The 144,179-nt window shown below is 38.5% G+C and overlaps 1 protein-coding gene across 4 annotated transcripts; it reads right to left on the minus strand.

Moving 5' to 3' along the window:
• Nucleotides 1-13,931: 13,931 nt before the first annotated feature.
• Nucleotides 13,932-106,992, minus strand: mafa (MAF bZIP transcription factor a). Of its 4 annotated transcripts, XR_013787213.1 has the most exons (4): nt 105,658-106,992; nt 101,733-101,805; nt 43,654-43,808; nt 13,932-21,167 (listed from the first exon to the last, which is right to left on the minus strand). XR_013787213.1 is itself a non-coding variant. In XM_079465848.1 (3 exons), exons 1-2 carry the CDS (start codon nt 106,593-106,595, stop codon nt 101,778-101,780), a joined length of 966 nt encoding a protein of 321 aa, XP_079321974.1. In that variant the 5' UTR covers nt 106,596-106,992; the 3' UTR covers nt 95,490-96,904; nt 101,733-101,777. The 4 variants fall into 4 exon arrangements, 3 of the variants coding, with proteins under 3 accessions (XP_079321972.1, XP_079321974.1, XP_079321973.1); XM_079465848.1 differs by lacking the exons at nt 13,932-21,167; nt 43,654-43,808 and adding an exon at nt 95,490-96,904; XM_079465847.1 differs by lacking the exons at nt 13,932-21,167; nt 43,654-43,808 and adding an exon at nt 95,490-96,907.
• Between the last annotated feature and the right edge of the window lie 37,187 nt (nt 106,993-144,179).

Consider the following 144,179-nt stretch of genomic DNA (forward strand, 5'->3'; position numbering starts at 1 on the left):
TACCGCTCAAATGACACCATTCAGATTCGAGTAGCAGGTTTAAATGCTAATGTCAACAAAAACAAATAGCACAACATACACAGGGTGAGGAGCAGGATGCGAAAAGGAAAGTAAAAGGTTTCTGCATGGACATTATGCCCACTTGGAGTAGTTTGACTGGTGCCTCTCTCCAAAAATGGTCCCTCTTGGCCCCAAGCCTCGAGTAATAGCCATGAAGCCATATTGGATGTTTCTGCATGGAGGGGTTTGAGCAGCTGCTTTCAGCGGAAAAATAAATAAACAATTACACAAACATATAAAGAAAAAAACTAACAAATGCTGGGATAAGAAGTTTTTTCTTGCCATATTCAAAAGTCAGACATTCATTTTGCCGGACTTGCATTAATGTGTTGTAAAGAGACCAAAACTACTGTGTTGTGCAAATGCAAGTATGAAAAATGGAAGTTGCAGATGTGAATAAAAGTAGACGTCTTAGATGATTTTTTTTCCAAAACACAAGAATTGTAAGACATGCAACTATTCAAGATAAGTGCAGGGCAATGGCAAAAGTGCAAACCCTTTCTATTTGCCTTGTGTTCAAACAAGTGCCAATTACAGTGTTGTGTCAGAAATCCATGATACGAGACCCTCGATGTTCAAGTCACGCAATTGTTTATTTAAAGATACATGTATGTGTAGTTAGGTAGGCGGGACGAGAGGCGGGACATAAGAGGACGAGCGTCCAAACCGTCAGGGAGAGAGGACCAGGCCTGGACTTTTTGTTGTGGTTTGTGTGTGTGTTTCTGAGAATGAAGGGTTCAGATGCAAAACCCTCTAAAAGCCACCTCTGTCAAATTTTTTTGATTAGGATGTTGAGTTAATCCTTTACACACATGGTATACGTTACTCAAATAATTTAGCTTCAAAACACGCTAAATACCCCAGTCTACCTGGTTTTAAATAGCTGGTAATTCTGAAAATAAATGATGAAAAGCCTGAGGAAAATGCTCATTTAGACGAAATGGCGTTTTACGGAATTGGGGCTCTTTGTGCTGAGCACCTCAGACTTCCCAAAGAACCTCTGAATATCCCCTGAAGAACCACTGAAGCAGCAAGATATTGTTCTATATAGCACTTAAAATGGTTCCCCGGATTACGAGCCAAGAACCACTTTTAGTGCTATATACTGTAGCACCATTTTGTCATAGTGTGTCTGTTGAACCTCAGAAGTGACACAGAGTCAACCAATACCAATCTGAAAGACTAACAGAATGACAACAAACATCACAACAAACAATAAAAATCAAGGTGTAACAAAGATCCATAGAAGGGAAGGAAGGACATTCAAACAATAAAACTTTAATTAAATCAAATAAACAAACACAGAAGTAAAGACCGGCAGCCACCTCACGGTCGACTGCCGGCCATAAAACATAAACACAAACTTAACACAATGTCCGGGCCCGGTCCTCTCTCGTCAACAATCCTGCCGGTCGTCCTTTTAAGCTCCCGATCTCCTCCGTGAGAGATGCGGGACCGGTGCGCGCACAGCTGATTGGAACTATCCCTCACGCCACCGGCGTAAAATTTGTGATTTTCATTGCAATAGATAACAAAAGTTATTCCTTAGAGCTAATTTCCAACACATTTTTCAGTTCAAGGTCACTGTAAGTGGATATGAAGTCACAAAATAAATCCTATTTGTTACTCATTGCAGTGGAAAAAAGTTTGCTTCAAGTCACCATCAAACAGAAGTCGCGATTGACTTATTTTCCTTATCAAGTATATTCAAGTGAAACGGCTTCGGAAATTTGAAAACAAAATGTAGGGTGGGGCTTTACTTTGCCTTTTACTTTTTGATTGATTTGTTGTAAGGTTGGCCGGAGGGGAGGGCTATAAATGCCTGGCCATTGGAGAGTCAGTACAGTCCTATCTCTTTTTTATTGCTGATGTCATGTAATGAAGAGTGGTACTTGAGAGGGGGAGTGGTGCTTAAAGTGCTAATTAATTTTGAAAATATAACGGTGTTTACAGATAATAATTATAATTTATATTCACTGCATCATTGTCTAAAACATTTAGGGCCCTATCGTGCGCAAGGCACAGCGCAAGTTTGCGCTCATTTGTGCCCCCATGGGCTGGGGGCTGTCAATATTTTTATTTGTGCTCTTAAGAAGCCGGAAGTTCTGTGGTTATGTGGGTGAGAAAACAAAATAACACAAAATTCTATTTTGGGTAAACTTCCCCTTTAAAGGGAATGGAAGATGACGCTCTGATTGGTGAATTACACACTATGCCCAAAAAACACCCATTACTCATTAAGGGAATCGGGACAACCTGTTAAGATCATATGCCTGGGCGCGGCGACCATTTTTCCACCGTTAAACTATAGCAAAAGTGGATTCGGACACGCCCTGACTGCACCTGCACAATGTGCTTTAAACCATGCGCTTAGATCGTGAAAATAGGGCCCATAGAATTTTCCTGTTTGATTTCATGGTGACTTTAATGGTCCAAAAATGTTTGTCACTTGCTGTTTTTTTTCTTTGACATTTCAGGTGTGGGTACTGTTTATTATATTCTAAAGAGTAAATAGATTTTTCCCCCCAATTTTTTTCTCTGTTTTCTGACTTGTCATATGTTCTCTTTGTCCCTTTGTAGAGGTGCTGTATGTTCACATACAGTACATTGGCTAATTTTAGTCTTCATGCCATCACGGCAGGTTCAATTTACATGCACAAATAAGAAAAAAGAAAAAATATTCTAAAGGTGACCTGCTGGATTTCATTTCTGAAGTTTGATCTGTCCATGTAAAAGTGTCCCAAATGGTCAGGCCCGATACCAAACACCTTTCAGGGGTGATCAGCAGATGTGAGTGCCTGTCCTGTTTACCTCTCTAACCTCAAGTGTCTGTGACCTCCATATCAGGACAATAAAAATGGACTAAATTCACAACTAAATCCAATGGTGATATTCAATATTTTAAAAGATTTGTATTATACAAATTTGTATTACTTCAGTATGGTGCAGATGTATATTTGAATATTTTGTTTAGTTTCTTGTGTTTCTAGAGAGCATGTGCGTGCATGTGCTAAATACAAGGCTTGGAATTGACAAATTACAACAAAAAGGATCTGAGGGCTGCTCACATCTAATTGGGGTGAACTTCAAGCTAAGAAAATAGCTAATGAATATGAACTTTACACACATGTTTGTTTTGGTGTCAAATTAAGAGGTCAAATCTTCCTTTGGCCTCTTCCTTAAGTAAGACCCCTGTACAGCATAACAAGAGCAAAAAAGCTCAACCTGAAGTGGAAGAAAAGCTCCAAAGTTCAAAAGCAAATATAAAATAATAATTTAAATAAAACCATAATTATTTAGAATATTTGGAAGAACACATACAATGTTGTAGTGCACTACTATAGGCATGTTCTGTTCTTGAAAAAGCTATACTGTTACTAGAGCTACTTTGTGATCTTCAATCCTTTTTGGAGCCTGACAGTCGGTATAACAAACCAGATAACATTGATTAATATACAGGTTTTGAGCGACATGAGGAATTTTCACTTTGGGAAGAGGTAGCCCTGAGCTTGACTGTTGTGTGAAGGTTGATTGCGGTGCAACGAGCTGCCGTGTAAAGGTGAGCTCCTTTCATAGGGGATGACAGCTGTGAAATTACTATGGGAAGTGCAATATGCCATTTCCTCTCATTCATTTACATGCTCTCTCCAACATTAAATGCCTGTCTACAAGAGCACACACACCGAATGTGCCAAGGCGGTTGTGCATCACAAAAACTGCTGACAAAACCTAAAATGTTTTAAGAAAACCTGAAAATAGTGTTGACTTTGTGTTTCACTGTATCTCTCTGTAGTTTATGAAAAAGCATTACTATAAACCCCCAAACCCAGTGATCAAATGTCTCATCTTGTTTCTAGATTTTTGCTTAATGATGAGAAATCAGGCATCTGGATTAGCCTATGGATTATTATCAGATTTTCATAGAAAATTGGGGTGTGGGATCTTTACACAGTAATGAACGACCGGAACACCAAAGAAAGTACACAGCACCAAACTCCAAATAGCCTCCCTTAGATTATAATCTGCATAGCCATGCCATGACAACAACTTTTATTTATTATATATAATATTTATTTATTAAAATATAAAAATCTAGTTCCCCTTCAGTCGGTCTCTCGACGTTGTGAGAGACTGACTGGGGTTTGATCTTGAGAACCTACCTTCTCCGAGATAATTAATTATAAAACGCCAATGGGCTTGGCGAATGGCACGCGCACGCCAGTCTCCGCCCCGTGCATAGGGGTATAAAGGAAGATGGCGGCGGTCATTCACTTATCCTTTGTTCTTCGGAACCTGTTTTTTGGCACATGCTGTCGAAATAACTTTACTCGACTTCGAGACTTTCAAACCTGCTGGATTTACGACGCGGAGCAGCGGACTTCTCCTTCTTCGGTGGATTTGGCAGAGAGCTGCAGACCTTAAGAGGTAAATTCCCGCGGCTGCGAGCATGTCTCGTAGCTGTGTCCTTGGGTGCGACAGACTCATCCCGGACATGGCAATCAGGGTATTGCGGTCATGGTTGGCTACGTTCTTTTCGAGCGCTGCCACCATCCCGTCTGCTTCCCAGGCGTGTTCAGGTACCGTTTTGGCGAGGTTGACCGCTTTGGCGAGCGGCGGGGGTGATTTGGGGACTCCTATATATGTCGCTCCGTCAGCTTCATGCTCGCGGACCACCCATAACCCTTCACGCTCACCTGGTTCGTGCCCTACGAGCGTCAGCTGGCCGTCTCATAGTGGCAAGACTTCGTACAGGGATGATGACTCTATCTCTGTCGCTGCATCGGACAGCTGCCTGCTGGCATCGGATGCGGAGGACTCCTCTGATCTCCTGTCATCAGGCAGTCAAGCTCCGGAGGAGACCGCTGAGATATCGGCCATGCTCTCCCGGGCAGCCGCGTGCATCGGGTTGCAGTTTGTGGCACCAGCCTCTCCGAAATGCTCGTGGCTGGATGTGTGGTTTCTGGGGACGGTACGTGACTGAAGTACCATTCTTCCCGGAAGTGTATGATGAGCTCACCAAGTCCTGGAATGCGCCCTTTTAGGCACGTTTCAGGCAGGAGGGCTCGGTGGCTGTGACTTCCTTGGATGGTGGGGCGGCTAGAGGCTATGTTGATGTCCCCCAGGTGGAGCGTGCAGTCGCGGGCCACTTGTAACCGCAGATGGCTGCCACTTGGAAGGGTCAACCTAGACTTCCGTCGGGGGGAAATGTAAGCTTTCTTCGACACTCCTGGGGTACGGGGAGGGCTGTCTCCAAACAGAGATTGGTGCACTGAATTGTGGATGCCATCACAGTTGCATACCTGTCCCAAGATCGCCTGTGCATGCTGGCAGCGAGAGCCCACTCCACTCGGAGTATGGCCTCCTCGTGGGCACTGGCACAGGGCGCCTCTCTGGCAGACATTTGCAGTGCTGCGGGTTGGGCTACGCCCAGTACCTTTGCGAGGTCTTACAACCTCCGCATGGAACTAGTTGCAGCCCATGTCCTTAACGCCGCCAGCGTTTAGGGCGGGCTCCTGGTTTGGTACGCCTGCGAAAGTGCCTTCTCCCCTTCTCGGGTGAGACTAGTGCGCTATTTTAGCCTCCCTACTTTCCCCTCTGGCGGCGAAGTATAGGCATTCCATCCATCACTTAGCATTGGCATTTGGCAACAGACTGAGCGGAGCCGTCTGTTGGAACCAGGTCCAGTATGGGTAGAGTCATCCCTACTCAGGTAGACCCCTGTACTAGGGCTAGTGCCCCATACGTAGTGACTCCCCTCTGGGTCGTCCCGTGTGTTGAATTCCTCACTCCTGATTTCCTGATTGGTGAATCTGTGACCTCCCCGCTGGTGGTGGTCCATACTGGATTTGTCCCCCTACTCGGGCTGACACCTTTTGTTGTATGTTGTTCACCCCACCGGTGAGACCATGTTAGTGTCTCCACATGTAACCTCCTCTCTGGGTAACATGTGGCCTCCGTAACACTCTTCAAGGAGGAGAGCAGTGTTTCCCCAGTATTCGGCTCCGGACAGCACCTCGCTACTAGAGGCGTACACCACTGTCCGTGATGACCGTCAGTATAGGCTTCTCAGTATGACCACTACTATGTTAGTGGAAGGTTACATCTCGCGGTAGCACTCTTGTGACTTCCTAGCCTAGTCAGGGTCGCTCCGCTGGAGGTCGTGATATGGCGCAGCACCCAGTCAGTCTCTCACAACGTTGAGAGATCGACTGAAGGGGAACGTCTCTAGCCTCCGTTCCCTGATGGAGGGAAGGAGACGTTGTGTCTTCATGCCACAACACTGCGCCAAACCACTGCAGCGACCGGAAGTGCCCTCTCAGGTTCCTCAGTACAAAGGGTAAGTGAATGACTGCCGCCATCTTCCTTTATACCTGTATGTACGGGGCGGAGACTGGCTTGCGCGTGCCATACGCCAAGCCCATTGGCGTTTTAAAATTAATTATCTCAGAGAAGGTAGGTTCTCTAGATCAAACCCCAGTCAGTCTCTCACGTCTTCTTGTTTTCTCTATCATGGAACGGAGGTTACAGACGTAACCGAGACGTTTGCCATTACTATGTATGCTGCAAATATGAAAGTTTCCTCTTTAATAGCAAATGGTAATGAAATTCAATCACTGAAATGTTCAGTTCATCAGTTGTATAAGGTCTATCAGATAAAGGGGACTAACATATCTTCAAAATGTTTTACTCCTAAACCAGATTTCACTAATATTTTCTTCAAAGTTGAGCCGAATGAAAATAACCAAAAGTAACCAGTGACAGTGGCAACATGCATTCGTTTTATGTTATTCACCCTGCCACATTCTGCAACAATAACACAAAACATCTGCATTCATGTTGTGTAGAGCCTGTTTTGGGCTTCTAACAGAACGCTCTCACTGTATGTAAAATAAAGGTTCATATGTTTCTGCTTCCAGCAGGTGTTGTGAATTACTGCAGTGTAAGTAGTAAGGTTATGCCATCATATACTGCAGAAGAAAATATGTTATACCCATAAGAATAGAGGATCTACTGTAACCTGCAGCAAGCCCGGGTTCATTCTCTGCGTCACTGTGACATTCTGTGACATTTAGGGATGTAGTTAAAGGTTTGAACACCCGATTCATAGTGAGCTCAGTATTTTTTCAGCCTTTCAACATTCTACATTTAGAAAATTAAGAATCCGATTTTTTGAAAGAAAATAATTTGGTCACGTACAAACACCACTTGTTCAGTCAGTCACTGGTTCATTGGTGCCACAAGTGTCAGAGAAATTATACACTCCAGTTTAAATACAAGTTAGCAGGATATCAGCAATTAGTATGGCTCCCAGATCATGTTAACAAGCTTCTGTTGATTTATCGTCTCCGTATATAAAGTGCATCAAAAATCCCCACAGTGTATGAATGGTGACACCAAATGTCCAACCTGCCCATATGTGACCCTGGACAACAAAACCAGTCTTATGGGAAATTTTTTCGAAATTGAGATTTTTAGATCAACAGAAAGCTGAATAGTGGGACAATATCTGGTGGAGATACATGAGTGTAAAACTCTGGAAGTAAAGGGTGCAAAAAATCAAAATATTGAGAAAATTGCCTTTGAAGTTGTTAATCCGAGGCACTGTAGCAGGCCATCCACTCACAAAAATAAAGTTTTTATATATTTTGGGTTGAAATCTTTACTTAATATCCTAATGATTTTTGACATAAAATAGAAATCTATAATTTTGACCCACACAATGTATTTTTGGCTTTTACTAAAAATGTTCCTGTGCTAATTAAGACTGGTTTTGTGATCCAGGGTCACATATGTGAAATCATGGAGTGACAAACAGCTATTAATAAAGTCCGTCCTGGCTCATGTGGACAGTCCAAGTAGTTAATCTTGCAATTCACTGTATTTACGAAAAGCCCATAGACCTGCACTGTAAAAAATATCTGTAAATTAACAGTTACATGATTTTAATTGAAATTTTCATGTGTTACGGTGTTTTTTCGTTTATATAATTTTTCTAATTGCATTATGGGACCGTGATCGCGCCTTCGACAACTTTTGATGGTCATGGACGTACAAGCACAGCCATAACACAACATTTTACCCAAATTTTCCACTGGTAAGTACTGTTGATAACACGACATTTCAATTAAACGACTGCTTTATTATCATTATTACGGACCGGCCATGTAAAGTAAACAATATCATAAAGTAAAACAATATAATTATTACGGACCGACCGGTAAAACAATGAATTTCGTTGGATATTATTAACAAGAACAGATGTTTTTTTCAGAAACAAACTGAACTATGAGTTATTATTTGTAATACTTATTGGTTTTTACTTGTTTTTGCCTTCTCCTCAGCAGTGAATCTATTCCGCTTCACGCAAATGCCTTCTCCTCAGCAGTGAATATGCAATCTGTTAATTTACAGTTTATTTGTCAGTATTTTTAATCTGCTTGGTGCGCGGGAAGTGACGTCCCATCCCCTCCTGCACTGTGTGACAGACACCGTTTGTGATATTGTATAGTTTGGTTGACAGTTATCATAGTGTATTTCAAATTATCTGTATTTTAAACATAACATCTGTCAGTCTGTGTTTCTGTTTGCATATTGATAACTTATTTTATATTTTAAAAGACATGCATTAATCTAATGTTCACTTAGTTAGAGGGACTTCAAGTCTATTTGGCCGAGTTCAACATGACATGGTGATGTTTTTTTTTCAGTATAGGGACTGACGTGAATTGTAGACACTGTGTAACGCTATATGAGGAATATAAACACACGAAAGCTTAAAATACATCCAGACAGGATGATCGGACATTGACGCGGATGATCGGACATTGACACAAATGATCGGACATCTATTCCGCTTCATGCAACTGCCATGTTGAAAACGAAAGTGAGGCAGAGGTGGGTAAAAAAACTGAAAGACAGATAGACTGCAATGGTTTGTACAACCAACCTGGAGTTTTCAACCAACCTCCGGTTTCCTTCCCACCTCTGCTTGCATGTCAATAGTTCACAATGAGAAAATGGAAAATTCTCTCATCATTTGCTCACCCTCTTGTCATTTCAAACCTGTATGACTTTCTTTCTTCTATAGAAGACGAAGGAAGATATTCTGACCAATGTTGGTGAACGAACAGTGGTGGCACCCATTCAGCCGCCACTCAGACAATGCATGGGTACCACAACTGTTCCGTTACCAACATTGTTCAGAATATCTCCTTTCGTCTTCTACACCATTCTATACCATTAAAACACAGAAAATGTCCACTTTTCTACTATAGTTATACCATTAAAACACAGAAAATAATAGTTTTATTAATATATATGAACTTTAATTAATAGAAAGTTATACCTTTAAAAAAATTTTTTTTTACTGTGGGCACACTGTCAATTAAAGGAAAATTCCTGTTTTTAATAACGGTACAATGTCTGTGTAATGAGCTGCCAGTTATTTATTCAGTTTTTTACAGTGTGGCTTCATTTTTGTAAATTACATCACCATTTTTCTTTTTAGGTTTATCCCATTTAATCCTTAATCTACATGCGTTGAAACTAGTGCATTAATTGTTAAACACACAAGTAATAATTGGATCAACAATATAGTTGAATATTGTTTAATTAAAGTTAAATTTAGCTGTAAGTGAATATTATGACATCTGGTAAATTATTATCATTAAAGGGGTGGAGCAACGGTGTGTCAAGCATTCAGACTTATTTACAGTGTTAAACATATTGTCTTCTCATGCTTAACATGGTCAACTTGTCAAAAAACGAGCTGGACGTATTACGTAGTATTTCTGTGCATGATAAGATCCCCCAGCATTCGTACAGGTTTCTAAAAGTTTTTTTTCGAACATGTACAATTGTTACGTAAAAGCTTTCCTTAGTACCTTATTGGACAGTTCTCCCGGAAAAGCAAACCCACTCATCAACCAAGGAGAGCGGGAGACGAATGTCTGTATGAGAAGCTTCCAACACCAAAAAAAATTCTAGCAAGCACACTTGGCAATAAACTCTTCAAAATATTATTATTAATGGTTCAAATTAAATGCCGCCCCGCAGCGAAATTCGAGCCCCTTGTGAATGCAAGCAATAGGCTATAAAAATTCAACAAACAGAGCCTTGTGTCATGAAGTTTATTCAACAGAGATTATAACGTCAATTATTGCAAACGTCAACCGAATGTCAAATGTATGCAGTTTTTCACGCCACCAAGTTCTGTAAAGCTCCGTGAGACTGCCATCTAGTGGTAGTTCTTAGGCACGGTTGTGTGTGGATTGGAAGTAATTAAGAGAACATTTGCATTGGCAAATATACAGTTTATCCGTTTGTACAAAGTGATTCAAATTTTGTCAGTTCTGAATTTCACAAACACAAAATGAGAGACATTTAAGACAAATAACGCGTAGATGTCAGCTTATTTATTGATACTTGTTTGTTTGTGGGTCGTGTAATGCTGAAAACAGCGAAACGAAAGTATCAAAATTCAAATGCACAGAACAGGATGAATGCACGTGTGTTGCCTGATCTACAAATGTGTCCTTGGTGTGCGTCAAATGATTATATATTAACACCAAATACAACATTTATATTAAAAAATCTGTCTCTATTTGTACAAATTGTTTTGTGTTTATAAAAATCTAAATTTATTCATAAGGCATTTGTTTGTGATTAGTAAAATACATGTGCAACATGTATCACGTTCACGGATGATTGCACAAGCATTTGTTTATAGTTTTGAGAAAAAATGCATCCCATAGACAAGGAGCATGCGCACAGTCACTTTCACTTGTGTGCAGGAAAGAGAGAGAAAGCACTTTGTTCGCGAAGTTCAGCTGTGTTGTTTGATATGTGCGCACATGCTTTAGTTCCGCCACCCCTCCCCCCACACGCATCGCATGTTTTCGGAAATAATCATACAGCTCTCTCTGTCTTTTATAAATGTGAACAAACTAAAGATTCTGCGGATATTTGAAGGGTGTGATACTATTCTGTAAGTACTCGAGATCAACGTGAGATATACAGAAACTGTCTGAGTTAGGGCCGCTTTAAGGTCATACTAAATACTTTGTGCATGTAAAAAGCCAGTGCCCTACATGTGAAAGAACAAAGAAATGCGCATTTAAACTGCCAGTATGATTTTGTTTGATTGCAGGTGTTGAACTTGCAGCAAAAGTTGTTTTGACGTAGGAGGACATATGAATTTGAAAGCAGTGCATATATCTGACGGTGTCCCTCAAGGGTCAGGACCTGGAATGATACAATGGCTGTGTATGACCTGGACTTGTCACAGCAAAGTGGGACGTCTGTTCCCAAAAGAGATTCATCCTGACAAAAGGTCAAGGAACGAACAAAAACACTTTAAAACAGACTGGAAAAGAGGACAAAACAGGGTCAAAATATGAGTAATAATTTGAGATTTATGGATTTAGATTATTTTCCATTTAACCTTTTAATGTTTAGTGTTCATGGCATAGTTTCTCGTTTTTGTCTATTGCCTCATTTGCAAATAAATAAATTAAATTTAAACAGATAATACTTAAACATACATTATATTCTATGGTGAGCAGTATTTCATTACATGATTATAATTAATGTTAAGGTGGTGTAACTATCCAAGGATTGTAAAAACAGAAAAGTCTAAAGCAGGTTTACAAAGGTCACATTTTAATTTGTACAATAGTTGTACAGTACTGAATGGTGATGGCTGAAAGAAAATTCTCTGCATTGTAGCTGAATGATGACATGACTGCAGTGCATCCTTTCAGCTGTGTGCACAATTTGTTTTAATCACACACTTGACATACTGTCAACACAGCTTCAGGCTTGCCAGAAACTACAAAGACAGCTGATGCTGCACAGCATATTGTGAGTAATTTACATAAAGATAAAACACTGGGCTGCTGACTCCTTTTCTGGACAGCTCACGGAAATGGGAAGCCATCATTTAAAATCATCATTTTAAAATAATCTTTGCAGATTAAAAATTTAGTGATTTTGGCCTATCAAACTATAGCCTGTCTGTTGTAGTCTTAAATTTAGTTTTTGTTGTAGTCTTGCAGGAAAAACCTTACAACGTCCTATTTCTGAAAGACTTCAACCTTCATTACAGTCAAAGTATCACTGACATTTCTCAACTATTTTATGAGATGGCTAATTCTTTTGAATTTGTATTCATTCATACATTTTCGTATGATCTGCTTTCTTGCTAGTGATCAGAAGTTTTAGCAGGGGGGACTTGATTGCTACTTTTTAGAAATGCTGCTTTTTGTCACCTGCAGCGACAGCAGAAACAGTGTTACTTTTTCATGCTGCACATGAATGCTAAAAGTATACTGTTAACAGACCTGGGTCGATTACTTATTAATTGTAATCGGTTACTGATTACAGATTACATGACACAATTTGTAGTCAGTAACGTAATCTCTTACATTACATATTTTTTGTAACATAATCTGACTAATTTTGGATTACATTCAGATTACTGTTGATTTAAATCCTATTTGATGCCACATCCTGTAAATTTAAGCAGGATAATTTAGTACTATATGACTGATACAAAGTGGGAAAAAAACTATTACATTAATTAAAGCCAAATTGTCAATATGCACCTATTTTGGATTTTGTGATTTTCGGTTGAATAGAAGACTATAGTTTTAAATTATCCTCAATGATGAAATCTGTGAAAAAAACTAGTGTAAAAATATTGTCTTGATGAACCCAATCTGTCTCTCATCTCGTGGTATAAGTGTGTCGTCACACCCCTAGTGCATGCCTGTCAACATTTTTGGCACCAAATTCCGAGAGGGTGAATGGTGGCTGGGGTTTTGTGCAGGGTAAATTAAATATTTGTCATAAATATTTTAACATCTTTTAATTACTTTCATGTCAAATTCTTAAATGTAAATCAAATACATTTATTCAAAATAATATTACATTTTCATGCAGCGCACAAGGCAATGAATCCACAAATGGTATATCTGCAAGGTGTCATTTAAATTTTATATTTAAATTTTGCAAAAGTCAGAAATGAAATACATCTAAACGCGGTTTAAAAAAGTACTTGCAGTTTGTCCCTTCACATGTCCTGTAGTTTGGTTGTTTTAACTTTGTTTATTAGTTAGTTTTACATGGATGGATGGATGGATTTAGCTGTGTTTTGCAGTTATTATTTACAAGAACCGTTTACGGTCACAGTTTGGGAAATATTCCAAATATAACTCCTTTATAACTCAGTTGTTGCAGTTACTCTTTTCATAACGCAGTTTTTATAAAGGCATAGAAAGTGTAACATCATCTTATTTGGTGTTAAAAGATGATATCGGTTTTACTAGTTTAATTAGGCAGACCTGCAAAAACAATAGGCTACATTACTGACAGACATACTTTAAAACTACGAAAATATTACTTCTGCAGATCAAGTACTAGCTATGATGTAGACTTTACTGCATCTAAAATTACCTATCGATGAAACCATCTGTCCTCTCAAGTGAACGCGCGGAAACAGACCAGGAGGATCCAGCATTAAATGGAAAACACAGAGTGGAATTTGTGGACCTTTAGCGGTGAAATAACAGAAGGTTTTTAACAGGGATGTGAATCCCCTCCATTCTACTCCACTTCGGCTGCCTTAGGCTAACTTAAAGAATCACAAATATATATAAGTGGTAGGTATGTTTATTATGGAAAAAAAATAATTTCAATAATATTTAACCATTTAATCCATATAAAAGTAACTGTAGTCAGATTACAAGTACCCAGCTCTGACTAATAATAGTTAAAAACATGTTCAGTGGCAAAATAATTATTTATTAAGTTTCATACATGAAAGTTTAAACAATTTTGTGTCTAAATCTTGCAGTGTAAAGTCGACAACTAAAAATGTGCCAAGTGAGATTTTATGAAATATGTAAATTAGGCATTTAAAAACAAATATGCTATAGTAGTAATATATCTTTACTGTCATCAGTATAACATTAAATTATTTTTCTGTACATGGAATATGACAGAAAAATATTGTTATTGAGGTCTTGGAAGAATTGACTGTCAACACATCATCAGTACAACATCTCATCCAAAAAAGAATGCAACGTTGAATGAAAACAAATATTGAGATGTAAAATATAAAAAAATATGACTGTATATCAAAATTATAGCAAATTATTAGTGTGTGACTATTTTTAGCATGGCCAAATCAGAAAAGAACAGAATAACATCCCTGGATGTTTTTCAAAACCAGTTTAAATGTAAAGATTACATTTAGAACAATGTAACATCTACATTTTGAAAGATTCATTGTCGATACACCTCATGGGAATAAAAAGATATTGTAAAAACGAGGTAGTTCTATTATCCACAGTGTGTGATTAGAGATAAGTGTGTCAGTGTCCCCGTCTTAAAGGATTATTCAGGCATTTGCAAATTAAAGCCATATGCAACCATTAGAATGCTCTCACGTGAAGGAATCTGAGGGTAATATAAAGGTCTGCCTGGCAATTTTCACAGCCCAATTTGATACTGATGCTATCATTTAAGGTCCATTTAGTCTGTTTTGGTTATTTGCAATACTATACAAAGCGGCCACAAACTACAATGACTGTCTAAATGTGAACACCACAGGGCCTACATTTAGTACTCTTTCTCTTACTCTCTTCTTTCACATTTAATTTTTCATCCCACTGTAATGGGCTGTAATAAGGTAGTCTTTATAGCATGTCCATTAGGCAGCTGAACAGCCGGATATTGGCAGGTATGGAGAAAGCATTTCTCAAGTGAAATACTGACCAGTTAAAATGATGGCATCCCTGACAGTAAGTGGCTGTTGTGCACTGCTGGCTAATGACAGGTAGCATGGAACAGTACTTCATAATGATTTATTACTTGACTGTACAAGGGCTTGACAAAATAATAGAAACAATATTTTCCTAAGGAGCAACTGCCACTCACTGAATTACAGTTGGGTCAATCTTGACAGCTCTTGAATTGTGCTATCTTGCTCTCAGCAATTTGAAATTGTGTTTCTCACTCAAATGTTTTAATATTTACAGAAAGAAAACAGTAGGTTTATGTTCAAGATGGCTAAAAGGAAACAAACAAAGAATGTATTTTGTTGCCATTTATAGTATTTGATCATATGCTGTTCCAAAATTGTATGACTTCAATTGTAATGAGAAGTTAATGTATTGTAACGGTGGCGACCCGATGATACAAATAAACTTAACTAATGATGGTTAATTCTGATGAAGGTCAAATTAGTTTGGGCGCCAGACAGGCAATCCTGTCAATGGTTAAACAAATATTCCCAGACAGCCGTATTGCCACTCGTTACATAACAAATTCACTTTTTCTAACAAAAATCACAAAAACATAGAATTTGGGGTTAGAGTGTTGTATTTCAAAAATGGAGAGAGAAACCAAAAAATATTAAACACAATCCACTCATTTATAAACGGAGAATCACAACCATGATATATAAACTGAGCTCACAATCATTTTAGTTACAAGAGTCACAGATTCCCAACAGATTCAAAAATGTAGATAAAAAAAAAAAACCAATGGCGAAACAAACTGAGGTTAAACAAAATTAAACAAATTAAATACAATAAATGACAAAGAAAATCGGAGGTACACTACTCACGTCATAGTTATAGAAAGTAACTAAGTGAATAGGAAAATGTGGAAAATGCTGAGGCCAATCGTGTGGTTGTGTGTGGGGAAAAGTCCAGCCAGTTTGTATGCACGGACGCCGCCACTGTCAGCAAAGAGACTATACAGACCCCGCGGGTTGAAAACGCTCAGCGCTGGAAACCTCGTGAGTTTGCGAGTGTAAGTTTCCAGCTACACTCCCGCGTCCACTCCAGCAAAGGCAGAGCATTCACTCAACTGCGGAATACGTTACAGCCGTCAAGGTAAGGGGAAACGCGTTCACCGTCAGATTCCTTTTAACCGGTCTCCCATTTACCGCAGACGTGTTGGCTTTTGATCGCGCATGGATATAGGCTTTTCTTGAATTTCATCACTCCAGCACAACCTCGAACACCACACAAAAATTAACCTCCTTTCCCCCCGTTTCAGTTTACGTTTCTCCTTTTATGTGCTTACCTCATTTCCTTTTCCAATCTGGAGAACGGAAATGGGTGGAGACTATATTTGTTTTTATTTTGGTGTTTCAGCTTTGTTACACTCTACCTCCCTGGAAAAAACAACCCCCGGTTGTTAAAAGGGCCGTATTGTCAGAAGCCAAGAAACTCCTCCTCTTCTTCAGTGGATTCGTGGAAGATTTCCGAAAGTTTTGACTTTTCCAGGTGGGTTAACTCCTCAGCGGTGGGAAAGCATGGCTTCAGGTTGCAAACGTGAACGGTACGCACATCCTCGCCATTGTTTTCTAATGCCACACAATAATTAAGCGGTCCCAACTGTTTAATTATTCGGTAGGGACCTTTCCATTTGTTGGCAAGTTTAGCAGTAAAATGGTGAAGTGCACTTGACTGTGGAAAATTTCTCACCCATACCCGGTCTTTGTCCTTATAGACGACATCTCTTCAGGGTTTTGTTGTAGCTACGGAGCTGTCTTTCGGATGCTTTTTTGGCGCATTCCTTGGCTCTAGCTTACAACTTGGACAGATGTTCTGTGACCTCATAGGATGGAGCCGTTGGAGAAAGATTTTGTCCATGCAACAGTTTGTCCATTGGCCCTTGTAGTTTTCTCCCTAGATGAAGCTCGGCTGGAGACATACCAATGGTTTCCTGAACCGCTGAATTGATGGCAAATCTTAACTCAGGTAAGTGTTGGTCCCACCTTTTATGATTGTCATTGACATAAGCTGAAATCATCTGTTTTAATGTTCTATTCACTCGCTCTGTTAAGTTTGTCTGGGGATGGTATGCTGTAGTCATTTTCTGAGTGACTTTCCATGTAGCACAGATGTCTCGAAAGACAGCTGACATGAACTGGGTGCCTCGATCAGATGGGATGAAATCCAGAACCCCCCACCGAGTGAGGATGTTTTCTCTGAGATGTGAAGCAACCGTTTGAGCAGTAGCCTTTCGCAAAGGAAAAAGTTCCACCCATCGGGAATAGTAATCCACAAACACTAGTAGATATTCATATCTTTGGGGGCTGCGTGGCAGAGGACCCATGATATCTACTCCCAACATCTCGTTTGGACGACTCGTGGTGGTCTGTTGAATTTTTCCTGCTGGTTTTCGGTTCTCATTTTTCAATGTTTGGCATTTCATGCATCTTTTTACATATTGTCTGACAGAGGTCCACATGGCTGGCCAGAAAGCGACCTGATGCACTCTCTGGTACGTTTTGTAAATCCCTAAATGACCACTTAAGGGATTTGCATGGTAATGGTGGAGAATGCTTGGGGTAAGTGTAGCAGGGACATAGATTCTATAGTGCACTTGTCCATTTGTCAAATGAGTTTGATGATAGAGTTTGTCTTCAACCACTTTATATTGGTCTTGCACAGAAGAATCATTTTCTGCTAGCGACTGAAATATCTTGGTAATTTCCGTATCTTTGTGTTGTTCTTCCCAGATGTCCACTGCTGAAATTGGAATCCCAGTTTCCTCCTTCCGAATGGAGTACAATGTGCATCCGGGTGTGGAGTGCATTCGGGATAAAGCATCTGGGGCTTCATTGAGTTTTCCTTTCCTGTACTCCACCACAAAGTCGAATTTCTGCAGTCGGAGCACCCAACGAATTAGACGTACCGTGGTTTTTGTGGAATTCAAGACCCACTGAAGAGCTGAATGATCCGTCACTATGGTGAAGAGTTTCGGTTCCAGATAATGTTGCCATTTTTCTAGCGCCCACACTATTGCCAAACACTCTTTTTCAGTGGCCGAGTAATTTAGCTCAGCTTTGGTTAAAGTACGGCTACCATAGGCCATGACTTCTTCTAAACCATGCGTCTTCCGTTGTGTTAACACCGCACCCAATCCTGAGTCACTGGCATCAGTGTAGACAACAAAAGGAAGGTTGAGATCCGGATGACCCAGAATGGGGGGTCAGGTGAGACAGGTTTTCAATTTCTCAAAGGCTTGTTGACACTGTGGTGACCACTGGAAAGTGCGTCCCTTTTTCTTCAAGGCGTTTATAGGCTCAGCTATGCGAGAGAAATTTGGCACAAACCGATGGTACCATCCTGCCAGCCCGAGAAATCGTTGAACTTCCTTAAGGGTCTTGGGTACAGGGAAAGAGCGGATGGCCTCTACTTTGCTGGGGTCAGCAGAGATGCCTTTCGTGTTTACCACATGTCCCAGAAAGGTCAATTCCTTAAGGCAAAATTTACTCTTTTTCAGGTTAATCGTTAAACCTGCTGTGTGCAATCGGGTGAAGACAGTCTGAAGATCATGAAAGTGTTGGGTGACAGAGGGTGAGTAAATAATAATGTCGTCAATGTACACAAAACATATTCTTCCGCGTAGTTCACCCAGGACAGTCTCCATTAATCGCTGAAATGTCGCTGGAGCATTTTTCAGCCCAAAAGGCATGACATTGAATTGGTATAAACCAGATGGAGCGATGAATGCAGTCTTGGGCTTGCTCTCTGATTCCATAGTCACCTGCCAGTACCCACTGTTTAGGTCGACGCTGGAAAAGATAACTGCACCACTGAGAGACTCCAATATCTCTGTAATATTAGGTAGAGGATAGGCATCTCGCTCAGTGATAGCATTGACCCTCCTGTAGTCCACACAGAATCTCAAGCTGCCATCTTTCTTTGGGACCAGGACAATGGGTGAAGCCCAAGCAGAGTGAGACGGTTCTATGAGACCCTTTTTCAACATCTCATTAATATGTTCTTGTACCACATTTTGTTTCTCTGGGGTTAATCTGTATGGACGCTGTTTGATGGGTACAGGGTGGACAGTATACAGACAATGCTGAAGTACTGTTGTTCTTCCGAGCTGGAGGGTGCAGACTTGAGGATTGTTTTCCAGGAGGTGAAGCAGTTTGTACTTTTCCTCAGGTGGTAAGTGGGCAATGTCTACTAGAGTCCCTATTAACGTTGTATCCTCCAAATTATCTGGTTGCTGGGATACCCTTGCACCTTGTGGTGGAGGAACAGAGCTGAACAATGAGAGGGTCTGGTCTGTCTTTTTATTGTTGGCTTCCTTTTTCCTTTTTCGACTATAGCTTTTCCTGTCCAGATGCCAATGGTAATAGGGACAACTTACTGTTGAGGTATGGACTCAAGTTTAGGAGTAAATGTTCCCGTCATGGTAGATGATTTGAATGGAGGTGTGACAGACTGGGCGGTATTAGATTGTGTTCCACCAGCCTTCTGTGAGGGAAACGTTCGCTTATTTCCAGGATAATGATGGGGATTTGGAGGCACTGGTGAAGAGTATTGAGGACAGTTTCCAGGGGGATGCTGACCCTTACATCTCCAGCATTGGACAACCGGTCTTTCAACTTAGCGATGGGTGGTAGGTTTAGGTGGTATAGACGAAGTTACTGTCCGCCCATCATAATTCAACTGTTGAGCATAGTCTTTTTCCAGTTGATGACCAAGTTTTACCAGTTCATCCACTGTACTTACTCGGCTGCGAAGTTGGCTGGCGAGGTATGGTTTGATATTCTTCAGCATCATCTTAACTAACTCAATTTCCGTCAACTCCGGTCTCCAGCGCTTGCATAGAGCTCTGTAGGTGAAAGCGAAATCTCTAATGGTTTCCTTTTCTCCTTGAATTCTGGTGCGAACACGTTCAGCTAACTCATCCTCATAATCCTCTGCAAGAAAGGCTGAGAGGAAGGCCGACTCGAACTCGTTCCAGGTGTTAACTGTGGATCTAGCCACCTCCCACCAGTCCCGTGCGGTACCATAGAGGACAGTGCGAAAGGTTGCCAGGATGTCTGCATCATCCAGGGGGTGTAATGCTAGAAAGTCTTGACATCTGGTCAAGTACAACAGGGGGTCGCCATCCTCTGAAGGTCTGCCAAAGGAAGGAAAGGTTAGTTTCAAATGGTCACTCTTGACCCCAGATGTTGGCTCGGGAGAAAATGGAAGCATAGACGGGGTGGTGTGGTGGGATGTTCCGACTTCTGTAACAGTGGTGTGAAGGGGTGCTTGGGATATCATTGGTTGAATATCACTCACGGTTTTCCCAGATGTTTTGAAATAATTAATTGTTTCGAATTTCAGCTCTTTCAGGGAGTCACTTAAGGTATCCAGTTGGACACTACATTGACTGATCTTCCGGGAAAGTTGGCCACAATCTTGCCGAGAACTCTCCCGCATGCTCTGAATGTCCTTCTGCACTTCAAGCTGCAATTGTTCCACCATGAATCGGACTTCAGAGACTACGGTGTGTTCACTTATGTGCATTTCTCCTGCTACCATCACCTTCATTGCCTTTTTTTTAGTTGATCAGAGTCCTCTCCCTCACGTTGTTGCTGTGCAGTGATCGTGGTTTGAAGCTGCTGATGGTTGGAGTTAATATTAGCAGTCAAGGTTTCAAACTTGGCGTTATGTTGTGAGGTTGTAGATGCAAATTCCTGGGTAAGTACCTTCAAAGCTTGGTCCTGCTGTTTGAGACAGCTAAACAGGATATCCCAATTCCCTTTTATTTGTTCTGACAACTGATAAATTCCTCTACCAGGAGTTGGGAGAATTCCAGGCAATTCTTGCTGTGTTCCTGAAGGAGGGGAAGTTTCTGTGGAGGTGCACAACTGCATGAGATCCGTCGGTGAGGGAGCATTTTCCCCAATCGGTGGAGGAGAAAAACGCACTTGGGTTCTTAGTCAAGTCAAGTCAAGTCAGCTTTATTTATATAGCACTTTTTACAATTTTCATTGTTACAAAGCAGCTGTACAAGAAAAAATGACTATAAGTAAAACATAAAAGGTTATGGAATTCAAAACACAGGTCAAATATCAGACACACAATAAATTCCTATATGCAGTGTTAATTAAATAAGACTACCAAATTCTAGCAGCCCCCCCGGCCAGGCAAAACAGTGCAAAACAGTATGCAAACGGTGGCGAGGAAGAGAAGGACTGTGAACCAATGTGGGTGTAGAGTAGAATGTGGGAACAGGAGGTGGTCTGGGTTGTTGGAGGGTTTGTTGCACTGGGACCCAGTTGGGAGTCGCAATGTCTGGAGGATCATATAATAGGAAGTATATAGGAAGTATAATTAAAGTAGAATGCAACTTGGGGCCTTCAAGCTCCATAGAGCAGCATAAAAGTAAGTAAAATTGACTCTCTCAATGTTTCAAGGCTTTGTGTAAACAACAAAATAGTTACATAAAAAACATTAATTATCTTCTCGTGTTTAACAGCTGTAGTAACCATTATCTTTCATTGTATTGAAAATTATATTTTTTCTGTATGTTTTTTCGTGAGCAATGATTATTGTCACAGCAAGAATAAACCAAAGACACTAAAGCTTGAGATCGAACAGTACTGTACCCTTGCAGGCCTTATCCTCTTACTCTGGATCCACTCTTATACATGTTGTTCAATAGACTGCCAAGCAAGACCAATAAAACCTCTCTGCAAGGTAGAGCCCTGAACAATGGTGTGCAGATAAACTAAATGGTTTCTTGAGGAGTTCTAAGAGTAAGAAGAAAGACTAAAAAAGAACAAGAATGGGACATCAGATTAACTTTTTTTCATGTCAGTTTTCACCCATTCCACAAAGTCTTGTGCAACCAGACCAATAAATATTGGGTATAATGTCTAGTCCACACTGCAGCTTAGTTGTCTTTTCTACTAAGCAATTAAAATAAAAAGCAGCAAACAAAGTTGAAAAGTCGCATGTTCTCCTGTAAAAAACACACAGAAATCTCACACTTTTAATCATAACTATGAACTTCAAACGTCTGTGATGTGAAAGAGCAACACACACCATCACATTTTGTTTTTGTTTCATTTTTTAGGGGAACGGGATTATGTAAAAACATTAAAGGGCTACTACAGCTACAGAATACCATGATAAAATGAATAAGTGAAAAACATAGTTTTATTTCAGATTCATGAGTTTGTTGAAACTTTCTAGACGAAACCCAAATAGAGAATATACTGTACAAAGTCCAAAGATGGAAAATATAAATTGTCCATAGGAGTGACAGTGTGAATGTATGTGTCTGTGTGTTTTAGCTATATGGTGGACTGACCACCTGTCCTTGGTAGTTCCCTGTCATGAGCCAAATAGAGATGGACAGATGGTTTGCACATCATTACCATGAAGTGTTTTGCAGCTGAATGGTATGGGGAATTAAAAAAGTTTCTTTATCTCCTATATGAGGAAATAAAACCGCAAATATGTCTAGAGTCGGAGCAATATGGGAGGAAATGGAAACCAAAATAAATATATTTGTTTAAGTTGTTTTCAAAACCACTGACTTCTGTGAAAGGGCAGTTGACAACCAGGGAAAGTACCAGTGACAGAACGAAATAGACCCCACCATGGGCGTAGGTTTAGGGGGGGAAGCTAGGTACTAGTCCCAATCAATATTTTGAGATGACAAATTTGTCCCCACCAATATTTAGCAAAAGCTCCTATGAACTGCTCTTTGGATCTTTGTGCTGCTATTTGGATCGATTCCAACGGCCAGGACGACTACAGTACAAGAAACGCCGTAACAACGATTGGCGGCGGGGTATCTGAGGCTACACGCGCGGGCCGGGACTACTTTTGTGCTTGCAATGGCAGCGAGCGAGCGAGTGGTGTGTCGGCTCGTGTTGACGACGCCGACGGTAAGTTACCGGGCCAGAGTAAAACATATTAATATTCAGTTTTTTGCCCCTTTTTGTACTTTGTTGATCAGCTATGACACCCAAGAAGAAGAAAGGGGACATATGAAGCTTTTTCATGAAGCAGAGTGTAAGTAGGCAAAATAACTAACCAAATAAACTAGCAGTAGTGACTGACCAGGCTTTCAAATGCAGATTCTACTGTGGGAAATAGTATTAACTGGTGATAGTATGTGTTACCCAGGATGATAGAATGCTACGTCAGCAAGTCACTGAATGTGAATCTTAACTTAGAATCTTGCAGTCAACATAAACAGTGGACATGAGACATTTTTCGTTTCTACATTCAGTTTATGTATTTGTGAGTGTAGCCTACCCTACATGCAGAGAAAACCACCCACAGTTTAATGAAGGACTGTGGGTGGTTTCATAAATTGCCAGACACATGTGCTGGAAAAACGTGTTGGCAATGTTAAAAAGGCAAAAGTTAAAAACTATTATTTTTTGAGAGTGCATTTTTGAGATTATAAAGTTATACTAACTCTTTAGGGACAGTATACAGGATGGTGTATCGGGGTCATGATACAATATAATGAGATGAAGTAGATGCACTTCTGTATTGTGATATTCTGTATGCCAACAGTCTGAAATAAAAAAGGAAATCGCCCTTAAAGCACTGGTATCTTACAACAAAATAATTCCAGGGGGAGGAGGGGATGTCCCCACCAAAGCTGAGACCAAACCTACGCCCATGGACCCCACAGGGGACGGCATGGGTAGCAGGAACCATAACTCCATCCATCCATCCATTTTCTTCCGCTTATCCGGGACCGGGTCGCGGGGGCAGCAGTCTAAGCAGAGATGCCCAGACATCCCTCACCCTAGACACTTCCTCCAGCTCTTCCGGGGGGACACCGAGGCGTTCCCAGGCCAGCCGGGAGACATAGTCCCACCAGCGTGTCCTAGGTCTTCCCCGGGGTCTCCTCCCGGTCGGACGGGCCCGGAACACCTTCCGAGGAAGGCGTCCAGTAGGCATCCGTAACAGATGCCCAAGCCACCTCAGCTGACCCCTCTCGATGTGGAGGAGCAGCGGCTCTACTCCGAGCTCCTCGCGGGTGACCGAGCTTCTCACCCTATCTCTAAGGGATCGCCCAGCCACCCTGCGGAGGAAGCTCATTTCAGCCGCCTGTATCCGGGATCTTGTCCTTTCGGTCATGACCCAAAGCTCATGACCATAGGTGAGAGTAGGAACGTAGATTGACCGGTAAATTGAGAGCTTCGCCTTGCGGCTCAGCTCTTTCTTCACCACGACGGACCGGTACATCGACCGCATTACTGCAGAAGCTGCACCGATCCGTCTGTCAATCTCCCGTTCCCTCCTCCCCTCACTCGTGAACAAGACCCCGAGATACTTAAACTCCTCCACTTGAGGAAGGAACTCTCCACCAACCTGAAGTGGGCAAGCCACCCTTTTCCGACTGAGGACCATGGCCTCGGATTTGGAGGTACTGATTTTCATTCCAGCCGCTTCACACTCTGCTGTAAACCGTCCCAGTGCATGCTGAAGGTCCTGGTTTGAAGGGGCCAACACGACGACATCATCCGCAAATAGCAGAGACGAGATCGTGTGGTCCCCAAACCTGACACCCTCCGGCCCCTGGCTGCGCCTAGAAATTCTGTCCATAAAAATTACGAACAGAACCGGTGACAAAGGGCAGCCCTGCCGGAGTCCGACATGCACTGGGAACAGGTCCGACTTACTGCCGGCAATGCGAACCAAGCTCCTGCTTCGGTCGTACAGGGACCTGACAGCCCTTAGCAAAGGACCACAGACCTCCATACAGACCCCCCATAGGGTGCTTCGGGAGAACCATAACTACGTAGTGTAAATGGTCCACCCATCTATGACTAATTATATGGCTTATAGAATACCATTGGAGTCAGCAAGAGCAGGGGTACAACATGTCTCAGGGACAGACAACACAGCAACAGACTCAAGAGCGTAAATGACAACGAGTCAGGAGATCAGCACAAATAATGTTGGAACAATAGGACTGTCAGGAAATGAACTACAGAGTAGTGTTATCAGAAGTCCTGTACCAAGTTGGTACCTAAAACTAAAAAAGTTGTCAGTAATATATTTTTATAAGACCCAGTGCCACCGAGGTACCAGGTCAACCTGTCTGACAAGTTGTCAGTCAGAAACTGACGCAATGAGACATGATGAGCAAAAAAGCGTGGCATCGACCCACAAGAGATAATATTTATAATATCACAAAGTGATCTGATCGTGATTAAACCTGAAGACAATGTAATAAACAACCAAAACCAATTCATAAAGTTCGGCCTACTTAATATTAGATCACTAAATTCAAATAATTTATTGTAAATGAAATTATTACGGACAACAGTTTGATATACCTTGTCTTACCGAAATCTGGCTTAAACCAAATGATACGAGTGTACCCATCCAAGCGACTGTTATATGCATGAGCTTTGTCCGGTTGGTCAAGGTGGTGGTGTCGCAACAATCTTTAGAGACTTTCTTACTGTAACTCAGAGAACTGTGAATGTCTGCTTCCCAGGCGAGTTCAACTGCCACTTCGGCGAGATCCACTGCTACGCTTTGCGGACCCACCTGGCTCATCCCTGATAGGTGGCAAACCTCACAGAGGGATGAGGACGAACTTTCTGTCATTGCATTGGACAAGTACCTTCTGGAATCAGATGCAGAAGATCTCTCTGAGCTCCGGCCTCCTCAAGACTGATGCTGAGATGTCAGCCATGCTTGCCCAGGCAACCGCCCTCCCCGAAATGCTCGTGACTTGTGGTTTCTGGGGTTGGAGCGTGGTCAAAGGCCACACACCGCGCTGGTGCCATTTTCCCAGAGGTGCATGAGGAGCTCCCTAAGTCCTGGAATGCACCCTTCTCAGATCCGGACAGCACCTCGCTACTAGAGGCGAACGCCACTGCCTGTGATGACCGTAAGTACAGTCTTCTTGGTATGACCACAATTGATTCCACTGGAAGATTACATCTCGCAGTAGCGCTCACTCGTGACTCAGTGTCGCTCTGCTTGAGGTTGTAATACAGCTCAACGCCGTGTTAAGACAGGTCCCCACAATGTTGAGACAGACCGAAGGGTAATGTCTCGGTTACGACTGTAACCTCCGTTCCCCGACGCTTCGCCAGCTTGTTGCAGCGACCGGGAGTTACCTTTCAGGTTCATCAGCCCAAAGGGTGAATCTTCCATTTATATGTAAGTACGGGGGGGGGGGGTGGGGGTGAGACTGACGTGCCTGTGCCATTCGCCAAGCCCATTGGCATTTTTTAATTCCTCTCGGAGATGATAGGTTCTCAAGATCCATCCCCAGTCTGTCTCTCAACACAACGTCTCGTTCCCTCCATCAGGGAACGGAGGATACAGTCGTAACTGAGACAATTTCTTTGATAAAGTATACCTTACGAAAATGAACCATGTTATTACAGTAACCATGTTTTTTTATTTAACTGTAGTAAAACCCCTGATGTGTCCCAATTCGCCTACTTACTGTCTGCTATGCACATAAAGTATATAAATTTAATAGTAAACCTTCCTGGGTACTTTAAGAAAACTTATTTCAGCATACATACCAATATTTTACTATTTAAGATGGATATGCTAATTGGGGCACAGCAAAACATTTGTAAACCTTGGTAATTTTTTGTAATGGATTTGGAAATGTCCTACTCTCTGAAGTTCTAAAGTTGAGGAACCCATTCCTTCCCTCCCCACAAGATCTATTTGTTCTCTCAACGTTTTTTATTGATAATCAGACACACTTTTTCCCACATGTTTACATTTGTACATATTTTCAAGTCTGCTTTAATGGACCCTTTTAAGTGTAAATGCAATTGACCCAAAGGGATTACATATGGCAGAGGACCTCGCTGACCCCCTCACTCAAGGAATGTGCTTTGCCTCTTCCACCCACCACACCTCTGGCTGCGTCCCTGTCGACAGATACCAGCTAACCACAAAGCATTATAGACTGCATTTTTGTTGAGCTTAAATGGGTGTTCCACTGGCGATCAATGGTGGGGTCAGATAGAAATGATAGCGCAGCATCAGAGGAGATGGGTAATGCTATACCAGACCAGGAAACAGGAGGGTAGACTAAAGCCCCCGTGCCTAGCAGAAATGCCTAGATAGAAAGAAGCTGTCTTGGCTGTGTTAAAGGAAACAATAAAATATTAAGGGACACTGGATATCTCGTCTCCTCTGCCTGCAGGCTAGAAAACATAGGGAGGTAACTCTGCCCACGTGCATCTGGGGCATTTGTGTGCGTTTAAGATAAAGGAGAGGTCAGTATAGACAACTGAAGAGGACAGTGGCTATTGATGCTACTATTTGAAATTTGAAATTGACAAATTAATTTGGGGAGGGGTGTTGTGTAACTATGTTAGAGAGTATAACTTCGCTGCTTGGTTTTAGCTCAATATTTGTTTCTGCTATAAAAACTATAAAAAAAAATTCTGTTACAAATAGACATTTAAGGTTTCTAGAACAATAAAATTACAACAATAGTAACAGAAGGGTACATTTAACAGACAGAGGGTAAGTTTGATTTTCAAAAATAAGCTGCAGCAGATGAGCGGACGAGAGAGACTGGCTGGGAAGAAAACGTGTGTGCTCTCAGAGGCGTGGTGTTTGACGACGTACCGTCCTTACTTTGCGCTTTCACTTAACAATAACTCAGAATAACATTTACATTTAGGCATTTGGCAGACGCTTTTATCCAAAGCGACTTACATTGCATTACCCTATACATTTATACCTGGGTATCTGCAATCCCCTGGGGTCGAACCCACAACCTTGCGTTTGTTAACGCAATGCTCTTACCACTGACCCCGACTCCTTTCTTCACATACGACGAACCCCGCTACACTGGTGCTGAAACCCGGGAAGGAAGGAGAAGAAGCTGCCGTCATGCAGTCCCCGCACACACAGTTTTGTTTGCTTCATTTATTTTTTTGTCTTTCAGATCTCTCAGAGCACGGCCATTCTAAACATTTAGAGGCCCTAAGAAACATTTATTTTGGTGGCGCATCACAGCATCCCCTCCACATTTTAGAATAAATAACGTATTTTTACACTATAAAAATTTTACAATTTTAATGAGAAAGTTAATGATATTATTAAAAAGTCTGTTTCAATTTGAAATTGTTTGAATTCAATTATATTTTATGGCAGCCAGTATTTTTTGCAACTATTTTACAGTAACACAGCCATCACTTTTCCACTCTTTTGGATGAGTATAGGAGAAAAGCACCATCATAAATAAAAGACTTAGAATTGCTAGTGTTTATTCTCTTTATAGCGGTAGCGAACCCTCTGGGTCCTCTGTGAAGACTTGAACTATCGTAAAAAATAACATTTAAAAACTTAAAAATAGGCCCTTTTTTCCATTACATATGCATTTTTGACTTCCTGGATCGTGATTTCTAAGTCTCACAAGATGTGATTCAAAATCACAGACCAGTCGCAGTTCTGCAATGTCATAAGCTGTCTGCACAGCCTGGGCATGCTGCAAGAAGTCGAACGTGTGCTTTTATAGGGGTTGGGGCACCTTCTAGTAGCATACGGCCGGCTGACAGTACAGTAAATAGAAACAAAATAGCTTTGTCTATTGATAACTCTGTCTGGGGTTTGTTCACCAACAGTCTCATAAAGCGTAAGAAGCACACAAAGTTGGTTCGCACACCGCCAAAAAAACTGCGAAAGAATAAGAACAGCATGTGGATGAACTTTGTTACCAAGTCTGGAAAGTCAATATTCGCTAATGCTTTATAGCCATACATTCAGAGACTGGACCAATGGGTTATAACTTATAGTTTTTGCTGCCTGTCTTTGCTGGTGGACAAGTTTATAGGGATACTGTAGGTGTGTTCTACTTCCACTTCAAAATAAATAAATAATGACAGACTATTAAGGCCAAAGTAGGGGTTGACAATCTTATCATCAGGTACAGTGGGTTATTTAACAGTCCAGTAGCATTTTAACAAAGAATTTAAATAAAGTAAACAAAATAAAAATAAAAGAAAATGAAACTGCATCTTCACTTAATTAATTAAATAAACACACTGATTTAAAATAAAGAAACAAAACTTCTTTAGTCAAGAACAGTTCATGATTTTGTTGTTTCATCAACATTGACGACAAAAACAGCAGCAGGTTTTTAGTCCATACGCAAGGGATACTGTAATGCAGCCAGAGAAAAAGTGAGAGTGTGATCAGGACACAACGTGAAGTGGAGGGTCTTCTTATATCACACAGAAGGGGCTTTGTCCGCAATAACAAGTCACTTTAATTCACTGATCCAATGTAGGTATACATATCCAACTGTTGGTTTCACGTATGACATAAGAGACTGTTTTCATGTGTTTTTGACATATGCTGCATGTTAGGACAGGTGCGCGTAGCCAAGACTCAAGTAGACGGCTACATATATGCTTTCGAAAAACTATTGCAGTAGTTTAATGTTATGTGTGTTAAAGTTCGACACGCGTTACAGTTATGGAGGCCCCACGTCCAAGCCTGAGGCCCTAGGCAACTGCCTGCTCTGCCTATAGAAGGCACTGGCCCTGTGTCAGAGGCAAGAACAAGCGGTATTCTGCCCCGGGTGCCCACAAACAGGCCTGGCAATATTGATCTGTTTTTTTGCAAAAGAACATTAAGTAATGTGTAAAATAAATGTCAAACAAAGAAGCTATCATCTTGCAAATAGATAAACACACCCATTGCATTTATAAATATATTGATTAGGTCTATTGTAGTTTTTTAAATGTTTTACTTTTAACTGTGCATTTGAACTGTTATAAATTATCTTAGAAGTAGCCTAAAATTCCGTTAAAGTTTTGTACACCAAAGCACTCTGTGGAGAGGGGGCGTGGTCAAGCGAGGTCGGCGGCAAAAGGATGAGATAAGCGTGTGTAAGTAGGTCAATTACACTTTGTGAACACCTGTGTCTCGTAACAGTAATTGGTGGGGGATTCAAAATCCAGCTGCAGCAGACGAGCGGATGAGAGAGCGGCTGGGAAGCAAACGTGTGTGCTCTTGCGAGAGAGGCGTAGTGGTTGACGATGTACCATCCTTACTTTGCGTTTTCACCCAACATTAACTTAGAATAACAGTGGCGCCTTGGCTTTTGAGCCTTGTTGACTTTGGTGCTTCATGCCATTGTGTTTCGCGTTTCCTACTGTTTAGAGTGTTAAGAGTGTTTTGAGACTGTGCTGCGAGTGATTATTTTAAGATTGTGATTTCTGACTTCTATTTATTCTTTGTTAACCGACCCACGCCTGTTTAACTACGATTTTGGATTCTGTTTTACATCATTGGCCACGTACCTGTCGCCTACATTTATCTCATGTAAATATTTTATATATATCCCTTTGCCAAGACAAGGGAGGTAGGGGGTTTGACGCCATTTTATTTTGTATCTATCTTTTCACCTTGTTTTCGTTTAGGGAGGTAGGTAAGTTTAAATTGTATTTTGTTTTTCTTTTGTTTTAGGAAGTGTAGAGGTTAAACAAAAGCTTGTTTTTGTTTGTTATTTTGGCCGTGTCTGCCCCTGACGCTGAACCCTTAAGCAATAAACATATTTATTGTTGGCATCTCTTTTGGTATTGGGACTCTTTCCTTTTCCTGTTTCGGCTGACCCCTAGCTTGGTGGAGCTCGGAGTTTGGCCAAAGGAGAGTGAGTCGGCGGGTGTTGCATTTCCGTTGCCGGTTTCCGCAGGTGAGGGTGAGAAACCCAAGTCTGAGGAGCTGGTCAGCATGGATCCTGTCGATTTACCTTCTCCGCCCAATCCTTTACTGGCAATCAAACTGAAAGAGTTAGAGGTGGAGTTGGGCAGGCAACGTTACGAGAGTCAGTTGTTGCATGTACGCACAGTTGAGCTGGAAACTAAGCGAGAGATCAAGCCTGGATCTTGAGCTCAAAACGATATCACCTATTCACCCCTCAGCTGTTGATGTGCTTGGTGTGAGCGTGACCGCGCCGACACCCATCATTGCCTCCACATCGAGTCCTGCACCTCAACGCAACCCACAAGTAAGTCAACCTGAATTTGATATTAGTCGACAAATTGCACTAGTCCCATTGTTTCGAGAGAGCGAGGTTGACACTTACTTTACAGTGTTTGAGCGAATCGCCGCCACGTTAAAATGGCCGCGAAATATTTGGCCACTGTTATTACAATGCAAACTCGTCGGTAAAGCTCAAGAAGTCTGTTCAGCATTGACACTTGAACAGAGTTTGGACTATGATGTGATGAAAAATGCTGTTTTACGCGCTTATGAGTTAGTCCCCAAAGCATACCGGCAAAAATTCCGTAGTCATGTAACAACCTCTAGTCAAACATTTGTCGAATTTGCGAGAGACAAGGCACATTTGTTTGAAAAATGGTGCGCTGCTAACAAGGTGGTTACGTTTGAGCAGCTTAAAGAGCTAATATTGTTTGGAGGAGTTTAAGAATTCTTTACCAGAGAAAATCGTGGTGTACTTAAATGAGAAGAAAGCTTCCTCTCTTTCTGACGCTGCTGTTTTTTCTGATGAGTTTGTGCTTACTCATAGAGTAGTGTTATCATCCTCCAGGCATAATTTCCCCGATCGGGTTCGCAGCTCTAAGGATACCGCAGTGGCACCTAAGAACGTTTCTGCTATATACGATAGTGAAAGCCGTGAGTGTTTTAATTGTCATGAAGTGGGTCACCTCAGTGCTACTTGTCCTACTTTGAAACGCAAGGTTAGCAGGAAAGCATATCCTTCGAAAAGCGTTTCATTGGTGGAACGACATACTTTGTCACCTGAGCATGTATCTTTGAATACAGTGATTGAGTCTACTTTTGAACCGTTTATTTGTGAGGGCGTTGTGTCATTGAGCGAAGATGAGTCAGAAACGAAGCGTATCCGCATCCTAAGGGATACTGGCGCTGCGCAATCATTTATTTTAGAAAGTGTGTCATCATTCTCTAAACAATCAAGTTGTGATTCCGATGTGCTAGTGCAAGGCATTGATCTTGCAGTAGTTAAAGTTCCTGTGCACAATGTGTTCTTGTGATCTGGAATAATTTCAGGAAATGTTAAGCTGACAGTCCGAGCTGAACTACCTGTGAAGGGTGTATCGCTCATTCTGGGGAACGATTTGGCAGGTAAAAAAGTTTTTTGTTTACCGGAGGTAATAGATGTTCCTAATGTGAGTGAGGAAGATGTGTTGAAGGAATAATTTCCTGATGTGTTTAGCACATGTGTTGTGACACAAGCTCAAGCTGGCAAATTTAAGGAAACTGTAGATCTGTCTAATTGATGATTTTGCCCAGTCAGAGAAGGAAGCTGAGGCAATTGAGATAGATGTGTGTGCACTTCCTAATGTTGATCTATCCTTTGGGAAGCCACAGTTAATTGAAGCACAACATGTTGATCAAACTTTGAGTCACTGTATTGCAGTTACTGTTGAGCCGTCTCTTCTGTCAGAGCATCCTGTGGTGTACTTCCTCGAAGATGGTGTACTGATGCGTAAGTGGACTCAAAGTCACGCAGATAATGACTCGAGCACTGTCTTTCAGGTTGTTGTCCCGAAACCGTACAGAGAGCAGGTAATGAGTGTTGCGCATGATCATGAACTTTCTGGTCATGTTGGGATTCGAAAAACGTATGATTATCTTTTGAAGCATTTCTTTTGGCCTTCGATGAAATTAGATGTAGCCAAATTTTTAAAATCCTGCCACGCTTGTCAAATAGCGGGTAAACCAAATCAGGTGATTCCCCCAGCCCCACTGAGGCCCATACCAGCGCTGGGTGAACCATTGAATGGATTCTGATCGACTGTGTTAGTCCATTGCCCAGAACGAAGTCTGGAAACGCTTATATTTTAACGTTAATGTGTGCGTCGACCAGATTTCCTGAGGCAATACTGCTACGTTCTCTCAAAGCTCCAACGATTGTTAAAGCAATTGTTAAGTTCTGTACTACATTTGGAATGCCAAAATGCATTTAGTCTGATCAGGGCACCAATTTTATGTCCAGAGTGTTCGCGAAGGTTTTGAAACAGTTAAATATCAAACATCAGGTATCCAGTGCGTACCACCCTCAGTCACAAGGCGCTATCGAACGATTTCATCAAACATTAAAATCAATGCTTCAAACTTTCTGTGTGGAGCGTGAAAAAGAGTGGGATGAAGAGATCCCACTCTTGTTATTTGCAGTTCGAAATACTACCCAAGCGTCACTCGCGTTCAGTCCCTCTGAGTTCATCTTTGGACACACGGTTCGTGGTCCATTGAAGATTTTGCAAGAGCAAATTCTTTCTTCAAAACATCCGTCTTAAACAACCAGTGTCCTAGATTATGTCAGTTCATTCCGTGAGAGACTACATACTGTGTGGGTGTTGGCCAAACGCTCACTCGGTACAGTCCAAACTCAAATGAAAACACGCTATGATCAGAAGGCTGTACAGCGTTCATTTCACACTGGAGACAAAGTTCTCATTTTACTTCCAGTGCCAGGTTCAGTACTCAAAGCTAAATTCGCTGGCCCTTATGAGATTAAGGAGAAGCTAGGAGATACCGACTATGTTGTTAATACCCCTGATCGTAGAAGGAAGTCACAAGTTTGTCATGTTAATATGCTTAAGGCATACGTGTCGCGTTCTGGTATTAGGGACATTAACATACCTGTTGCTACTGTTGTACCAGTTACTGTGCCATTGTCGGAGTATTCACCTGAAAGTGATGATTTGAGAATGAATAGTGCCTCGTTCCTGTCTGCTCGTTTACAGAACACTGAAACGCTGTCGAACTTATCAGAAAAATTGTCACACTTATCTGTATCTGCCCATGCCGATATTACCCATCTGATTAGTAGGTATCCGACCTTGTTAGTGGTACCGGTGCGGGTGCTGTCCTACTTCAGACAGACGCTGCTGGTTTGAATCACCCAGTTAGTTTCTTTTCGAAAAACAATTTCACAAGCATCAGCTTAATTCACAGCCTGTTACTGTCTACACTGATCATAACCCTCTTATATTCAGCGCATGTCAAATGCTAATCAGTTTTATGAGATGGTCACTAATCTGCCAAAGTTACAACTTGAAGATATGTCATAAAAAGGGTATCGACAATGTCATTGCTGATTCACTATCCCGTGTCGATCGGTAAAACAGTGTATGTTTTATTTTTGTTTTATTTCTGACTTCTATTTATTCTTTGTTAACCGACCCACGCCTGTTTAACTACGATTTTGGATTCTGTTTTACATCATTGGCCACGTACCTGTCGCCTACATTTATCTCATGTAAATATTTTATATATATCCCTTTGCCAAGACAAGGGAGGTAGGGGTTTGACGCCATTTTATTTTGTATCTATCTTTTCACCTTGTTTTCGTTTAGGGAGGTAGGTAAGTTTAAATTGTATTTTGTTTTTCTTTTGTTTTAGGAAGTGTAGAGGTTAAACAAAAGCTTGTTTTTGTTTGTTATTTTGGCCGTGTCTGCCCTTGACGCTGAACCCTTAAGCAATAAACATATTTATTGTTGGCATCTCTTTTGGTATTGGGACTCTTTCCTTTTCCTGTTGCGGCTGACCCCTAGCGGTCGTAACACTAGCATGAGTAATAAGATTGAAGATCTTGAAATCTTCCAAATTCTCGGAAACTCTAGACACAGTTGCTCCTCTGCGCTTCATGAAGATTAAAAATGACAGCCCAACACCGTGGTATAATGAACACACTCAGGTTCTAAAGAAAGCGGCACGAAAAATTTAGCGCATTAAGGGAATCGCTTTGAAATGGTTTAGATCTTATTTATCCAACTGTTTTCAATGTGAAGCAATAAACAATGAGGTGTCACACAAATCGCAAGTCCAGTACAGTGTACCACAGGGCTCAGTCTTAGGGCCTATGCTCTTCGCATTATACATGCTACATCTAGGAGATATAATAAAGCGACAGGGAGTTGGCTTTGACTTTTGTGCTGATGATAAGCAACTTTATATTTCCTCGAAGCCTCATGAAACACAGCAATTCCATCGAATAGGGGGATGCATAGTCAATATAAAAAAGTGGATGAGTAACAATTTCTTATTACTGAACTCGGACAACATAGAAGTGTTACTTATTGGACAGAAAACCGTCATACGTAACAACCAAGAATACTGCTAATCTATTGATGGATGTTCCACAAAGCCCTCATCTTCAGCAAAGAATATTGCAGTTTTATTCGCTAGTACTCTGTCATTTGAGAGCTAGGTCGCCAACACCTGTAAAATTGCGTTTTTCCAACTTACAAATATATCTAAACTACGTCACATGATGTCACCATAGGATGCAGATAAGGTAATTCATGCCTTTTACATTTACATTTAGTCATTTGGCAGATGCTTTTATCCAAGGCGACTTACAGATGAGGAAACATTGGGAGCAATTATAACAACATAGGCAACAAAATACATAAGTACATCAAACTAGTCCATTAAAGCCTAGCACAGTATACAAAGATAAGAATAGTGAGGTTAGTATTTTTATTTAATTATTTTTCTTTAAGAAGGAAAGGGAAAAGAATTAGGATAAATCAATCAGCGACGTGTTGACGGAAGAGATGCGTTTTTAGGCGTTGTTTAAAGATGGCAACCGAGTCTGCTGATCTTGTAGCAGCAGGTAGATCATTCCACCAATGTGGAACAGATCTAGAGAAGGTACAGGAGAGTGACTTTTTTCCTTTTTGGGATGGTAGCACTAGTCACTGTTGCTTTGCAGACTGCAGTGATCTGGCAGGAACATAGATCTGCATTAGCGAGTGAAGATACGATGGTGCGGACCCAGTGGTGGTCTGTAGGGAGCCAGTTTAACCTGATGAAGAGTGGAGTTACATGCGCTCTCTTCGGTTCATTGAAGACAACTCTTGTTGCCACATTCTGGATCATCTGGAGAGGTTTGATTGTGCAAGCAGGAAGTAAGGTTCAGCTACAGGTGAGGATCTTTCATCCAAAGCGAGATGTCACTCAGGCATGCAAGCAAAGACCTTCGGATCGTCCGGTTGAAATGACAAGTAGAGTTGTGTGTTGTCAGCATAGCAGTGATAGGAGAAGCCATGCTTCTGAATGACCGAGCTGAGGGATGTCATGTAAATGGAGAAGAGTAGCGGTCCAAGCACTGAGCCCTGTGGCACCCCCGTGTTGAGCTGTTGGGACGCAGAGACCTCATCTCTCCAGGATACTCTGAATGACCTACCCGAGAGGTAGGACTCGAACCATTGCAACGCCATTCCAGAGACACCCGTAGCACCGAGAGAAGCCAGGAGGATGTGATGAATCACAGTGTCAATGGCAGCAGACAGATCCAGTAGGATGAGCACAAATGAAATGGATGATGCTTTTGCCTGTCTTAGGGCTTCGATGACTGAGAGCAGTGCAGTCTCTGTGGAATGACCGATCTTGAAACCAGACTGATTGCTGTCCAGGAGGTTGTTTCGCATGAGAAAGGAGGAGAGCTGGTTGAACACAACTTGCTCCAGGGCTTTGGCAATGAAGGGAAGAAGGGAAACAGGCCTGTAGTTTTCTAGCAGTGTAGGGTCGAGGGTGGGTTTCTTCAGAAGCGGTGTGATGCGGGCCTCTTTGAACGCTGTGGGAAATGTCCCAGTGGTGAGCGAAGAGTTGATAATGTGTGTCAGAGCAGGCACAACCGTTGGAGAGATGGCCTGGTGGGGATGGGATCCAGTGGGCAGGTGGTAGGATGGTTTGAACCAATGACCTTGGAAACATCAGCTACAGACAGAGGAGAAAAGGCGGGGAGCACACACATGTCAGGGATGTTGGCGGGTTCGACAGGTGGTGGCGTAGAAAACTGGCTGCTGATGGCGGTAGTTTTCTTTACGAAGAACGATAAAAAATCAGCAGCTGTTAACTCAGATGAAGGTGCGGGAGCAGGCGGACAGAGGAGAGCAGAGAAGGTTTTGAAGAGCGTGCGAGAGTCCGGAGAGTTGCAGATCTTCGAGTGGTACTAATCTGTTTTTGCAGAAGTGATGTCATCAGAGAAATTAGAGAGAAGAGATTGGTAGAGAGAGAGGTCAGCAGGGTCTTTTGACTTGCGCCATTTTCTCTCAGCTGACCGGAGGCTGGCACGATGCTCAAGCAGTACATCCGATAACCAGGGAGCCGACGGGGATGCATGGGCTGGTCCAGATGCAAAAGGGGCATAGGTTGTCCAAGCAGGATGAAAGCATGGAACACAGAGTGTCATTTGTGATGTCCGGAGCAGTGAGGTCGAGGGTGACGAAGAAGTGATCAGATGTGTGCAGCGGGGTGACCTGAGAGTGATGAGTGGAGCAGTACCTTGTGAAGATCAGATCACGATGGTTTCCAGACTTTTAGGTTGCTGATGATGAAACCTGCTCGAGGAGAAATGATGCGGTCAGGTTGATGAAGTCAGCAGCCTGTGGCTTTCCAATGCGGATGTTGAAGTCTCCTAGTACCACCAGAGGAGTACCATCCTCAGGGAAGGATGAAAGAAGCACATCCAACTCCTCCAAGAAATGTCCAAGCTGACCTGGGGGACGATATATAACTACAATATGACTTTTAACAGGGTGGGTGATAGTAACACCATGAAACTTAAAGGAGCTGTTGTCACACATGGGTGTTAGCTGTTTGAATTTCCAGTCTTTGGGGATAAGTAGACCAGTGCCTCCACCTCTTCCTGTGAAACGAGTGCTGTGGGAGAAAGTGTGGGAGAGGGCAGCGGGAGTGGCAGAGTCCTCTGGTTTGATCCATGTTTCTGTAAGTGCTACGATGGAATGATCAGAATGTTTAACAAAAGCTGTAATGAAATCTGCTTTGTTCACAGCAGATTGGCAGTTCCACAATCCAATTGGGAAAGTAGAAGGTGCTGTTGCTAGCAGTGATACATTGTGAAGATTATTAGCATTGCGTTGCCCTCGGCATGCGGCAGATGGTTTACGTGTTGTGATAACAGAAAGGATGTTAAAACACATATTTAAGAGAGGCAGAAAGAAAATAGGGAGAAACTTTAAAGATAACAATAAAGGATTAAGTAAGAGTGAAAACTTAGTGTTGATGTCTTTACTCTCTTTGGTCTTCACGCGATGAGTGCTGCACGCGTGATGTCTCTTTTTAAATACCGGTCTAAATAATTAAATTCAACAGGCCCTGCCCTCAGATGACATGCGCACACAAAGCAAACCAATTAAACTAGCCCGAGAACGAACGAACGATACTACACACGGTTTTACCATGTGACAGCGCAGAAGTAATAACAAAGCGATTTCTCAGTTTAACACAGTACTAAAACTCAACAAGACACAATTTAAATACACTTACACAATTCTGTACACTTCTGCTGCTAAATTGCTTCTCCTTTATGACATCAAGACAAGATTACTGTAATGCACTATTAGGTGTTTGCACTGCAGGCTTATTACAAAAACTCCAACTGGTCCAAAATGCGGAAGCTCGAGTTCTTACACATGCAAAAAAGTATGAGCATATTAGCCCGGTTCTGTCAACCTTGCAATGGTTATACAACATTAAAATCTTGCTTATTGCCTATAAAGCCCTGCATGGTTTTTAGCTCCTCACTACTTGAGTGAACTTCTCTTGTATTACAGTCCTTCACGTGCACTACGCTCCCTGGCGTCCGGTCAGTTGGTAATACCTAGAATTTCAAAATCAAGTGCAGGTGGTAGATCCTTTTCCTATCTAACACCTAAACTTTGGAATAGTCTTTGACGCACTGTCCGGGAGGCAGACACTCTCTGTTAGTTTAAATCTAGACTAAAGACGCATCTTTTTAATCTTGCATACACTACACTATCATAATATAAATATTCTGAAGATTTAGGCTGCACTAGTTAGATCAACTGGAACCAGGAAAACTTCCAATAACAACTGATGCATTTGTTGCATCAAAGAGTGCAGAACAGTACTCTACTCTCAGCCAGTCTTGTCTTATTTTTCCAAGGTTACCAGAGCGGGCAGGACGCAGTCCATGTTTTTTTCTCTCCTCCAATGGAGTTTTGGGTTCCTCGCCACAGTTTTCATACTGTTTTGCACCGTTTGCCTGGCCGGGGGGCTGCTAGAATTTTATAGCTTTATTTAATTAAATATAGGAATTCGTAGTCTGTCTGATATTTGACCTGTGTTTTGACTTGCATGACCTTATAGTCAATGTTTTCTTGTACAGCTGCTTTGTAACAATGAAAATTAAAAAAAAAATAAACGTATATAAATAAGTTGATAGTCTCTCCACAATATTTCCACAAAAAGCGTGGTGGACTCACTGTTTCGAATCATCTCCCGCATGGGGATCCCCGCCAGATCCTCACCGACCAGGGCACGGCGTTCATGTCACAGACCATCCGACTTTACGGGTTATTGGGCGTTAAAGCGGTCCGTATCAGCGTCTACCACCCACAGAGGGACGGTCTGGTGGAATGTTTTAATCGCAAACTGAAAACAATGATCCGTAAATTCATGCACGAAGATGCCAAATAGGGACAAGTGGCGGGAACCCTTATTATTTGAGGTACGCGAGGTCCCCCAAGCCTCCACAGGGTTTTCCCCCTTTGAGCTTCTCAATGGCTGCCAGTCCCGCAGATGTTTAGACGTCCTGAGAGAGGCTTGGAAGGACGGACCTTCCGTGAGTAAAAATCTAATACAGTACGTTCTGGACATGAGAGCAAAACTCCACACGTTGGAGGCGGCTTTGCATGGAAAATTTGCTCTGGGCCCAGGACCGACAGAGCCGACAATATGACAAGGGTACCAGACTGCGCAAATTTGCACTGGGAGATAAAGTTCTTGTATTACTCCCCACATGATACTGTGTGGGCTATCACATGGTGAATGGTGTGTCAAAATTTGACGAAGCTTCGGCTCGTTTTTTTTCGACACTGGATTTGACTAAAGGATATTGGCAGATCCCTTTATCTCCCATGTCCAAAGAAAAAACAGCCTTCACCATGCTGTTTGGGTTACACCAATTAGTCACCCTTCCATTCGGCTTATTCAGAGGGCCGGCCACCTTCCAGCACCTCATGGACCGAATCCTGCAGCCACACACAGCATATGCTGCTACTTACTTGGAAGATATCATCATCTATAGTAATGATTGGCAGCGGCACATGCAACATGCTCACAGTTTCTTATAAAAAAGAAGAGTCATATATGCGTTTTGAACTAAGAATCTGGTCTTGCATTTTTTTTACCCATTGTAAGAAAGTCTAGGAAGTCTAGTGTCTAATATATATATGCCAACCAGATGGTTGGCTAACTTCAGCATAGAGTGCGAACAGTACTTTTTGTCATTGCCCGGTGTTCCAGATGGCTTGCCTTGTGAGACACTTTTGGCCATTGGGGAATACATACTGTATGTGTCATTGTCTTTGGAAATTGGCCACCAAGGACTGTACATGTTTTACAAATGTATAATTACCATTCTCTATGCAACACATTTACATTTTTTATATTTTATATTCTGGTAAAATTGAACTATTTTATGTCTCTAAAGCTGTATTTAAATGTTGGTAAGGAGGCCCAACCAGAAACCTTTATGGCTCATAGTCACAGCTGCCTCTAAAACAAGCCAGAAAAGATGAGCATTAATGTTTAAGGTTGGGTCAATATGGAAACAAGCTACCAAATGCATGCATATGAAATATAATACAAATGTAATTACCATGGCATAGCTTCAATAAAACAATTCCTGAGCTCTGAGACTAGATAAAGCTCTCAAACACAGATACAAGACAAAATGCCACAATTAGCCTTTCTTTCCTGCGTTCATTGTGAAATAACACCAAGCTGATTTTTCCACTTTAATGAATGTCTCAATTAGATTGGGAACATTAAAGGTAGTAATGATTTCAGTCTTTGGTCTGATCATTAACACAGCCCACTCATTCGTGGCGGATATATTCGCATGCTTCTGTAAATGTATTATTCCAGATTAATGAGGGTTGTAATCAAAGGTAATTCACTTTGCCAGTTTATCCATTCAAGACCTTTATTGTAGACTACTGACTACATTCTGTCTTAGCAATGTAATTATTTATCTCAGTCCGATGGCTTGTATTTGCATTTCCTTTGCTGTTGAAGGATTTAATATAGTACAGTTTCAAGGGACAGATGACAAAGTCTATAATATGAGAAAAATCAATACAGGCATTTCTGAGAGCTCCTCTGATACCCCAAATAGACAGTATTTGAGAGCAGGTGAACTTTTGAAGAGAGTGTATTGCACAAGTCTGAGTGTATCACATTGTATGTTACAATCCCAGATGAAATCAAAATGATACATAGGAGGTTTTATTATTGCAATATAGTCTGTTACAGTCACAGAGGCTTTTGGGCCTAATAATCCTTTATAGAGTAATCAATATTTACTATAGACCTTATAGGTCTTGCCAGTGCTTGCTGACATTGAACCACAAGATGTCTTTGAACTCTTTAGAGAAAATGGACTGATCTCGCTCGTTCCCTGGTCCAAAGTCGAATCCCTCTATTTAAGACCTACCCAGTTTCACTGCAGTTTGTGGCATATACATGAAATTTAGATTCTATAATTGTCACACAGCATGCTTTTTTCTTGTCCCTCAGCACGACTTTCAATACACAGACCGCGCGTTTATATACTATAATCTGATATCAATGTCACGGTTCCCCTTGTTTTCCCCTGGACTACATTTCCCATCAAGCTCCATGCCTGCACCTGTTTCATGTCAGCAACCCCCGCACCTGTCAGCGATCTCCTCATCACCCAAACTATATACATAATCACCATGTGCATTTGTTCTTTGACAGCAAGGCGGTTTTTAAATGTATTCACTATTATTGCGTTTGAGATAGGCTCTTGGTGAAAATGACTGATTTGATGTTAAAGGAGTGGTGCAACGTGTGTCATGCATTCTGTCTTCTCATGATTAACATGGTCAACTTGTCAAAAAACAAGTTGGACATATTACGTAGTATTTCATGTGTTCATGTGTTCGATACAGACCCCCAGTGTTCGTACAGGTTTCTGAAAGTCTTTTACGTAACAACTTTTCTTAGTCCCTTATTGGATAATTTTCCCGGAAAAGCAGGCGGCACGCCAACGCATCAACCATGGAGAGAGGGAGAAGGAGCATGAGCACTATGTTCGCGAAGTTCAGCTTTGTTGTTTGTTCATTTGGGTGATGAATGTTATATAAACAGTGGATATAACACTGTATTTTGGAGATTGTTTGAAACTGATAGATGGAGCAGCGGTCCCAGCAGTCTACTTAAATATAAAAGCATTAGATCGATTAGATATTAAGTGCATTTTAAAAAGCCATAAATTCAATATTGAGCAGAATTAAGTTTAGCCTTTTTTTCCATGTAAATTATACTGTAAATTATTGTGCCTAATAATGTGTCTTATGACAGTGTGCAAATGTTAAGTCACTTTCACTTGTGTGCAGGAGAGAGGGAGAGAGAGAGAGAGAGCACTATGTTCGCGAAGTTCAGCTTTGTTGTTTGTTCGCTGCATTTGGGGAATGAATGTTATATAAACGGTGGATATAACACTGGATTTGGAGATCGTTTGAAACTGAGAGATGGAGCGGCGGTTCCAGCGCTAAAACATTCTGGACATGAACCGCACAAGATAAGTATAACTGATGTCTGTGTTTTCTTGGCAATGTGTGCACACATGCTTTAGTTCTGCCCCCCACACACGTTGCATGTTTTCGGAAATAATCGTACAGCTCTATCTGTCTTCAAAAAAAGGTACTCAAGTACTCAAGATTAACATGAGATATACAGAAACTGTCCGAGTTATGGCCGCTTTAAACAAACAAAATCCATTAGTTGGCACGAGTCAACAATGCAGCATACTAAGTTTACAGACATACTGTGCATGAGTAAAAAAAATCAAGCTGGGCACACTTAAAGAGTAAGTAACATTAGATCATGAAAATTACATTTCATGCAGTGTGTTATGTTGCCGTGTTTGAAAGTAAGCAGTCTGTCAAGTTGTAAGTCCGAAGGTAAATAAGTAAAGTTATTGGCTTATAAAAAAGGGAGTCGACTCCGAATCACGCAAACGAGACGTGACCATGTCCGAGTCTCTAACCACTACATGTCTACGTCACTAGAAATATTCCCATTTTGCTGGGACTGCCACGAAAACTTCATTCTCCTCCCCCAAACACCGTCGCTTGTTCGTGACGTGTGTGCATCATGTCTAGAACCTGTGTTCTACGTTGTGAAACGAAGTCCATCATATTTAAACTACCAAAGGAAGATTTAAACACAGGAAATATTTAAACTACCGAAGGAAGAACTTCTGAGGAAACAATGGTTACAATTTATTTTTCAAACGACACCATGGGGTCAGCTGTGGCCTAGGAAGAAATGTAGGTTTTGAAAAAAAGTTGTATCTGTTTTATATGCTGTACGTTGTAATATTATATATTTATAATAATTATATATTTTTCCATTGGGTGGCACTCTGAGATAGAATTCCCACGTATATATGGGATATTGAGACAGTGTGTTGATCGTTTTTTGACCGTTTTGGGTCTTGCTTCATGAGTCTCTAAAGTTTTACGTGTCAATTACTTGTTCACTCCTATTACAAATTCCAGCAGTTTAATGGAAAGCTGTTAATATACTGTGTTTTGTTATATAATAAGAAAATGGCAATACTTGCAATGCGTGAATGGTGTAATTTGTAATGTAAATACAGTAAATCCTGACAGTGCTATGATTGGCCAGTTAACTGATTATTAGGACTTATGTTGTCTTTTTTTATGTGCGCACCTGCAACAAACACACAACAAACTATGAAAATTTACAATGAAAATATACTTACAGGCTGCGAATCTGAAGCGCTAGACTGTCCTTGCGAAGTTGTAATGGTTTTCAACAAAAGCTTTCGTGCACAACCGGCCTTGATCTCTCTCAGGTTTGTGAAGTAATCATCCGTGAAATTCGCTGCACACACTTGAATATTCGGATTGTTCTGTTCTGGAACAGTATTTTAAATAAAAATGTAAGTTTAGTACTCATCTTCTGGAAGGGCAAACAAAGGCTTTATTTTGGCAATGAAACACTGCGTCTCAACGACATGGCTGCGGCGGCGATGATACAATGACATTTACAAGTATGCTTTAAGATAGAATGCATTTACTTACATGTAATTTTACATGTCTAATACAAGCATGGGCAAATTATAACACACCAAAGACACAGAAAAACACGTAATCGCACCATATTACCCCTTTAAAGTGTACTTTAATATGTACTACAAGTATTGATCTAGTTAACTATCAGTAGATCTGCAAGTTCACTTAAAGAACGCTTATAAGCATACTTAAAACAAGTTGTTTACTGAGAGTAAACTTTAAAGTGTACTTTTAAAACTATGCTACAAGTAATGAACTAGTAAACTACCAGTACACGTAAAGAAAACCTACAAAATCATGTGTGCGGTATAAAAACTACTTAACTAATAGTTTAGAAGTAAACTTCCCTAAATTCTTTGTAAGTCGCTTTGGATAAAAGCGTCTGTAAATGTAAACGTCAAAGTGTACCTTCATAGACTAAACATGCTAAAAGTATTGAACTAGTAAACTATTAGTATACCAACAAGTACACTTGGAGTATAGTTGTTGTACAAATGAAAACTCAATTGTAACAAGTTGTGTACTGTGTACACTTAAAGAACACTTAAAAGTAGATTTTTATAGACTATAAATGGACTAGAAGTATACCAGAAAGTGTACTATTTGAATACAGCTTGGGACTAAATTGGCCCACTTTTCAAAGTATACAAAAAATTTACTTCAAGAATACTTCTTTTTGATAAAAAAAGGTTGTGGGTTCGATCCCAGGGGATTGCACTTAGAAACAAATGTATAGGATAATGCAATGTAAGTTGCTTTGGATAAAAGCGTCTGCCAAATGCTTAAATCTAAATGTGATAAGGATGCCTTACTCAAAATTTTTAGCTCACGAAATTTTGTTTCATATTAATGCAATTGGCAAACACTTGGATAGATGACTTACACTTTTAAAAAGAAAGCTGCTAAAAAGGACAATGGAAGCGGCATTGTTGGCATCATGGTTTCATAATGGCTAAAAAGGTGCCCTGCACCGCATTGTGCTGGATGTACGATAGGACCCATGAACTTTGTGCTGCAAATGCAGTGCCTACCCACTGAGATACAGGAATCCCCAAACTATCATCCAGATTAAACCGCACTATCCACATGCAGCATATACTGCCGTTTGGGTTGGAGAATATTTTCAGAATTAGAATACAAGCATAGACATTACCATCACACTATCTCAATAAAAAAAAGATGTATTTACTGTTGACTCATTTGAGACACACCTTGAACAGCTCACCTTCTTAAAAATACTACTGCCAGCAGTACAGTGGGCACAACGATTCATGTGGAAAGTGATCTGACCGTAATCGATTTAAACTGTCAGCACTAACTGGACATCAACCTTGGTATCATATCATGTGCAGGTTTTGTAATCCAGGTGACCACAGTCTCCTCTTGCTGGTCACCTCTAATCAGACCTGAAACACATGACCCTAATGCACTATACGGAAATAGTGTAAAATTGTAGTGGTATCTCACAAAGTTTTTTTTTATAAAACTGATATTACAAAGTAAAAAATAATCCTGAAGTGTGGTAAAAACAACCCATTATAATCAGTTACCATAAGAATGGTTACATCATACCCACACTACATATTTGTTTAGAGTAAAAAAATACAATACCGAAATTTTGAAAACACACTAAACTCAGTTAGATTTGACTTAAGAATATTAGTTATAGTAAAATGTATAAAAATGTGTACAATCTACCTATTTGTTAACATTCATAATGACAAAATATTAAGTAAAATCTACCCTAAAATATTAGCCCTCCAACTGCATAGATCAACTTCAAGGTGGGAATCAAGGGATTCAAATCATCGTCTTCCGTTTGTACTGGTGTGGGATGTGAAAGTGTCGAGGTACGTTTTGTTTAACATGTTGATATTATTATAAATACAAATTTTCATTAATTTAGTTGTTATATCTAGCAAAAGATTTGAAATTGCACCTCAGCCTGACAGCATGCAGTGGGAGTAACTCCGGCATGATGCAGCATGACACAACAAAAGACGTTGGGAACGCATTAGAAGCCATTATAATTTGTAATTTTGTCCACACTGGATGCGGTGCGGTGTGCGTCCAGTGTGGACACGGTGTAAGAGTGATGCTGCTAAGACAAGGCGTTGGAGGAGAAAAACAACTGGAATAATAATATTAAAATTTCATTCTGTTGATGTCCTAGGTATTGTTTTACACAGTGCCCTGACCAGTCAAAACAGGACCTCGCACCACATTATAAAAGTGATGTTTTCCATGTTATTATAATCTGTTTTGCCTCATTACTAGCCGCTTCGGCTTTTAAAAGCGCTTATTTTAATTGTAATGGCTACTTGTATCGTCTGGTTGGACCACAGTGTTTGAGGGAAAGATTTATAGGGCAAGTTTGTTATTGTTCTTATTTCCAGAGTTATATGTGTGCTTCTTTCATTTAATGTATTTTTTAATGTGTTTCTGACCTTTTCTTTCATGGATATATCTACAATAGTCAGAAGACTGCAAGGAGCATTCACGTATCAGTTTAGAATAAAATTAACATCAGACCTGAAACATTGTAATATTATAGGTGTTTTATCTTTTTATCTTATTAGAATTGATTTAATTGTATAGAGATGAAATGTTTGTTACTTGTTCAATAAAAAGTAATAATTCGATCTTCTGAGTCTGATCGTTTTTAGAAAAATGAAACCTCCCCTAAATAAGTAATAATAAATCATAAATAAAGTTTAATATCTTGGATGATCTCTTATTGATAATAATAAAGTAAATGAACGTTCCCTAATGTCAAAGGGTTGGAATTACTCAATTTCCTTAAGTAAGTTGTGTAATGTATTAGATAGACTTTAACCATTTTTTTAGCCGATTTAGTGTGTTATAGCTTATAAATGTAGATACTCTTTGCTGTATAGGGAAGAAAGTACTCTTACAAAGTTAGAGCAAATTGTTACCTCAGTTTTACTGAGTAGATCCAATAGGTTGTTATTACTGCCTTTTCACAACAATTTTCCTGTGTGTGAAGAGGACACAATCGTGGTAACCGCCACACTGTATGTGTATGTTGCAGTTTTTGACAAACAAGTAGCTCAACATTTATCTCCAACTCAGGGTCCTGCTTTGGGCCTGATTATTTTGGTAATTCTGGCCATTTGATTGCAACTGCTTTTACATTTGCCTGCTGAAAAGAAGAAATGGATGATATTAAAGAAGGGCATATTTGTGAGTCACTCCATGTTCGCAAAAAGTACATACATAAAACCTCTTGAACTGGGACATGATAACGAGACCCTTTGAAACCCAGAAAAGTAAGGCCTTGGCACATGAACAAAGGGATGGGGGTTGGGAAAGGTTTGCAGTGCCACTTTCCGATAAGGAGTGACTAGAACTTGTTTATATGCAGCAATTTGGAAACTAATTGAAAATTCCTGGCTGGAAGCTGATGCATATCAAAACAGGATTATTTTAGAAATAATCCCCTGCCACCTTTGGTCAGCAGCTAATCTTCACTTTGTTGGAATTCAAATTTCTTAGCCGTGTTTACATTGCCACGATAGTGGGGCCTACGACGGGCATATTTTTAGAGTTCATACATTCCAAACACAAATACTATATGTCAAGCTGCAACCCTACCACAATATATTTTCTGTATATGCTTTTTTTCGTGAAATATTAGCAGGTTTTAACAAATGAAACTCTGGGCTTCTTTGGCAGAAAGAGGAGTACTGGATGTCACTGGCACGTTGAGCTGAGAGGAAATGTTGCTGTTAATATTTGATGGTGCATGTGTTTTGAAGTGAGGTGCATTAACTGTGCATTCTCAGGGCTCCTGGCCCTGCTGTCGGCGTCGCTCTGCGTCAAATTGCTGGTGTTTATCACTTCTGCCTGTGCTGGCTACAAAAGACGACACACTATCCCTTTTCTAGAGCTGTCAGTCAGCACAGCAGCGTGCTAACACTTTGCACAGGATGCAGGTATAGTTTCTAAGCAGCAGACACACAGACACTAATATTCACTGAAAAAAGCGAGTGATGTTTACTTAAAGAAAAGCTAGGAAACAATTTTCACTCAGAAAATGTTAGTACATTTTCCAGAACTGTCCAAGTAAAGGCTAACACAAGATTTTGTAGTTGTGTAGCAAGTGTTGAAGCAAATTTGAAAAGTAAATTGTATCCAAGTTATGCTTCGAAATATACTTAATATTTTTTTATAAACAGTCCTAGTTATCGTTTTCTTCAGTCCTCTTTCCTTCAATATTTTTGTTATATTACTTGAATTAAAAATTAGGTATTAATACTAATAATTTGTTAAAGGAGTATTTCACTATAAAATTCCATTTTCATGATTATTCACTCATCCACATGTCATTCTAGTCGTCCTTGAGCTTATTTGTTCTGCATTATAAATTAAATTAACTGTAAATAAATAACTTTTTTAATGTAAAAAAACATGTTTAAGCAAGTTTTAATTGCTAATTTACGACAGACATCAATATCATGTTCAAAGATCATCATCATCATGTTTGTAGTTTATCCCAGGGGATTAAACATACATTATATATTGCAGACCTTGTGTATCACAATTTATAACATAAAACATGTATACCTGTAATACAATACAACATTTACTGTAGGTGCCATAACATTTACTGATGACTTAACTTGAGACAAGGACGTTCAAGGTTTTCATTAATGTTGGATTCCTCTCATAAGGAAGTATGACAGGTGAGAATTAAGTTATATACTGTAGATAATCTAAGATTTGTCACGCTAGATTGTTGAGGTGATAGAGATGACGTATGCTTCATCTCGCCTGCCCTTACAAGATCGTGTTACCTGTCACTCTAGGGCTGTCTTGTCGTCCTGGGCCACACTACTGGGATTTTCTTTGGGAGATATATGCGCTTCTGCTAACTGGTCTTCACCACGTACCTTTGCTCCTTTTTACAAGGTTAATGTGGCTGCTTCCTATGCCAGGTGTTTTGCAGTCCTTCAAGAGCAGGTGCTCTTGTGTATTGACAGCCCATGCGCATTGAATATCACACGTACACTGTGCAAACTTCAGCCATGTGATAACATCAGGGACAGTGGTGGATGCAGAACGTTACAAATGGGTGGGCCTGGATTAAGTCGAGGTTGGCCTGAATTGGGTGTTCTGAAATCAAAGCAGTTGTCCCGAATCCAGCAGGGCTGGGTTTCCCGAAACATTCTTAACGCGACGTTGTTCTTATGTTACACTGTATCTTATCGTATATGTGCACGTCACGTGTACATCACTTTTGAATAAGAAACGATAACAAGTCTATAAAACATCCTAATATATGCAATTTCAACTATTTCTGAAGTGACGAACACCGCTTTCCCACATAACGCAGTGAAGCAGCCCGTGCATGAGAGAATAATTGATTCTCGAGCCGCCGATATCAACAGATTCAGTACCATTGCCGCGGACAGCACCTGGTAGCATAACACGTAAGAAGGTATATCTTAAACAGCTTCCTAAGGTACTGTTCGGCAAACATGCCTAGAAATGGTATACCTTTAGTTAAGTTATACGTTAGGAGTCTTTGTAGCCCGCTAAGAGAGAGCGTTATTGAGAAACGCAGCCCTGTAATTATACTAGAGCAACATAGTCTTGGGCTAAAGGTATACCATTTCTAGGCGTTTTCCCTGAACAAAACCTTTCGTATTGCACTAGGTATTGGGTTCATATATATGTATATATTATAAAATAGTTTTTTTATTTATTTAATCTATTTTGGTTATGAAAAGTGAACAATGAACAGCTTTATGGCCATACTAAAAAAAATCAAGATACCATGTTCACTTCTAGCGAACGTTAGCCGTTGGTTGTTCGCGCCAGATTGCAATAGTGTGTGCTTTATTGATGACACACTTACATTTTAAATAGTCAGGCTTACTTATAATTTTACTGTTTTTAACATAAGTTATAGATAAAATACACCACATAAAGAAGTATCCATGTTTAACTATTCAGACTAGTATTTTATTTTTTATTTCTGATTGGGCGCCCACAGCTCCGCGCCTGATCAGGGATGTAAAATTACTAGCAACAACAGCCTCTGATTCGCTATTAACTCCCAAATATACAAAGATAAAACAACGCAAGAATCGATAACAGTATTGTTTGTTATAAAGCTTATTGATAATCTGGTAACGACCCAATTATGTAATGGTTATAAAAAACCCATCCATAGTTTTAAGTAAAATGTATCTGAACATCAAAAACATTGAAAGTATTATTATTCAATGTTAAATCCAAATATTAAAAAAAGAAGAAACAATTGTAACAAATAATACAACTCTGACCCATTTAACCATCTTCATGTTTCAAATACCTGTTGAACAGATGTCAGTTATGTTAATGTCACAATAAGTTTATTTGTCATTACTAATATAAATGAAGTCGTTGATATTAATGCATTGAACATTGTCCATTTAAAACTATAGGGATAATTATAGTTTACTTTTGCGATGTGGTACTGACATAATTATCAAGTCTGGCAAATGAAAATCAACGAAGGCCAGTTGAAAAATGTATCGACGATTATTATTACATTGCGAAATAAGTGAAATAATGTGTAATGTAAAGTACATATGAATGATCAACACTTAGGGATGAGCACAATTCTAGCAGAATGCCATATCATCCCGTGTAGACCAGCCTTTTTCTGTCTCAACACAATTTTGGGTTAATGGGTTGATTTTTGAGAATACAGCTGTCAAAATAACGCACATTCTATGCAACATAGCCATGAAAAGGCAGCACCCCAGCTCTAGATGACACTTAAACTGGTCTGTTACAGCTAACATTACGACAACAGCATGTCTTAGTTCTGTTAAACAGCAAAACCAACGGTACTCACATACTATGCAAAGCGACATCGGCATCAATTTTGAGATCATCTTGCTATCCAACGTCTCCAAGGCAGGAAATCCTATAACACAGGTCCTAACGCAAATCTGCTGGAAATCGTTCCCCATGTGGATTATGCGTAATGTACTATCTCATAACAACGGAATGTTTACTTTACACCAAGAGCAGCACAACTTCATTGAGAGATTTAGAACTAATTAGACTTAGGCAAACTATGGCATCAAAACGGTACCTTTCAGGAGCTGAAAAGAGAAAAAGAGAAAAGCAGAAGAAAAAAAGCAAGCTCAAACTAAAGGTATGTTCTGCTTTAGATTGTTTAATGCGTTAATTAATGAGAGAGATGCCCTTCTCCCTCGATAATTTATCTCACATGAAAAACTACTTTATTGCACTATATTACTATGTTTTTTTAGTGGTCATGCTATAGTAATATTAAAGTAGAGTATATTATAGTAGGGTATTACTGTACTAGTTTTAATCATTCAGAATACCAGTACCTAAACCTATAGCACTTGTTCTATATGAATATCCTATAGTCTACTACACTTTACTAGTAAATACTAAAGTATTTTTCATGTGGGGTGAATAGTACATGTTTGTTGTTTTTGATTAAAAAAGCACTTACTACAGGACCTGCCATTGTCAGCATAAATAATGAAACATGTGAGGAGCTAAAATATGATGATGTCATCAATGACTTTGCAGCAAAACAGTCACGCAAAGTGAAGATTTAAGGTTGTGCTGCACTTCAATTTCAATTGTGTATTCAGTTTAGTTATTATTTGTTATATTTTATTTATATTTGATCTTCTTCTTTACCTTCTTGATTACTTACAATTGTGTTACAACAACACAGTGTTGAATATGTTGCACTTAATAAACATTTCTACACTTAAATATATACATTGTAATTTTTGTGTGTTTTTTTACTTTAATACCAGTGGGCCCCATTTTCATAGTCTCACCCTCAACCCCACGAGCCGGCCCTGCTGGCAAGTTAATATTTATCATTGAACCCAAAGGTGCAAGAGTAATGTGTGCAGTTAGAAGGTACCATAATAGCTGTTACAAGCGCAAAAAATGTCTCCAAAACATTTGCTTTGATCACAATACACGCACCAGAGCTGAATCTTTCTTGCGCACCCTGTGATCTGCATCTATTCTTCATTATTTAATTCTACTGGATGTCCTTTCTCCTGGACTACTTACAATAACTAATAAACTATAAGTAACGACTTGCCCTGTCATTACATTACAATTTCATCAATTTGGCAGACGCTTGGAGCATGGGGAAAATCAAGTCCTTGATTAAAATTGAGGAAAACTGACTAATAAAGGTTTGTCATGTGACGGCCAAAGAGGTCATTTTGTTTTTTGAGGGGGTGTAATAATGTAACTTGTAGTGTAACTAATTACAGTTGAAAAAATAATCAGACCCATAACTTGATTACTTTTAAAAGGAATAATCAGTAATTTAATTACATTTCCAGAGTAACTTGCTCAAAACAGCTACATTTAATTCTAAGACGTCTTAAAAATCACTTTTTGATGTACTTTGTCTCATAGGAAATATGTACCTCTGTACACATTTTGCAGCGCTACAAAATGTGTACCATCAGGTGTGAATGCATGGCAGTGTCACGATTAGCCTCTGAAATTTTTTCTAAAAACGTATTACATGTACATTTAAGAGCCCCTAATCCCACTTCTACCCTAAACCTAAAACTACCCACGTCCCAACCACGTAAACACGAGAGAAGACGAGATTAGGCTGCCGGAGTAGTGAAAGCAGCGCAAGAAATACTGACACTTCCCAAATCGCCCTGTCGGATCGACTGGAAACGTCAGCAATGGAATCGATAGTCAGCAATAGTGCCCTCTTAAAATGTTTTTTTTATGTATTCTGTTTACCATATTTTTTTAAATGTTTTTGTTATACTTAAATAAATCTTCTTAATGGAACACTTAAGAAAGAGATATCAGCTGGTATTCTCGCCCAATGAGCATTTAAGCTGTCAGCAACTTGTTACCCATCGTGCTTTTAATCAACGCAGCCAGAGAAAGCAACTGCGCTCGCCTGCGGAATTTGAGTTTTTTGGCACACGTTTTTTGACACTGCAAAGAATGCTATAGCCAGGTTTGTGTTTGAAGTCGTGAACAAGCTTATACGTTTTAATATTAAATTAATAGTAATAATAATAATAATAATATACTATTATAATAATATATTATTTCTATAATAATATTCACAATGTTGTCATTCACAACACTTGACTAACATGTGACATATTTGAGAAATGCATGAGATTTTCTAATTATTTCCATCAATTTATACATTGTGCGCCAGATTTATAAATGAGTAATTATGCTCACAAATTAGTAAATTGAATGAACAATTATTCTTTCCCTGCATGTCAGGCACGGATCCATATTACCTTCCATATTTTCTTTGTGTTTTGGGGAGACCTGTATACTTGAAAATAAAGTGTGCAATGCTTTGCTTATCTGTCATGGAAAACAACAGTACTGTACCTACAGTATGATGAATCAAACCACAACAAAAGCCACATAAAACAACAAACGTAGAGCGTGAGAACATTAAAACGCATACTTGTGAAAGATTCTTCACCAGGGGTCATTGTAAAGTTCAGCACAAATTAAATCCTGCTTGTATTTTTCTTAACATAGTGCTGATAGTTGTATTACTGTTTACCCTACTGTTCAAAAATACACATGCCCCTTCTTTGTTTCAGTTTATCTTTCTCTGACATGACATTGACACAGCATTTGAACTTCCCTGATTCGCTGTTAAATACGCTGAAGCTGATGATGATTAATGAGACTAGATCTATATCGAGAATCGCATTATCAAAAATCCCACAAAGTAAAACTTAATTTATTTTAGATTTTAAGTATAAAAAATGTGTTTTAATCGAAAATTTACCAAAAATGACCCTAAATTGCAAATTATTGATCACTGCTGTGACATTGACAAATTGTCTATCATCTAAGCCAATAAACTCTAATAAATTCTTCATTGAGTCTGTAAAACACAGTTTCTCTGGCTGACCTCTATCCCTCTTTCTCTTGTGAAAGCAAGCGGTGCAAACCCTGATAAATGCTCTCGATGCGTGCTGTATGCCTTGCTGATTCACAGCAGCTCTAACCACACGGAGGAGAACTGGGGAGTCAAGGCCACGATTGCATCACATCCTCTGACTGTGGGTGGCAGAAGGTCACTGCTCTGATACCAGTCCTGTTCCTGAGAGCGCATGCAGATCTCAGAATGACTGACAACTGGAGTTGACTTTGTCCCTGCACTAAAAGCTTTAGTGCATGATTTGAAAAAAAAACAGCAACAGAAGCAGTAAAAAAACAAAGCAATTTATACATTTTGTGGTATTATGTAGATATATGATGTGTTATCATTAAAAGGCATAATATTGGACACTATCTTAAGTGTTTTTATTATTTTTGTAATGATTGTTTAGAGCCGTTTTAAGCTTGTTAGCAGTGATGCAGCTAATTGTCGCATTGAATGTGTTTTAGTGGGAGTACGTGGGCAATGACGCATGATGTACTGTAAGAGGAGTTCAGATTTTAGTGTGAATGTGTGAATAAGCCACTGGGTGGGAACTCGCGGAACAACACCATCCTACACACTTGTGGTCAAACAGGTACATGTTTACAGGAATTTCAGCCATTCTTTGTAAAATTGCGGAAAATAATTGTCTGTTGCTTCGGTGTGTCAGCTACAGCTCAACAACCCAATGTTGTTTTGGTGACCATGCATGATTTTTCTAAACTGCTTACTGAACATCCAACATATTATTATAATGTCATCCATTCATATATATTATTAGTGCAATGCTTGTTTATTTACCTTTGTGATAAACAGTACACATGCTGCATAACCTCAAAAAACTTCCCAAATACAGACAAACATTAATCATTTTGTTTTGCTATTTGTATTGTTTATTATGAAAATAGCATGAGTGTGTCAGCATGTTTTAGTTTAAATGAGTAAAAATTGTAATTGTGTTAAAGTTTTGGGAATGATGAATCAGTCATTACTTAAACACTAGAAGAATGACAAATTTGTTAATAAACTATACTGATATAATATACTGCTATAGCCAAGAACAGAAGTTGCATTAACCGAAAATTCTTTATCATTGGCAGATTTTTTAAACAAATGAGGAAAAATCCGGCCGTGATTTTGACCGATTACAATGAGGGCAGTTTGTAATTCCCCTTTTTGTTGAGTTGGAAGCATCCAATCATATCCTTTCATCAGAATGTGAAATGTTTTGGCATTTTTACCAATAACACAGCGATCTCTAACGTTTGTGGTGTTGTTTCTGGATCTGATTCTGCAAAGCGTGCATCTGTCATTCCATCAGACCCTCTAGTCACGTGCTCTCATATACACACAGGCGCGCATAAACCAGTGTTAACAGACGTTTTTTCTTCAGAGAGCGATAGCGACTAACGTCATTTTGGATAAACATTAACTTTCAGTGAGTGGAAAAAAGTCTCTCTGCGTCGTCTTCTTTCATGACCTAACAGGAGCTTAAAGTTACATGTTAGTGAATAAATGAATGATTACAAGCACCTGTCATTGCTACTGACTGGACATATGAACATTTGCCTGTAATTAGTATTTTATCTGTATGTTCAAAGAACGCATGTACGTCTCGATGACATCACAAACATGCTAATTTAAATATACATTTTCATGTTTCAAGTTTTTGAAATTAGCATTTCTTCATATATTTTTAACAAACGAATATGAATTTCCTAAGAACGACCACTCCAAACAAGTTAAAATAAATGTATTATTGTTAATAATTTTATTTTATTAAATGATTAACAAAATTACATTTGGTAAGAAAATTACGGTATAAAATTGTATTCTGTAATTTAAGCGTTAAATAAGACGTGACCACTCTAAGGTCTTCTGTAGTGGTAAAACGCTGTGGTGACGCAGTTTTATTCTTATGAAAAAAAACGAATATTCGAATAGCATTTTCAATATTCAAATAGTTATTGCTGATCGAGTACTTGAAAACACATTCATGCACATCCATATTAAACATATCTGCGAAACTAATACTAGCTTGACAATAGTTAGGCTGACATTCTGTTCAAAGCAAACAATGTGCCTCAATGCGTTGTCAAGCGCCCACAGTCAGTGATTTCATATGCAATGAAGTGAACAAAAATAAGTGGCAAAGACACAGCCTAATGATCGCTGTCAAAATTGCAAAAGTAGACAAACAAATGATCATCTGGTGAATTATGGTAGAGCCCATGCATCCTAGCCTGATGACATGGTAAAACGCAGAACCTCTTTACCTTCATATTCTATTCTTAGGGAATCCGTTGCAGTCTTCTTAACCCTTGATTCCAGTAACAGGAAATAGTATTATAATCATAGCATTTTAATCAATAATTTTCTTTTCTGGGGATGGAATATTTTGATAAAAAAAAAAAATTCGGGGGTTAAATACGTTGTTGTAACGCGCATTACTGAGATTGTAACGGGTATAATTTTAACCAAATTTGATTAGTAATGCGTTATATTACTGTGTTACCGCAAAAACTAATTAATTACTGTAATATCGTTACTTTTGTAATGCGTTACTCCCAACACTTGATATCGATACACATTTGTGTGGACTTAAACTTTGACTTACTTGCTTGTGTCACCTCCATATTAAACTATAGGAGAGAACAAATCTATTTTAAAAAGTTTCTTTCATCAGTTTTAAACTACCATGTTATCTTTCTGCTATTGTTCACAGACTTTTGTAATTTTATTGTTTTAGCCTTTAAAGCTCAAACTTCATAGCTCAAACTTTTCGGAAAGTTGTAAAATCTACCTCTGCGACTTTCTGATATGCATCATGACTTATGATTTTCTCAGAAAATACTTTTGCATGAACAATTTTTGCGAACCGGACATTTTAAATTATATTCTATTTATGAATTAAATTATTTTAGAGAGAAAATGCATGGCAAGAGTGGAAGTATGCAATAGTGTAGTGAACAGAAATGAAATCTGGCCCTATCTGTCATCTTTTGAGCAGGAAAAGAATATTATATTATCAGTGAGCAGTTTCTATCCTGATATTTCAACTTACATCACACATATTTCTCACTGTTCATTTTGACAGTACAGCAGTATTACAAGTGTCTGAAGCTTTCAGGCCTCCCTTGTTTTTCTTGGTCTGTTTCAGGGCTACACTTTGAACATGTTTTGTTGTGTTCCCCATAACAGATGCATCTTACTCCTCCCTGCCTCCCTGTGTTCTCATTGTGTCGAGAGCTGTCTCTTCTGCTTAACCCAACCCTGCTTAACCTGCTCCAATTAATTCATTACACCCCTAGAGAAATCAAAAGATAACATATAAATCATTGGGCCAAACCAGAGAGATTCAGGAAAGTCTGCAAATTTCCTTTGCAGCAAAGAGACAAACAAATGTAAATGTTTTGTTTAGATGTCTCTCTAAAGTCTCTAGTAGATATACCTGGCTTATCTTCATGGAGAAAATGACCCTATACTATAAATGGCACGGAAATTAACACCCACCAACCCACCAAATGCAGGCAAAACTCAGTTTCGAAATTCATTCACTTCAGAAGATATTTTATGTGCACAATTGTGTACAATCTGTATATAAAGGAGCTTTCTTGTGCAACTTCTGCACAAACCTGACTTACTTGTACACCACTAAAAGAGCTTGACACTAACACGCCAAATGAGGGTAGATTTCATTTGCTGCAGGTAGGACAACCACTTGTTATTTTGGAGGGTCTTTTTTAGGTGAAATAATATGCGCAATACAAGGAAACTTCAACTCCCATGAGTACTCCCTTCACCTAGTGTTTGGTCATCGGAAAAGGCACTACAGATATCACACAACACCCAAGACCTTGTGAAGAAGTGAAGTAAACTGAAAAATCTGTTGATCATCACGCCAGCATGTCAACTAAACGGGCGAAGACAGCTTCCACCTTATCAAAAAAGTTTATTCAAGTGTGCAATTAGTATACCAGGAACAAGCCATTTGATGCATCAAAGAGTGCAAAACAGTACTCTACTCTCAGCCAGTCTTGTCTCATTGTTCCAAGGTTACCAGAGCGGGCAGGACAAAGTTCATGCCCAGACCTGACAAAAATTGAGATGATAGAGCTGGATAAAAGAGGACCCGCAGCTTGACATGTCTTTACTACACAATTTCAGCTGTTTATAGATTATTAATGATAATCTTAAATCCTTTTTGTATTTTGCCTTATTGTGCAAGCACTGTTGAGCTTGTGCAAGGGCTGCAGCTTTTGCCAGAGGGGAACTGGAATCCCCTGGTTAGGCCTGGTGTCCCAGGTTTTTTTTTCCTTCCCAGGAGTTTTGGGTTCCTTGCCACCATTTGCATACTGTTTTGTACTGTTTGCCTGGGCGGGGGGATGCTGGAATTTTAAAGTTTTATTTAATTAATACTGCACATAGGAATTTATAGTCTGTTTAATATGTGACCTGTGTTTCTCTCTCCTTAACTTGGGTTTGTGGTTCTAGGTGATGGCCCCTGTGTGTGTGTGTCTGTGTGCGCGTTTGTATGTATGTCTGTGTGCACGTTAATAATGAAAATTGTAAAAGGTGCTATATTAATAAAGTTGAGTTGACTGTACTTCTTTTAAACTTAAAATAGGAAAGTATACTTTCAGTCTATTTCTTATGTACAGTACATATACTTTATGTACTTCTCAAATGTAGTGAGATTTACTCTCAAGTATCCTTGATTTTAAGTCAAGTCAGTTTTAGTTATATAGCGCTTTTTACAATTTTAATTGTTACAAAGCAGCTGTACAAGAAAACATTGACTATTAGTAAAACATAAAAGGTTATGGAAGTCAAAACACAGGTCAAATATCAGACACACAATAAATTTTTATATGCAGTGTTATTAAAATTTTACTGAGAGAAAGGTTTAATTAGGCCTATATTTGACCTATACGTGTACTTAATCTTTTGATTGAGATAAACTTAGGTATACTTTTAAGTATACTAAGCTTGTACTTGTGTTTACTCTTTTTATTGAGTAGCCTATTAAATATTTATTTTGTAGCCGCCATTGCCTCTCATCACGAGCAGGGCTGGGAAGGATACTTTAAAAATGTATTTCACTACAGATTTTCACTACAGAACGTATTTTGTAGTAGTTTAGGATTTGTTTGAGAATCACAGATTGCTGTTTACATTAATTGGCTGTTACAGTTCATATTCTGTGGTAAGAGCATTGTGTTAACAACGCAAGGTTGTGGGTTCGATCCCAGGGAATTGCAGATACCTATGTAAAGTGTATAGGATAATGCAATGTAAGTCTCTTTGGATAAAAGCGTATGCCAAATGTAAATGTAGAATACAGCCCATTAACTATGTAATGAAATACAGTTCCTCAAATTTTGTATTTTAAATACGTAACTGTTGCAATATGCACAGGGACTCGAGATGTTGTTGATCCATTTGTTGCGAGTTTATTAAGGGTAATCCACAGACATAATCCAAGACAGGCTAAAAACCCAAAACACCGGCAATCAGTCAACACAGGTTGATGTGGGGAGTGCCTTCTAGTGGATTTGCATGGCACTCCAACTGGTGATCATGACAGTAACGAAGTAACATGTATTTCGTTACTCCTAGCCCTGATCCCGACCTTTTTGAGGGTAAATCACGCAGGCAGCACTATCTTGTCATCAGGTTCTGCGTGGTGCGACGAGGATGAATCCACCTCTACTGCATTTCGTACCCTGTTGGGACCTTAATGTTTAAGCCCCGGAAATGCCAGTCTGGCTCATCTGTCAATGAAGACTGTATTTTTGGTTCCACTCGCCTCCATCAAGAGGGTAGGGGACCTCCAGGCCTTCTCAGACAAGTGTCTGATGAGTGCCTCGAGTTTGCCTGGCCAAGTGCCCAAAGTTCCCACCAATACCTTCAGGACCAGGTGGTGAACTTGCAAGCCTTTCCCTCTGAGGAGGAAGAACTTCAGGAGTTTAAGAGGACAAGCGACAGGACTGTTGACGAGAAAGGAACGGGCCCAGACACGTAAATGTGTGTTTATGTTTTATGGCCGGCAGTCTACCGTGAGATGGCTGCCGGTCTTTTACTTCCATGTTTATTGTTTGTTTATTTTTATTAAAGTTTCGGTAAACGTTCGCCGGTTCCCGCCTCCTTCCCTTCTATGGATTTCCATTACATTGGTGCCGAAACCCGGGAAGAAGGAGGGACATGCTGTCGAAGAGCCCTTTCACGTGGACAAGGGACATCCGCCGGTGGCTGCCCGAGGCGGTGGTGCTTGCGCTAGATGAATCGGCTGGGACAGAGAGCCCGCTGCCATGCACCTGGGCCAAGGTGGGATGGCAGCCTTTAAGGAGGGAGCGGAGGGGTCATCGCCGTTTGCCGTGGGCCGGAATCCTGGGTCCAAAATCCATGAGGGTGAGGACAGGAAACGGGGGACTCGCCGGCGGCTGCCCTCAAGCCGCAAGCCATCGCCAACCGCCAGGATGCGGAGGAGGAGCGGGCCACCCCCCGACGTCCAGCACCACCGCAAGGAAGAGCCTCTCGGCAGGGCTAAGGACCGAGCGACAGCGTGTCGGGGAACCGGACCAATTTTTTTACTTTTCCTCACTCTCCTCTCTCTGTGGCATTTTTTATAGGGACCCCATTCTGTCGACAAGACATTGAGAGACTGACAGAAAGGGAACGTCTCGGTTACGACTGTAACATCTGTTCCCTGTTGGAGGGAACGAGAGTTCCTCAGCACCAAACCTGAATGAATGGGCATTGGCATATTCCTTTATACCTGGATGTATGGGGCGGACAATGGCATGCATTCGCCATTAGCCAAGTTCATTGGCCTTTTGAAATTCGTCTTGGAGAAGATAGATTTTCAAGTTCAAACACCATTCGGTTGACACAACGTCTCATTCCTTCCATCAGGAAACAGAGGTTACAGTCATAACCTAGATGTTTTATGTAAGTTGTGACTGTTACAGTATATACACTATATGCACAACAGTATCGGTCGGCCCCCATTTAATTAATAGGTTTTGCTACTTTTGTTTTGTCTTTGATCACAAATCTTAATTCTATAGCATATAATGATATTTTAGAAAATTGTGTGCTTTTAATTTATAGCAACAGTTGGCAGGGTTATTTTCAAATAAATCATGACAATGCCCCCTTGCAAAAAGAAAGAAATTATTAATTCAGTCTAGTGTGGAAACACTGGACTGGTCTGCATAAAGTCCAGACTTGAACCTTACTGAACACCTTTGAGTCAAACAATCATAAGCCAAACACAGTGACAGGGGTACTATAGTGCAGCATTATAGTTTGTCCAGGCAAGCTTTAGATTTTTTTAAATTATTAAATTCCTAATATACCGAAGTAATTAAAAAAAATTGACATGCCCAACAGAACAACTTCCATAAATTTGACAATTTGACCATTAGACCATGTTCTAAGCATTTGAACTGCAGTTAAGTACAGATAAATAAGAAATGGTTTAAATGAATACATTGAATGACATGAATACAGAAAATTATTAAACTAATATTTGCCTTTACAAGAAATGTTTGGTTGCTGAGTACCCTCAGAGGGTATAAACTGTTACCTTGCATGTGCACTATTAAGGTGCCCGGTATCTGTAAAACATTGATTGCTTCTCTCAGGGTTTCCTTTCCGAGGCCGAATAACTTGTCAGTCTGAACAAACACTGTGTCCCATATATCTGCCAAAGATTTAAACATAAGTGAACAACTGGAAAAGGAAGCAATCACCATCCTGTGTTGGAGATGTGCACTCTTCACTAAGGAAGAAAGCAGCAGTGGGGAAAGCTAAATGTTACATATCTTGAATGAGAAACCTCATGGACAGTTTTGTACAAGTCTTAAAATCAAGGTAAAATGACCACAACATCCGTTTAGGGACATGTTATCTTTAGGATTGGACAAATATTTCCTAAGATGAATACAATGTCTTGTGTTTTATGTGTTTCCTGTCCTTTTGAAATGTTAAATGCAATTAGAGGGCTCCTGTGTCACTTTTACGACCATGTACGTTTTTTATTAACAATCTTGGCCGTCGCAGGATGCAGGCATCCTGGCCCTGGAGAACACATGTCAGCCCTGCGGCAGCAAGCCTCGTAAAAGTGTTGAGGTGCAGAGGCTTTGATGCTGTCCTTATGGAGTGTTGCCCATTGCTGGAAGAGATAACCAGAATGCTCCTTTTCTAACCCCCAGGGCTGTTTGCCGCTAACAGGAAGTCATTTATTTTCCATACCAATTTTGAATAGACAGACTGAGGATTTTGCTGGTGAACTGATGTGTAAATAGGGAAACAATGGGTACTGTAGATGGTGTTCAGATTATAACTATACTGCAAAGGGCTCCCAAATTTATACACATATGAACACACAACACATATGTTAATGCATGTTTAATATAGTCCTCCAAGGTGAGCTTACAGATAGTAAACCGTGAAGTTTGAACCTTGGCCCTCAGCGCACGCGCGCCTCCCCCCCAAACACACACACTGACACACTAAAGTATTGTACCTTTCTGTGCTTTCCTATAGAAGTGCGCATACATCATTATACCATCACATTTACCACATGATACATTTACAAGGCCACTCCACACTAAAACGCAACAAGACAAACAGCAGAGCAAGTTATCACCAAAAATAACTATAAAAGCTTGACTAGTTTTCCTGTAGCTCAGTGGTAAGAGCTTTGCTATAACAACGCAAGATTGTGGGTTGGATCCCAGGGGATTGCAGATACCTACTGTATGTATAAATGTATAGGATAATGCAATGTAAGTTGCTTTGGATAAATGACATTTATGCATTTGGCAGATGCAATGTAGTATCAGAGATGAGTTAATAATGCTAAGAAGAGGATCTATAATTTCTGGGAGCATATCTTTCAATGCATTTGTAGGTATAGGGTCTAGCATGCATGTAGTTGATTTACACAGATGATCTAAAGATGTTAGATAGTTTAGATATTTTCTATCTATGGTAGAAAATAATTGCAATTTCTCCTTAGGGGCGCTTTAGTTAGTTGTTTGTTCAGCTAGTTTTACTCTAATATCTTAGATTTTATTTGTGAAGTAGTTCATAAATTCATCACTGCTATGCTAGTATACAGAATCAGAAGTTGCTCACTGTTTATTTTTGTTTTTTTTAGCCACTGTGTTAAATGAAAACCTAGGGTTGTGCTGGTTTTCTTCTATTAGTGATGAAAAGTATGCAGATCTAGACGTTTTTAGGGCTTTCCAGTATTTTCTAATTCTATCCTTCCATGCTATACGAAATACCTCAAATTTAGTTTTCTTAAAGTTGCGCTCCATTTTTGTTGCCGTTTTCCTTAGAGCCCGAGTGTGTTCATTATACCACTGTGTCGGGCAGTCATTTTTAATCTTCTTTAAGCGCAGAGTAGCAACTGTGTCTAGCGTTTTCGAGAAGGTGGTGTTCAAAATTTCAAGTCAAGATCTTCAACGTTATTACTCATGCTAGAGATTTAAGGAAATTTCAGGCAGATTATCAAGAAACACACCTTTGGTAGTCGAAGTTATCGTTCTACCATATTTGAAACAAGGAGTTTGATTTGCAGCCATAGGCCAGTGAAGCAAACATGATATCAGATAATGATCCGAAATGTCTTCGCTCTGATGAAGGATTTTAAAGTCGTTCACATTTATACCGTAAAACAGTATTAAATCTAAAGTATGATTACGAAGGTGAGTGGGTCCTGACACATGTTGTCTAACTCCCATGGAGTTAAGAATGTCTTTAAAAGCCATTCCTAAAGCATCTGTATCGTCATCTACATGAATGTTAAAGTCACCAACAACAACGACTCTGTCTGCGGCCAGTACTAGTTCTGATAAGAACCCACCAACGGCTTCACTAGGACAAATGCCTCTTTTGGCATAAAAAAACTACAGCCAGGATTTACTAAAGACACTAAAGTAAAAATTGCGCTGAAAATTGATCATTTTATATGTCTTAACACCAATACTAATTTGTGCTGCTCTTGGTAGATTCCATTATGAAAACAATATATAACGCCTGTGTTTTTTAATGTGCGCCTTGTCAGTAATCAATAGAAATGTTTGCTCCCTTCGGCACCTTTTTTAATTTGCTCTCATGCTAATTTCCTTTTTAGTAAATCTGGCCCATGGTGTCAAGAGAGATGAGAAAGTCTGTACTTATTTTGAAATGGTGCTTTGGAAAAAAAATATGCATTTAAAAAGCGCTATACAATGGAAGTATTCAGCAGTGACATCTGAATAATTCTCGCCAGAAATGCAAAGCCTTCGGACGGTCTGTAATTATGCCACTGTTCTGCTCTCCACTGCAACAGGATGAGGTTCTAATAGGCATTTCAAATACTACTAGGGAAGCTACAAAATGGCAACAACATTATTTTTGATACGCTGTCTCTGAACAACAAACCCACAGAAACATAAGATGCAGATAGACAAACCTCATGGCAAAACTGTGAGTCTACAAAAATACAGAGTTGTAGCATCTTGCATTGGACGTTATGTCGTACACATCTGGAATGGAATGAAGGTGAGGATTTTCCCCAAACTGTTACTGTAACAGTTGTCTGTATTCCTTGAGTTCTCTATATCCTTTATTCCCTAAATATGTCTTAAAGGATTGCTAAAGATAAAACTGATCCTCAATTTTACATCGATATAAACCATCGTCCAAGCTAAATTGAAACTGGGCTTTATGCGGTTATAAGATATAATTGTCAAATAAATAAAGAATGCTATTTAAATATTCAACAACGATAGACCTCTTAAAAAGAAGCTTGAAATACAGGTAGTACACTAACAGTTTATCTGAATGTCTAAAATCTACTAAAATAATACAGAGTTTTATACTGTATAAACTGCTGCCACAGCAACCATCTGCAGCGGCCTGGACAGAAGTGCACAGTGATTATGACAATTTGTTTTGCTGTTTCTTATTAATCATAACAGGGCTTTGATAGATCAGCACTCTTCCGTCAGTATTTTCTTTGGTGTGTGTGTGTGTGAGTCAACTGGGCAGCTAAAACTGGAACTTTGAAAAATTAAAAAATATAATCAAATAGTCACTAAAGTACACCAATACAAAAGCAAGCAAACTAAACAGAGTTTTTTTATCTAGTTGGACAAACTAAAAAGGAAAAAAATTGAAACGGAAGAAAAGCTGCTTCCTCTTCACATTTTGATAATGAATCCAAATCTTATGCAAAGTTTAGTGTTCTCACTGAATATCCATATTCATATTCCAGCTGCTTACTGTCTACATGCAATAAGCCAGTTTTCTTTTCTTTCTTCTCGTAAAATCATTCAAACCAATGTACAACAATGTGACCTTCTGTAATTGGTTATTAAAATAATTCCTGAGTTCTGAGGAGCAATAGCGATCTTAACTTTCCCCTACCTTGAGCTTTCTGGAAATAGAGTGCTTACTGAATATTGAGTTAGAAGAAGAATGGGCATCTTTAGCCAGAGAACATCAATCCATTGAAACAACTGGTCCAGTATTAACTGTATATAGTATATAACACTATACTGTATGTAGTAGATTGTAACATGCATGTTTGTTCACAAACGGTGTTCAACACAGTACAATAGAGGATTTCAGTTACTGTACACCGTCGCAAAGTCATATTGAAATCTTTCAACTTCCAAAAAGTTAATCAATGTACACTGTATTGACTCTTAAGTATTATGTGATTTATATATTATTCATCATTGCATCTCTCTATTATGTTTGTATCCAAGCACATGCTTTGCATAATGTTTTTTTCAAATGCAATTAAATTATTGACATTTCATATTTGTAGATATGGACAAATTTAAAGGTTTCATAACTTCTGGACTGGGTGGATTGATGGTGAACTTGCCTTCTGTAATAACAAATAAAAGATAAATTCAAACAGAGAACCAAAGCCATGTTGACCACAGCATAATATTCTCTGAATGTCTTAGGATGTGGTTGGCCAAGTAGGCTGTTATCGACGGTGTGTGTATAGCCATGTATGTGTGTGTTTTTTGTGTTTAAAGACGGTATGGGTGAGCTGAAAAGAGTGGGATGTGAATTAAATTAAGCAATTGCAGCAGGCACTATGCTCAAATATTGTATGGATTATTTTCCTTTATGTCTCCATATGTTAGCCTATAAGTAATGAACTCTTAGCTTTATATCTGAGGCGTCTCGACTGCTCTGTAGCTTTCTGTGTTTGAGGGTAAAAACAACAGGGGAAGGAAAAGGAGAAAAAGACAGAGAGAAGAAAGCCTGATCTGAAGCCTCAACCACATCCTTTAACACATTCGTCAGTGGCGACTGTGCTACCGAACTTAACACGCTCTCTCTCTCACACACACACACACACACACACACACACACACACACACACACACACATTTCTTCCTGACACAAAGTAGATATGTGAGTTCCGGGAAATCAAATTAACATAAGTGCGACTGTCAACAAGCAGAAGATAATCACTCACAATCTCACATAAGAGCTGAAAGGAATTGACAAGGCATTGATGAACTTTTGTCGTTGCATGCCATTAATGCACTTTCATACAGTATGTGACCATAATGAAATAAGCGTTATCATGCAAAGAAGTGACTCTAAACTGGTGGTTCAAAGCCTACAACTGGGTTGTAGGACTGTTAAAAAAATGTGTATAAGTTAAATTAACTTATAATGGTGCATAGTTGGGATTGAAAATATTTATATACTTCACATATTGGGCCTCATTCATGAATATACGAGTTATTTGTGCATAAGGCAGACCGTTCCGAAAACTCTCCTTTGTATGGTCATTTGATAGTTAAATGTGTGAATGTTAATGAATTCCAATCATTCATAAATAGGGAATGCATGCATGCTCATTCATAATTAGCATAATGATATACAGCAACACAAATCTAGTGATGATGTGGAATCTTCTGGAGTCCATTCTCAGGTTTGACATGTTACAGTATATAGCCTAAATACATAAGAGAGTGATAGGCTATATCCATAATGTAGCCAGAAAAGAGACTCTGGGTGTGCCTCCATTTATTGTCAGATGTATGTACAAAAAACACAGACTCTACGCATCATTGATATCACAGAATAGACTGGGTGTGTAAACTGATGTGTAAAACTGCTTCAGCTCACCTGCGAAAAGGATAAATAATAATAAATTCTAATGTAGCAAACATTAAACCCACCAATTTCATGTTAGGTTCACGAGTTCACCTATGCAGATAATAACAATAGCAGGGGGAGAAAGGTTATGCATATTTGGCGTGCTGTCCGGGGAGCGGGCTCTGAGCTCGCCCGTTACTTATCTGTCACTGACAGATTTTTTATACCAGTGACAGAAAAATCTGAACTGCTCGCAGCCAATCACTGATGAGCTGAGCCAGACCAGATCTAATTCACCATGGCCTTGGTTCTAAATCCTTGTAGTGGCCATTGATAGGTTTTTCAAGTTCTTATGAAAATCCTTTCATTAATTAAATTGTAAGTAAAAAATGCCTACTTTACATTCAAATCAAGAGGTTTCAGATGTAAATAAAATAGTCATGACATTGCAATGTACTCCCAATGTTTTTATTTTGTCTTTTTCTATGCAATAATCGCACCTCTGAAAACTTTTCTTAAACCACATTACTGTAAATGTAAATGTTAAATCTATTACTGTTTCTTCGTCCTGTTTATAGCACGAAAGCCCACTGACAGCCAAGTGCAAGTCGTTAACTGAATATTGATACCGTTGATAAAAAAGATCTCTCAATCCAGACTTTCTTTTTTTACTGCCAACGCATTAAGTACTTAAATATAAATCTAAAAACTACCAAGCGAAACAGATAAGCAGAACAAGACCAATAAACGTAAAACAAGCCAGAGGTCCGAGAGGGCTTCAAACCGTCAAATGATTCAATCAGTGATGACACCACCATGCTCACCACCAGGCTAACATCCACAGTTCCAGGCTTTGGCCACCTAAGTACCTTTGAATGATTTCTGGTGTTAGAAATTAGCTAATTCAATATTTCAACCGATTGCTTTTTTTGCTTTCCACATAAGCAATACACAATATGTAATAAGCAGGATACATAAAATGGGATTGGTTTGCATATATACAATTGCTGACCACGTTCCATAACCTTAAATTACCAAAGAGAAGAATTTGTTTCTTCACAAAGCAAGAAATTTGTTTAATGTTAGCAAACTCTGCCCACATAATAAAATCCTGTAAAATGATCAGTGGTTAATTGGTCTGGTCTGGCTCAGTTCATCAGTGATTGCTTGACAACAGTTCAAATTGACTGGCTTTGGAAATCAGTGGGAGGGTCTCATTATACAACAGACAAAACGCTGCAAACGATGCTCGCTCTGTGCAACCAAAACGGCTTTTTTTACTACGTCTTATGGCAAGACAGTGGCGCAAAAGGTGCTTTTTGGGTACCTTAAAACAGTGATAAATATGGTGTTTTGGGTGGCTTTGCGCACGGCGCAAATACAATTTAAAATGGCTTCAAAAACAGCAGTGGGATATAGACGTGTTTAATCTATGGTGTACTTGTGCCACCATCGGCTTGCCCTACTCTCGTCTCGTGCTAGGGACTAGCGTCATTTTGGATAAATCTTATCTTTCAGTGAGTGGAAAAATGTCTCTGAGCTGCTGTTAGGTCATGAACGGAGAAGACGCAAAGTTACTTAAAGCACCTGTCATTGTTACTGTCTGGAGGTGGGGGGGGGAGGAGCCACCGCCGCTGTACATTAGTCGCAACCATTCGAAGAGGGGGACCGCATATAAAGACCACGTGGCCCGAGTGATGGTGAGAGGGCCTTACGAATGTCGACACGGACGACTACGTTACTGCGACGCTATTGAAGGACACTACTTGAAGGAGCATGCTGTGTAATGATTACTGCTTTGATTACTTGAGACTCTTTCTGTTTTTTAAACCAGAATAAAGCCGGTATCAGTCCACCCAACCTCGTCATCTTCCTTCCTGACTACTGACCTCATTACAGCATCATCTAAATGACTAAATGTAAATGTTTATGAAACCAAAGGGATTTATATGGCATCAAAGAACCTTTTGAGCACCTTTTTGTATCATCATTTACTCACCCTCAGATTTGTCCAAACCTGTATATATATCCTTGTTCTGCTAAACGCAACGGAGGCTATTTGGAAGAATGTCAGGAAGCAAACAGATCCCCCCCATGTACTGCTACAGTAGATCTCCCTTTGTGTTTAGCAGTACAAAGGCATTTATACAGGTTTGAAACAACCTGAGGGTAAGTAAATGATGACAGAATCTTCATTTTTGAATGAACTATCCCTTAACAAAAGTACTGTATAAGTAATATTGGAGATGATTAGTTTATTTCTACTAATACTCTCAAAATGAACATATCAAACATTCTTATTTAGTTTTGTTTTGAACATTGTGAGACATTTGAGTTTGATGTCATTGTACACTTTTCAACAGTGCTGCAAGCGTGACAAAGAAAATCAGCCAACTGTCAAGTGGGCTCTTTTGCATTCTTAAGGGGAAAACAGCTCTTCAAAGACATTGAAACTCATCTATGGGCTGGCAAGAACATGATGATGTCATAAAGGCCTCTAAAGCATTTTTTACTGAAGCACTTTCACAGACAGACTGTCCTCTTTTGCCACACACTCACATGAAACGCAGACAACAACCTCTGTATGAAATGTTGCCTTAAGGGCACCAAAACTTTTTTTTATAGGTAGGTAGGTGTTTTTAAGTTATTTGCATTGGAAGCGCTACACTTTCAAAAAATGCCTGTATGCCTGTAGGGAAAATAGTGCTCTGCATTTTTTTCTGGTCGCTGAGAGTCCAACTTAAAGACAAAGTCTAACTTTGGGTAAAACTGTGCTCACATCAATGTTACTTTTTTGCAGCCTTCCAAGAGAGGTGGGACAACCACTGATTTATCATACCCTACTTATACAACAACAATGCACAAGGAAACATTTCTGTCTCTGAGTATCCATGTAAGTAGATGACACTCTTAAATTAACATAATACAAAAAATATTAGTATTAACAAACATTATTTATAAACAAATATTACAGACAAACAAAATCAGATACTGATACCACAACAGCTGGCCTTTTAAGCCTTAAATTTGTTCTCATCGAAATAATGAAAGTAGTCAAACCTTAATTAGAAGGGGTGTCCCAATAGTTTTGTCAATGTAGTTTATGTATCTCTGTATGGTTTCACCTGGAGTCTGGTCTGTTCTGTCTTATCGTTTGAGCCAGTGTTAGACAATGAAACAACTGGATCAACCAGAACAACTCACTCAAGCACAAAGGAGAGCATCTTGTGAAAGTTGTAAACCTCACTCACTTATATTAGCGGCTGTTCAATTCTCATCACACTTGGATTACACACAAGGCCAGTTACATAAACAGTAATAACAACAGTGTGGGTGTTTGGATGTCATAAATCCAGAAGTTTGTGGTAGCCCAAACGGACCATGTTTTGTAGTCTTTAAAAAAAAATATGCTCATACAGCAACATTACACACCAACAAGTTGAGAAAGTGGAAACGCACATTAGACCCCCTTTAAATTCAAAACAGATGATACATTTTTTATTATTAAACTGCATACTCCACTTTTAACACTCAATTGTGGCATAGAGATCAGTGTCTCTTTGACTTGAATTGGATCATTATTTCAGATTAGGGCATTGTTGCCGTGTCTCTAGTACTGTTATTGTTTGGTTGCCAGGAAAGGCTAGACACAATTGACTTTAAAGTGCCACATTTAACTACAGACATCAGCCAAGGCACACACCAATAGAGTAATGTCTCAAGTAGAGCGGCACAGTTTAATTATAGAGGCTGTGCATTAAACTAGAAAGATAGATGATAATAACGAGAGGGCAGTGTACTATATATGTGATCTGTAATACAGCACAATCAGAATGAGAATCTTCAGACACTGTTCAGTATTTTTGTTCCGGTCTGATTCAGCAGAAAAATGGTCGTCTGAATGGTGCAGTCTAAGTTCTTACAGAGACCAAGACCTTCTCACCTAGACAGAGATTGCTTGATCGACGAGCAAAGCAACTAACTGAAGTTTGTTGTATTTTCAGTTGGAAAACTGTTCATATGTGCTCTAGTAACTGCAGAGAAGTGTTTGTCCATGACCGGTCAAGGTTTTTTCTCATGTGTTTTACTTTGTTCAAGAGTAGGCTATGTTTTTCCAGTTTAAGAAAACATAGGACTCAGCTAATCGGATAGGTGATGCATGCAGTCATACTGTGCAAGCCGCTGTTTCTGTTGTCAGAACACAATTTATATATTTGCCTCTGTTGTACGGGAAATTGATTTCTTTGTTATCCTTACCCTTTTCTCTTAAAATGATTTGCAACTTTTGTTACGAGCATCTACTTATGGTGGCTTCACTTTGCTACTTCGTCACATTTCGGTGTCTATCTCTCTGGCCATGGAAACGTGGTGCAAGTTATGTACGTAAAGGTAACCGAATAACTAAATAAATGTGTTTTTTAACATTTGTTAATTGAATTGGCTTTAAAAGAAAATGTAATAAATTAATTGTTCTGTTATACTACTGAAATCCATTAAATTTAGTCATTTTGATGATGATGATCATTATTAATAATTCCCCAAATTGACTGGTTTATTAAATTCTGTGTAAACTGTGTAGTGTTGCAGTTCTGCAATGCTGTATAAGCTTAGTACGGTATTGTAGAGCAAAGCTGTAATACAAGACTTGCTATTGATGCCCAGTCTATGGTTACAGAGTAATACATATTTTGTACAAACCATAAAAACCTGAAATGTGACTAGAACCTGTTTTTAGATGACCACAATAAATTTAAAATGTAATTAAATATTATATTATTAATTTTATATTTGATGAAGTGGCAAATTCGTATGAATTCGCAACATTTATGCTTTCATCCAGTGATGGTTGGATTTAGGGGTTGTTCTACGGGAGTGGCTTCAATAGTGCTCTACTTACAATCACCGGTATATCATTCTCTAATAAACAACGCAGCAATCTCTGTGAAACAAGTTTATTAATTCTTTTAAAATATCCTCTTTACTTGACTACATCCGGCTGAACCTAAGATCCCGCTCAATAAAACAACAGTGACAATAGAAAAAAGGTCTGAAAGGTGTGTTACATTTGTATTCACACTTGTATTTAGACGTCTGTAATAAGCATTAACACAAACTGACACAGCAGCACAAACTCACACTTCCAGCAGCCCTTCAGGGGCAAAGAGGGCACACATGGACGACACAAGACAGGCTTTTTATGACAAATATTGATCCTCTTGCCAGTGTGCACCGCAAAAACCCTGCCCAGACAGACAACAAAAATAACTGTAACCATATCACAACTTCCTGCCTTAGGGAACGAATCTCCACATATGAGCCAGTGTGGAGGCTATTTTTGACTATGGCGGGCTAAACGCAGGAGATGTGAGCACAAGACCCTTTGCTGAAGGTGTATAAGTGTTTGTGGAAAAGTGACAAGGCACTGCAGATTACTCTAAAAAGAGTGTGTAAAGGTCTAGGGGTGTAAGGCCAAGCTCTAGTACAAGTGTAATGGACTGCCAACAGGAGTGTGTGTCAGAAAACAGCAGTGTTGATGGATTACAACAAGCAAACAGGAGGGTTGCAGTCTGAATGAACAGGAGAGAAGATTATTGTAGAGAAGCCAAAGGGTTATTGCATAGTATGTCAGAATCTCTTAAAATGAGATAAACAGCTCAAACGCAGGTCACACACACACCAGCCCAGACAACATCTCAAATTTTGGGTTCAAGAAAACAGTCTTATGAGTAACTCAGCATACTTTTATGCACTTTAAAGCTTTCACACTGATTATTTATAAGCACGCCCTCTACCCCGCCATATGCTACAGATTTTGTTTAATTATGATGATACTGGAGTTTTTGTCCAACAAACTCCATTTAAGTAATAACATTTTCTTTCTTTATAATGTTCAGAACATTTCTTTCCTCAGACCCATTTAATTAAGTAATGCATCAGTTAAGCAGCTGTCTGAAATAATAAGTGCATCATGGAGAAATGGATTTGGTAGCCTACAATACTGTACAGAAATGCACCAACCAATGTACAGAGATCACCACGATGCTGTAAGAGTGGAACAAATTTTAACCGTAACATGCATTGAGCATATTTGTATGTGTAAAAAAATGAGTACAGATTGTATAGCACTTCAATAAATATTCAACACATATCTGTAACCTGCATAAAAGCAGGACATTCTTTGAAATAGTTTGTTGAATTTATATCACCTTGGTTCTAGGTGGCCCTTAAAAAAGGCCAGCAACGTTTATTTTGCAGATGCTACTATAGTTAATATGATAAAACTGAGTTATATATATATATATATATATATATATATATATATATATATATTATGTGAGTTCTTGGATTAAAATGTTTTGTTAGTCCTGGAGCATAATTTCTGTCAAGAACATAGAAAACACTACCCACTGAGGTTATGGGTAGTGGTTTATTAAAACTGTGGTTTATTTGTGTCACGTTTTTGTACTTGATGTCTATTTGTTTACTTTTCTATATTGCACTAAATGTTGTACTTGCACATGTACACTTTATGTAGTCTGTGCATTTATCTTTAGTATGTATAGCACATTGGTCCTTGTTTCGTTTCGCTGTGTACTGCACTGTATATTGTTGAAATGGCAATAAAAGCCACTCATACTTGAACTTGAATTTATGGTTCGGGTAACGGTAGGGTTTTGGTTAGCGGAGAAATAACACATTAACAGTATATTGTACAAGCCTTTGTTCCAGTTCCTAAACTTAAATGTAAAATTGACCCTAATGTTAAAATCGTATGTGTCAGGTCATGTTGACCATCAATTGACATTATTATCAATGTGACCCACAATCATTATTAGTCAGGGAGTTTTTTTCATTGATCAAAATAAACAGAGAAGGAAACTGCAGTAAATCTTTAAAGTAACCAAAATATCACAGTAGGTTTATAAATTTTTTAACAGGTAAAGGTTTTTAGCCATAAATATTGGTTATTTTTATGATAAAGAGAGAAAGAAACAACTGACTCAAGGGTTAGCCTTGAAAGCAAGAAATCGAGAAAAAAACAAAGAGACACAAAGGAACAAAGAAAGCTTTGAAGTGTATGTGAACTGTTCTTGTTATTGAATGTCAGAAAAATCCTTACGGCCCCCTCATACCTAGCGTACCTTTAACATCAGAGAAACACAATTCAATTGTCACACATCAGATTTAAAGAAAAGCTTTAGTGACCACTGTGATTTCTGTGGACTGATTTGTGCATTTATTTTGAGGGCATTATTAGACTTAGCACGCTCTTAAAAGCTGCATCCTGTTGTAAACCGCAGAGTAGGCTCACAAAACAAGACTCATTTACGCCTGAACATACTAACAGTGTAACAGTGACCTTTTATATCATCGAGAAAATTATATCAGAGGGTTTTCACCACTGATAGTCAGACAGGGTCTTCATAAATCAACAAAGGATAACATATTAATAGCACAATGTAATAAATTCTTTAAAAAGCTGTGTTTTTCGCTTAAATGTTTCACTGTTCTTTGTGAAGTTTAACATGCAGATTTATTTTTACCATCAACGGAACTCACAAAAAAAGCAAAAAAAAAATATTTTTGCACATTTATACATTTCGGTAATACTCCTAGGCAAAAATCACAAGGTGCTGGCAAAGCATTCAGCTCAAAACATTTTGACAGTTAATAAAGATGAGTCGTCCAAAACTTCAGAAGTGTATACTTGATGTTTTTTGTCTTTTATGACTAATACTGTCCTCATAAGTTTCAGACGTAGTCACGCATCCATCGCTTCACCCCACCTTCCCTGTGCTACATACATTTCTTACATTTTCTGACAGTGACAGTTGGAAAATACATTTTAAAATATGTGAAAATGTTTACGGATTTCTTTTATTTATATAAATATCGTAATTAATGATATGAGCTTTACACTAAAACATTGATACTACATGAAATTAAATATTTCCACAATAATTGTACAAGAAATATAAAAAGGTTGGGCGAAACAAAAATGTGTTTCTGTGTGCGGTTTATGCTTTATTAAATTTGACAATAGAATTGTAGTCACAAACACTGTGCCAAGACACAAAATATCAATTTAAAATGTTAATGTAAATTAAAATGTTCCCATTTGGACTAGGTGGTCCTAAAAAAGTCCAGCATTTATTTGCATTTGCTGAATCTAGTACAAGCTGTTACACACCAGAAACAACAGACAATACACACGCACACGCACACACACGCATGAACTTAAAACTAAAGAACGTAGGTTAAAGTGATTGTATGCTAGGTCTGGCCTTACTGATCATAAAGAAATGTATGGTGAAAATATTCAATCCTACAAGGAAGCACTGTCCAAAACTTAATCTGACTATTATTCTAACATAATTGGAGTTGGCGCTGGGAACTCCAGGTTTCTTTTCTCAGTGGTAAACAATTTTATGTAAACCCGGATTCTTTACCATCTGAAGTGTATTATACTGATCTATGTGATCGCTTTGTGACCTTTTTTGAGTCTAAGGTTCGTAATATTCACCAGCAATTACTCATTAGTTCTCTCCACCATGGGCCTGTCAATTTATATCTCATTCACCTCCTCACTGTTTTCTCGCTATCTTTACACTACCAACTACTGCAGAGATAATGTGTTTGATAAGTCAATCTACATCTTCATCCTGTCAGCATGACCCCCCCCACCAACTTCTTTAGTAAACATTTGTTTACCAGACCTGTCCTTATTCATTTTATCCAAAGCGACTTACAAGTAGATTTTAACAGATTGATACAAATGACCTTACTGCAGAGCAATCAGAGGTGCCTTGCTCAAGGGCCCTTCAGTCATGACCTGCTGGCACTGAGATTAGAACCGGCAACCTTCTGATCACAAGCCCAACGCTCTAACCATTAGGCCACAGCTGACCCACAGCTGATTCATTACTGCTCTTGTTAGAATTACAAATGACATGTTGCAGGTTATTACAGTTGCATTACAGTTCTCGATTGCATAAACACATTTCTTGAAACTATGCCTAGTATTCTCAAAACATAACGTCTCACCCAATTCCCCAAACATCCTATTTCAAGTCAAAATGAAGCTCTAACCTAAAAACCATTCACTCTTCCCCCAAACTCACGCAATCACACAAGCTCTCAAAAACACACACAACATAGTCTTACACACGGTTGCAATAAATTCAAAACAATATTTTCAAATGTTATGTTGATTGTTGTTCTCCCCCTCAAGAACCTTTTCACTTGAATGCAAAAGACACAACCAATGAATACATTTGCACATTTTTAAATCATTAATGTACTACACGCTACTACTGTAAAAAAATACATATATATTCCTATCTTTGTTCTGGGTCAGGCCAGACAATCTTGTCCAAATCACAGGCTAGATTGGCCATTCCCAGGCAGCTAGGGTAAAACCCTCTTGCATGCCTGATCCACTCTGGCATGCATCTACTGATATGTCTAGGGAGGCTTCTTCCATGGCCTGGAGGAGGTTAGCATGGATATAAGGTTCTCAGTCATGTACTTTCCACCGCCTAGCCGGAAAAAAATCCTCTATCGGGTTTAGAAAGGGAGAGTATGCAGGCAGAAAGATGTTAGAAAACCTTGGGTTATTTGTAAACTAGTCACAGACCAGAGCAGCACGACAGACGCTAACATTATCCAAAATAACAACATAGTTAGGCTGCTCTGGCTGTGATGGTTCCCTGAGGTCCAGCTGGAACATATGCTCTCTTAGACTGTCAAGGAGAAGGACCATATTGTTATAGGGTCCTAGAATGGCATGACGAAGGAGTACCCCTCGTTGGCTGATGGCTGCACACATAGGGACATTCCCTCCGCGCTGACCAGGGATATTTACAATAGCCCGATGGCCAATTATGTCCCTGCCCATTCTCCTTCTTTTAGTCAGGTTGAAACCAGCATCATCCACAAAGAAAATTTCATGGGGAACAGGCCGGCCTTCAATCTCAAAGATTCTCTGCAAAACACGATACACAGTAGAGTAAATCACTACCATGAAGCACAGTTCAAGAGAGCACAAAGGGCAGCATAAACTGCTATACTGTGATGGTACACAATACATACTATATCAAAACTCACTGAACACATTCCACTTGTTTGTCTTTTACTCTGTCAGAGTTTCGTTCGAAATGGACATGGTATGCCTGTTTCATCCAGAACAGGTGCTTTCGGAGGATACGATCAATTGTGAAGAGGCTGATGGCATTTATCCCTAGAAAATTATGATTATCCTCAATCAATCTCATTTGAATGTCTCGCAGGCAGATTACATTATTGGCAATGACAATGTTTACAAGCTCCCACTCTTGCTCCTCCGACAAAAGCCTTAGCCTGCCTCCACCAGGTGGTCATCTCTGTGTCCTACAAAAAAAGATCCTTTTTACAGGAAAAAAAATTGAAACATACTGAAACTATCTGTATGCGAGGCAATTTTATGCATTTCTTTATAACAGTAGCGTAGTGCAACAGTGTATGCACTCTAAAGTTACTGTACAGAGCAGTCTTATTGTAAGTACACCTACCTGTTTTCCTTCCTGAAGGTTCTGAGGATGGAGGCAACGGAGAAGCAACTCAAATTTGGCTGTACTCGTAGCCCAGCCTGCCTCATAGTCATACCATGGACAAGGACATGGTCATGGTCAACTAAAGTGGTGCGAAATTCATCCGAGACTGCTTGCCTCCTTGCCCTTCCTCTCCCACCTCCACCACCTCCTCTTCGACCTACTCCTTAATTTCTCTGTGGATCAATTTTTCCGCTTTTATCCATTTATTGAAGGATCTGATTGATGTCTGTTAAATTTTGACCTCTAGTAATTTTTTTAATGTTTGCTAATTGAACAAGCTGTGCTGACTTGAACGAACAATATTGAATGCTAGTGCTTTTTAAAAGATGCAGTAACAGTTCACCAAATCTGACCCTTATGTTAAAGCAGGGCAATAGTGCTTATAGTTCAGCAAAATGGGTGTGCTTTTTGAAAATTTGCATTGTGGTTTAGAAATTTTACTTCAAGAGCCTGGTTATAGTGTTAGTTTAGTTTTAGCAATCGAAAAAAAACTAACTATACTTGTCCTTCTTGACTTGTATATGACTTGATACTTCTCTCGTAAGATACTTCTTGACAGGTTTGCTTCTCATGGGATTACTGGCACTCCTCTTTCTTGGTTAATGTCATATCTTTTCCAGTTGCAATTTAGAAGTTTCAGATAATGAACATCTACAGTCACCACTGGTGTTCCCCAGGGTTCAGATTTGGGCCCACTTTTGTTCATTATTTATATACTCTCTCTTGGTTACATTTTAAGGAAGCATGGTATTCAGTTTCACGGTTATGTGGAAGACACCCAACTGTACCTGTCTGCTAAACCCACTGGTTCTTTTCCTCCGCCATTTCTGTCCAGTTGTCTAGATTAAATTAAAGATTGGCATTCAGCTAATTTCTGCGACAAAACTGGCCCTATACAAGATCAGTTTTGTCGAAATCTAATAATTTTTTCACATTGAAAATAAATCTATCCTTCCTCACAGGTTAAAAGCTTGGGTGTTATCATGGATAGGACACTATCCTTTGAAACTCATATCAATATCACTCAGGCTGCATATTTCCACATACGAATTATTAACTGTCTTTGTTCTTCTCTCTCAACCAACAATACAGCAGTTCTTATTCACGCACTAGTCACCTCACATATAGACTATTGTTATGCCCTTCCCTCCAAATTTAAAAAAAAAGTTCCAGTTGGTTTAGAATTCTGCAGCTCGTGTTCTTAATAGAACACCTTCTACTGTGCACATTTCTCCAGCAATTGCACTGGCTGGCAGTACAATATTAAGTTACATTCACATTTACATTTAGTCATTTAGCAGACGCTTTTATCCAAAGCGAATTACAGATGAGGAAACATTGGAAGCAATTATAACAAAATACATAAGTGCCTCAAAACCAGTCCATTAAAGCCTAGCACAGTATTCAAAGCTAAGAATAGTGAGGTTATTTTTTTATTTTTTTTATTCTGTTACTTACTAACAAGGGCACTCCATAATCTTGCATCCCAATATCTTACTGAACTTCTTCACATTTTACACCTCTTCACCTGCTCTCAGATCTTCATCTTCAATTTCTCTTGTGGTACCTCGGATTCGACTCACTAACATGGGTGCCAGATCTTTTAGCTGTGCTTCCCCCCACCTATGAAACTCCATTCCCTTAGATATACGAAACGGAGATTGCTTGCAGACTTTTAAAACAGGTCTTGAGAGGTATATTTTTACTCAGGCTTTACAATAGTATGCTCTTCTGAATCTTAATTGCATTTTATCTGTGTATGCAGAGTGTTTGTTGTGTTTTTGTCTTGTGCAGTGATTTATACATTTCTTTTATTCTTTATCTGTTTGTGGGGTTACCTTGGGGATTTTTTGATAGGTGCCATTAAATAAAATGCATTATTATTATCTATATTTCTCCAAATGTGTGGCTGCTCTGACAGGTCTGTAAACTGTAGACGTTGGAGACACTAAGAGCAGGCTGGGTTATCTTGTTTAATATCCAAACACTACAGTGGTGGTGAGCAACCATCAACATGATTTGTGGTCTGCAAGATGGCATCTCTTTACACTTAAAATACCCATGACCCTTTCTTGGAGTAACAAGAGATTACCAGGTCAGCTAAAACACATGGAAGAAATGGATAAGATGGACATTATCATGAACTCAGGAATATGGTTTTGAGATCTAACAAATCAGCTCTCTCTCGGAATCTCACCTGCTCTCCAGCAGACCTGCTTCCTGAGTTTCTGTGCTCTAATGATACAGAACACACACCACTAAAGCCCTCACGTTTACCTTTAAAGGGTGTTTGTGCACTGGTTTTACCGTGTTAGGTGGCATATGCACATGTAAATATGTGCTCTCTGGAGTACCGCAAAAGTGCAATTAATATCTGCACTACGAAATGGTTCGATGCTGTCCCATGAAAATTTTTAAAAGATAAAATGAAACTAAAAGGAAAGATTCACAACAAAATGTACTAGTAACATGACAGATCAAGAAGTAAATAAACAACAGTTTTTTACTGGACATGTAAAAACTTTAGCCCGAATCATAGTTATTTAGCATGAATTCTCATATACAGTACATAGATGCCTCATTGGCGTCCGTCTCTATAGGCTTTATGTGCGTCATTCACACTACGGGACCATTCGGAACAACCTGGAACAAAACTTTTTCATTTATATATTTTCACAATGTTTAATTGTTTCAATGCGGGTTTCATTCTTTCCAAGCAGTTAATTGTGTACCCAAATATTGCAATCGCTAAACTAACACAATGGAATAAGATTAAGGACAGGGACGTGCACAGGGGGGTTGCTCAGGTTGCCCGGGCAACTGCCCATATGCCCTTCTCGACTCACGTTGCCCTCCCGGGGTGGAAAATAAATAAATAAATCATGTACAATGAATGCAGAATTTCACATAAGTCTAGATAAAAAAACGTGAAAAGCCTCATTCACCTCCGTATTCGGGAAACGAAAGTGAAAGTCAGAAGAGGAAGGGCGAACGCTGTTTACATGGGTTCAGCACTGCACGTGACCGGCACCTGAGCTGAGCCTGCATGAGCGGCCCTAGAAGGAGATTGTCGCGGTAATCGGGTGATACGACTCAACGCCACACGTCTGGATTTCGGCCGGACAGTCCGGATTTTAAGCCCCCGCGTCCGTGGCAGCCTCAAACCGGACACTCATTTGTCCTTCTTTTGTGCTGAATCGGCCTAAACAAAACCCGCTTTAGAACATTTATTGGGACGCAGCAGCATTGCGTCTGACGCCGTAAGATCTCCAGTCAAACAAATGATTGGCTGAAAGAGGTGTCAAATAAATATCTGATATATCATTGGTTAAAAACGTAAACAAGCCTCTACGACGTGGAAGTGGAGTCCACGTGCTAGCTTCGTCACATCATAACGGTAACTTGCTGAAACCTCATTTAATCTGGAATGGACAAAAGAGCACAACTTTATATAAAAAGGCTGTAGAGACACTTTTCATGTATGTCGCTGTGAAGTGGACGTTTGTAGTCAAGGGACATGCGACATGCCAGCACAGAAAAACAAAAGTAACCGACGAGCTGCAGGTACATCTTCCCTTAAGCTTAGGTCAAATATTCATTGCCAGACAATTTTTGAAAAAACAGAGTAGGCGATATGATGCACAAAATTGTATTGTAGTTGCGAGTACACCAGAGTCCTATGCAGTTATTCTTGCCTCACTTAATGCTGCAAAGTGTCCTCCTTTTTGGTGTTATGGAAATGGCCACTATTACGTTGTCAGAAAAGGTGAGTTTGTGATGTATAACAAACGAACGATCATCATCATCAAGTTTTGTGAAATGAATTAAAATCTTCATAAATCCAGGCTGAGTTTGCCACGTTTAGCCTAAATAATAAGATAGATAGCTTGCAGACAAGCAGCCTGCTACTATTTTTTGGTAGGTAGGCATTAGTTAAAACTAAGCTACATGTCTGCTGATAGTTAGTTTCTCACATTTCGTTTTAGCAAGAAGAATGAATGATGGAAGCAATGCATCACATTAATTATTTTATTCTAAATGGTTAAATGCCTAAATCCTATCACTATTTTGGATAATGTTTGAAGCCAAGATGCCCACTGAAGACAGGCAGATTCAGGAGAGATATTTCAGGGAGTTCTGTTTTTCTGTGTTATTATTAGTACTAGTTAAGATGATTGAGTGCTGTATTTCAGTGTTTTACTTCTTTATATATATATTTTTAAGAAAGACCCTGTTATTCTCAGTCCTTCATATAGCCTGTGAGGTTTTTTTGGGGGGTGGGGGGTTGCCCTTTTTTCAGGTCAGAGCAACTGCCCCTCAAAATTCCTGTGCACGTCCCTGATTAAGGATAACATTTCTGTGTTACTAACAAACATCATCAAATGTCTCTATATTAAAAAAACATTTAGTGTTTTGTGCAGTTAGTATAATATTCATTTTCTATCATCGAAATGAAGATTCCCATCAGGGAAGCGGTAATTTCTGCACAGTCAACAGTATGATTCGTGTCTTTGGGAGTTTCTCTGGGCTGCCGGTTGTTATGAGACTTCTGAAAATGACAAAATAACTTCTAGATTGGGCTGGTATTAGAGGCTAATGCTAAAATAAAGCCCTGAATAAAATCATGGAATGGTGTGAAAACAACATAGCACACATTTTGGGTAATTTAAAAACTATTTTGAAGAGTTACGCACATATGTGTTTCATAGTGTATTATTGGACAATAAGTAACCTCAGTGTATTATTGGACAATAAGTACTATTGGATTTTCTCATTCGCCCACTATGCTCATTGAGGTCTGGGTCCAACATGGAGATGAGCCCTACAATCAAGCTTACACGCATGCATATAAAAACCTTTCTCTGAAATAGTTATCACTTGCTAAGTTATGCCCTGACCTGCCAGAATGTGAACCTACGTCATGCCCTGGTGAATGTTGCACAATCTTGGGAGTATGGCTGCTAGTTGGTTCAAACTGTTGGTTATAAACTGCAATAGCATTACGCAGAGTCTTTCTGGAGAATCCCCGGTTCTTTCACTTTCGATTTCTCCATATATCAAACAAAACCAGTAGCGGTACATATCAAAACAATAATAGCAGTGGAGTATGATCCTCCCATGATGGTGGCGCCACTACAACATGCAACATAGGGCCTGATGTCAGCTTTATATTCTCTATAGTCTTTCATGCCTATTCTCGGTCAAGAGCAATCTCACCACTACAACAGTGATTCATATCGTGATACAGGAAAGTATAAATGCACAGTCTTGATAAAATGGCATCTCTGAACTTTTCTGAAACCATTTAAGAATTGAAATTGAAGTTTCTCTATGCATTTTGTGGAAAATTTCACAATTGTTTTACAGTTGAACGTTTGCAGTCCACAAGAGATGTTTTTGTGGGAATTAAATGATCGTTTGTTGTGGTTTTGATTCTAGAGTTTGTCTTAATTGCGTAATCTGGAGTTTGGGTTCGGACACAACTATATAATGATAAATAATTTAAACTTGAAAAAAAAGAGGATGAAATCAACCTTATATCAAAGTTTTAATTTTATTGGCACCCATGAAATCAACATGCCAAATAAGTGATGGGCTGTCTTGTCCGGCACAAAGTGGCTTAACTGAAAGAAAGTATAATTTTCATAAGTAGAATTGACAATAAATGTGTGCTTTACCATTTAACCCATGTAGCTGCTTGCAGTCAAGTTGGGAAAAGTATTTAAATAATCTGCATATGTAACTGCTGCAAAAACTCAAAGGCTTTCCAAGTTTTCCCACTTTACTGTCCACAAACAGCACAAAAGTTAAAGTTTCTGCTTTCAGCTGTCAAACTCTAATGCTGCTAATGCTGTAATTCTTGAGTTGTGCGACGTGCCATTTATTGTCTAATAATAAAATTGTTACAGCTCACTAATAGCAGAGCTTGTGCCTGTCAACAGGCTGTTTTGCTTGAGATGAAAACAAAAATGTGTCAACGGTGGCTTACTGGAATCAAATCATACGGCTTGTTCTTACAGTATGTGCCAAAGCTAAAGAGGAAAAGTGAGATGTTTATTTTCCCTGTAGTGTACAACACCCAACCCTTCCCTTTGCAAAACAAAGTGGACAATTTTGGCTATTAGGAAAAACTATCAACCTGACAATACATGTCTCAAACTTTAAAATGAATACACACTGTTAAGGTAAGATCTTTCATTTTTTTGGATGAGAAATGTCTGAGTTCATGCTGAAATCTTCAGTAATTGTGATGGGAATGTAGACCACCTCACATATTTGGTTATTTAGGGAGTTTAATTTAATGTTTTTTTTAAATCCCTGTATAATAAGGACAAGAAAATGACTTTTTAAAAGTTTATTAAAATCTTGAATATATAGAAGGGTCTTATATTCCTCTTTGCTGTTTAATTTTACCTGAGTCCTAGATTACTTGAGGTCCATGGAGTGATGGCCGCATTCCATGTGGCAGCAGACAAAGGAAGAGGTGGGGCTTCAGCCTCCAAACTTATGCTGTTCCATAGGAAGTTGGACTGTACCATCATGTGCTGATTTAGGAAGGATCTTTAGATTTATTTTATTCAGTTATTCCTTTGTTTGGTTTGAGTATTTGTATCTTTTCATATGTTTGGTTATATGATTGTATTATGTTAGGCATGATACGGGTATTGTGTTGTAAATGTTGTTCTGTTTGCATTTATTGAGTAAAGGTATTATTCTGAAATTTACCTCTATTTTGTGTGGTAGAGGCTAATGGGTATTTATAGCATTGGGGGGGAAGAGCATAAGTTAGTGAAGTTTTGCCAAGCCATAGTAACATCATGACCTGCTGACCTTAGTGAAATAAACTTCAGTTTTTGTCACTACCTGTCCTGCCTGTTCTTGGCCACGACCACCACAGTAATATTAACTTTTTAATTGCAGACTTTGTTGAGATCTCCTTACATAAAATTTCTGAGACACAGGAGACTTAAACGGGTTCTATTATACTTGTTCACTTTTGTAACTTTAGCTGTGTGTAATGCTGTTTTTTGTGCATTATAAAGATCTGCAAAGATGCACAAAGTTAACTGCTAATGGAGATATTCTCTTCAACTGAAATCCCTTTTTAAGGACTATAACAAAGTCTCGAAGGGACTATACAATAAGCTTCTTCCCATGTTAGTGACATCACAAACCCCTGAATTTAGATAAACCCTGCCCCCAGGAACGCGCAACAATAAGGGCCCTGCAAAGCTGCTTTAGAGAGGAAAAAGACCTAGTTCATATCTGGTATTAAATTGGGTTTTGGTCAATAAGATCACAGGTGGACGAAGAAGACATAACAAATTACACCAGGGTGTTTTAATTAATCTCTTTTGTTAACTTTAGACCACTTATGTCATGATTTCTTTGAGGGGAGGGTTTATGGGCATGTAAATACACAACCCAGTCTCAAGGCAGTCGGTGGCACGGACACGAATATAACAAATATTCCCATTTTATTGTTTATTAACTCAGCACAACTTTATTTTTGTGTTATTCAGCACAACATTCGTATTATTCAGCACGACAACCCGACATTCCAGAGTGTGTGTGTATTTCTATTTATACATTTATAACATGACATCAAAAGAAGTCTACAATATTTTACGATGTTGCTAACCAACACCTGCTCATCCTAAACCTTAAAATAAAAGGCTTATTTTGCTAAAAAGATGACTTTCCTGAGGTGGCAAAACAATGATAAATGGCTCCCCTAAACGTAATGTCACAGGGGAAAATCAAATCCAAACATACCAAATGTATTTATGTAAAAACATTTAAACTATTTTAACAATTTAAATGTCTGATTTGACGCATCCAGTATAGATAGACAGCTTCTAGCTGTGGGACGCAACAATGCCACGCGACATTGGTCCTATCTGGAATAAAGGCTGCGTCAGTGAACCTCTGTCAGAATATCCATCAGACACCGCTTCAGTGGGTAAATAAGTTCTCTTTTGTGCTTGAATGAACAGAAATACACAATATATTGAAAGAAAGCCAATTTTGCCTAGTATTTTAGTATGCACAGTCTTCAACAAGTTAAATAAAATCCTAAATGAATGCAAAGAGTTGTGAAAATGGGAAACGAATCAGATATGCGTAGAGTGGCATGTCTTAAAGCACATTCTGAAACATGCTGCTCAGGGGTGGCGCTAGCCAATTTTGCAATTTCCCCGAATGTTTTGAGTCAAGCCTCGAATGTAATGACTTTCAAATATATAACTGGACAATAGCCGTGTAAACCCCTGAAATCATAAGTTGCTTTATTTCATTGCGCTTTTGCTTTGCATATACTTTTATCCAAAGCGTCTCACAAATAGTTCAGGGAGCAATAAGCGATATGTCATACAAAGAGCAATAGTACAATAGGTGCTAAAAGAAGAAACAATAATAATAATAATAATAAGAAAACAAACTAATACATTTGGGGACTACCCCCCTTCGGGGCTTGACCCCTAATTAAAACCAAAAACCTATAAAGACCAAAAACATCAAAAGTCTCCCTCCATCTTTATTGGTGCATAAAATGCCTCAGCCACATACAGAGACTCGGTGAGGCACAAGCGTATAACATTCTCTCTTAAATTTCAAGAAAAGGCAATTTCCTTCTAAATGTCATTACAGTGTTCTCACAAGTATTCCAGCAAAGTGGATGCATTAATTGTGGTTGGTGTTGGAGAGATAATTTCTCTCTGTTAAGCAGGCTGTAAAAACACATGGCTGAAAGTGTAATTACATGCAGAGACGAAGGCAAATTTATCAGCTGCTAAAATATATCATGAAGTTGGGTGTCATGCAGAAATTTATTTTCCCTTTTGAAGAGCATTAAACGCATGCCACACGTCAGCTAGCCCAAACAGTGACTGATTTTAAGTCCCCTTAGACAAGGGTGACACATTTACAGCGAATTAAAAGTGCATGAAGTGCATAATCAAGCTGAATGTTTCAAACAACAAATTAAAAACTGAGGATAAAGCAAAGGATGAGCAATAGGGACTGACATGGATTTTAGCAAATTTAAGAAAATCTGCTGTTCATGAGTAAAAGTGCTTTTTCAATCCAAATCAATGCATTGACTGCAAAAATCCTACTAAATTATTAAACTACCCAGAAGGCCAATGAAACGTAGAAAAGAACTGTCCTTTAACAAGAGCGTTTATCTCAAAGGCTCATATGGATGGTGCAAGCAGTGCTGGAAGAACGTACAAACACACAGTACATCAGAAGATAAACTTTTTGTAGGCTGCATATGGATATGCTATGCGTCATAAAACCTCCAAATGTGAGATGTTTTAGTGAAATGCATGTTGAGAAGAAGACAAGACAGGCTGATAGGTTCCCAGCAGGAAGCCACATAGACAGCTTCAGGAACAGCCCTTGGCAAATTAAATATCTCTGCAGGAGAATGTAAACATAACGGACATTATTGCCATTACTTGTCATTGAATACAGTGGCATTTTAGAGAAGAACCGTCCGCCCTACTGTAGTCCATGTGTCTATATAAGTGTGGGTGTGTGCTATGAACAGTGCATGAATATAGCTTATTTGGCATGACAGCGTGGCCAGTGGCCTGTTTTCCTGTATGCCACTAAAAAAGACTTTCACAGCAGACAGCTACTCAGACTCAGCTATTTACAGAACACACACACTGCGTATGTGCACTGGTGCCAGCAAAATATGTATGCACACTAGGCACTATCATACCATCTGATATTGCAGCAAAATACACCGCATCAGATATTGGACAATGTATTTTTTGTTTATAATTTGTGTAGCCTACAATGTATATGTATTGTTGCACATTTTATTATAAAGCTTGAAGAACATTTAGTGAACAGCTCAGACACTAGGTAAAACACATACTCGCAATATAGATGGGATATTGCGTGTGACTTGACATGCCAATAAATTAAAACATGTTTCTCGTATCAGTATACACATGGTAGCCTACTGTCAGTTGTCAAGCTTTGACAACTGCCCAAATGAGATAATGATGACCACAAATACCTAACATCAGCACCACTGACACATGCACTTTCAGTGCTAACTGTTAATAACACTTACGACCGCAGGTTGTCACGTTAATGTCGCACCACATAGCAGCAGCAGAAGTCACAGACAGTGTTGACGAACACAAGAGAAACTGTTACAAAATACACATGCATAAGAACTATTATTACTACTGTCTACTGAGGGCACTGACCGTAGTTCTTATGTTTGTTAGTTTGCTTATTACTTTAAAACACCTTTTACTGTACATCCTGCCTTACATACATAATGTAATCTAATGTAACTTTTTAACACTTTGAGAGATTGATATGTATATTTTTGTATATTTCGTAATATTACATTATTATATATTAGGTTACGCTTTAGATTATGGCCCACAATGTACTAAATAATTCAACAGAATTTACAACGTAACTAGTTGTAACAATAATGTACCTCTACAGTACATATCTGTAGGTAAATAATAAATCTTGCATACCAAATGAATAAACATATATATTATGATAGTGTAGTGTATGCAAGATTTATATTTCAAAGATCTAGGCTGCACTAGTTAGATCAACCGGAACCAGGGACACTTCCAATAACAACTGATGCATTTGTTGCATCAAAGAGTGCAGAACAGTACTCTACTCTCAGCCAGTCTTGTCTCATTGTTCCAAGGTTACTAGAGCGGGCAGGATGCAGTCCAAGGTTACCGGAGCGGGCAGGGCGCAATCCATTCCCAGACCTGACAAATGCTGGACGAAGGACGTGGCAACTCTACAAAACTTCAGTCGCTATTAGATTATTAATGATAATTTTAAATCTAACTTTTTTCATTTTGCCTTGTTGTGCAAGCACTGTCGAGCTTGTGCAGAGGCAGCAGTTTTTGCCAGAGGGGAATTGGAATCCCCTGGTTAGGCCTGGTTTCCCTCTGAGGTTTTTTTTCTCCTCCAATGGAGTTTTGGGTTCCTCGCCACCGTTTGCATACTGTTTTGCCTGGCCGGTAGAATTTGATAGTCTTATTTAATTAACACTGCATATAGGAATTTATTGTGTGTCTGATATTTGAACTATGTTTTGACTTCCTTTTATGTTTTACTTATAGTCAATGTTTTCTTGTACAGCTGCTTTGTAACAATGAAAATTGTAAAAAGCGCTATATAAATAAAGCTGACTTGACTTGACTTGACTAAAGGGGAACAATATGCAAAGTTTGGGGAATAAAGAAGTCAGCAAATTTATTTTAAAACAAAGCAGTAACTATTTAGTAACTACTTTCCTGTAGCTCAGTGGTAAGAGCATTGCATTAACAACGCAAGGTTGTGTGTTGGATCCCAGGGGATTGCAGATACCTATGTATAGATGTATAGGATAATGCAATGTATGTCGCTTTGGATAAAAGCGTCTGCCAAATGCCTAAATGTATTTAAATGTTAAGTGGTATGCATGACCTGCAGTATGCTATTCAACTATCTTTGCGTGAACATACACTACATTTTGTTATCATAATGTACCCATAAATTAGCGACTGGGGATATGAATTAAGCAAACATGAAATAAGGTGAAATTATGCATTCAGTTTTTTGCGCAAACAAAAGTTGGGATACATTTTTATTTGATTGATTTTAGGATTGTTGGTCAAAAATTATGTATTTTAATGAAGAGTTATTTTGAGGAGTTTTGATGTGTAAAATGTGCAAAATTAAGTTTTAAATTTTCCTTACTCTTACCCCTTTATTCACTAAACTTTGCATATAATTTCTCTTTATCTACAGTAAATATATGTACTGTAGATGTACATTATTGTAACAATAAGTTGCGCTGTAAATCCTTTTTAATTATGCAGTACATTGTGAGAATCTAAAGCTTAAGCATATATATTATATATTTAAATTAAAACTATCTTTTAATATACTGTAAATAATATAATACGAAAAAATTCTATAGTAAGAATAAGAATATATTGGTTCTGTTAAAGGCAAAATATGATATTTAAACAAATACGGGACGCCTAATAGTTCTGGGGCACTACGGACTACCATAGTAGTGTCTCTCTCACTTAGTCTGCTGGATGTTTGTTTATCCTCTTCCCCACTGAACTGTGGCAGGCTGGAATTAGAAGGGATTTGTAAACATTAGCCAAAGAACCTCACTAAAGTGTTTGAGAGCCGCACAGTAAGTGAACTACACTGCAGTGAGAGTACGTGTTTTACTGCATGAGGACTGTGAGGTTGATGGGAGGTTTTCATAGAAGAGACGAAGTAAGGAGAGACAGACTGTCACATACTAGCAGGAGCAACTTCCTAAGTGAGCTGGAGAAGTGTGCCAATAATGAGTTAAACTGCACGGAGGGGACAATTTTCCAACCCTGCAGGGGAGCACGAGCTTGTCTAACAGACCTCATTTGGCAGTCCTGCCAGTAAACCGCAAGATTTCACATGCATAATATATTACTACTATACATTTTCAAGAACAATTACCATCCAAACACATGGAAATATTGCAACAAAATGAGAGAAATGTCATATTTTGCCATTTGAGTCTGTAGTTTTTTCATTATAACGCTAATAAGAATGAACATAGAAGTTAGACTGCATTCTAGATTTATGAAATATAGAGCATCTACATCCATCCATAACTATTTCACGTTATTCTGCACAGCTGTTATAGAAATGAAGGGTAACTGCAACTCTTATGGAGGAGCCTAGTAGGCTTCTGTACTGTATAGAATGTTATCTTCTAAAGGACACCAAAATTGGACATTATTAAGTAACTTTTTTGGACAACTTGCTAAACTGTTGCTCACATACATCCAAAAAATAGGTCTCTTCACATGAAGTGCACGGGAGACTTGAGTAACGATCACAGTTTATTACAGTACAGTTTGCGGTTCACATGTTCCTTAGCGCATGATGTGATACTCGAATAAGCACATCAAATAAATGCACGGCACACACAAGTATGAAAGGAAATATACAGTTTGTATTAGTTATTTGGAATATTTTTTATTTCATTGTTGTGAAGAAATATTTTTGAAACAGCCTTTGCATGTGCACCTACCCAGACCAAATGTTTTCGCGGGCCAATCACACAGAACTTGTCAGGCAAGGACTGTAGCGCGAGCGGTCTTATTGCTGTTAAAGGAAAAGTTCACTTTAAAATTAAAATGTTATGATAATTCACTCCCACATGTCATATAAGCATTAAGGTCCAAATTTCAGTTTCATCACAGCTTCAAAAGGCTCTTCACGACACCAGCCGATGAACAAATCGTCATTGCAAGAAATGATCGTCATTACTAAAAGACCAGATCTGCAAGCTCGGAAGTTGTGAAAAAAATGACATGCAATTAAATCCCTCTTGGGGGTGTGGGGGAATCCTCACAGATAAGAATAGTTTCGTGATTTTACACTCAATTTATGTATTCAGGCACACTCTGACAAGATAAAAAAGTCAATATTTGCTTTAACTAACTTGTCAAACCAGCCACAATTTGCAGGTCAAATGTATTGGCCTGCACAAGATTTTTTTCAAGTGCACCAAATGACATCTACTGTAGCAGCAGCTTATCATATGACGTGTGACCAAGCTCATACGCAAATACTAAACACCCAATTGTTATTTCTCAACTTGAATACAACTTCAGAAAAAATGCTTTACTACTATTATATATCCAGCAAAAAACAATGATGCAACAGCTCTTGAAGTGGAAACACTGAAGGGAGATTGGCAAATGGTTATCTCATAACATAGCCGTTTGGATGAAACTGAAGTAATAAACTCTTAATCCGAGAATGCTTCCCCATGATAAAAACTCTTCGGTTCTGCACGTTTCACAAGAATGGCATATGTTTTATTCAAAGGGGCCAATTTTCCCGAAAGCGACTCATTTGCAGGTATGAAGAATAGGCCAATAAAGGATGTGAAAAGATTAGTATTGTCATACTGTAATGTTTCATAAATCAGTCATGTTGGCACTCGGCTTACATTGTTTTACTGTTCTGTGTTGTGTTTACTGTTAAGCTGTGGCTCTGTTCGTTTACAAGTGACATTATCTTGATAACCCAAATGAATGCCATTTTGTAACCATACAGTATCTCTGTATATAAATCATCTTCTTTGTGTAAGTTACTTATGAGCCTCCTGAACTGAAATTTTAACGAGGATAACATGAGCATTAAATGGGATTGGAAGAAAAGCCCTTTGGTGAGAGTACCAAAAACTATTTGCTCATTTTCTTATTACCACAGTGTTCTGGATAGGATTGATGCAAATGTGTCCACTCCAGTCCGAGAGAAAGGAGGTATGAGGTTTGTCTTAAACTTGGTTTATAAATGTTATTCACTCTTATTTGTCTCCAATCAAAACAACCATGACATCATTGAAAAATGTGTAGTCGAAATGGATCCTAACTTTCCAATTAAACCGACAAAAAGTGGCACCCGCAAAGAACTGAGAGAAAGAAAGACAGTCGTATACAAAGAGCTAAAAGAATTAAAATCAGTGTTGCTTTTCTTTCTTTTGGACAGGAAGGTACAGTACAGGACATGATTTGATGGGGTCATAGCATTATGTTGCTTATGTGTTTACGAATTAAATGACAGTAATGACAGTATGACCCAGCATCTAATCTGGATCTATTTATATGTTTTCAAAGTTGCGAGGCAAGTTAATTTCAAATTGACACAGCTAATCTGGAAGCAAACTTGCTGCATCTTACCCTTTTTTTAACCGTTGTTTACACTCGGTATTGTAGTATGTTCACTTTGTACTGTAATGTTTTCTCACCAGTGAATGAGACATGAAGTTTTGAAACCAATAAAATAGCTTCTGGTCTATGCACGCTCTTGTGTTTTGACGGAGACGTGGCTTTGGATTGACATTTGCTGGAAGGGGAATTGTATGATTTCACTGCTACCTGGCTGAAGTTAGTATTTTTTCAAAAAGCTTACTCCACATTGAAGTTGGTCTCACAGCTTTTTATTTATATTAAAGGACTTCTTTGTAAGTTGAATGTAATATATACTGATTTCATGCCACAACCATGTTGAAATCACGAGGTGGGAAGAAAACGGAAGGGCAGATTGATTACAATGGACTACCAATGTTAAAATTATTTATGAAAATTATATTTATGTGAAAAAATATAAGCAGAGGATGCATGTCAAATCACACAAGCTGTTTTATTTGACCCCATCAACCTTATACTCTTAAAACTAAAGGTGCTTAAAAGGACCTTCACAGCGATACCATAGAATAACCATCTTTGGTTCCACAAAGAATCAATCAGCCAAAGGTTCTTTGAAGAACCATCCGTTTCTACCTTTTTTATAACCTTTTTTCATCACAAAATTTGTTTTGTGATACATAGATGTTAAAGGTTCTCTATGGAATCAAAAAGGTTTATGATCTTGTATGAAAAATGGCATCGAAGAACCTTTTGAAGCACCTGTCATGAGTCATGAGCCTTCTTGGTCATGGTTTACTGGTCTAGTGGCAGGATCATGACAGACCCACGTCTTTCGTGTAGAGAGAGAAATGGCATTGTTGGTTTTTGACATGTCATGCACTCTCTCTGGTCTTGTCTTTGTCCCCGCCCTCTCGTCTCATTATTGGTTGTTAATTATTTCATGCCCTGCCCCTGTTCCCCTCTTGATTTGGTTCCCTTTATTATGCCCTTGTGTCTTCAGTCCTGTGCGAGTTTATTTTGTTCCATGTCTGTAAAGACCTCCCGTCCTGTTACTGCGGTTTGTTCTGTTAAATCAAGTCTAGTCTAATCTAGTCTAGTCTGTCTTCGTTCCGGTTTTGTCTATAATATTAATATATACCTCTGTCCTTGTTGTTTTACCCCCTCATGGGTTTTTGTTTTGTGGGTTTTTGAAATCAGTGTTTCATGTCAAGCCTGCCTGCACTTGGGTTCTTCCCCTGTCCGATTCCTGACAGCACCTTTTTTGAAGAGTTTATGTGTGACTGTTAAAGCTGCCATAAGCAGGAATCATTCGCTCACACACTCTAAGGGTGTTTTTAATGCACAATGTCTTCATTCATGTCGCAGATACCCAAATAACACACAAGTACTATGATTATAGTTGGAAAGCGATCACTTACATTTTTCTTGTCTATTTGGGTCGGTTCTTTTGAAACACCATTAGAGTAGGTTTGTAAATTTGGGCAGGTTTAAGCCTCCTCAACAAACCCTGCTGGGTTCGTGACCCAGAGAAAGCACACAAGAGCCATTAAATACCAGAGACAGTATCAGAACTTCCACTGGTTGCATGACAGTGTGGCTAACCGACATACACAGAGAACAAGCCAATGAAAAGTATGGAGTGAGGGGCTCTGTTTCACTGTGCAAGCATAAACCCTGTCCTGCTAAAGGAGAAAAACTTCACATGGACCTCTCAACTAATGGCTTTTTAGATGGGTGACAGGGAGGATAGCATATAATTAAACATGGAAAGAACATTCTTTTGGCTGGTAAACTATTGCTATGAAAATAGAGTTCGAAAGAGAAAGCCAAGACATTATTGGTCCTCCCTTCATCTTACCAGCACACGCACATATACACATACCAGTCATTTAACAGTAAAGAGCCACTGAGCCTTGTAAACACTAGTTTTGTCTGGCCTAAAAACTTGAGGCAGACACTAAGACTCCGGCCACCCCGCTGTTTACTTTTTTTTTAAAGTTGGGGCACGAAGGAAAAAAATACAACCACAATTCATGACATATATATGTGAAAAGCACACAATTCTGGGACAGGGGACTCAATTAGATTTTTACAGTATCTGGAGAAGAAAAAGTAGTTGCTAAGATGTTCTGTGGATGCTGGTTAGTGATTTTTATATGGGTTATGGGTATAGCTCGCATTTCCTTAATGCGAATACTGTAGGTACTGGGGAACATTCATTCTCCTTAAGGGGATAGTTCACTCATTTACTCATCCTCTTCTCCTTGATAAGAATATTTTGCTGAGAATAAACAAGATTTTAACAAATAAGACCACATTACGCCTTGTAGAGTCTTTTTGAAATTTGAAATAAACTGTCCCATTTGAGGACATCCTTAAATTAAATAACTACAATCTTATTATTGAGTCAGCCAGACGTAAATGCTACTATAGGAATAATTTGCAGGTAGTTAAACGGATGGCAGAGCTTTGTATTGTTCTTGAGTACTCTAAACACTTAACACAAAGAAAAGTTGTAATAATTGTATTAATGGTTAAAGAGAGTTTCATTGACATTTATTTATTCACAGGTTAAAAGAAAACTACTAAAGTTGTGATGTAATTAGTGAAAATCAAATATTTCCTCTTCAATGGCTTTGGTATCTAACGGAGTGACATGTTATAAATGATACAGTAGTACAAGTAATGGGTAATCCGTAATTCAGTACCTGTTAATCCTGAGCATTATATGCTCGCTGAAAGATGGAAATTTTGATTTCAGGGGCCATTGCCTGTTGGTAGTAATTAAAAATGGATATGGTTGTGCTGGAAACATCAAATGTTGGTTTTAAGTAAGGTATCTCATACACTTTTTGACATGTTTACTTTTAACCTTTAGGCTACACAATCAATATTTCTTTCCCTCTCTTTAAGAACCACGCTTTTGTGTCTTCCATTTACATACAAACATTTTTGTGAACACAGTCTGTACTTTCTGAATGGACCACAGTCTTCGCTGCTTTATTCCCCTGGATTAAATAGTGCAGCCCACGTCACTGAATAATAGTTGGCTGTTAATATGAATTGAGACAGCTTACTGTGTTTTTGTTGCAGTGTGCCAAAACAAGGACCACACACAAAGATTATATGAAGCGAGGCTTTAACATTTTGTGAGTAAATACACAGTAATGATTTTGACAGTCAACCTAAAACCAAAAGGGAAAAGTACCAATACTTACACTTTACCGAAGTAATTTTCTTTAAATTTACAGTGTTTTAATTTAAACAAAAGGATATATATACTGCAATGCATTAAAAAGTATCTTTTTGTTGAGCATATTTTCTCATATAATCTATTCAACTGTAATTTCAAATAATGAGCTCATGATATACAACTTTCTAAAAGACGGTTAACCACATTATTATAACACATGCCACTAAGTGGCTGTCGAACCCACTGTTGAACGTTTATGGCCATATCACTGTAATTGTGGTGCGTTACCCTGCAAGCAGAAGAGTCATCTATAATGACCTCGTATTTACCTTTTGGCAGGAAATAGACATGATCACAATAATCACTCAAACAAAAGGTAGCATTTGAGAATAAACTGTACTTTACAGAATTTAAGCAGACACTGTGTGAGCTGTTGTCGGTAAATTAACAACAAAAAAAAAAGACACAGAATAATAGTAAAAGGCCAATTTTGTGAGATGCAGGTTAGAGAGGAAAGGATCCACCGCCGGCTATGCTGAAGGAAACTGAGATGAAACTTCTTGAATATATTTAAATAAATTCTGCTGATAAGCACATTTATGTAGACCAAATGCCTTTATAACATAGAACAAATGAGAAAGAATTTTACAGCAAAACACATTACATGATCTTATGAGAAAGTGAAATGACCAGATACGATGTGTCATATGTAATATTTGTTAGAAACACTTATCATAACACTGCTACTGTATAAATAAAATAAAATTATGAATCACATGCAAACACACGCACGCACGCACACCCACACATATTGCATTGTTTTGAGATTTAAATTTAGTAATATATAACCTTAAAAATGAACTAATTGTCTACCTAGTGCCTGGTTTAATAAAAAATGTCACAAAATATTGTCTGACTAAAGCTAGAGCAAATGGCTTTAACATAAAATGACACAGTTTACATTACACAGTTGATAAAGACGCAGCTTAACAGACAATTTGATTTCCTAACGCATTAGTTTTGCATTCGCTCTCCTGAGTGCTTTATAAACATTAAAGTGTGCTACACTACACGTGCGCAACATGATCTCACTGGAAATCTGTGTGTTGGTGTACTAATGGTGACTGATGACCTAAACTGAGAATAAGTCGTCAAGAAACACGGTGAAGATTTTATTGCCAGGACTGTACAGTACATAGATCCATATTTTTAACCTTAAAGCCCAAATTCAGAGTCTGCTGCCTGCATGGCTAAATATAACCTCCCAGCCTCTGTCTCCAATTTCCCCTCGACTTGAGCAGGTGGCTGGTAGATCGGGTGGACGCAGCATGTCTGGGTCAACCTGCCCTACTGGATGAAACACAGAGTGACTCTGAATCAGTAAAGTGGACAGATCAATTCATCACTTCAATTCTTTCAATTCAATTCATGCACAAGTTTCTGAGTATGCAGAAGGGACAGCGACGATCGATCATAAAACACAATAGTTGCATTACTTTCTTTCCCTGCATCAAAACATATGTTGCATTAGCATATTGTCCAATAGTTCTACTCAACCGCACCCATACACAGCACACCCTGACTTTCTGTCTGGAGCAGCAACAGCGCTCCAGAGACAATTTGGGGACGCGTTCTCATGTTCAATAACATCTAAATCAAGCACAACTGAATGGAGCGGAACAAGAGTTTTGAGACACATTTGAACTATTTTTGTCTTGGCACACGGTCTTAAAATGCAGCATTCCTAGGCAAGATGCTGACAAAAAGTGAGACTCAATGTAACAGCCAAAGATATCTGTCTAACCAAGGTGTTCTAATATGGATAGAGCTCCTCGTGCATTTCAATGACATTTTCTCAGCTGGAGCATAAAGCCGTTTTTGCAGTCAGGAAAAAATAGCTAATTTCACTGTTAAGGGTTCTTTAAAAAGAGACAAACCATCTATTTATGTATCAGAATACATGGCTACTTTTAAATGAATGACAAAAATAAACTGGTCTAAAAGACAATTTAACAATGATGGCATTTAACAATGATGTCAAAAAATGTGATGTAACTGATTTCCCTGGACACCCCAGGAAAAAGGAGCACCATATTTAAACTTAGAACCGATATAGATTTGTTCGGTATAAATTTAACTAAATATATATATTTTGTTAAAATAAAATTTAACTAAATATAAATTTAACTAAATAATGCTCACACACCCCTTGTTTCAACGAAAAACACATGTGTAAAAATTTATGTAAAAAAATATCTATTTGGCCGAAAAAATAGTCATATACTGTACATCTGGGACAGCATGTGAGTGCAGTAAGAATAAAATGCGTTATGCTGCCAGTTTGAGTGTGTTTTTTTGAGGCAGAGTTGTTGGAGAAATGCAGAAGTATTCGGGGTGTGATGTGTGGCCACCGTTACCAAACAACACTCCATCAGCATGTCTGACCACCCCAGAGCGAGAAAACTCAACTGCCAGCTATGCCCCACCTCACCCTCCCTCTGGCCGATGTCAACACCCGACATGAGCAGTCTCCATGTGTGTGTGTTCACGCTCTACTCCCAGGGATTCAGCTATTTCTTTCTACATCAGCAGTTTTTGTGTCCTTTGTGTCCTTTCTGTCCTCCCACTGGTGTCTCCACTATCACCACGTGCGATAAAGAAAGTATACCCTATAGGCTTTCTGATCTTCTCTAACACACATATGCACACACACACTCACACACAACAACGTGTGCTTCTGTTTATGTCCAGTAGGTTAACCGAATGTGTTTGCCCAAAAACCTAAGAGTGCTGCCTGTATACAAAGGTTCCTCTTCAAACTGCTGGAAAAATGACCTAGAAGTCTTTCGGTGAGAGTTTCAGAATACATCTCGTTTGTCACAGACTGACTTCAGGTATTTCAAAGCCCATCAAAAGTCAGATGTTAACATTTCTTAGCAAATGTATCCAATATCAGATTTTCGTTATACATGCCATACAATCTATATTAAACGTTCAGATATATTTCAATGGTTGTCTTATTTGTATCTATTGTTTCTCATTAGCAATATTAGCAAAAAAAACTTTGGAAACAACTTTGAACTCCATAAAACCTCTGAGCAATATATGTTGTCTCTGTGTACAAAGGCTTTAAAGCCCATCCGACGTTTGTGTATCATCCGACTACTAAGATGTCTTCATCCAATTGTGTGCAGTACTGTGGAAAGAATAAAGACGTGTCTGATTGAGTGGCTGAAATAACAATTAAAAACTGTCTTTTTAATCTTCTGATTAAATATTTACGGAGAAAAAAAATAAAAGTAATTTAATATTTTTTTCAGTTAAATTTGTTCTAGGTCTTTTAATATTGCTGTGCCTTCATATGACAACGCTGTCTGTTAAGTCACTGACTGACTGGTAGAAAGTCAGCAAGTCAGTTTGTGCTACATGCTGTAGCCGTGTCATGAGCTGGTAACGGAGAGATTGACCAGAAGTGTCAGAGGATAATAGTGCATGTTCCTCAGCTGCTACTAAAGGGCAACAGCTGGAAACAACGGCACTTAAAGCACTTCATTGAAAGCTGATCTGTCCTTGTCATCTCCGACAGCGCCTTCTTTTCCCCTGGCAGAATAAAGTGAGGCTGGAGCGGTGCCAGCCTGATCCTGTGCTCCACTTAAAAACAATGGGGATGGGAACACGGAGCATAATGGGAAGGGCGGAATGACATTAACATCTCATCCTCATTATGCAGATAAGGGAGAATAGGGAGAAAGAAGAAAAGAACATGCTAAATAGACATTGGATTTGACAGAAAGGGAATAGGATAAACGATCATACCGCAAAAAAAACAAGTTTTTGCAAAGTCAACAAAGTCGTTTGATAGGTCTGAAAGGTGTAAACACTACAACTCTGCTCACAATAATAACATTAAACGATGTTCAATTATTAACACTTTTTATGAATAGAAATAGTATCGTAGTAAAGATGTTTGTTTTTCCCTAGAATGTAATATACTACATTAACAGTAGGCCGCTTTAATGGTTTGTAGCAATTTGGTACATCACGATAAAATTTATAGCGGGCACAGGTGTTGTGTTATTTTTTGTGGATTTTTATTGACAGTGTTAGTTAACTGGAGACACAAAATTCTGCATAGACCTCCTTATGCGCACCACTGTGCAACATCTTGAAGCACATACATTATCTGCCAGCCCATGACTTTCAGATATAAGCTTTTTTTCACAGCAGCTTTAAATATGGCTCAGATGTTCAGTTTCTAGAGCATAAACTATTCATTTCATCGTTTCAAATAAAGATGTTGTGTCTGTTACCTTTCCGCAACTATGCATTAAAACCAAACGCAAAGGACACAAGATATATTTGACGTTTGTCTCACTTTCAAAGGCACAACATATTATTAAATTAACCGTGTTTGATTGGTCAGCAATGATCATAGAGAACTTTAGTCACTAAAAGCCCTTGTGATTCAGCAAATACTTGAATGCCTCACACAGTGCCAAACTCACACAACCCCAAACCAGGAGTGAGGTGCACGAGGTTGTTCAATGAGAGGTTATACAATCTTACACATGTTCTAACTGAGCCTGGAGCTTCAGCTAGGCTAGGCTGACAAACATCACCCCGTACTGAAAGTCCAGCCCATAGGAAGGTGAATATACTACTTACAGTAGCTTTCAGTGCAAAGTGAAATTAGCTTCAATATAGTACTTCAGGAAGCGTCCACTGTGTAGATGAAATACAGGTATAGCATGGTGTATTCAAAGTACCATATTAACAAAACTATTAGGAATTTTTTATAAATATTTATTTGCTGAATTCACATAATTTTTTTTTAATTTTTTAAAAAATCCAATAGTTTTAAATCCAAATGAACCCTAGAATGAGAGTGCTTCAAGATTTTCTGGCCACGCCCCCCTTTTAACCCATATAAAATCTGGTGGCCCCCACTCAATAAGAAATGATATATACTAAAACAAACGCTGCATTCAGTACCACTGTGCTTGTCCGGTGTAGGTATGCCTTTAGACAATGATATAGTGTTTGTCGTGACACCTGGCTTATCTAATAAAACGGTACAGTGTGTTCGACTTTATGTGGCACAGCATATAAACATCAATGTACCATGAGATTGATGCTATATTAGACCGATGCGTATGCTTTTAAATCACTCATGTGTTACTTTGATATCATATACTGAACAGTCTGCGCAGCCTGTATGAAATTGAACACACCTATTACAAAGGGAATCTATTGTGCAATATTTTGCGAATTTTGCCCGTGTGCAATGCGATATGCAACTTTGTATTAAAGATAGTTGTCACCAATGTGTTGTTTTTCTTTTTCTGCTGGCTTTCTTTTTCAAAGCCCACACTTTGAGAACCACTTAGTATCACTGGCACCAACAAAATAATCTTGTATTTGCCATTAAAACTAACTACATATTTTCCGTTACTTTACAATGCCAGATACAAATTCAGAGGTATAAGTCTTTACAACAGAAATGTTTTAAATATAATGATAAGAGAGAATTATCGCCAGATTTTCAGCTTGCACCAGTGCTTTTTTGGCATTAATAAACTACTGTCAGGATTTACTAAATACACGCAGTGACAAGTTATCGCTGTAAAGGCGTAGACATTTTTTAAGAGTTTCTCTTCAGATGCAAAATATGAGAGGAGAGTATTTAAATGGATCGAGCAACATGATTTACTAAACATTTGCACCTGTCGTTTTACTGGTATTTGCGCTTGGTAGATTGCATTAGTCACTATGGAAATGTTATATTGCACCTTTGTTAGAAGTTATAACTGCGTCTTGTCAATAAATCACCTGCAAATATTAGCGCTTTTTCACTAAATCGCCCTGTTCGGTAATTCTGACCCTTGGTCAAGTGTGTGCGAACTTTTCTCTGATTGTGTATGTATCAATAAGTATCCATATATTAGATCTTAACAAATATTAAAATGTATGTAATTTTCCATGCATTTCAACTTTCTATAAGTTTTAGCTATAGTAAATATGCATTGTAGTTTATAGTATGCAGGTAATAATGCTTTTCCTGGCTATTTAAAGGGCAAGTAATTTCCTCTCTGTGGTATTCCAAGGGTGTATGTGTATTGTGTAAGAGAAGTGCATCAGAGATGAGAGCTAGAGGAGGTGACAGGAGGGGTTGTACCTCGCTCCTCTAGGCCAGGGTCCGGAAGGTCACAGCTCCTCACAGTCACAGATGAAGAAACTTTCTGGAAGACCTAAGAAAAAGATAGAGAATTTAAAACTAAATTAAGTCACTGATATTTAATATTATCACAATACACATTTACACATTGAATCACACAATTAATAAATGTATTTGACATAATTCAGACATTATGGATAGAGTCTTACTCATGTCACATAGGCAGAACCGAAATCTGTGGAATTAATTCATAAATTATAAAACCACTAAAGCAGAGAATGTAAAGTATGATGGGTCTGACAGGACCAACACAATGTTTATTTGCAAATTATATTATGTTGATTCCAAACTTAATTCTATAAAGATTTAGATTTATGTATTTCAAACTTACCAACAGAGAAATGTCTTGTAAAGAACACAAGGTATGTTAAAGTGTAATTTTGGCAATAAATGCTCTTTTATTTGGTTTGTTTGCTCATCCATGAAAATTTTTCAAATTTCCATACAATTTTTATGTCTCTATTGTTTAAGAGTGCTTTCTGTACAGAGAAAAGATAAAAAGATTAAATAAATAAAAGATACAGAAAAAATTAAACATACAGACATAAATGTATATCCTATCAAATGTATAGAAAACATTACAGTATGTAATATTGAAACAACATACCTACCTACCTACAGGTGTTAGTTATTAGCCGATTTGCTGAGGAAAACGATAGCTGCATATCTAGTGGAAGAGTGTGTGCGTGTGTGTGTGTGTGTGTGTGTACAGGAAATAAACAGTCTCCCCTGAGGGCAAAGATCTGTGTAATCATTGTAAAAGGCTTTGCTTACTGACCCCCACACATCCTCTGTGCATCACGCAAACTCGCATAAAACACAAACCTGCATCTACAGACATGGACCCATACCACAACTAATCATTGTGAAAGTCTGAATTATACATATTACAGACACCTTTGGGGTGGATGGTAATGTCATGAGCTTTCTCCAAAACTAAAAACCACAAATTTAAGATAAAATAACATATCAAATATAATATTACAAAATAAAAAAATAATACATTAAGAAAGTTAAAACAACTACACAGCCTGCAGAGTGTAAATATTTGAGGATATATTCAGGAAATGTCAAAATTTCCCCCAACTACAATGTAACCGTAACAGTGACCCTCTACGCACGATCGCAAGATAGAAAGATTAATCAAAATCTGCATTTTAAACATGCATGCTAAAAGCCTAGTCTAGGCACAGCTGTGGCAATACAGGTTTATGATTTATTGTTCCTACATGGCAAAAGCCGGCCCCTTTCTGAGTAATCAATTATCAGCAAAATCCTTTCAACTCTGCAGCTATATGCTTTCTATCCCCATGTCTTCTCTCATTCCCAGTCTCCTCTTAAAGGGGAAACACTGATTACAAAGTGGAAGTCATAAGAGTCCTGTAAAATAAGTAAATTGTCACACACACAGAGCTACATACAGTATGAATGTATATGAATATTCACTATTTTGGTTCATGATCCAGGAGCTGAGTGGAAACCAAATAAAACCATTTGTTCATTGTGCCAAGTAAACCAAAAAGTCAAACATTAAGCTGCATAAAGCCCGTGAAAAACACAAAATTATTAATGACAAGCTGAATAACTGATATTTCTACATTTTGCAAAACGAGCTATTATGCTCAATGTGTCAAAGTGTGTTTTCATTTTTTGTCATGTTTCTGTGTGATGTTTTTATTAGCATTATTTTAAAACCTTAAATCTGTGACTTGCATGAGATATTTAGTTTGTTGGTTGAAAATGGCACTGAACCATTTGCATTTGAACAACATATAGTCCTCTGCTGTAACTCCGTTCTAACTTCTAGCAGCTGTTCAGGAGAGTAAACATTATTTTGCAAAAACATGCAATTCAACACCCATTTTGTCTTCCATATTCTATCATTCCTATTGTGAGTCATTCACTGCTACAACAAATAAAAGGGGACAAGGTGACACTTATGATGCTATAACTTCAGTCAATACTTAAAGCGATGACCATCGCATTGACATAAATCTGAACTTTGGAATGTTCAAGAACTGTCTGCCATAAAAAAGAAATCTGCCACACAACTGTGTGCTTTTGATTTCTGCTTGCAGTCTTCTCCAACAAATATTTAGGATTGAATGGGGAAATGGTGCTCTCAAAAGACTGTTTAAAAACTATATATATATATATATAAATAAATTGTTTGTGTGTCATGTGCTGGATTTTAGAAACACCAATGCATAGGGTGCATGAAGCTATAGTGAAATCAAGCTACTAAGCAAGAATTATGTACATATAACAATCTGATCACTGAATAATTCAAGGCAAAAAACAAACAAATCACATCCAGAGAAGAATTTAGGAGAACCAAATTGCATTTTATTGCATGTCATATATGTGTATAAAATGAAAATAAGCACATATGAACATCGCATATGGTTAGTGGATGAATTCATTTTGCACAGCAAAATATATATGAAAAAGTTTGAATTACCATAGTTAAAAAAATATTGACGAATGATATATCCTGAATTTATACAAACAGGGTATCAATCCCTGACTATAAACAATGTCCAGACATTTTTATATTGATTACTATATTATTGCATGTAAATAATGTATTAAAAGAAAGAAATTATCGAGTCCTGCTTGACAATAAAGATATATCTAAATAAGACTGCATCCTTTAGTTTTCAGCAAAGCCATGATGGTTGTCCTTTAAATTAGCGTTCTGGATAGATTCCATTATCAAATATGTATATGATTTGCTACAAGCTACATTTAGTGCAACTCATTCCAAAAAGGTCAGAAATTTATATGAGACAATCATTTTCCAAATGCATGATTTTCCATGCCAACTTAATATTCTAGTTGAACACTCTGGTTTCAAAATATAGTAAATGAGGCTAAAACATCTGTCAAACTGCTGGTTTCATTGCAAGCACATGCTGCTAAAAGAAGAGTTTCGAATTATACAAATCCAGCTGTATTCAAACCGTACCAATATTTAAGACCACGAACAAGCAACATTGAAACTCTAAGTCACTCTTATTCAGAAGTGTCAGTATGTGGCTACACAGCAACTTTCAACTGCTCTTAAATGGTGAACAAAATGTGGTTCATTCAATCAAAATGCAAAAGTTTGACTATAAATGCACAAACCGCTTTTATCAACAGCACTGCACTGCACAAGTTCCAGAGAGAGGATAGAAACCAGGTCCATGTTCGCTCTCCCGTAATATTGCTTCCAAGTTGGCACTCAACAATGCACAGGCTGTGTGAAAACTGGTTCAAGCTTTTCATGGGGGAGTACAGTGATATAATGCTCCTGTCATTTCTTCATTCCGTATTCCGTAAAGAAAGTGATTGAGAAATGAAAGCAATGTATGAATTGTCATGCTGATAGAAGTTAATTTCCGAGTAGTTCAAGTTCACGTTTAAGCGCATAAAAAGGGAGGGGGATAAAGGAGGACGACCATACATGTCCAGCATGCAGGCATTTAAAATAACATGTCCTATTATATAGCAATACGTAGATTATCATGTCGTCAATAAACAGCAAGCACGAGGCATGAGATGGTCATGGGGTAATGACAAAAATCCTCTGACCTTGTTCAAACAAAAAATATCAAAAAGAAAAAGCAAACTTTCTTCTATAGCAAAATTGTTTCAAAAAAGGCAAAAATGGGGGTAAAGGTGAACATTTTGAGCGTATATGCATATAGATCATAATATCAAACATGAATGCATAAGGAAGGGGAAAACACGCACGCACGTACGCAGACACACTCACAAGTTCAGTCCGGATGCAAAAAAGTTGTCAGCTTTGATACAACGACCCTCAAAACGAGAATAAAAGAAAAAACGTTCCCGAGCTCTTTTTGTAATGAAAACTCACATGAAAAACTCAGGAGATGAGGGGTTGTTGTCGCTGCTCGACGAGTTTTCTCGAAAGCCGCTGCTCACCAGCTTCTCGTACTTCTCTTTGTACGCGTCTCTTTCGCGCACAAGTCTGCAAATCTCCTGCTTGAGGTGGTCCACTTGCTGCACGAGATGTGTCTTCTCGCCCTCCAGGACGTGCCTCTGCTGGACCCGCTTATAGCGACACGACTGCGCATAGCCTCTGTTTTTCAAGGTTCTCCTCTTCTGCTTGAGACGGATCACCTCCTCTTTGCTGACACCTCGCAGCTGGCGGTTCAGCTCCCGCACGGTCATGGTCACCAACTGGTCGTCGGAGAAACGGTCGTCCAGGTGTGCATGCTGGTGATGGGACGCGGGGGTGCCGGATAGTAACCCAGGACTTTGGTGCTGTTGGTGGCTATGGTGGTGATGGTGAAGATGGTGGTGATGAGGTGCCCCGTTCTGCGATGCGGCAATGACTGCGGAGCCCATCTCATCCCCGGCCGCTGCGCCTCCTGCTCCGGTTGCGCCGGTGAACTGCTGCGCTCTCGCATAGCCGTCGAAACTCTGATGACCGCTGTTGATCAGCGCCTCGACCGCGTCCTCGGGGCTGAAGCCCAGCGTCTCCGGGTTTAGCTGTTGTTGGTAACCGGTCATCCAGTAAAAATCCTCCAGGTGCGCCTTCTGCTCGCTCCCGGTGCGCGGGCTGGGCTCCGAAAAGCTCGGGGAAGGGGGAACCGAGCTGCAAGGCGTACTCATCGGGGTGGAAGACAGAGATCCCCCGGCGATTAGACGGCTGCACTGGCCGATGCTGCGATCGGGCTCCGGTGGCTCCTTCTTCACCTCAAACTTCATCAGATCGAAGTCATTAACATATTCCATAGCCAGGGGACTTGTGGGCAGGTCGGGGGCGCTCAGTGCCAGCTCTGATGCCATCCTCTTGGTGCTGACCGTCCTCCAGAGAGGCTGAAGGGTTGCTGTCAGGACAGGCTGGGTCGGGAGAGGGTGAGCCAGCTTGGTGATGTTTAAATGTTTAACCTTAAACGGGAACAAACAAACGCTCAAGTCTTCGGTGCGCTCCTAACTCAAGTCAACGCGCTCTCGTTGGCACTGTCCGCTGCGTTCACGCATCGGATCACTATCTCCTTTTTGTGCACGAAACTTTCGGCGGCTTTGGGTTTCAGACATAACACTTTAGTAACTCCGGAAGAGCGGACGGCATATTGGCTAGACGGCTGGATGTAACGCTTAGGAAGCACACACAGATCGAGCAGAAGAGAGTTTTAAACGTCGACTTGGTACACTAGTACCGCGTTTTAAAGCCCGACGGAGTCTTACAGCTGCCGTGACGTCGGACGCGAAACCAGCCAATAGACGTTCCGGATCTCATGTTTATTAGCATGTAAGTTCAGAAAGCAAAACTTTTCTGGTCAGCTGACTGTCACTGTATGCACATGAGGAAAGAGTTAATGTTCACTGTCAACGTTTAACTCTTCCCAACTTTATTTTCTGGTTCTTTTCATTATTTAATTCACAAGTTTCTGCATGGTTGGCGTTCTCTTTTGTGTTTGTAATGCGTTTTAGCATTAACATTTTGAAGATCTTTTAAAAGAATGCATCTCATTTCAGCAAATTAACTGATTTTGTGTTTTAGAAAATTATTCGAATACAATTCTAAAGAGCTTTTTAGAAAATAATACTAATCGCATAAACTCTCTAGAACTATTTATGTAGGCTATATTAATGGATTAATCAGAGGGCACGACAAACCTAAATAACAATCAAATTTAATAAAAAAGTAATTTTACATTGCAAGTGCCATTTTAAAATAATTAAAACTTTTAAAAGAATAACCGACAAAGCAAGTGATGTTTATTGAGTGGACCAGCAATGGGCATTTTTCTAAACTCAACAGTGCCACCTTTTGGATAATAACAAGATGAGTGAGTGTAACACGCACGTGAGTGTGTGTTTATTCTGTTCTGTTACAATGCAAATTTTAATAAAAAAACTATTGCAATGTGATATTACATTTAACTTAGACACATTCAAGTTTCTTTACGGGAAGTAGCCGTATTTTCATGTTAGTAAAATTAAAGGTCCAGTGTGTAATTTTTGGATGATCTATTGATAGAAATGTAATTTTATAGCTATGCCTTCAGAGATGTAAGAAGAACTTACACAATCAAGCGTTATGTTTTTATTACCTAAGAATTAGCTATTTTTATCTACATACACCGTGGGTCCCCTTGCATGTTATTCGCCATTTTCTGGACCGTGGGCTCACTGCAAGCTTTAATTTAGTTATGAACCAAATGATCCAAGCAGAGATCAAGATATCGACTATAAAACTTGTTTCGTGGGATCTGCCACATCTAGTCATATATTAAACTACTCTTCTGTTCGTTGCTCTTTTACTAAAGGTCAGGGGTCGATTACGGTAGTATGTCATTGAGATATTTCTCTCCTTTTCATTGTTCAAGTACTCTGTATCAAGCAAGCCCAAAGGACAGTATATGAGCGAAGCCATTTTTCTGCTTTGTATAAAATACCTGTCTGATTAATTAATGTTCCTGTCTAGATCTTTAAGGTTGTTCTCCAGTTCCATAACTCTTGCCGTCTTGGCTTTCCTGAATTTTAATTAAAAGCCCTTTACTACGCATTGTGGAAAAAATTTAATGATTAAAATCCACAAGGATGTTCCCATGTTATGGTGAATTGCCCATTGGAGAAAGTGTCCCCTGTGGCCATGCCTAGCTTGTGTTAGGAAGCTTGAACCAGTAAATAGTGATTTCATGCCCCACACAAAAGCACGTAATCATTTACTTAGTATAATTTCTGGCAAAGTCTTTAATCTCATACTTAGGGATCTCTGGTATTTTTAGAGGCCGGAATGAGATGAGAATAATGATAGGTAACACCTCTCCTACTGCTCATGAATGATTACATCAGTTGCCTTTGCTCTGTGTATATGCACTGTATTTGAATTAAAACAGCAAATAAAAGAGATTTATAAAACGGAACAGACATATAATGTTTTACTTTGCCTAATTTCAGTTTATGTCCTGTGTGTAATTCAGTTTAAGTCCAGCGTGTCCAGTAACTTTTTGGAGGATCTGTTGACAGAAATGCAATATAATAATCAAGCGCTAGGTCTTTCTCAGGCTGTAATGAACTATCTCCTTCGGAACAAGGAGTGAAAACGTGACAACATCATAGTCCTGACGACACAGTTAGCGCTTCGAAAGGGAGGGATGGAGTGAGCAGTTTGTTGCAATTCGCAACCTCACCACTATAGATTTCATACACCGGCCGTTTAATATTTAACAAGTATTTGTGAAAATATTTAAAGATACATACTTTAGGGACACCTATGATTCTTACGTTTACAGTAATCTGTTACGATGTGCCAAGTGTGAATCTGATAAAATATTTGGGGCTATTTCGGACCCATTTTCAGCAAAATATGATTAGCTTCCAATTTTGTTATATCTGACCTACACTTGAGGGTGTAACACTCCTAATGTTCTAACACCAGACATCCTTGCATTGTGAATGTTTTGTTTTAAGTCAAATTAAGTTTTATTTATTTATGGATTTATTAATGAGTAAACTTAAGGTTTAAACTATGGCTTGGGCTGTTTCTAAGAAAGGGGAAGAAAAGGAGCTTTACACTATCCCACTAGTCAATACAATTTACACAGCATAGCCAGGCATTATGGTTGTATTTTAGACAAGGGTGTATTTTACAGTTTTAGTTAGCCAGATTAGGTTGTGATCTGTTTAAGACTATGCTTGTGCTACACTGCATTAAAAAGATTGCTTAAGTTATCATTTGACATTGTTATTCTCTTTTAGACACTAACTACTTGTATATTTACTATTTAATAACATTTTACATCTTTCTTCCTTCTTATTTTTTATTTCACAGACGTTATTAGAGCTCTGTTATTTCACAAGCACACGTGAAAGCTCAATGACCTCTAGGTTCCTCTAGTTTTCATTTGAGCAGGTTGCTGAAGTGACTTACAGTAAAGTTTCTAGAAGCCACACTACTACTGATCAAAGGCTTTACTTTGACCTCAAATCCGATCACAAATAAACAGAGCTCACATGTCAGATCAAAAATAGCTGTGCAATAGATGGATTAATCAATCTGTGTTACTTGGCTAACTGCATGTCTCAATCCGACTGTGATTAATCTAGGCTCATGTGCATATTGAGCAAACACAGGGTGCTTGGTTGTTTGTTTCTTTTCATTGATTGAATTAACAAAGATAAACATAACCATGTCTTAAAACTAGCCAAAAATGGGACCAGCTGTCACATTTTACTTCGCAGTGGAAACTGGCGTTTTGTTTTAAGACAAGTAGGATTGGATGATTCAAAGATTTGCAAATTGTCTTGAAAACAATGTCACAAAGCAAAACATTTTAGTGAGCTGCAGATTTATGAAATTTTATGCAGAAGGAAAATATATGCTCAAAAATGTCTATTGAATGAGAGAGGAAACCTATTTCAGGAAGTTGGAAAACAAGTACGTGAGAGAGGACATGACAATCATGAAAGCATCTGAAACTACTCTTGCATGCTCGGTGAAAAGGATGTGATGTGCTCACGGACTATCTCTATAATCATAAAGAGAAGGAGTTGTGGTTTCAAGAACTGCTCTGGTTTTGTGAAAACACATTTTGCAGCATAATGCACATATTTATGTGATCCATCCATAGACATAGGCTGTTTTTAATGTTACATTTAAAAAGTAATAGTTGAACACAAAATTTCCTTTGCATTTGACTTTTTTCTTTTTTCTTTATGAAAGACAAAAGAACACCATTAGACAAAATATTTACCAAGTCAAATCAGATTTCATGGCACTGGTAGTGAGATTTTCAGCAAATAATGATACACTTCAGTCTTTTTCATCATTGTACAGGGCAACATAGCAATGTTTTGCCTTTTATATATTTTTGTGACATAGGAGTGATGTTTGACAGGTAGGGGTTGTAATTGGGAAATGGAGAAAACAGTGGAAGGATCTCATGTAAAGAACTTTAAAAAATATGTTAAAAAACTTAATAGAATGAGACGAAGAGATTGGTGAGATACTGAGGAGCGAAGGGGAAAACAATAGTTTCAACCCATCAAACAAAAATTAAGTCTTTCCATTCCAAATGCATATCCGTTAGTACAAAATTAACATATTTCATCAGCATTCGAGAACAAGAGTGTATAGCTAATATTTGCTCGTCATATGCAGTATCAATTTTGCACCAAACACTTGAGTGGCACATTTGGATACTATATTGTGTCACGACATACAAAGCTAATCAAACAGAGATTAAGTTTAATAAACCAATCATAATGTTCTCCATCTGTAACAGAGAAATGCTGATATTGTGCCTTGTTAAAAGAGAAAATAAGACAATTAAACCTGCATTGTAACTTACTTTGGACTATATTTTAATGGCTTGTATTTTAGTTGTGTGGCAACTGACGACAAATTACTTTTGTTAGCAAAAATGTGCCTGTTTTAGATCAATACGTACCCTTTTACACTATAATCTTTATACAACCATGTTTCACTAAGTTGTCCGAATTATTAAGCAAAAGCATTTTAAAGGCTTTGTCTATTGACTTTTTGTAAAAAGGGTCACTTTACAATAAGGGTCCATGCATTATCATGTACCAATATCTGAATCAATATTTACTTCCACATGAACTTATGATAAATGAAGCAATGGAGTAATCAAGAATTAATAAAGGGCTAACCTTAGCTAATCCTGGAGTCATGAGGATTCATGTGTTAATGCTGCCCAGGTTAACTACATGTTAGTACATGTTTGTTAGTTAATGTATTAATTAACACCTGGAAGTAAAACGTACCAAATAAAAAAGTCTTCAGAGTACATGAAAATGCTAATTTTGTAACATTTAATGTGAATTTACATGTATGATTTGATCACACCTTGTTGATTTTATAACCACCACAAACAAAGTGTTAGTACTTTGTTAGATGAACTTTAAATACCAAAACAAAATGCCTCAATATAAATTATATATAATAATATTCATAATATTTCTAATAAACATTAATAATGCTTTTGGAAGTGCATTCAAAGCTTCACTAACAACAACTAACAAACAGGTAAACAAACAAGTGAAGTCAAGTCAACTTTATTTATATTGCGTCTTTTACAATTTTCATTGTTACAAAGCAGCTGTACAAGAAAACATATAGGGTTATGCAAGTCAAAACACAGGTCAAATATCAAACAGACTAAAAATGTATTGTTAATTAAATAAAACTATAAAATTCTAGCAGCCCCCCCGGCCAGGCAAACAGTGCAAAACAATATGCGAACGCTAGTGAGGAACCCAAAACTCCATTAGAGGGAAACCAGGCCTAACCAGGGGATTCCAGTTCCCCTCTGGCAAAAGCTGCAGCCTCTGCACAAGCTCGACAGTGCTTGCACAACAAGGCAAAATAACAAATGTAGATTTAAGATTATCATTAATAATCTAATTCATTTTTTATATTTATATTATGATAGTGTAGTGTATGCAAGATTAAAAACATGCATCTTTAATCTAGATTTAAACTGACAGAGTGAGTCTGCGTCCCGGACAGTGTGGGGAAGACTGTTCCAAAGTTTAGGCCCCTAAATAGGAAAAGGATCTGCCACCTGCACTTGCTTTTGAAACTCTAGGTATTACCAACTGACTGGACGCCTGAGAGCGTGGTGCACGTGAAGGACTGTAATACAAGAGAAGTTCACTCAAGTAGTGAGGAGCTAAACCATGTAGGGCTTTATAGGCAATAAGCAAGATTTTAAAGTTAATGTGATGCTTTATAGGTAACCAGTGAAAGGTTGACACAACCGGGCCAATATGCTCATACTTTCTTGTACGTGTAAGAACTCGAGCTGCCGCATTTTGTACCAGTTGGAGTTTTTTTAATAAGCCTGCAGGGCAAACACTTAATAGTGCATTACAGTAATCTAGTCTTGATGTCATAAATGCATGAATTAACTTCTCTGTATCTGATGGTGACAGCATATGACATACAGTTTAGGTATTTTTAAGATGGAAAAACTAAATTTTACAGGTGTCGGCAACATGGTTTTCAAATGACAGAGTACTATCAAATTAAATGCCAAGATTCTTTGCTTAACTATTGACGGCTGTTCCATAAAACCCATGTCTTAAGCAGTTTTCTTGATTGTTACGTATGGCTGTTTTCGGTCCAACAACACTTCAGTTTTGTCTGAGTTCAGTAATAAGAAACAGTTTTTTATATCGACTATGCATGCCACTATTCGATGGAATTGCTGCTTTTCATGAGGCTTTGAGGAAATATAAAGTTGCGCATCATCAGCATAACAGTGTCGCTTTATTATATCTCCTAGAGGTAGCCTGTATAATGCGAAGAGCATAGGCCCCAAGACGGAGCCCTGTGGTACACCGTACTGGACTTGCGATTTGCGTGACACATTGTTGTCATTGCTACATATTGAAAACAGTCAGATAAATAAGTAGTTTGACTGTTTCTATTAATTCTATTCTATCTGTAAAGCTGATACAACTCAAACTACACTCCCCATAATCCTTTGCACCAGTTCATTACATTTACACATTTGGCAGACACTTTTACATTGTAGTATACATTTGTTTCTGACTATGTGCCATCCCCTGGGATCGAACCCATAACCTTGATGTTGCTAGCGCCATACTCAAACCACTGAGCCACTCTTCAATCGTCAGATCTAGTTGTAAACTGTATGGTTATACTTTTTTGTTTGTATTAGTTCTGACCTCTAATTACATTTTCCTGTGTATGTTTGTCTATATGTGGATGTTACTGTACCTATCGTTTGTTCTCCTGTTCACCTGGAATTAAACCATCAATGTGTGGCATCTGTCACGAAATGGCTTGGACAGAACCCAGATGCAGGCAGACGAAGGGTAAATGTAAAACGTTTATTAAATAAAAGACCCGCAATGGGGAAAAACAAGCACAAAGAAAACACTAGGAAAAACAACCACTATAAAAGTGAAAATAATAAGTTCACAAACTGTAAACAGGAACAACAGGTAATCAAATGACGTGACCACAAACACTGACATTAGACAATGCACCGACACTGAACAGAGGGAAACTAAGACTATATAAAGGGAGACACTAACGAGGAGTGATTACATGGGGAGAGTGGTGACAGCTGATGGGAATAAAACCCTAATTAAAGTGAAACACCAAACAGACAATGGGAATGAAACCCTTAAGAAATTACAGGAGATAGGAGGGTGGGGCTGAAAGACATAACAGGAAGACACGTGGCATCAAGTAACAACATAAAGCCACATGTCTCCACACATAACACAACAGAAACCCGAAAGACGTGGCAATGTCATGACTCTGCCCAGGGAGCTTGAAAGCTCGAGACAGGAAGGACAGAGTCCTAACAGCATCGTCCTTCAGTCTGAATGTGTTACAAAAGATCAACTGTTAACTGTCTGTAATTTGATCATTTATTTGTTAAGCCTATTCCTGAACCATTAAAAAGTGACATTTGCAAATCGTGCAAATATAATGTCTGCTTGATATAATTGTTTTGGTCGATGTGACTCTTTTGGTTCATTCTTAGGGCATTATTTTATGATTCTTATGTATTTTTAAATCAGGATTAAACATTTCAAAGAACTCTTGTATTTAGTTCAACTGGTGCTGAGAATTGTTTTCTTGGAGGGCTGCATGGTTCAGTATTAACTACTTGTATACTAAAATCTCATGACCTGTTGATTATTAATTAACTATCCATTTACTGACATTGGGTCATAACCTGTTAATGCGTCATGTCATGACTTTACTTGAAGGGGCCAGTGATGAATAATAGACTCGATGCATGGAGTGCTACCAACACATTTAGGGTAAAATCTCAGGGGCGGAAAAGCTTACGGGCGGTATTCACCCATAGCAAATGTGCTTTACCTGCATACATATATATCTATCTATATAGATATATATATCAAACATGTAAGGGGTGCTATAATACAAAACTTTTGTTTAGTCATGACCTGCTTAAATACATACATGACCAGTCAGGCTGTCCCTTTTTAGGAAGCTACACAAAGTATAACCATGCTCTGAACACAATTAAATCTCTATTACACGTAAGGATTTAAACATTAACTGGTACTACAGTTGTTGTCATCACTTGTAAGAGTGCAGATGTGATCGAGCCACAGCACGTCAGCTGATGAAGATAAAATGGTCTAATGGTGAAAGCGCTAGCATTAGCTAATGCTAAATAATAAACTTATCATTGTGTATACATTCATTTGGTTTTATTTGTACAGAATGTAAAGTAAATAAAAATAACGTAATTATATAAATATATACTAAGACATTTACATATTTGTTTCTGTAAGTAATATCCACTATATGTACTTGTGCAGTCATCCATATCTTTGTTCTTAGTGTGAACTTTTTGAGTTGCTAAAGTTTTGTTTTATGCAGCTGTGACATAATAATAAAGACATTCCTGAGGCTCAGTGGTTTGAGCCAGCAAAGCTAAGGTCATGGGTTCAATCCCAGGGGATTGCACATAGAAACAAATGTATAATGCAATGCAATGTAAGTCGCTTTGGATAAAAGCGTCTGCCAAATGCATAAATGTAAATATTATATTTTCAAAATGTGATCCATTAATGTAAGCTTGTATATAATTACTGAAACAGAGAAATTGTCACGTAAAATTCAAATGCAAAGACTATTAAATACGGCAAACGAATGCTTTTGATTTAAAACAAGGTTTTATATTGGAATATTGTAAAGTAAAATATTTCTATATTTAAAAAGCTTAAAATGAATGGTCTATATGAAATTCTCACAAAACAACATAAAAATGCTCACCACTATTTCAAAAGATGTCCCTGGTCTTCTCATGTTATACCTCTTAACTATTTCTCATCTTCTCACCTTTACTTTGATCCCTGGAAAACTACATACAATTTAACAATAAATTGAAGCTTAAGGTCATCGCTATCCTTTGGTGTGTCCTGCTCCTAAACTTTGTGGCTTCTCTGACTTCATCATAATTCTGTCGCTGATCCTCCTTTGCAGCAAACTTGCTTATCAGAGCCATATTACAGATGTAAATAAATGTCTTATCGGGAACTGTGTTATTGATATCTGGTCAGATTCATACAAATTTGTTGTTTAAAGGTAAATGTATTTAAGGGCTGAAAATAGTTGCTAAACTGTATAAGGATGATGTCATTCAGTGTTATCCAGCCTTTAAGTTATGTGCTAGATGCTAATAGCAATAGCATCCATGCTGTCCATGTTTTTTAAACCATTTTAAACAGAATTTCTACATTTTACTAGACGGGGCAACTGACAGTCTCACAATGCTTATCACCATCGTTTATTGTAATCCGGTGAATTATGTAAGCAGAGAGTACAAATGTGCATCTTCTCTTCTGTCATGTTCACAGCTCTAGGTAGAGATGAATGACTTCCGGTGGGGCAGCAGATGTTTTTTCGCACCCCGAGTGTAAACGGAGAAGTTACCGTGCATATAGTGCATTGACTGTTGGGCAATTCCAACGTTATGGACGTGACATTTTGCGTTATGGACGTGACATAAAAATGCTATATACAAATATATTGAACCATCTGTTTAAATGTGACTAAACCCTTGTTGATGGAGTCTAAACATAAATACATTTCTGTCTATGAACAAAATTTATATTTAAAAAAAGGGAAATAAACATGCGTTATGGATGTGACAGAAAAGGAAGCGTTTTTGGGAGAGGACAACTTTATTGGTTTTCTGTGAAATAAATGCACAATCCTGAAGCAATAATACACAATAAATGGAGAAGGATAGCCTCTTTATGGAACATGAAATTGTTACTTTTTTTAAATTTTCATGTGTCCATTCATGAGGAATATGTAGCGTTTATCCTGAAAATGGCACTTACCTGACTATGAAAAATCATGCACTAAAAATAAAACAAATGCTTTACAAATTTGAAGAGCGATCTCACATGGGTATTCGAAGCACCAAATGTTAATATCTCTGCTGTTCCCATAGTAAAAACCGTTGGAAAAAAACTAATTTTTTTCATGGAAGGTTGACATTTTCATGGAATTGCCCTATTAACTCGCTGTTAATTTAAGATTAATTCTTTATTGTCCTCAAAGAGGAAATTTGTTTCAACAGACTGTACCACATTGCACATATCACAATGCACACTACACATATCGTATACCAATTTCCTACACTCATATCTTCACCAAGTACAATGTATATATATAAACATACACATGTACAGTATATATATATATATATATATATATATATATATATATTCATAAATGGTATAAAATTTACACCAGAAACACAAGTAAGGGCAAATACCACACACATCCTATGCCACATACACACCAGCACTTTTAACACATATATTATGTATACTACCCGGGATTGATATCAGCAGCAAAGAAATTTAAACTTTAATTACATAATCTCCGATAACTGCGAGTTTAAAACGTCTTAATGACTGAGGGTACAAAACTCTATCCAAAGCGCACCTTTTTTGAGGTATCTGTCTATATCTGCGACCCAAGGGGAAAAGGATAAAGCATGGGTTAAGAGGATGACTCGAGTTCTTTATTATACGATTTGCCTTGCGAATGACAGACGTCTCTTAAAGGACTGACAAAGTAAGAGTAGAAAGACCAATTCTTTTTGATGACATAGTTATATTAAAGAGCTTATTTCTGTTCTTGCAGGAGAGCATGGTAAAATAACAAGTGACAAAGTACAGGATAATGGATTCTGCGATATAATAACAGCAGAAGATGTGGTTTCACTGAAAGGAGCTTCATGTTTGCCCAAAACATATTTTGTCGACAGAGTTTATAAACGTCTGTGACATGGTGGTCAAAGTAAAGTTTATTGTCTTTATTGTCTATGTCTAAGTTTAAGGTAATGCTCAGGTATCTAAAGCCGTCAACAATTTCCACTAACTGTCCATTAATCTTTACAGGACAATGAGAGTTAGGGAGTTTGTGCAGAGTGTCCAACATGAGTTCCTTTGTCTTAGTGACATTGAGAAGGCGGCGATTGTCCATGCACCAACAAGTAAAGCGAGCAAAAGATTGATGATATGCTACATCAAAACTTGTAAAAGTGTGAAAATATGTGTTTTGTAATATTTAATATGAATTCACATTCATATTCATGAGTGCTCAATATAAGTACTCTGAAGAACTTTTATTAACTAAGAAACATGTACATTTATTAACACATGAATCCTCATGACTCCAGTATTAGCTAAGATTAGCTCTTTATACATTTTTACTCCATTTCATCATTAGTTCATGTGGAAGTAAGTATTAATTCAGATATTAGTGCATGATTATTCATGGACCCTTATTGTAAAGTGTTACCGACTTTTCCTATTGAATAATCAGTTGATCTCAAAAGTGCCCAAAAATTCCTTCAGAAAGGCCAAAACCCCTGTTATTCTCTAAACACTACCACTAACAAAACACTTTATTAGTTTACCACCAGTTAAACATGGAAATATAAGACCGCCATGTGACAAAACACATGCCATTACGAATCAAAGATCTTCCCTTAGAGTTTACAGAGGAGAGTATGTTGCTACACTCAGATAAGCAAAAGGGCCCTTGTGGAAGCTCAATTTTCACTCAGCTTCCAGAATGTGGGCAGTGCTGTGAGTAATTACATTAATCCATTTATCATCCACCGCCTGGGCAACCCAGGAGACAACAGCAGGGCCAAAACCAGAGAGACAGTGTTATGGTGGGCCTGCTCCTCTGTTATTGACTTCCACTTTAAAAGGTTTGGGTTGTTTACCCGCATTTAAAAGGTGCTAAATATACATGCAGCTGTTTCACACAAAGTTTAAAGCTGTATGTATGTATGTCTGTCGGCCGGTCTGTCTGTCGAATTTAGTATTTTTGTGAGCACAAATCATAATGCTTCTGTATGATATTTTACAGAATTGTAGGCTTTTGATTCTTAAATCTATAATGAATATATACATTTGAACAGCCTGATGGTTTCATAATCCAACCATGTATAGAGGTTATATTATTATTAATCCTTCATAACGCAGCTCAGAAATTACGGTAATTCAGATATGGTTCACTGATAAACTTGTAGTGGTTTGTCTGCAAGAAATGGAGTGTGTGTAGATGCCTAGGTGTTTGGTACCTCGCAATGACTCTACAATCATATGTTTTGTTGTTTAATTTCCGCAAGATCCCCAGCAATAGAGACCGCTATGATCATATGTGGAGATTAATTAATTTTTGTCATCAATTTTTTGCCTGCTGACAACAGCAAATGAGAACAGCACAACCTTGTTACTTAGTTTCACGACTGATGCAAAGAACGCAACCACAGTCATTCTGAAAGAAGACCTAGTTGTTGTTATCAAAATGGGATTGTTCTTGGGTGCATGAAATAGTGTACTGAGTAAATATTAAGTAGTTACTATTTGACCAAGTCTTCCTGTGAAGCACGTACATGATCACAAAACTAGGTGCACATGCACAAAAGCACATACGCACAAACACACAAACACACACGAACAACAACATATTCACACCCTGTAATGAGGTATCCTCTGACCTTTCATTGCGCACCCCAGGAGAACAGTGATGGATCATCCTTTAAAAATAACCTTCCGTGTTGGGTCATTTAATGATTTACAGTTATTATCCACATGTAATTATTACATTCATTATTTTGTGTGATGTTGTAATAACAAAAGATTGAGAGAGCCTTTGGTTTGTATATCAGCACAAGACTTCGAGTGTAAATGGGAAGCGCTGTTGTGTAATGTTTTGTGCTATTAATAAAATAATAAAAATTGACGGATAAACAAACAAAGAGTATGAGAGGGAAAAAATAAATGACTTCAGAAGTGACTTTCACTATTTTTGCAGAGGTTAAATATCAATCTTGCATTAATAGTTTACGTAATTATAACCCCAAATGTACCTAGGTGTTATTTCACTCTTGTATTACTGTAAGGATCCAATAACTCAACTAGAGTATATTAAGTATACAGCGTCACATTTTTTGCATCCTTGCATCCTTTTTTAACTATTAAAAGCAATACAATCTTTGACTATTGCAGATAGTCTCTTAACAGATTTGAAGCTCTACTGTATTTATCATGCTAAAATATTACCTTCATTTGACTAAAGTTGTTTCCCAAATGACATACACTTTGCACTTTAACTCTGAACTATGCACTCAACCATCTAGAGTATGAATTTAATTGATCAATTGAACATCACCTTACCATTCAGCTTGGATCGTCAATTATAACACCCACCAAGTCTGCGAGGAACCATCTGCTGCCTCTCAAGACTTTTACGTTAGTTAGTTAATTAGTTAGTTTGTATGATAATAACACAAATTACATTCACATGCACGCATACATTTAGCTAAATAAAATATGATTAAAAAGATGAACAACGACCACAGTTTGCTAATGGCTGCATGAAAAGTTATACATCCAAGCAAGACAATTTTTCGATTATAACTGAACTCTAAATGTGGTTTCTTGTGGAAATACCCGTTAAAAATTTTCAAACATTATAGGAATCTTCTTTCACCACAGAAACAGGTGTTTCCTCCAAGGGCCTTCACTGGAAACATCACCAAATCAGTGTACGTTAGTGAGCTGTACTTCGACCCTTTCCCTTTGACCTCCCTCTCGTTGTGTATCTCAGTAGGGATGAGCAACCAAGGGTGAATGGATGTTTGCGTCTGTAATCAGGGGCCTGACAATGGCCACAGAAGAACAGTGGTGTTAAGGCCTCTATCAGGTTAAGTCTAGTGTAGACAGGGCTTTTCTTTCAATTCTGTGCTCAGTAATGTGGCTTCCTGACAAACAACGAGGTATTATATCAAACCTAACCACAGTTTGAAATGTCTTTGAAAGAGACAAAGAAACTTTCCTTGAAAACTCACAACTTAAGTTTTCATCTTTAAGTGATCCATCACCAGAGGTTGTGCGCTGCAGATAGGAAAGAAACAGCTCATGGGTGGATTTTAAACTGGTCCAATTTGACACTGGGATTCGAAGAAAAGTTGACCATTGTCACAATTTCTACGACATTTTGGGCATATCTGTGTGTTTGTGTGTCGACTTGCACAACTTTAGGTGAGTAAAGTATGCTTAGACTTGCCAGAATGATAATTTTCATAAACATGATTCATGTATGCTTACATTTGTTTGTCTTTGGACACATTCTTAACCAGAAATGCAATTCAATAGTGCAGCATAGGTTAGATAAGGAGACACACTCATAAACTAAACCCCATCACACACAACCACACCATTTATACACACAAATGATGCAGAATATTCAATTTCTGAGAAAACAAAGCACTTTTAATATAATGGGCAGATTACGAAGGAAACAGAGGTCCATATTCAAACGGTTCAAGAATGTAATTGCTATATAATTGTTTTTACATACACATACAAATGAATGAACTACATGTCAGGTGACCAATGGCCAGAACTTATCTTGTCTTATCTATTTAATTTATTTGCAAATAAAATACCCAGTTTCAATGTCACAATAGAGGTGTCTCCAAAGCAGTCAAGAACGCTGAATCTTCTGGCTAAATCGAACAATGATCTCCAGTTGTCAGAGTTATGCACCGTAAACCAACCAGCATTCCTGGCCGCAATTACAGAACCAATCCACACGAGCCCGTCTAAAACACCTACTCATGGGAACAAAAGCTTGGACTGTTCGAAAACAAGGGAACACTCATTGCTGGCCTTGTCACCCCTGCAATCTCCTTCCCAAGTAGTGTTCAAATCATATTATCAAAGTTAACTCAAGCTAACTCAATAAATAATAAAGACATTGCCACTTGTTCTTGGGTAATGAAATAGACATGATGTCAGAAAAGGGACAGTTATTGTTCCGCTAACTGTGACTGACCCTAAAACAATACAATTACTACTGTTCAGTAGAATGAAGTCTCTATTTTCCCCAACTTGTTTCAAAATAAGAGTAGAGCAGTTTATAGAGTCTCAGTGTTTTGATTGGCATTGACTTTTAATGTAGAACAGAGAAGCTATTAATTGGGCAGCATGTTAAGAACAACACCGCTGTCAACTAAACTCAGTTTGAGTCGCTGTACAGTTGTAAAGAAAGGGTGCTGAATGTTCAACCGCTGTCCAAATGCTTATATTTGGCACAAACAGTCATATTCGCACAAAATAATTATGTGTTTATGGTCTGCTCCAGCATTCCGTGGGGAGAAACACTAGTCGTAATACAGTTTGCAATGAATTATTCCAGATGCAGGAACACATGTGCAGAGGGTTAGACATGGTTATACTGTATGTCATAAACTTAAAAAAATATTTTAAGGTGAGCTGTTGGGTCAAGTCAAGTCAAGTCAGCTTTATTTATATAGCACTTTTTAAAATTTTCATTGTTACAAAGCAGCTGTACAAAAAAACATTGACTATAAGCAAAATATATAAGAAGAAATATGCAAGAAAAAACACATGTCAAATATCAGACAGACTAGAAATTCCTATATGCAGTGTTAATTAAATAAACCTATAAAATTAACAACCTCAAAGTTCCAGTTCCCCCTGGCAAAAGCTGCAGCCTCTGCACAACAGTGCATGCAGTGAGAAAATAAAAAAAAATGTTTTTAGATTATCATTAATAATCTATTAGCTGCTGAAATTGTGATTTTTTTTCCAGCTCTATCTTAAATTGCTTTAAATTGGGAACCTATTATAGGTTGATGTCATTGTCACGACAAGGCCAAATTTGTTATGAAATGTCGCAGCGTTTATTTAAAATGATTTATCAATGTGGGTCACTCTTTTAAAAATTTGTGTGCCCCATAATCTTCAGTTAAAATCTTAAAATGCACAACAAAATTGTCAAATTGGTCACAACGTGTTTTTTTTCAAATTCAGTTATGTAACTTAATCCCTTCATGATTCTGTATTATCAGTTTTGTTTCACCATTGTTCAGAAAAGTGTTGCCTTCACTATATGTTATATACACAGCTCAGTGTATGTCTTGAACATGAGGACTGTTGACTCTATTGGCACCACTGGTTTGGATTCCCCCCTTTCTCTCTCTATAAAAAGCCAAGAGCACTAGTGCTACTGAGGACTGTGAAAAGTAATCGCAACATAAATTTATTTTCTTTTTGCTCTTGCCAGAGAAGCCAGTTGTGGTGACAGCCAGAGCTTTTCCTGTTGCTCTCTGGTCTCATTCCAGAAAACTGTTAGACTCATTACCATGGACTCAGACTCTATCCTACCCATCAGTATACTACCACTGAAAGACTACAGGACTCAGACACGTAGTGTAATGGGATCCAAGGCCAAATTAACGTATGTTGTGTTTAAAAAAAACAACAGCATACAATACTAGCATTTTTTTCTGGATGCCATGTAGAGCATGTCCTAGGTCTACATCTTTTTCATGGAACTACATTCTTATCAATCTATCATTAACCACTGATTTTAAAGTTAATCTTTAGGACTAGCATTAGGTATAAGGTTAGGCTAAGGAATATATTTGGGTCACAGGAATGTTGTTGCAGGACCAATAGCAAATGTTCAGCCAGGAACAAAGTTCGTATGTTCCTTGATGAACAACTTTGCTGGTCCTGGAACGACTTTATATTAACTTGATTTTATGTTTGGGCTATTTAAGACTGAGGGTTATGAGCTGAAACAAGATGCTCTCTAAGGCCAGTTCGCCAAGTCACTTTGATTTTCTGGTCATATCTCTCTGTGGTCAAATCACTTCCTGTTTTTGAAAAGTTTACTCTTAAGTACATTTTTAAATATCTGTGCTTTATTTTCACTTCAACATTTGTGAAATTTAGTGGAGTAAAAAGTATGGTATTCTTTGCAATACTTAGGAAAAAAAAAATAAGAAAAAGTAGCCTAGATTTGAGCTTGTAGCCTACTTACTGTAAGTATTTTCACTTTTGAAAGTGGAAAAGTACTAGATTCTTTAAATACTTGCATTCTGAATTAATGGTTACAAAAAACATAGACAATTTTATTTATGAAATATAGTTCTGGTGAGCAGGGCGGGACGAGACCCGTGAGGGAAAGGCGCGAGGCTGGTCACGTGAGTGATAATGAGCGTCAGCTGTGCGTGCACCGGTCTCGCATCTCTCACGGAGGAGCTCCGGAAGCATAATAGAGGAGCGACAACAGGGAAGTGCGGGAGAGGACCAGGCCTGGCCTGGCCTTCATGTTGTGATTTGTTTGTGTTTATTTTCTTGTTTGAAAGAAAACAAGAAAACGGTTCCCGCCTCCTTCCTTTTATTGAACCTCGTTACAGCAGTTTAAGTAATAGAATGACTTATTTTATATAATATGATTTTTTTCCAATGTGAAAAAACTCTCCTAAAAGGACAGATACTTCAAAAATGTACTTGAGTAAAAGTACAAACACTGAAGTACTGTCCACCTCTGTCGGTAATGCCTTTGGTCTTTGTTGAATTCATATTTGAATCGAACCACCCCAGAGGTAGTTTAAAAGCAGTGCGCAACAGGGTTCAGATGGCAGTGTTCACACTTACACAAATAGAGCAATCACATAAGAGTTTGTTTTACTCAAACCAAAGATGCCTCTGTTACGACAGAGAGACACGGAGAACAGAAGTCTGTAACACAAGAAGGTTTATTTATAAATAAACTTAAGACCTCGCGGAGGAGGATTAGGGATGTGCAAAAAAGGAACCAGGGAGGACACCGGAGACAGGATATGAGGAGGATGACGACGAGGGAGATGACGAGGACGACGACGACGACGACGACGACGAGGAAGACTATAGCCTTGGAATCAGGTTTGTCGTTTGTAGGAGTCCTTGACATTACGTATAACGTTAACGAGACCGGACAGTGAGTGAGGGAATCTGTGGTGCTTAAGTGCAGGCAGTGATGAGGTGCTGATGAGTTGCAGGTGAGCGTGATCAGTATTCGGGAGAGGTTGCTTGTGATGCTTGGGTGGAGCCTGGCATGTTCGTAACAGCCATATAACACACCGTACATATATGATTCTGTATGGTTTTGGCCGTAACGCCAAAATACAGTATTTCAGAGAGAAAGGACAATCTTAAGATAAATAAATGCTACAAAAATAATTATTGTTACAGTCTTTTTGAAAGACAAGGTCAGAGGCTTTGCAACAGCAGATTGTGAGCCAGTGGGAGAAGAATGGCGGCAAGTTTATTTCTCACGGTTAAAAAAAACGCCATATTTGTCATGACCATGTTTTAAGGAAGATTATAGAGGTGACTGAATCTTTTTTTAATATAAAACATGTTTATAATTAATAAACAAAAAAACTTTTTGTTATATTTTAATATTGGTCAGTGGCTCAACACCTGCATTTGATATCTCGATAAAGGTGAGCCCAATCAAATAGTAAGCTGTACTGGGCTGATTCATGTTCACAAAGATCATGATTATAGCTTTAAAGCACTGATCAGATGTGCATGGTGACAGCAACGCCTCAGGTATATTTAGAGCATACAGAGAGTAATCTCTCACTATCCAACCACGGGGCAATTTATCAGCTCTGTCAAATGTGACAGTTTGTCCTGTCACACACAGCATGTAGAATTGTTTTATGTACTTTAACAAAACTTTGACAAACATTAACACACACTTTTATTTTAGCAAATAAAAATGAATGTAGAAGTAAAATGCAAATAATGTTTATGACGGATGCATTCTTAAATATAATTATAATTGATTTATTTTTATAATTAAATATGTGCTTTTGTAAGCTATAATGGTTAATAACATTGAGAAATGCATTACACATTAGCACCAGAATTGGTCCAGCATTTTCGTAATATTGTAATTACTAGTGCTGTCAAATCGTAATACTAGTGCTGTCAAAAATAACATGTGAACGAATGCATGCGATTATTTGTAAGAGATGAACTCATTTAAAAATATTAATAAAAACATTTTCTGTCATCCTTTTGATAGAGATACATTATGAACACTCTTAATCATGCAAAGGATTTTAATCAATTTAAGCACGATTTGAATAGACTGCTTTGATGCATCCAGTACAGCTACTAGATGGGCAGCCCAGCTCTGTTGTACGGATAGCATTAGTGGTCGGTGTTGCAACCAGATCTCACAGGAACTGTTTTACAAGGAAGCTTATTCGCATGAGTTTGTTTATTGTAAAAATGTATTTTAATATGTATTAATTTGTATAAAAAAAAACTTACACTAACCCTATTCTCTCAACAGGTAGTGGTCTAGCTTTTGTTGAAACTAGTAACGTTGTATTAGTCAAGTCAAGTCAAGTCAGCTTTATTTATATAGCGCTTTTTCCAATTTTCATTGTTACAAAGCAGCTGAACAAGAAAACATTGACTATAAGTAAAACATAAAAGGTTATGGAAGTCAAAACACAGGTCAAATATCAGACACACAATAAATTCCTATATGCAGTGTTAATTAAATAAGACTATCAAATTCTAGCAGCCCCCCGGCCAGGCAAACAGTGCAAAACAGTATGCAAACGGAGGCGAGGAACCCAAAACTCCATTGGAGGAGAAAAAAAACTCAGAGGGAAACCAGGCCTAACCAGGGGATTCTAGTTCCCCTCTGGCAAAAACTGCTGCCTCTGCACAAGCTCGACAGTGCTTGCACAACAAGGCAAAATAAAAAAAGTTAGATTTAAAATTATCATTAATAATCTAATAGCGACTGAAGTTTTGTAGAGTCGCCACGTCCTTCGTCCAGCATTTGTCAGGTCTGGGAATGGATTGCGCTCCGGTAACCTTGGACTGCATCCTGCCCGCTCTGGTAACCTTGGAACAATGAGACAAGACTGGCTGAGAGTAGAGTACTGTTCTGCCCTCTTTGATGCAACAAATGCATCAGTTGTTATTGGAAGTGTCCCTGGTTCCGGTTGATCTAACTAGTGCAGCCTAGATCTTTGAAATATATATATTATGATAGTGTAGTGTATGCAAGTTTAAAAAGATGCGTCTTTAGTCTAGATTTAAACTGACAGAGTGTGTCTGCCTCCCGGACAGTGCAGGGAAGGCTGTTCCAAAGTTTAGGCGCTAGATAGGAAAAGGATCTGCCGCCTGCACTTGATTTAGAAATTTTAGGTATTACCAACTGACCTGACACCTGAGAGCGTAGTGCACGTGATGGACTATAATACGTTAGAAGTTCTCTCAGAAAGTGAGGAGCTAAACCATGCAAGGATTAATAGGTAATAAGCAAGATTTTAAAGTTTATGCGATGCTTTATAGGTAACCAGAACCGGGCTAATATGCTCATACTTTTTTGTACGCGTAAGAACTCGAGCTGCCGCATTTTGGACCAGTTGGAGTTTTTGTAATAGGCCTGCAGGGTAACCACCTAATAGTGCATTACAGTAATCTAGTCTTGATGTCATAAAGGCATGTATAAGCTTCTCTGCATCTGATGGTGACAGCATATGACGTAGTTTAGATATATTTTTAAGATGGAATTTTTTTTTACAGGTGTTGGCGACCTGGTTCTCAAATGACAGAGTACTATCGAATATAAAACCAAGATTCTTAGCTGAAGATGAGGGTTTTATGGAAGATCCATCAATAGTTAAGCAGTATTCTTGGTTGTTACGTAGGGCGGTTTTCGGTCCGATAAGTAACACTTCAGTTTTGTCCGAGTTCAGTAATAAAAAATTGCTACTCATCCACTTTTTTATATCGACTATGCATTCCACTATTTGATGGAATTGCTGTGTTTCATGAGGCTTCGAGGAAATATAAAGTTGCGTATATTCAGCATAACAGTGAAAGCTTACTCCGTGTCGCTTTATTATATCTCCTAGAGGTAGCATGTATAATGCGAAGAGCATAGGCCCTACGACTGAGCCCTGTGGTACATCGTACTGGACTTGCGATTTGCGTGATACCTCATTGTTTATTGCTACATATTGAAAACGGTTGCATAAATAAGATCTAAGCCATTTCAAAGCTATTTCCTTAATACCGACATCATTTTCGAGTCTATGTAGGAACATGCTGTGGTCAATGGTGTCGAATGCAGCACTAAGATCTAGCAGCACCAATAAGGAGTTATAGGAGTAATATTAGCACCTATTGTACTATTGCTCTTTGTATGACATATCGCTTATTGCTCCCCGAACTCTTTGTAAGTCGCTAGATTCTTAAACCTGCGGCTGTGGCTGCTGTCATTATTGTTATTCAAAGAATTAATGCGTCATGACACACTAAACAACACTTTTTAAAATGTTCACAGAGTTGATTGTTGTTGCACATCACAGAAGACAATGTTAGTAATTGTTAATTATAACAGCAGCGAAAACTAGTTCATTTGCGGCTTTTTTGAGACATTTTCATCTATTTTTCGGGCTCAGAAGATCTTGTGGGCCAGTCCAGCTTGATGTCAGGATTGTTACGCAAATGGACAAAGGGTGACTCCAACCACCGGAACTTGATAGCGAACAGACGGCGGGGAATCACCGATCACCGAAACGTGTTCATGGGTTAGCAACTCCCGACACATGAAAATGGTCTTTATATACAATACCAATTTTAAAAAACAAAGCTTTAAAAAATTGGTAAATGCTCATGAGTGCAGTCTGAATCTAAGCAACAAAATGCACTACGGTGATCCGAGGACTTTTCCATCTCTACGAATACAGAAGCTGTCATATTTGTATTACTGTTATACTTGTCTTTGCTTAAATACAGTAAATACTTAATTTAAAAAGAATTGCTTAAGCAATTAAGAAAACTATAATATATTATGTTTCATTTTTCGAAACTCTAAACACAAATCCATAACTTCTCATCCAATTCCCTCAACATCCTATTTTCATGTCAAAAATGTAGTTCTCCGCTTAAAACTCTCTTGCGTACCTTCTCTGGATCTGTTCCACATTGGTGGAATGATCTGCCTGCTGCTACAAGATCAGCAGACTCTGTTGCCATCTTTAAAAAATGCCTGAAAACGCATCTCTTCCATCAACATGAAGCTGATTGATTTTAACCTCTAATTCTTTTCTGTCTTCTCAAAATAAATTATTTACTAACCTTTTGATGCACTTATGCATTTTGTTATGATTGCTTCCAATGTTTCCTCATCTGTAAGTTCACTTTGGATAAAAGCGTCTGCTAAATGTAAAATGTAAAACCATTCAAACTACCTGAAAAAGCTAACTTTCTCCCAGACATGGTCCTCCAAGTCCTCAAAAACACTCATAGTCTACAACATAGTTTTAGACACTGGTGAGATCAATTAGAAACTCTGCGTTTCAAGAATAGACAAATTTGACAGCTTTACAATATACAACCTTAAAGAGTGCAGAGAGCAAAAGGCAATGATGAGCTATAGAAAAAAATAAATTGCACTACTGTATATTAATCTTCGATGAAGGTAGATAAAAGACAAGACAAGTTAAAAAACCAAAGAACTGTTAACTGGGTATGCAACACAATACAATTGCAAAAAGATAAATAAATAAAAATCACATCCTATGCATCTTCGGCCCGATTACGTTACAGAATACTATAGCGGTTTCTAGCAGTGATTTGTTTCATGAATTGTGTGCAAGCAAATGAGAAAAATTGTCAATTTGGTGGTTTCTGTAATACCACTATTGTTTTGGAAAGTATAATTTGTGTGATGACTTATATATTTTAAGGTATGTCTCACTTTCTCCTGTGCCCACCCACTCCCCCACACGTTTCGCAGTGTTCACGCCCATTTAAACTGCATTTTTAAACACATTGAGGTAGACTGTAGCTGAATGGAGAGGGTGGGTTGTGTCATGACCCTTTAATCAGAATTCTTCTCCATTTAATGTAGAATGTAGCAGTCAAATGCTGTAAAGGGTCTAAGAACTTTAAATTTTTGTATATTTGTATAGGGCACAGATATCCAATTATAACGGGCTTGTTAAGATTGTTTGAAGTTCACTTAAATGAAACATTTTTAAAGCCTAATAATAGCTCTCAATGTTAAATGGCTAAAGTTCATGTTAACATTACGTGCAAATAATTATATAGATACATCAGTAGTAGTACTGATATCAGTGATGCAGGTTTTCATTCATAAAATGATGGCATTAAAGATATAGACTGTCTTTATGCTGTTTCTATTTATTTGGAGATTAAATGTAAAATTTTTAAAATCTGCAAGTATATTAATAATCGCGATTACTGCAATTTCCAAAAAAGTGTGTTTACAGTAATTTGTTTAAGCGACTAACAGCAATAGGGGCCATGTTTTAAAGCAGGTCAAGTTTCCTTCACTAGTAGAGGGATGCCTACATGAACAGTGAACACGCTGAGAGGTCAGAAGTCATGCAGGGTAAAGCCTCCACCCACAGGATAACAGATACAACCCTAGGGCTCAGAGAGTCAAGCATGTACATGCGTACCTGCCGGACATGTCCTAATTATAGTGAACTTGAACATAAGACATAATTAAAAACACCCTGGAGGAAAGAAGTCTGGTACTTTAAACGTAGCAAGAACAAAAAGAACTGCAAACTGAACCCATTTAGCCCCTTTTCATATGTACCAAAGTGGGAAGTGAAAGTTCCAAGAAATCTTCATGGCAAACAGAATGTATCACTGTCGTATCATGTCCTTACAAAAACAAGTTTATTCAAGTGTGCTATTAAACTTAAAATAAGTATACTTTAGGTTTTTGTATGTACTTCCCAGAAAAAAAACATGATAGTGTTTACTAATGTTACACCTGGTTTAATCAGGGCTGTCTAGAAGATGGAGCGTGTCTGGGGTGTGAAGAGAATTAGATCGTTTTAATTAAACCATCTGATTGTCTCTCTCTCTTCTTAGCACACAGCCACATACACAGAAAAGACAACTTTGTAGTCCGGCAGGCAGACGTCACCGCTGATAATTTTTTACACAGCCGCGATCTTCTGCTCTAGCGCGGATTTGATGGAGAGGGTCGGCGGGGGGCGGTCTTCTGTGATTATTAACAGGATTTGCTTCAACTCGGTATATCAAAGCCTCCCCCTGCGATAAAGAGTCAGCACTTCAGTAAATTAAAATGTGACCCATGGGTGTGTCCTTTCTCTATTTACTGACCAAACAATCAAGCTCTAATTGCTTTTAAATTCTGTTATAGGGCCATCAAATTAAGGGACGAAGAGAGTAGCGGTTTCACTGAGGGCCTAGGTGCTGTGCAAGACAGTTGTGTTATTACTTTAACTCAAAGTGGACAAACAGAGCAAATGTGATCCATGGGAATCAAGGACAGGAAGAAAAATACACCTTTTTATCCACATAATAAAAAATATATTTAAACAAAATGCTGAGATGTTTACTTTTAGTTGCTGTCGTTGGTGGACATGGCCAAGGTTCATTTTGTTTCTAATGGAATGCTCTCTAGAACGTCCTCCTCTTAATACTGTTCCTTCTTTCCTCTGACTTGCAGTAGTGATGCGAGTTACATGTGAAGACTACTGGCTCTTTTACATGGACAAGGCCTATCCCTTAATTGTGCTTGATATTTTGAAATCGTTTAAAACTAGTAAAAAAAGAATAGACTATTTCCAACAGTCTTCATCATGTTAGTCTGTTCTTACAAGTAACAGCACACATTGTTTGCTATAATGTCTTGCAGCGATGCTGTAGTAACTACACTGGACCTGGCAGCAAACCCACAATCTAATTAACAGCAATAGAATTATTGATAAATAAAAGTCATCTGAAGTGATATGATGCTTTCTATGTGCTGTATAGAGCAGTCCTAGAATCATGGCTAACATGAAGTGAAGCAATGCATGGTGTGAATGTGAATAACACTGAAAAGAGGCAAACAGCTAACTAGAAACCACAAGATGATCCTTCAAAGCAACTCTGAGGAAGTGACATACAAAGAGAAAACACGTCCGTACATTCCCAACAGGTAAACTAGAAAGCTTAGACTTTGTGATCAACCATAAGCACTGTGTGTTTGTGTCAGTGTGCACTTCAACAAGGGCAGAAAAGCGGAAATGTACTATGGTGGTGTGAAATGTATATGATATATACAGATTGCTGTGGATGTTTAGTTGTAGATGACAGGAAATTCAAATGGCGGCTGAACTCTAGTAGTTGCATTATTTCTTGAATATTGTCTGTTCACTGGACTGGAATTCAGAAACAGACAGTTTTTAAAGTTGATCAAGATGTTTTGGCATGTCCATACAAGCACAACAGAAGATGTGCAGTCCGCAGAGTGTGTGTAAAACCTATGCTTTCAAGAGCAGTTTAACTGGGATGTGACAGCAATACACACTTTTTTCTGAGGGGAGGCAGGGAAACAAAGACTCTTCTGTGTGTGACAGAGCTCAGGCTGGACACCTGCTTTTGAAAAATGTGACTGCCCCTCGATACAAACCGAAACCCCTGCGGGCTACTGCAGTTACAGTCTATAATCATAGACCCTTTGATGGAGCAGGTGAAAAGTGGAAATTTATTTTTTGTATCTTTTTAATCAGGAATGCTTTAGTTATAAAGATTAGTTTCCTATATACCGCCTAGACTTCCTCAGAGCGCTGTGCGGAAGTCAGACACACTGTCAGTTTGAATCTAGATTAAAGAGGTAACCATAGTGAGCAGGATGCAGTCCATGCCCAGACCAGATGGTAGCGCTGAAAGAGGGAGGCGGCGACCTGACAAGTCCTCACTACAAAACTGCAACTGCAATTGGTTATTTGCATATTCATTTTCTCGAAACTCAAATCTATAACTTCTCACACAGTTCCCACAACATCCTATTTTCAGGTCAAAATGAAGCTCTCTTCTCAAAACTATTCAAACAGACATGACACAACCTCAGAAACACTCCCACTACAACACAGTCTTAGACACTGGTGAGATCAATTCAAAACACTGTTACTAAATCCTCTTATTGGGATTCAAAAATAATTTGACCGCTTAGTGTTTATTAGAATATGCAACATGAAAGAGTGCAGATAGAGCAAAATGCAACAATGAGCTTAAAGAAAAAAACTTTACACTGTTCTTACACTACTGATTAATAGATGAAGTAGATGATCTTACAAGAAAAGTAAAAAAAAAACACAGAACAATATGAATTGGTCATGCAACACAATAAAGTATATAACTGCACATATAACATTTACCTTCATGCATTAAGCAGAGGCATTTATCCAAAGTGACTTACAAAGAAGATAAAGTAAACAATAAAGTAAAGCGATTTGTAAATTGGAGGCAATAAACAATATGGCATCCTCTGCACCTTTGGCCCAATTTTGTAAAAGTATTTTCATTAATTAGTTCTGCAAAAATATGGAACAGGTTAAAAAGGCTACAAATACAAATTTGTAAACTTGACAATCACAAATCTGAGGGTGTACAGTACACTTGCTACAGTTTACTGGATACAGAATTGTGAAATTCCTTTCATACAAAGTGTGTAGCTTGTACTGTACTTGTACTGCATGTTTACAGAAAGTAGTTTAAAGTCCTAACTTAGTGCGGTCAACGACATCTCACAATATTCAGAAAACTACTTAAAACCCATCTCTTCTGTGGATTCTTGACAGACAAATAAAAAAAATCTTCTCTTTCTGTCAACAGGTAGTGGTCTAACTTTTGTTGAAACTAGTAACTTTGTATAAGCACCTATTATATTTTGGCTCCCGTATGACATGTCGTTTATGGCTCCCTGAACTCTCTGTAAGTCGCTTTGGATAAAAGCGTCTGCTAAATGTAAATTGATGATTCTAGGATGCACAATTACCTGTGCTCCTGTCGATATTATCCTGAGATTCTGATTGGCGTGTCATCAGTTTTGCTACTGAATGTTTACTGATGGATACATGTGTGCTATTTGAGTTTACATCTTGAAACTTTAGTTCATTATATTTTGTATTTGTGTTTTCTGAATGAGAAATGAGGACATTTTTGTGTGGAGTTAGACAAATTCCATATTCAATAAATGAACAAACACCACTGGCGAAAGAAAAGGGGTATAAACCAACAGTCTGTTGATAAGTTTAAATGATTAGAAGTATAGATGAGAAGTAAACGCATCAAAACGGAGTATACTTCGGAACAGATGGGTTTCACTTTTCGCTTTAATGACCTCTCCCTTTTTACATGTTGCCTTTTTGTAAGCATATTTGGTGTAATACTGTACATTTACAAATTGACAGCTTATTGTGATAGTCTTTGTTTATTGTATCAGCTCATACAAAGACTTTGTTTTTTGAGTTCTTGACAGATGTTTTTAGACATTTATTTAACACTACAGGACACTGATCTATTAAAAAGCGTTTGTTGTAACAAACCACGTGTCTCTCTACACCAGCTCTTAAACACAGTAAAAAGCTCCTGCTGTACAGAATGCAACATCATTTATCCTGAAAAGAAAATAGGGAAGAAAAAAATCCTTTTTATCATATGAAGGGCTGTAAACATTTTACTAGCAGTAACCATTTAATTTAAGTCATATAGTTTGTGGCTTCTATCCAAAGCGCTGCAGCATATTAATCATTTATAGCATCTGGGGAACACAAACTGCACTTCTGGAAGCTTCCAATCTCTCATTACCGCCCAACAAAGCCGCAATAATTGCATGCAGTTTGCTGCATGGAGACATGGTGTTACTAAAGCGTAAAATGCACCAACCCGAAGGTCCTGTGTGTCTGTGAATACTATACCTGTACAAGTTCTATCTCTAACAACTTTGCTCTTTGCTTTGATTCAACTTTGCTTTGGTTACAAATGTACAATGACTGCATTTTGGCAGTTGTCATGCCGACAGCCACAGTATATTCATTACTCAACGGATGCGGGTTTTTCATTTTGTTTTAAATTAAAGTTGTACAAATGCAGATTTGTCTGACCTCACACAGGCTTGTTAACCCAGGCATATTGCTGTTGTGTTGGCTGGCTTTTCCATCTACCTTTTTAGCCAGTTGTGGTGGACAGTATAATTCACTTTTTATTTAGCATTTTAGTGCATATAGTTTCAGGTCAATGCACTGACTATGTGACCCTATGTTACATACCCTCTCTAACCCATTAATTTAATCATTTTTTTTTAGACTTGAATGGCCTCTTACATCCTGTGAAATGATAAGAAGCCAGGAGGACAGTGTTTGGTTTGGCAGTTAATTTATGCTGATAGAAGCACAAACATGCAGAACATGTTTTGCCTTCCCCTGTGTTGCTTTCAACAATTTTTCTAAGTAAATATGTACTAGACTGACATTTACACCATTACCGTAGCTTACATCTCACAACTTACCAGTGTCTTATGCATAGCATTTTTTATCACGACGTGTCAAGAATAATGAAGCCATTCCTTATTTATATTAAAATACTGTATCAATCAAAATATGCCAGAGGATCTGTTAGCATCTTTTGATTCATAGCTTTTTATTGGCAACCATCAAAATACAGGTGCTGGTCATATAATTAGAATATCATCAAAAAGTTGATTTATTTAACTATTCCATTCAAAAAGTGAAACTTGTATATCATATTCATTCATTACACACAGCGAATTAACTCAAAACACCTGCAAAGCCTTTAAATGGTCTCTCAGTCTAGTTCTGTAGTCTACACAATCATGGGGAAGACTGCTGACTTGACAGTTGTCCAAAAAATGACCATTGACACCTTGCACAAGGAGGGCAAGTCACAAAAGTTCATTGCAACGGAGGCTGGCTGTCCACAGAGCTCTGTGTCCAAGCACATTAATAGAGAAGCGAAGGGAAGGAAAAGATGTGGTAGAAAAAATGTGTACAAGCAATAGGGATAACCACACCCTGGAGAGGATTGTGAAACAAAACCCATTCAAAAATGTGGGGGAGATTCACAAAGAGTGGACTGTAGCTGAAGTCAGTGCTTGAAGAACCACTACGCACATACGATTGCAAGACATGGGTTTCAGCTGTCGCATTCCTTGTGTCAAGCCACTCTTGAACAACAGACAGCGTCAGAAGCGTCTTGCCTCGGCTAAAGACAAAAAGGACTGGACTGCTGTTCTCTGATGACAGTAAATTTGGCATTTCCTTTGGAAATCAGGGTCCCAGAGTCTGTAGGAAGAGAGGAGAGACACACAATCCACGTTGCTTGAGGTCCAGTGTAAAGTTTCCACAGTCAGTGATGGTTTGGGGTGCCATGTCATCTGCTGGTGTTGGTCCACTGTGTTTTCTGAGGTCCAAGGTCAACGCAGCTGTATACCAGGAAGTTTTAGATCACTTCATGCTTCCTGCTGCTGATCAACTTTATGGAGATGTAGATTTCATTTTCCAACAGGTCTTGGCACCTGCACACAGTGCCAAAGCAACCAGTACCTGGTTTGAGGACCATTGTATCCCTGTTCTTAATTGGAAATCTATGGGGTATTGTGAAGAGGAAGATGGTCTATGCAGACCCAACAATGCAGAAGAGCTGAAGGCCACTATCAGAGCAACCTGGGCTCTCATAACACCGGAGCAGTGCCACAGACTGATCGACTCCATGCCACGCCGCATTGCTGCAGTAATTCAGGCAAAATGAGCCCCAACTAAGTGTTGAGTGCTGAACATGTGCATACTTTTCAGTCGGCCAAGATTTCAAAAAATCCTTTCTTTGTATTGGTCTTAAGTAATTTTCAAATTTGAGATACAACTTTTTGATGAAATTCTAATTATATGACCAGCACCTGTATGTCTATCTCCTGGAATGTAGGAAAAAGTTTATTTTTATTTTTTTTGTCTAATGACGGCATACTGTAAAATGTTACACACAATTATTTTTCACAGTGACTGGGTGGGACAAGTTTATGAACACTCAATAGATGTTGTTGACACAATCATACCGTGACATTAATTTACATTTATTCTTTTAGCAAACGCTTTTAACCAAAGTGACTTACAAAGAGTTCGGGGAGCAATAAGCGATATGTTATACAAAGAGCAATAGTACAATAGGTGCTAATACAAAGTTACTAGTTTCAACAAAAGCTAGACCACTACTTGTTGAGAGAAGAGGGTTAGTGATTTTTTTTTGCTTTTCTTAATATGTCTGTCAAGTATTCGCCGAAGAGGTCTTAAGTAGTTTTTTGAAGGTTGTGAGAGATATGGAAGGCTCTCTCACAACAGGCTATGTGGTGGTGGATTCATTATTAATTTAAAATATGCAGAAACACTGGGTTTCTCAGTATATGACCCATGTTACACTGAGCCACTGTCTCTTATGTCCAGCATTACAAATCTGGAAAATGTATTCACCAGTAAATTTCTCATCGAAATAATGTATCAGCTACACAGTAACTCTGCTATCTTCAGGGCAATCTGAAGATGAGAGGTGAACTTCAGACAAGTTCATCTGTGTCATTCTTCAACAAACAGACATGGAAGTTCCCTTTGCGAGTTTGAAAGGGTTTTGTTTTTTGTTGGTCTGCCCATCATTCAAACCTCTTACAGCTATATCATGCATGTCTTAATGGTCTGGCAGATACTGGGCAGCTTTCTGGACTGAACACATTTCATTATGGCTCATTGTCTTTCCACAAATTAAAAGATAAGAACATTTCTGTCCCCTAACTAATTTGGTCATTTCAAGTAAATCATATTATATGAGACTCGCATATCAGATTTAGTAAATGATCTGAAATTAAATTAAACTTAATTGCATTTTTCCTCAATTTAAAGAAGTGATTTGTGCACACAAGAAATCTATTACCGTCTTTGGCAGTATTTGCAGTTCCATCTGTGTATTCGACCATACATATATACATATACGCTTGCCTGATCAGAAAAGTCATCAAAACAATATTTCTTTGTGAACCATATTTTTTGTTTATGCAGCATTTTACAGTAAAGGGCAACATATAAGTTACGTCTGGATCTTACACTGTTTTTAATATTCGGCTGATGGCTCTCACCCCAAAACACGTTCGGACTCTGGGCATGAGGCTCAATGGGGAGCGCCTTTTATAGACTGAAGATTAAACCAAAACATCAACAAAACAAATCAAGACAAACACACCAAATCCATACTACAATACAATATAATCAGACAGATTGTACAATTTACATGACCAAGACAAACAAGTCTGGTTGACAAGATGTTCCCTACCAGTGAGGTTAAGAACAGTAGAACTGGACATGTTTGTACTTGCATACAAAATGTGTTACCCTCTGTGTGGATGGCTACTTTTTGAACTGTTTGGGAGGAGCTCACAAGACGCAAATTACAGTAATATTCTAAAATGAGCAAGCGAATATGAATCCGAACAGTTAGAGATTCTAGGGTGAGAGGATATCCAGGGCTTAGCCCAAAGCAAACAGTATGTGTCAGAATGCATGCTATATACTTCAAAAACATATTGAGGCACGTTTTACGTCTAAAATGAAAAACAAGGAAGCAGCGTGGATCACGTTTTCCAAACTTTTTTAAAATGCTTGCAGCATTCTGAAAAGATAAAATATTTTCAACTCGCTGCAGCGGCATCTGGGAAAAACAGTGCTCTCCGCGTTTCGACATCTTACACATGCCAAAAATGTAAATGGTTTTTAAGTTAATCATACAGGGCATGGTGATAAATATTGGGTCTTTTTTCAGAGAGGTTTGCTAATTGATGCAGTTTCAGTCCCACATGAATTTATCTTCATAGCTGAGGTTGGGTTTAACCTGACTTAAGTAAGAAGAGGGATAAACATCATTGGCCACAGAGCTATTTTGGATGTCCCAGGGCAACGTGGAGGCAACATGACAATGTGTGCGGCAATCACACAGAATGTGGTCCTTCACCTCCATGCCAAGTTAGGTCCTTACAACACGGACCACATTCTCAAATTTTTAGACATACTACACAACATTGTCACAGCAGAACAACAAATGGATGCAGAGCAGATGACATTCATTGTCATCTGGGACAATGTATCTTTCCACGGAGCGGCTCTGGTCCAAAACGGTTTCGTGATTGTCCACAGTTTTTACTCCAATACCTCCCACCATACTCTCCCCTCCTTAACCCCATTGAACATATTTTTCCTGATTGATGCAGGGTCTTTGCAAGGATGGATTCTTTCCTTGCTGTCTTGCGAGAGAGGATATCACCTGTGATGTGGATGAAGTGATATGGCCAGTTAGGCGAAGAGAGCAAGCTTGGATGGTTTTTTTACAGTAATTATGCTTTTGTTTTGTTTCCACAAATGTTTTTGTTCATATACAATATTTTTTACAATAGTGTTCTGATTTAAGTGAAAAAATAAGTGAATGGTTTGACAAATTTCGAGAGAAATACATATTTTCATCAGTATGCAGTATACCGATCTTGTGTTTACTGTTTGGTCAATATATTTATATACTTTGCTGTAACAATATCTAAAAACAAATGTTAATAGAACTTTTACAGGTGTCTAAGCAATCGTAAAAAAAAACTGCAATAAGCAATATAAAACGTCATTGTGCTTTTACAAAAAATAAGGTCTGTGCCTCAAATGATTATGCTAATCATCTGTGCATAATCATCTGTGCCTCAAATGATTATGCACAGTATGCTGTCTCATTTGATTACATGCAAATGAGACGCTGGCCTCTCTGGCTTCAGGAACTTCCTGTGGTAGGAAATGATTGATCTGAATAGGTTGAGTGCAAACAGCAACTTCTCTAAGATGTGTTTCAATTATGTTTAAATCTTGCTTTTCTCATCTTTGGTAAATAAATAAGAACTACTGCTAGTCAATTACAGTGGTTGAAAAAGTTGTAAATATGCTATTTAATTACACAGTACACTGCCTAACAAATGCATTAGACCACTTTTCATTATAAAGAGAACACACAAATATTTTAAGAATATGTCAAAAGCTTGATTAAAACTAAAATTGTATTTTCGTCTTTGAAGCAAATAACAAACTGAAAAAAACTAAACAGTCTTCTCACATTTTAATTTTACCCAAAATTTTAACTGGCACATTCAACTTTTTTCTATAATGGACTATGGAAGGATAACGGTATCGCTTTGCATAAACATTATGTTGTAGTCCTAAAAAGCAATTTTCTGTTAAAGAGAATATTTCCCTTTGCAGTGAAGTCAAGTCAAGTCAGCTTTATTTATATAGCGCTTTTTAAAATTTTCATTGTTAGAAAGAAGCTGTACAAGAAAACATTGACTAGAAGAAAAACATATAAGGTTATGCAAGTCAAATCACAGATCAAAAATCAGACTATAAATTACTATATGCACTATTAATTTAATGAAACTATAAAATTCTAGCAGCCCCCCCCCGGCCAGGCAAACAGTGGAAAACAGTATGCAAACAGTAGCGAGGAACCCAAAACTCCATTGGAGCAGAAAAAAACCTCAGAGGGAAACCAGGCCTAACCAGGGGATTCCAGTTCCCCTCTGGCAAAAGCTGCAGCCTCTGCACAAGCTCGACAGTGCTTGCACAACAAGGCAAAATAAAAAACAAAGTTAGATTTAAAATTATCATTAATAATCTAATAGCGACTGAAGTTTTGTAGAGTCGCCACGTCCTTCGTCCAGCATTTGTCAGGTCTGGGAATGGATTGCGCCCTGCCCGCTCCGGTAACCTTGGACTGCGTCCTGCACGCTCTGGTAACATTGGAACAATGAGACAAGACTGGCTGAGAGTAGAGTACTGTTCTGCACTCTTTGATGCAACAAATGCATCAGTTGTTATTGGAAGTGTCCCTGGTTCCGGTTGATTTAACTAGTGCAGCCTAGATCTTTGAAATATACATATTATGATAGTCTAGTGTATGCAAGAGTAAAAAGATGCGTCTTTAGTCTAGATTTAAACTGACAGAGTGTGTCTGCCTCCCGGACAGTGCAGGGAAGACTGTTCCAAAGTTTAGGCGCTAGATAGGGAAATGATCTGCCGCCTGCACTTGATTTTGAAATTCTAGGTATTACCAACTGACCTGACACCTGAGAGCGTAGTGCACGTGATGGACTATAATACGTTAGAAGTTCTCTCAATTAGTGAGGAGCTAAACCATGCAAGGCTTTATAGGTAATAAAGTTAATGCGATGCTTTACAGGTAACCAGTGCAAGGTTGACAGAACCGGGCTTATATGCTCATACTTTTTTGTACGCGTAAGAACTCGAGCTGCCGCATTTTGGACCAGTTGGAGTTTTTGTAATAGGCCTGCAGGGCAACCACCTAATAGTGCATCTAGTCTTGATGTCATCTAGTCTTGATGTCATAAAGGCATGTATAAGCTTCTCTGCATCTGATGGTGACAGCATATGACTTAGTTTAGATATATTTTTAAGATGGAAAAACGCAATTTTACAGGTGTTGGCGACCTGGTTCTCAAATGACAGAGTACTATTGAATATAAAGCCAAGATTCTTAGCTAAAGATGAGGGTTTTATGGAACATCCATCAATAGTTAAGCAGTATTCTTGGTTGTTACGTAGGGCGGTTTTCGGTCCGATAAGTAACACTTCAGTTTTGTCCGAGTTCAGTAATAAAAAATTGCTACTCATCCACTTTTTTATATCGACTATGCATTCCACTATTCGATGGAATTGCTGTGTTTCATGAGGCTTCGAGGAAATATAAAGTTGCGTATCATCAGCATAACAGTGAAAGCTTACTCCGTGTTGCTTTATTATATCTCCTAGAGGTAGCATGTATAATGCGAAGAGCATAGGCCCTAAGACTGAGCCCTGTGGTACACCGTACTGGACTTTCGATTTGCGTGATACCTCATTGTTTATTGCTACATATTGATACCTCATTGTTTATTGCTACATATTGAAAACGGTACGTAAATAAGATCTAAGCCATTTCAAAGCTATTTCCTTAATACCGACATCATTTTCGAGTCTATGTAGGAGCATGCTGTGGTCAATGGTGTCGAATGCAGCACTAAGATCTAGCAGCACCAATAAGGAGATACAACCTCGGTCGGACCCATAAGCAGATCATTTGCAACTCTAATCAGAGCAGTCTCTGTACTGTGATGTGCTCTAAATCCAGACTGGAAATCTTCATTAATCTCATTCCTTTGGAGGAAGGAGCAAATTTGAATTGAGACTACTTTTTTCCAGAACTTTAGATAAGAAAGGTAGATTCGAAATAGGTCTGTAGTTAACTAGTTCCCCAGGGTCCAGATGGTTTTTTTTGACAAGGGGCCTTATAACAGCCACCTTATATGCTTTAGGCATATGTCCTAATGTCAGAGATGAGTTAATAATGCTAAGTAGAGTATCTATAATTTCTGGGAGCATCTCTTTCAGTAGATTTGTAGGTATAGGGTCTAACACGCATGAAGTTGATTTAGATGATTCAATGATTTTAGAGAGTTCATCGTGATCTATAGTAGAAAATAAACGTAATTTCTCCTTAGAGGCGCTGTAGTTAGTCGTTTGTTCAGTGGGATTCACTTCTGGTTTCATAGTTATAATTTTTTCTCTAATATCTTGGATTTTATTTGTGAAATAGTTCATAAAATCATCACTGCTATGCTGGTATACAGAATCAGAAGTCGCTGACGATTTATTTTTGGTTAATTTAGCCACTGTATCAAATACCTAGGGTTATGCTGGTTTTCTTCTATTAGTGATGAAAGGTAGGCAGATCTCGACGTTTTTAGGGCTTTCCTGTATTTTTTAATACTATCCTTCCAGGCAATACAAAATACCTCTAATTTAGTTTTCTTAAAGTTGCGCTCCATTTTTCATGCCGCTTTCTTTAGAGCCTGAGTGAGTTCATTTTTCCACGGTGTCGGTCTGTCATTTTTAATCTTCTTTAGTAGTTGCAGAGGAGCAACTATGTCTAGCGTTTCCGAGAAGGTGGCATTCATATTTTCAATGGTAAAGTCAAGATCTTCAACGTTATTACTCATGCTAGAGATTTGAGACAATTCAGGCAAATTATCAAGAAACGCATCTTTTGTAGTCGAAGTTAATGTTCTACAATATTTGTAACTTGGAGTTTGATTTGCCACCATTGGGTAGTGAAGCAAGCATGATACCAGATAATGATCCGAAATGTCTTCGCTCTGCTGAAGGATTTTTACATCGCCCACGTTTATACCGTAAGACAATATTAAATCTAAAGTATGATTACGAAGGTGAGTAGGTCCCGACACATGTTGACTAACGCCCATGGAGTTAAGAGTGTCTTTAAAAGCCATTCCTAAAGCATCTGTATCATTATCTACATGAATGTTAAAGTCACCAACAACAAGGACTCTGTCTGCAGCCAGTACTAGTTCTGATAAAAACCAACCAAATTCTTTAATAAAATCTGTGTGGTGCCCTGGAGGCCTATATACAATAGCCAGAATAAATTTTAAAGATGTTTTGTCCTTAGTATTAGGTGTTGATGCATCAAGTACCATGACTTCAAAAGAATTGTATTTAGGATTAGACTTCTGAGAAATGCTAAAAGAGTTACGGTAAAGTGCAGCAACACCTCCCCCTCTGCCTTTTAGGCGAGGCTCGTGTTTATAATAATAATCTTGGGGGACAGACTCATTTAAAGCAATATAATCATCTGGCTTTAGCCATGTTTCTGTTAGACAGAGCATGTTTATTTTATGATCTGTTATCATATCGTTAACAAAAAGTGCTTTATTAGAGAGAGATCTAATATTTAGCAATCCGAGTCGAAACAGTTGATTATCTGCAGTATGTTCATGTTTAGTTAGTTTAACGTTAATTAAATTACCTTTGAGAGGTTTACGCATTATTTTATGTTTGCTAATCTGGGGGACAGACACAGTCTCTATTTTATGATGTTTGGGAGAAAGTATTATCGCATGTTGTGTATTTAGTGTGTTCTGCAACGTGAGACGGAAAGCAGACCGTTGGTTAAGCCATTTCGTTCTGCTCCCTGACCTGGGCCCCAGTGAGTCAAGTTTTAGCATTAAGACTATGTGCCATATTTCTAGACAGTAGAAAAGCTCCAGCCCAGGAGGGGTGGAGACCATCACTTTTCAACAGGTCAGGTCTGCCCTCAAAACTTCCAGTTATTTATAAAAACTATATCATTCTGCAGGCACCACTTAGACAACCAGCCATTTAGATATGATAATCTGCTATGTATCTCATCACCACGATAGGGCCAGAGAATATTACAGTGTCTGACATCGTGCTTGCGAGCTCACACACCTCTTTAATATTATCTTTTGTGAGCTCCGATTGACGGAGTCAAACATCATTTGTGCCGACGTGAATAACAATCTTACTGAATTTACGATTAGCCTTAGCCAGCACATTTAAATTTGACTTGATGTCAGGCGCTCTGGCTCCCGGTAAACATTTGACTATGGTGGCTGGTGCCTCTATGTTAACGTTCCGAACAATAGAATCACCGATAACTAGGGCACTTTCAGCAGGTTTCTCAGTCGGTGCGTCACTGAGCGGGGCAAACCTGTTCGAGACTGTAGTCGGAACGGTTGAGTGATGTTTTGACCTGCGACTACACCGT

This window comes from Barbatula barbatula (genome assembly GCF_947034865.1).
Source record: "Barbatula barbatula genome assembly, chromosome: 10".
In the NCBI taxonomy this organism is placed as follows: domain Eukaryota; kingdom Metazoa; phylum Chordata; class Actinopteri; order Cypriniformes; family Nemacheilidae; genus Barbatula; species Barbatula barbatula.

Coding starts and splice junctions, on each gene's coding strand:
- mafa (XM_079465846.1), bottom strand. CDS start 17,955: ATGGCCTATGGTAGCCGTACTTTAACCAAAGCTGAGCTAAATTACTCG.